The 140,183-nt window shown below is 44.0% G+C and overlaps 1 protein-coding gene and 1 long non-coding RNA gene across 3 annotated transcripts; one reads left to right on the forward strand and one right to left on the reverse strand.

Moving 5' to 3' along the window:
* Positions 1 to 14,155: 14,155 nt before the first annotated feature.
* Positions 14,156 to 39,517, reverse strand: FAM98A (family with sequence similarity 98 member A). 2 transcript variants are annotated; one of them, XM_075596627.1, is made up of 8 exons: positions 39,116 to 39,517; positions 34,597 to 34,745; positions 33,967 to 34,101; positions 24,175 to 24,359; positions 22,736 to 22,816; positions 20,619 to 20,735; positions 19,292 to 19,459; positions 14,156 to 16,353 (listed from the first exon to the last, which is right to left on the reverse strand). In XM_075596627.1, exons 1-8 carry the CDS (start codon positions 39,166 to 39,168, stop codon positions 15,571 to 15,573), a joined length of 1,671 nt encoding a protein of 556 aa, XP_075452742.1. In that variant the 5' UTR covers positions 39,169 to 39,517; the 3' UTR covers positions 14,156 to 15,570. The 2 variants fall into 2 exon arrangements, with proteins under 2 accessions (XP_075452742.1, XP_075452743.1); XM_075596628.1 differs by lacking the exon at positions 39,116 to 39,517 and adding an exon at positions 38,825 to 38,849.
* Positions 39,172 to 45,372, forward strand: LOC142493111 (uncharacterized). Its single transcript, XR_012800981.1, has 3 exons — positions 39,172 to 39,835; positions 41,923 to 42,178; positions 43,487 to 45,372. It is a non-coding gene; the product is annotated as an uncharacterized LOC142493111 (long non-coding RNA).
* Positions 45,373 to 140,183: the final 94,811 nt, after the last annotated feature.

Below are 140,183 nucleotides of genomic sequence, written 5' to 3' on the forward strand. Positions count from 1 at the left end.
TCTTCTTTTTTCATCTGTGACTATTTCTTTCTTTTCTTTATCTTCTGTCTTCATCTGTCAATCCAAAAACCACATGTAAGATCCACGATGTTGACACGTCGGCTTCTTGAACTCAAAATGAGGCGTCACGGCCTTAAATATGGCCTGTGTGTCACATTTGATTGGAACATGGTTCCCACAGCTGATTGACTGTGAGAATCATGTGCCTTTTTTTTAAGGATGTGACGTCATATAAAGGAAGTGAAGCCAGCCAATCAGAATGGCTGTGCTTCATTTCCCTTTAACATGACGTCACATGGTCTACTACATCCAATCAGATTGGGGATATAGTTGCCACAATCTGATTGGCTGAAATACCATGTAACGCCAGCCATCTTGGATTTAGTGACGTCATGTTAAAGGGAAATGAAGCACAGCCATTCTGATTGGCTGGCTTCATTCCCTTTAAATTACGTAATTGGGGGGGGGGGGGGGGGAAAGGCACATGGTGTTCACAGCCAATCAGATGGCTTTTGAACCATTTTCCGCCCAAATGTGACATCACATGCCATATATAAGGCCGTGACGCCTCATTTGAGCCCAAGAAGGCGACGAGACAACATAGTGTTGTGGATCTACCATTGGGTTTTTGGATTGACAGATGAAGACAGAAGATTAAGAAAATTAAGAAATAATTACAGATAGAAGAAGCTGATTGTAGAGAAAAGAAAGAATTGGGGCACCTAATCCGGATCTTCATGGCGGATGGCATCGGATGGAGTTTCAGGCCTTTTTGGTACGTGAGCTTCCCGATTCCCCGGGCGTCGTAGGGCCAATGCTTCTAAAGGGAAGTAAAATATTGAATGTATGTAAATGTATTTTTTTTTACAGGTTTTTCCATTGGATGTGTTTTTCATTGCCCATTGACTGATAATGTATTAATCTGTACCGATCAATACATTATTAGCCATTGACTGTTTAGACAAGGAAAAAGGGGGAAATTATGCAAAGGTATTTATATGTATTGTACGCAATAGGAAAATATGTTGCTGACCCCCCCTCCCCCTCTTCACACACTGCAAACGTCACCATTTTGTGAAGTACCATGAAGCAACATTGATGCTGGAAATCATTACAAAGAATAATGATGTGCAAGTTACTTCATATCAGCATTAAGCCCTCTTGTTTTAGTGTCAAAAAGTGTTATCATTTTGAATTCAAATGTTTTACGTTAAGTGCTTTTAAACATTCCTTTGAAGATTTTGATTTTTAAATCATTTATGGAATAATCTGGCTGTGAGAAGTGGTGTCACACCGGAGTGCAGTATCTTGTGTTTGTGTAGTTTATTCTGGTGTGACGTTTTTGGCTGATTTCACCAATGTAGCATCCTTGGTCACATTTGAAGCATTGAATCATATATAAACACCATATTCCTGGATGTGACCCTTTAACATCGAGTGTTGTGTGTATGTGACTGGCTGTGGGATCTTGGCGTATATGTTTACAAAGTTTGCAGCATGTGTTTGCAGCATGATCTTGTGCCATTGTTAGCGACCTTGAGTTAGTTATCGCGTTTTGTATTAGTCCCTTTGATACAATCTTTATAGAACGAATAGATATGCATATGTAGTAATATGGGAGATTGCTAAATCTGAGTTTTAATATTACAGTGGGAGAATAATAGGGCATACCCTCATGTATTTGTGTCCTGAATGATGTACATTTTCAGATGTACAGTTAGGTCCGGAAATAATTGGACACAGATACAAGTTTTGTTATTTCGGCTGTGTACCAAAATAAATTCATGTAATGAATATGGGCTTAAAGTGCAGTCTATCAGCTTTAATTTTAGGGTATTCACATCCAAATTGGAGGAAGGGTTTAGGAATTACATCTCTTTAATATGTAGCCCCCTCTTTTTCAAGGGACCAAAAGTAATTGGACAATTGACTCAAAAGCTGTTTCATGGACAGGTGTGGGCTATTCCTTCGTTATTTCATCATCAATTAAGCAGGTAAAAGGTCTGGAGTTGATTCCAGGTGTGGAATTCACATTTGGAAGCTGTTGCTGTGAACCCACAACATGCGGTCAAAGGAGCTCTCAATGCAAGTGAACCAGGGCATCCTTAGGCTGCAAAAAAAAGAAAATCCATCAGAGAGATAGCAGGAACATTAGGAGTGGCCAAATCAACAGTTTGATACATTCTCAGAAAAAAAAGAACACACTAGTGAGCTCTGCAACACAAAAAGGCCTGGACGTCCACGGAAGACAACAGTGGTGGATGATCGTAGGATCCTTTCCATGGTAAAGAAAAACCCCTTTATAACATCCAACCAAGTGAAGAACACTCTGGAGGATGTAGGCATATCATTAGCCAAGTCTACCATAAAGAGAAGACTTCACAAGAGCAAATACAGAGGGTTCACAACAAGGTGCAAACCATTCATAAGCCTCAAGAATAGAAAGGCCAGATTAGACTTTGCCAAACAATATCTAAAAAAGTCAGTCCACTTCTGGAACAGCATTCTTTGGCCAGATGAAACTAAGATCAACCTGTACCAGAATGATGGGAAGAAAAAAGTATGGCGAAGGCTTGGAACGGCTCATGATCCGAAGCATACCACATCATCTGTAAAACATGGTGGAGGCAGTGTGATGGCATGGGCATGCATGGCTTCCAATGGCACTGTGTCACTAGTGTTTATTGATGATGTGACAGAAGACAGAAGCAGCTGGATGAATTCTGAAGTGTATAGGGATATATTGTCTGCTCAGATTCAGCCAAATTCAGCGAATTTGATTGGACGGCGCTTCACTTTACAGATAGACAATGACCCAAAACATACTGCGAAAGCAATCCAGGAGCTTTTTAAGGCAAAGAAGTGGAATATTCTGCAATGCCCGAGTCAATCCAATAATCTCAACCCGATCGAGCATGCATTTCACTTGCTGAAGACAAAACTTAAGGCAGAAAGACCCACAAACAAATAACAACTGAAGACAGCTGCAGTAAAGGCCTGGCAAAGTATCACAAGGGTGGAAACCCAGCGTTTGGTGATGTCCATGCGTTCCAGACTTCAAGCAGTCATTGTCTGCAAAGGATTCTCAACAAAGTATTAAAAATGAAAATTTTATTTATGATTGTGTTAATTTGTCCAATTACATTTGAGCCCCTAAAATAAGGGGACTGTGTATAAAAATGGTTGCAATTCCTAAACATTTCATACGATATTTTTGTTCAACCCCTTGAATTAAAGCTGAAAGTCTGCACTTCTATTGCATCTCGGTTGTTTCATTTCAAATCCATTGTGGTGTCGTACAGAGCCAAAATGATGAAAATTGTGTCAGTGTCCAATTATTTCCGGACCTAACTGTATATCAATTGTTTTTATATCTATTCTTTTTATCTGTATTGAAATTAAAAAAAATAAGGGGGCCTGGAAGAGACGTGTGCAGAGGTACCAAATGGAGACCGTTTAAAGTGAAACTAAAATTAGGCATTATTGCGCCTGTCCCTTTAACAGAGCAAAAGCATTCAAAATAAGCAAAAGAAAATCTGCTCTACTTTGGAGAATATCTATACATGTAGTCCAGCCCTCACTAACTGGATGGTTAGCTAAGCTAATTACCAGCCCCAAATATATATACAATTATGCAGATATATAACAGTCCCAAAAGAAAGCCTTAACTGTCTCTTATAGTTGTAGGTAGGGGAAGCCTCTCTGCTCTCCTAGGTCAGCACCTTTGTGTGCTAAGGCAATGTGTGTCCAGGTTTTAGAGGTCTGGTCCCCTTGTCTTGCTATCAGCATACAGTCCAGTCCTTCTGCAGCTCAAGACATCTGTTCCTCTGGTCAGTCCAGTGTGGACTAATGAAAAATCTGTCTGTCCTTCCTTGGTTCAGCCCCCAATTGTGAGACTAAGGAATCCTCCTTTCCTGTCTCAGAACAGGCTATTTCTGAGAGCTCTAATCAGCCAGATGGAGTTGGTTAATTGCTGGTATGCAATTAAGGAGCACACTGCTGGATTAGAGGTACGTTTGTTAACAGGGATAAGTCCCTGTTACAGGGCAACAAGGCTTTGTAGTTCTCAAAGGCTTTGAGCCGTGGTCTAGCGGTTAAGAGAGGGTGGATTATCAAAGCAACATCAAAATATGCCTTTTGCTTCTGGGAATATGGAAGTCACAGCAGATTATGGCAAGAATGGGTTTACAGGAAGAGAGCACAGGGACTCATTTTATACTAAACAGCTTGTCCTATTTCTTTTCGCACAGGAAAAGGCAAAAATGTATAGGAAACTCTACGCTGTCCAGTAGTTCTGTGACTTGTTCTGCTTACAGGGCCTTTTTGAACCTGCTCTGTTGACTTGCTCCTTGGTACTGTGATCTGTCATTCGTTGTTGTTCCTTACGGTCTTGAATCCTGCCTTGTAGTACTGTGCCCTGTGGTACGCAGACCTGAAGCAAGGATAAGGCAGAGTAACCATTTATTTTGCACCATCCATGCTATATGCACAAAGCTCAAGATAGCTCAAATGGGAGTGTAAACACCATAGAACCCATCAACCAAATGATGCCATATATGTTTAAAACAAACTACACTAAATGTTTTTCTTCGTTTCCACATATGATCCAGATCCAGATCCATCACCTGCGCTCAAGAGAACATACGCCCATCAATTTCTAGTTTTTTTTTAAATAGAGAAATCCAGGCCTTTTAGGCTGCAGGACATTGCACTAATTAAGAGACTTCTTTTTTTGGACATTGCGCCACTTAGGGGCTCATGCAGAGAGGAACGTTAAAAAAGTTTAAAATGCCTGTAAAATAGCCACATATTTGCCGTTAGTGAAGGTGTTATGCAGAGAACACCGTTAACTCATTTCGGCAAAAAACTGCTAATTGCCAACTTTTCCTGGCTATTTGAAACTCGCCATACTAATGCACATATTGGCGTGTTCCAGCGATTCGGAGCTTCTGGAATACCACGCTATATTAGCATGGCGAGTTTCAGGTTCTCGCCACGAGTTTGGCGAGTTTTACAGCTCTGAAAAATTTTCTGAGCACTTTTAAAAATCGCGCCATTTTCTCCCGAGTTTAAGGATTTCTGGCTAGTTTTTTCGCCAGAAGATGGCGCTATTTCCTTATCTATGCTCTCTGCATGAGCCCCTTAGTGTCCAAAAATAAATGAAAGTCTGTTATCATAGTTTTGGTCATCACTGGTTGACCATTGAATTTTCACTTTAAAGTATACCTCTAGTGTTAGTGCATGCTATTTTCTTCCACAATACAAATTAAGGTTTCTAGAAACTCCTTGCATATCTAACCAATAAAAAGTAGTAACAGACACTTAAAAAGCAACAGCAGTGGGATACAAGACGAAGACAATAATAGGATTTGTGAGAGGTGTATGTTTCAGGGATTGGAACTGTGTTGCAATTGAGAAAAAACGGTAGAGGAGGACTTTACATGGTCTTACTGTAGCCCTGTGTCAGAGAAGCCTCTAGTACAAACTAGGTTGTGTAGTTAGTACTAAAAAGTGATGTTTTCTAAATACTACATTTTGTATGGATTAGTGCTATCTTTCCCATTTGTTGCATCAGAAAATGAACGCTCATCATTGGATGGCTATATTTAAATGATCAACATTTTGTAAATACCAGTCTGTGTGCGCACACTAGCCTTGTGCCAATCTTTTTTTTTTTTCCTTTTCCCAACACCACCTCAAAGACTTAATGCAAATTAGCGCATATAGAAATGTATTTAAAGTAAAAGCGTATGGCTATCTAACACCGTGTCAACCATTCTTTTTTGTATCAATCTTTTTTTATTGGCAGCAACAAATACAGACATGAATACAGAAGTGTCATAGGCATATGACAGCATTTCTTAACTGGGTTCAACAATACGTTGGCCAATGGAAATTGCGGTTGGGGGGGAAGGAGGGTGGCACATAACAGCATTTCTTAACTGGGTTCAACAAGTGTCATAGGCACATGATAGCATTTCTTAACTGGGTTCAATAATATGTTGCCAATGGAAATTGTGGTTGGGGGGGAGGGGGGTGGGAGAAGGGGGCGGGAGAGAAGGAGGGGCTGAAAAACAGGGGGGGGAAAGGGTTATCAGTGGTCTCCGACCTCATCCTCCGCCTGTGTCTGGTATCTCCAAATCTAGTGTAGGCCCAAGCCCTGCGGTCCGATCCAGGGATCCCAAGTGTTCCAGAACTGTGGCATTTTTTTGTGGAGCATGGCTGTGAGCTTTTCCATTGTCATTACTTCATCTATCCTTCTGATTACCGTACTTCTCGCGGGGGCCTTAGTCTGCTTCCAGGCCGCCACGACCGAGCATCTGGCTGCAGTCAGAATGGATGAAATCAGTCTGCACAGGGGGGGGGGGGTCATCAATGGGTTTGCTCAGCACAAAGGTCAGGGTGTCTAAGGGGAAAAGAAGCCCCGTGGTCTCTTGAAGAAGCGTCTGGACCTTAGTCCAGAACCTCTGGATCTCTGGACATGACCACCAAATGTGGGCCATGTCGCCCCTTTGACCACATCCTCTCCAGCACAGGTCAGGGGTGCCGGGGAAGTTCTGGCTCAGCCTAGCCGGGGTCAGGTACTACTGGAATAAAATTTTGTAAATATTCTCTTTTGTCACTGTACAGATTGAAGTCTTTGCGGCCAACTCCCAGATATCCTCCCACTCATCCATATCTATTGGTATGTTAAGGTCTTCAGACCATTTTTGCATATAGTGGTGGGTTGGGGGGTCGGATGCGACTCCATCCCCCTATAGATCTCCGAAATTAAACCTCTCTGGTAGGTGCCTTTAATGCATAGGGATTCGAATCTGGTTAGTGGGGGGGAATTTGGAATTTTGGGAGAGTGATAGTAGAAAGTGCCTAATTTGCAGGAACTTGAACAAATGGAGATCTTGGGATTGGTATTTGTCTCGAAGTTCCTGGAAGGAGAGAATCTCCTCTTTCTTCAGCAGATCGGCAACCAGCCTTATACCTAGACCTTGGAATTGGTCAAATTGCCTTTTAGAACACCCAGGTGGGAAGCGTGGGTTTCCAAAAATTGGGGTGAGTTGAGACAGGGTAGCTACCAGGCCATACTTCCCTTTGCTCTTAAGCCAGACGTCCCATGTGCATCTCATTGCCCCTAGATCAAACCTCTGCGGTACTCCTTCTCTTCCCCCCGGGGACCATAATTGGACCTGGAGAGGAATGGGAGCTGCATAATGTGATTCTATTGCTAGCCAGCAGGTTGAGGCCGGGTCGTAATTCCAAACTACAGCCTGCTTGAGCTGGGCCGCAAGATAGTATCTGACCACATCGGGTACCCCCAGACCTCCGTTCGTTTTTGGGGAGAGCATCACTGATCTTGGGACCCTTGGTCTCCTATCGTTCCAGATAAATTGGAACATTAGGGCCTGAATATTTTTTAGGGCTGCCAGTGGGCAACTACGGGAAGGGTTTGGAAAGAATAAATTAGTCTCGGGAGGACGTTCATTTTAAAAGAAACTATTCTTCCGAACCAGGAAATTTGGAGCTTTTTCCATGATTCCAGATCTTTTTTTATTTGGTCAAACAAGGGGGGATAGTTGTATTGGTATAGGGACCCGTAGGAGCTTGAGATTCTAACTCCAAGGTATTTGATGTGAGTGGTACTCCACTTATATTTATAATTAGATTGTAGGAGTGTCCACGTCGGGACTGGAAGGGATATGTTAAGGGCTTCTGACTTATCCATATTAACTTTGTAGTCAGAAACTGTGACAAATTCGTGTAATAATCTATGGAGGTTGGGAAGGGAGGTATGGGGGTCAGAATCACATCGTCAACAAACAGGGACATTTTGTATTCTTTTTTGGCTATTCGAATCCCCTTAACGCTTTTATCTTTTCTTATTTTGGCCGCTAGCGGTTCTATGGTTAGAGCAAATAACAGTGGGGAGAGCGGGCAACCCTGTCTGGTCCCGTTTCTGATGGTGATTGGGTCCGAATAGCCACCAGAAATCTTAACATATGCTGTTGGGTTTTGGTAGAGGGCTCTAACCCCCTCCAGGAAGGGGCAGCTGAAACCGAACTTCAGCATTGTTTGATCTAGGAAGGACCATTTGATTCTGTCGAACGCTTTTTCTGCGTCGAGGCTGAGAATCATTGCTTTGGTTCCTGTGAGGTGCACATGGTCGATGAAATCCACAATTTTGTGGGTGTTGTCAGAGGCCTGTCTGCCTGACACAAAGCCTACTTGGTCCGCATGGATGAGACGGGGGAGAATTGGGTTAAGCATGTTTGCCAAGATCTTGCTGTAGATTTTTTAAGATCAGTGTTACAGTAAGTAGTGATATTGGTCTATAATTACCACAGAGGAGCGGGGTCTCTGCCCTCCTTGTGGATAATAGCTAGGTTTGCTGCAGTAATAGTAGAGGGGATCGGTTCTCCCTGTAGGAAGGAGTTAAGCATATCCAACAGGTAGGGGGAAAGAGTCTGCAAAAATGATGTTTTATAGTAGGTGTTGGAGAATCCGTCAGGACCAGGTGTTTTGGCTAATTTAAGGGAGCCAATGGCTCCCGCTAATTCTTCTTGGGAGATTTCCTTGTTTAAGTTTTCTATTTCCTCATTAGAGAGGGAAGGGAGATTACATTGCTCCAAGTATCTTGAGATTGTCTCAGGGAATACCGGGTCACGGTCGGGGGGGGGGGGGGGTGGAGGTTGTAGAGGTCAGAATAAAAATCTGCAAATTCCTGTGCTATCTCTTTCTCTACGTACGAGACTTGCCCATTTTTGGTACGAATTCTAGAGATTTGGGATTTGACTCGTGTGCCTGAGTTTTGTGGCCAGGAGTCTATCTGCCTTGTTGCCCCTGTCGTAGAACTTTTGTCTGGTCCACCTCAGTGCTCTCTCCACCTCTTCAAGCTGTGTTTGTTTGAGGGCCATTCTGGTTTGATTTAATTGTTTAAGTGTTTTTTTGGATGCCGTGATCTTGTGCTGTTGTTCTAGTTGTGTGATCTTGTCTGTGAGATCTTTTTGGAGCTTAAGTTTCTGTTTCTTCTTATAGGCGGCAATTGAAATTAGGTCGCCTCTAATCGAGGCCTTATGAGCCTCCTAAAGCATTGCTGGGGCTGAGATCGAGCCTGTATTGATTTGGAAAAAGGTTGAGTTTTCCTCTGATTGACATCTCTGTTTCTGGGCAGTTAAGCAGAGAGTCATTCAGCTTCCATTTGTATGGGTTGTTCTTAACAAAGGGTAGAGAGAGAGTTCGACAAGGGCGTGGTCAGACCAGGTAATTGGGCCTATATTCGAGTGGGAGGAAGCCTGGAAGATGTTTCTGGTTCCTAGAAAGTAGTCGATCCTCGAGTAGGACTGATGAGGGGTAGAGAAAAAGGTATAGTCCCTTTGACCCTGGTGCTGAGCCCTCCATATACAAGGGAAAATTCTTCCATTATATCCCTAATTTTTTTGGCTTTTCTCTGGGATGGAACAGAGTGGGGAGTGAGTGGGTTTGCAGGAATAAGGCCTGTTGGGGCTGCGGATTTATCTTGCGCATATGAGGCAACCATATTGAAGTCCCCTTCAACAATTAAGGAGGAGGGCCTCTTGCTCTACTGAGTCGAGTAGCTTTTTAAGAAACGGGATTTGGTTTTCGTTAGGGGCATTGATGTTGATAAGTGTTATCAATGAGCCCGAAAGGGTGCCCTGGAGTATCAAGTACCGCCCGTCTGGGTCAGAGTATGATTTAGTGAGGGCAAAAGGGACATTATTCCTTAATAGCTACTCTTTTCTTGCTTGGGGAAGACGCATAAAATGCTTGGGGGGATAGACTTTTGAATGTATTTGGCGGCGTGGGGGAGTTGAAGTGGGTTGCTTGAATAAATATTGTCTCCTTTTGATTTTTTTTAGTTCTTGTAGTGCCAGTTTCCTCTTTTTTTACTGAGTTGAGGCCTTTTACGTTGAGCGTGATTAAATGTATGGCTGACATTTTATACAGCTCGTCGTTTTTGGAGCCATGGGTTCCGATCTCCTTGGATTTCCCATGAAAAGGGCCTGGATACTGGGGGTTGTGGAGGAGGTGAGGGGGCCAGGTATGGCACCCGTCCCTGGGAAGAGGGCGGAGACCAGCTGAACAGGGGGGAAGAGGGTGGGGAAGAGCCCTAGGGGGAGGGCGGAGCACATTAGGAAAGGTGGGGACAAGTGGGAATTCAACGAGCCCTAAAAGGTAAACTTTACTCATTGGAATGAGAAAGGTGGGGGGGGGGGGTTAAACACCCCTGGAGATCCTTCTGTGACACAGAACATGGATTGGGACAGGAAAGAGGGCTGAAATCCCTCTAGAAAGTGAAACAGATACCACTTACAGATACAATTCAACATGTGTAACATAACATTTGTTAATGAACCTTTTGGGCGGGGGGGTTGTTGGATATTTTCCTATGCGTTGCTTGAGTACTGTTTTTGTCCTGTCATATGAGTCTGGTGGTAGAACATAATTTCTCTATTAGCTATAGACAATCAATTAAATAACCTAGTGGTAACATTTAGGCCTACTGTTGAGGACGGGACAGGTGATTGCTTATGTGGCGTTTGGGGCTCAGAGTAACAGCTGGGGTGTGTGGCACCTTGTTTGGTTTCGTGGGCAAAGAGGGGGGAAGGAGGGAGGCATGGTGAGTGGGGCAGGGGAGTGAGGAGAAAAGGGGGGTGGGAAGGGGAGTGGGGGGGTTAGAGGGGCGGTAGGGAAGGGGGGAAGGTATAGATTCTGACTGTAGGGGGGAGAGCAAGATATTTTTAGATGCATCAATTGGTTACAGTAATGCAATTACATTTACTCTTGGTGGAAACACTTGAAACCTCTATGTACAATGGTTGAGACCGGTCCATTACTGTGAGTCTTGAATATTGCCGCATTATCTGAGTGCAGAGGTGGAGGAGGGGATAGGGTAGGATTTGGGGGGGGGATTGGGAGTTTTTAACCATGCAGCGCTTGAATACATTGCTATCTTAGTTCATAAACCTGGTGGAAACATTTAGACCTTCTGTTGAGAATGGAACAGGTCATTGCTTATGTGGCGTTAGGGGCTCATTTCAACCCTTAGAGTGTAAGACACCTTGTTTAGTTTCGGGGGGGGGGGGGAGTGGACACAGATGGGGGAGAGGGGAAGACAAGGGAAGGGGGGGGGGACAGGGGGAGGAGGGTTAATGGGGTAGAGGGGAGGGAAGGTATAGGTTCTGACCATGGGGGGGGGAGGGGGGAGCAAGACATTTGTAGATGCATCAGTTGGTCACAGTATTCTAATTAACACATGGTGATAACGGTTTCAAGTGTTATGTACAATTGATGAGAATGGTACATTACTATGAGTCCTGAACATTGCCGCATCATCTGAGCGCAGAGGGGGGGGGGGGGGGGGAATAGGGTTTGTGAGCCTTCACTTGTGTTTGGACAGGAACCATCAATTCCCTTGTTGTCGCCTGGGCGCGGTTTTCGGGAGGACCGTGAGTTTGGTGTGGAGGTGAGAGATTGATATGATTAAGTGGGGATGGAGCATATGGGGGGTGCTTTTGGGCCATGGGGGGTGTATATATAGACCATGGCTGCCTTGGGGAAATAGTTTTGGGACATGTAGAGCGTTAAGGGAGCCTGCTTAGTTTCAGAGGTTGGGTCTAAGGGGTTCTAGGTGGGGGGATCAGGGGGCGCTGGGAGCGGGGGGTAGTGATAGCAAGTGTGGGTACTTCAAGGTCACGTTGGTTCTCTGGAAACTGCGGGGGGCTATCAGGGACACATTAATTACTAAGGGGGGTGGGGTGGTGGTAAGGGAGATACATACAACCTCTCCCGGTTCACAGAGAGGTAGTTCGTAGCTGGCGATTGGAAGTCCATGTGAGGGGGAGGTGAGGAGACTCGTCCATCGTGTTAAGGGGGGGGGGTCAGACCAGGGGGAAATATTCAGGTGCGGGTTCTCTTCATCAGCTCATCAACTGCGGGAGCTTCTGGGGAGGGTAGTTGGCGAGGCAACCGTCCAGAGAGCTGCCGCGACCAGTGCTGGGCTGCAACAGGATTTGCGGAGGTGGAGAAGCTCGGTGGGCGTCCGGACCAGACAAAGGCAGGGGCGCCGAACAGGAGCCGCATCCTCCAGAGAGATAAGTGCTTGGGGGAAGACGTTAGGGAGCCAGCAGCTGCATGGGTCCGGAGGAGGTTGAGTTGTCGGTTGTCAGTTTGGGAGCACCTTGGAGGGTCTAGGGGGAAGGGGCAGTGGGGGGGGGGTGAGAGGGGAGTAAGGGGGGGAACTAGGGAGCGCTAGGGCTAGCTTGGGGGGGGGGGGGTGCTTTACATGGAGGTGATCTTTTCATAGGGTTCCAGGACCTGTGTTGTAAACAGCCCCGTGGTACCCTGTCGCCCGGACACTGTGGATGGAGGAAAGCAGGATACAGGATCCACGCTGCACAGATCTTCCATCAGGAGGAGTCGGAAGACACCGACAGGGTGTTGGTTAACATCTTGGGGAGGCTTGCAGCAAGGATGACTCCCGCAGCTTTCTATGGAGCATTATTAGGTAATTGGGAGGGGGGTGGCCTCGATTAGATAGGGGACACTGCGGGAGACGTAGGGCTTAGGCAGTGGCATTGGGGAGCTTCCGATTAGCTAATCGCTTCAAGGCTCAGGGGGGCCTCTGCTTCTTCAGAGTGTGCTGCGGTCTTTGAGGTCGTTCTTCGGTCTTGCGGTGGGCTTAGTCAAAGTGCTTTAAGGAATGACGGGGAGTCTTCTGGTCTGGATATGGTGTGATGGCGGCCATTTCGCAGAACGATCAATTTGAAGGGGAAGCCCAAGCGGTAGGTGATGTTACGCACTTTGAGGATATTGATGAGGGGCTTCATCTCCCTCCTGTTTGCGATCGTGGCTTTCGACAGGTCACTGAAGATCTGGATGGCGTTATCTTCTATTTGCAGGTCGCCTGCTCTCCTACTTGCGGCCATAATTTTTTCTTTGGCAGAGTACATGTGGAGTTTCACCACCACGTCTCTGCGGTGGTTTGGATCAGTGGACCTGGGGCCCAGTGCCCGGTGTGCTCGATCCATCTGGAGATCGTGGTCAGACAACTCAGGAGCCAGGGACAGGAAAAGTTTTCTGAGATAAGTCTGGAGAACGTCAGAGGAAACCGCTTCAGGGATATTCCTTACGCGTAAGTTTTGCCTGCGGTCTCTATTTTCTTAGTCCTGCAGGGCATCGCGTAGTTCACTGATCTCTTGGCCCAATCTGACCACCTCATCCTCTGTTGAATTTTGTGATTCTATCACGTCTATTTTGTGCTCCAAAACAACTGTGCGTTTCGTGAGGTCGTGTATGTCCGCTCTTAAGCCCTCCAGGGCTGTGTTCAGGTCTTCCTGGAACCCGTCTCATTTTGTGAAACAGGGACTCAAAATAATTTTTATTGAGGCCGAGCTCCAGCAGCTCCAAGTTGTCTGAATCGGCTGCCGCTTCCATTTGTGCCGCATGTGCTGCTTCTTCGGCGCCATCTTGTGAGTCTTCGCTCGGCTCCAGCGAGCGGTGTGCAGGGGCAAAATACTTAGTGACCCCCTGGCCCTGGTTTCCCTTCGGTCTGGTAGGCATATTCTCCATGAGTTATTTCTGGTGTGTTTGGCGAGATTTTTTTGTGGCTAAAATCGCTCGTTCTGGCGGGTTGTATGTGAGCGTTTCAGGAGCTCCTCTTCTACCCGACCATGCTCCTCAGCGTCATCGGAAGTCCCTCCCTCCCCGTGTCAACCATTTTAAGTCACTTCAAAATTTTTAATCATGAAGCCAAAGTCAAAAAGGATCATAAATATCACAAAGATAGAATTACAATTGACTGCAATGAAATGTGAGCAGTTTTAAATATCATAGGCAGAGTAAAAGCAGATTGGAAGAAAAAAAAAAGGGGGGGGGAAGGCAGAGGTAATATTGCCGCAATTAATGGTTTTAATATTTATAAAATGTATGGATGTCAGAGATTGTATTACCCATTAGGAAACCAGGCAAAACAAATAAATGTAGTAATTAATCTCTGAAAGACAGCAGAAAACTGGTACAACGGCATCTTACAACAGTAGGTCACAGTTATCAAACTTAAGTACTGTTTGCTACTTCTTGCTGTCAAATTCAAAGCATTATCCTTAAATTATTTTAAAAATAAATAAAAATACAAGAGAGAAAACATACAGGAACTTTATTGCTCACCTTTCATACAAACAGCACACCTTCAACAGTTTTCTTTCACAGCTTGATAAATGTTTATGTACACAGTAAACCCAGCAAAAAGCATCATGTGGCTCTTGGTAAAGGCTTAATATTTAATATCACAAATCCAGTCAGGCTTTGTTTCCTGCAGCATCAATAAAGGACCTCTTTGGGCATGAACTCCTTCTGCCCAAATAGTAGTGCATTTCTTCTTCTTCAAAAAAAAAAATGAAATTAATGAAAAACAAACAAACAAAAAAAAAGAACCAAACCACTTTTCTTTAGTCAGTGGTATGAATTTCTGCACAAACTAAAAAAGGAAGAAATGTCTACTTACAGCCGGTTTCAAGTATTTGTTTTAGACCATCTTGGTTAGTTGGAGATGTTAGTGTGTAATTGAATATCTCCATGTATGCTAACTGCACTTGAAGTTCATAAATTTAGTTTGGTGACTATATCTCTCGTTGAAGCAGCATTCAGGACCCTTGGGGTTGAACATACAATGTGTTGCCTAAGGCAAAAAAGAGAAGGCTACAGAATGCAGTAGAGCTCACGAAATAGAGGTTAACCCTGTCAGGAAAGTTGTTTAACATTTATCGCTAATAAAGCATTTTATGAAAAAGATCACTACTGAATTCATAAACACACAGAACAGAGAAAAAAATGTGTATGTTTTAGCCCTCTAAAAATGACTACTACATACATGCCTTAATATACCAATAGTGAAACCACTGCTGTTAGGAAGGAGCCCGTTTGGTTATTACTGTGGGCAAATGAACACTGGGGGCAAGCACACAGCAACTCTGTCGGTTACTTAATCTTTTCTTTACATTTATTTGGAGATCTTCATTATAATTACACACAGCGTATACTCTTCAATTCAAACCCCCTCACTGGAACAGTTTTCTTTAAAATAAACTAGGATATGGCATAAGAAACAAAGTGAGATATGAACTTTATTCTTATACCATTTAAAATACTTTAACTTAATTCATTGTTTTAATATATCAATTTAACAATAACTGTTAAACTGTTACAATTTAATGTTTAACCTCTACTGCCAGTAGGGCCAGCCACATAAATGCACTGTAGGGGTGTATAGTTCTAAAATAATTAAATCAGTTCAAAAAAGGTTATTGTAATGCAGTACTGGATTGTAAGAAAGGTGTGTGAGGACTGAATGTTATCACTGCAAATTGTATTTCTCAAGAGGAAAAGCAGCTGTAGGGATACCATTTTATTTTGTAAAGGCCATGCATGTATCAGGCTATGCTTTTGCACTCAGGAGCAGAAATAAAGCCTGCAAGTTTGCACCTTAACACAAACTCATCTGATCAGGTTGTGGGTATCTATTACTTGAGCTCTACTGGAATTGGACCTTAAATAACCTTAACTAGTGTAGTGTTTACCTTGTCCAAAACCAGACTGGTTATACTGATAACCTCCATGTTGAAAGTGCTGTTCAAACTGACCCCCTTGATTATAGCTCTGTGCGCCTCGAGCACCCCAGCCTGAACCTTGGCCTCCTCTTCCACCACGGCCACCCCGGCCTCCTCTACCACCTCCTCGGTTGCCACCACGGTCATTGGGATGGCCACCATCTTGGTACCGGTTGTCTTGTTGATAGCCACTACCCTGGTATCCACTTCCCGAATAAGAGCCCTGATAGCCACCATACCCTCCACCGCCTTGATACCCTCCTCCGCCTCCTTGATATCCACCTCCACCTCCTTGATATCCACCAGCTTGAAATCCAGCATCGCGATAGCCACCATCTTGATAGCTACCTCCCCCACTGCTGCCAGCACTATCTGTCCATCCTCCTTGAACTTTGCTTCCTCTACCTCCTCTGCTCCCTTGGTCGTAACTCCCCCGGCCTCCTCCTCGTCCGCCACCTTGTTCATAACCACCGCGGCCGCCACCTTGTTCATAGCCTCCTCGGCCGCCACCTTGTTCATAGCCTCCACGCCCGCCACCTTGTTCATAGCCTCCTCGCCCGCCACCTTGTTCATAGCCTCCTCGCCCGCCGTACGACTGTTCATATCCCCCCCTTCCTCCACCTCTACCTTGTGGGGGACCATCTTGTCTCTTTTGCCAGGGAGGCATCTCTGGAGGCGGAGGCTCTATTTCATTAGGTCTTCCACCTCGGTCAGGTACTCTACCCATCATTACCTGCAATAGATATATTGATTATATTAAAACATCTGATTTAAAGAATTTGCCATACAAAAAACAACTTCAGAAGCCACAGGTGAATAGCCCTTTCTTCATCTGCCATTTCTATTTTATGTCTCATGTTAATAACCAACTGGAAAGCTATTCTCCATTAAAAAGGGTAATATTTGGAGGATTTTAGAGGCAAACAGAAGAGGGGGTTCACAGTTACAAATGTTGAAGAATTAAAACAATATGGTGAATTTGGTGAAATTCAAAAATCGGGCTAGCCTGCCAGTTAAGTTATGTTTAGGAAGTACCCGTGTTTAATTTGAAATTGGTTGAAAAATGTATAGAAGTGTCACAGACAACTCAAAGTTCGGCGAAATGTCAATTTTTTAAATGAAACATTACGAATAAAGCTGAAAATAATGAAATTAAATTTTTTATCAGACACGTACAAACGTAACAGTAATATGACTGTAATTAACATAACAGTAATTCACAAATTAAACAGTAATTAACATGTGATAATTTGGTTCGTAGTCTGTTCACTTCTGTTGCCCCAATACTTTGAGCAATGTATCTTTTGTTGAATCTGGGAATCTTTTACAATGATCTTCTACAACTTGAAGAACTGTTTTTGTTCTTCATCCTGTGTCAAAATCTTATTATACTCTTGAATAAGAGCTACACCATGCTCTGCAATATCATTCACTACTCTTTTTTTTTTTTTAATTATTATTAGGAACTCTCCATTCCTGGTGTAATCTTCATCGGTTGTCCAATCGTCTGTATTCTTCTGCAGGAAGTCATGAGAGATACTGAGCAAATTAAAGAAACTAAGAGTCTTCTTACTGATTAAGTCCTCCAGGCTTCAGCATTGAATGTTCGTTTATAGAAGTGCAGGCTGCTTTTGTGCTACTCCAGGACTTTTCTTCGCCAATGTTCTGACCATTTGACGTTTTGTAGCTACAGGAACTTCCAGTTTGTTAGTGAAGAAACTCAGTCCTACATTGTACTCACTAAGGTACCACAAGTGACAAAGTTACTTGTTTGTGGCAGCATCTGCAATTGCTTTGATGATAGAGTAGGAATACCTTCAACAGTTGTAGGTCATTATTTGGTGCTAAAACTGCAAGAGGTGAAGTAAGCCATGCCCTTGTGTAGACTAATGCAGTGAAGATGTTCACATCACGCAGACCTTCAGCTTCATTAGCTGTCAAATGAAACTGGCGTCTGAACATCCATATCTTTAGGGAATAGATATTTTCAAATTGCACCTTGCATTCTTCTTCTTTACACTTTTGTCTAGCTGCACTGTCTATTCTGTCTTTGGCCCTTTCTTCTTCCTGCACAAGTTGTCTATCAACTCTTCTCATATCCTCGTAAGCGATCTCTCTGTGCAATTAGAAAAGCTTTATCTACTTCTATGGAGATAAGATTCAGCGCGTCAGCATGTGCTATACCAAATAGAGAATTCAAACTCTTAAGAAAGTCTGTTTCTTTCTTTATTTCATTTCTTGTTTTGGCCCTCTTCTGCAGAGTTTTTCAGGGGGAAGAACAACATTTCTACTTTTGGAAGAATGTTTTTCTCCTGTGTAGTAGGAATTCTGGCTTTTCCCCAGAAGGCAAGCACGTCTTTTGTCACTAGTTTTGAACTCTCCCTAACAGTTTTCTGCACTGTTCTGTGGTGATGAAAAAACACAGAGAACACTTTCTGTTTAGAGGGCAACTTGTTTCCTGTGATTGACTCAGAAAATTCTCAGATTAACCAGATTCTTTCTTTTGATCGAGTACTAACTGCACTGCTAGCTGACGCCACTGTCGCCATTATTTTTAGTATTTGATTCTGAAAAAAACTAAAAAAAAAAAAATTAAGTTTAACTGAAAGAAGTTTCATAATAAATATGAATTGTAATTGCTAATATATTGATTTATGATGAGTACTATTGTCAACTTGAAACACAATGCATTATCAAATACATATAGCATACTGAAACTTTGATTGCATGGTGGCACCTCTAAATATTCTTTAATTGGGCAGACATTTTTCAAGAAGTAGTTTTACATTGAAATCGTGCACATGCACTTGTCTACATTCAGCTGAAAAGTACTTGGCACGGACATTCATTTTATCATGAACTCTTCTCCCCCCCCCCCAAAAAAAATAATAATACAGGAAACCATTTATTCACAGCAATGCTACAGTTAATGAAAACAGGTAATTAAAGTCTTGGGTTAGCAGCTGTGAGTATCAAAATTTTATGCAAAATCCATTCACACTTCAAATGCTGTTCTCTGCGCTGACTGTGGCAGTGTGATTTTACAAGATTCTTTGTAATTAATCAAGTGCATGGACTTTTTTTTAATTATTATTAATCACATGGAGTCTGCAGTGCAGTCTCTCTGAATGGGGTACAAAGTAATTGTGAGGTGTTCTTTATTTAGTAACCCACTCTACTGTCCAAGTGGCCAGCAACACATTACACTGTAAGCTTGTCTGGCATGCTTGTTGTATGATCGTTCTTCATAAATGTACAATTGCTACTGTTTGGTGTCATGCTGTGTGCAGTTAGTCTTTCGACCCCAATTTTAAAAAGCTTTCATATTTCAGGAAAATTTAGCTTTGTGGCAGTGACCCTGATGTCTCCTGTTAGGAGAAAACACTAGCTCACTTCCATTTTTTTTTTTTAACTATAAGAAACTAGCGTACAAAGCCCAGATCATTCATATATACAGATGCTGCAGGATCTTGTACAACTATTATATTTTTTTTTTTTTTGTAAGAAGGGGGTCTCTGGAACTGAACCACATAACAGCACGTAAGTATCTCAGTAAGCAGGGGACCCCGGAGTTGAAATCAACGCAGTTTAGCTCCAGAGAACCCCTGCTTCAAACCTTTTTATATAAAAAAAAATAAAAAAATGTGCCCCCAAGGGTTTTATAACGTTACCTTATTTATAGCACAGACAGTCTTTTCCCGGATTGTTCCGCTGCTAGTCCTCAGGATTTTTGACAAATCTTGCCGGGCCGCCAGCAGGTGAGCAGTGGAAATGGAGCCTTTCGTTGATAAGGCTGCACGTCTTGGCTGGTATACTTTTCCCAGTTTGTCAGCGTGATTCTGTTTAAAATGTTTGAATGAAGTTAAAACGAGAAGAGGGGGGAGAATTTTAAACTAACTTCTATACTTTAAAATAAAACCCAGTCTCTACAATTATAGCTCCCTATGTAATGGTGTTAATTGTATCCTAATGTATTTAAGACTCACGTCAACAAATGCAGGTCATAGCCAAATGAAAGAAAAAAAGGTTGGTTTCCATGCATGGTATTGAAATAATTTTGCAGATTATAGCCTTATGTCATGCCAATAATCTGTAAATCATTGTTGTGACAGTGATCATTTTCATTTGTTCCAATAACTTTATGTGAATGTAAATTGAGCTGTAGATTAGTTGCACATGGTTATACATTTTAAAGGATTAACAAGAACGTTCTTAATTGTTATATAAAACTTCCGAAAACTTACTGCTCTTTATGTGTAATATATTGAAACACCAGAAATTCAATTGCATCGATGGCAAATTGCAAAGATTATAGACTGGAGAATTGATAAACAGTTGTGGTTTATTTTCCAAGGCTTCTATGTCAGATTTGATGCAAAATAGTATAATTTGTTTACTTGACTCAGCTTTTGCCAGTTATCATCCTCCTCCACATTCCTTTTCATTATAGCCTTTTCTAATTTTAGTCTGTACCAGCCCTGCTTTGTAGTCAACTAATTGTTATCCTAATTATCCCTAGAAATAAAACGAGGAGAAGCTCAGTGAGTAAAGACACGGACTGGCACGGAGTTTGAAGCAGGGGAACCTGGTTCAATTCCCGGTGCCGGCTCCTTGTGACCTTGGGCAAGTCACTATATCTCCCTGTGCCTCAGGCACCAAACATAGATTGTAAGCTCTACGGTGTGGTACTGTTACTGTGTCTGCAAAATGTCTCTGTAAAGCGCTACGTAAACCTAGCAGCGCTATACAAGAACACATAATAATAAAAAGTAGCATAAGCATTTCATGCAAAATAGTGTACTCACACAGAGCAGTTACTTTAACATAATTTTTGCTGGTATTTCTTATTGTCAATATTTATAGTATTGTTAAAATAGAGCAGGTGGATGCAAGTTTAAAAAATATACTATGTGCCCAAATGTCTGAGGTACAGTAATGCTTTTAAATGTATGTGCTGAAAATCTTAGCATAACGATGATTGTACTCTAGAGCTCTTACCTTAGCTTTGTCCGACCAACCAAATGATTGTATAGTCACGTCCAAACGTTTAATTAACATTTTCCTTCGCACTTCATATTCATTGGATATGGCTTGGTTGATTGCTTCGATTTTTTCCTAGGTAAAGAACAGTTTTTTTTTTAAATTAACATGTGATGTCCCCCTGATCTAGGGTAAATGACCAGACTGGAACGTCCAAGAGCTCCTGTCACCTTTTGACCACAAAGTCAGTGCATGACGGTACAGATCAGAAGTTTAGCTTCACCACCCATGCTGTTTGGGTGGGATGAATCCAATGTGTAGTTCAAGGTATTGGGTTTGTGAAGTATTTACAGCATATTAGAGAAAAGGCTTTGGCTATATTTCCAATCATTAATGGAAAGGGCAGAGTTTTTAAAGAAGATCAGAGACATTTTGTAACGGAGCTCATCTTTTAATGAGCTCGACAAATGTTTAAAATTATTTTTCATCCTGAGTATAATGAAGGAGTTCTGAATGAAGTATGAAAAAAGTGTAAAGGCTGCTACAAGAAATACAAAAACAAAAGGAAGGATTTTTGGAAAACTAAAAGCTATGCCAAATGGGTCCCCTTGCACCATGTGCTAGTCAATTAAATGGTATTCATGCCCAAAATACTTAACTGCTTCTGGACCACAAACAAATGAAGCAACTGAATAGAGTAACAAGCTACTCACCACATGATTTCATAAATGCAGTTAGAAGTGAGTGGGGTTCAATGTTTAACAGAGACAGTGACCTACAGTATGTACCACCCAATTCATTTTCTTTCCACTCCTATTATCATTAAAGAAATGTTTTGATTTACATTTAACTACAAGCAGGAACCTCCTCCTTGAGTTTGACATACTAGCTAATGAAACCCACGACTAAAAAAAAACTGTACCATGCAAATTCACTGTGACTGCTGGTGGGGGGAGGCGAGGAGAGAAGGTGAAACATATTGTTTACCTCAAACATTAACTCACAGCCACTGCTATTCTTGCTTCACATAACACTACTTTTTAACTGGATAACGTGCATGTATTCAGGGTTGCCACCTTCTGTTCAACTATAACCCGCATATTTTTTTTTTATTATAATGTTTTTATTTATATATTTAACGGTCTTACCGTCTCCAGCAGCAGCATCATCATCTCCCCCTGCATGGTCCCATCAAGATGGACAGACAAAAAATGGGGGAGCACAGGTTGAGGGACTATACAGACGTGTGATATACTGCAATGGTATAAAACTTTGATGTGAAATGAGGTGTAAAATAACATAAACACTTATGTTCTTTTACACCTCATTTCACATCAAAGTTTTATACCATTGCAGTATATCACACGTCTGTATAGTCCCTCAACCTGTGCTCCCCCATTTTTTGTCTGTTTTTCTGTATACCAAGGATCCTGGATAGGTCCTTTTTGGGGTTTTGAGCAGCAGGAAGAGTTTCGGAAGTAGAGGGGACCTTTAAGTACTCTTTAAGGTTGTATTGTTCAATTACAAGGATTATATCACCCCATCACTATTCAGTTTAAGGTAGCGCCCGGGCTTTTCTGTACATCACTGTTCCCATCAAGATGGCTCTGCAAAGTCAAATGGCATTGTGTTGCCTGACAGCGGGACGTCACGGCTCATGGTAATGCCTCGTTGTCACGGCAACACACCATTCGACACCGCAAAGCCATCTTGTCGGGGCCATGTATGGGGAGATGCCGCTGGATGATGGCGTCGCAGGAGAAGGCAAGAGTTGAGGCCCTGCACGAAACATCCCAGCCAGCCCTGCAGTAACCCGGAGACTTCAAATCTCAACCCTTAGTCTCTGGGTCAAACTCGGAGTGGTTGTTCTGTGGATTAAGTAATGTCTGAGAATTTCTGTGTCACGTCCGCAGTGTAAATCACTACAGTCATCTTCATTTACTTCTGCAAAGACAGGTAAAACTGCCCTGATTCAGCTGGAGAGCAAACCATCCAAGGACAAAAGAATATTAAGGACAATATCAGGTTTGATAGGTGAAATATAGCCAATTTAAAACTTGTACTTATCGTACAAAGATAATTATTGTTAAATATCGTAAACAAATTATTATCTCGGCTTGAAGTCACTTACTCACCCAATGGGTCGGTCCCAATGTCTTGCTTAGGAGAGGCTTTCCTACGTGATTAGGTGGCACTTTCGATAGAGTTTCCTTTAACTAGAAGAAATATATATGTATATATTAAACATTGATATTTATGTATTACTAACAGGGTAAGCAGCAATATACTTGACATACACAATAGGTCCATGTTCAGAAGAGCTGAAGAAGATCTAAACTTTAAGTGCAAAGGCACAAAGATGTAAAGTATTTAACCCGAAATCCCATGGCGTTTGGCTTTTAAAGTAGAAGGCTAAAGTTCAGTGACATTTTATGAAAATAATGTGCATATGTTATAAACAGTTGTTTTATTTAAATAAAGAACAAGGTTTCTAAGAGTGTAGCCTACAAAGAAAGTGCTTGAATATTTAAATCAATAGCTCTTCTGTTAAAGCCAGTTGCAGTAGTTATGGTCCCTTTCATTCAATCCATTTTGTTAAACGTAAAGCTGTACGTAAAGTGAACTGGGAAAAATGTGACACCAAGGTGAGAAAATGTATACGGTGGAGTTAAATAATTAGAGCATTCTGAGCAGGTGAATTTAAAATAAGAGCAGATGATTTTAAAGTGGAACTGTTCCATCCCTTTAATTAAACAGGACATAATCATCACCAACAGTTCATCAGCAAAGATTTGTGTAACATATACTGTAGCAGCCAAGACTTCTGGGGTGGTTTGTTATTACATATCACTTACAGCACATATGTAATCATATTATATTTCTGAAAAGGACATGCATATGTAACACTTTCACCTAAGTCTGTGTCATCGCTAGAGAAAATTAATTATATTACCACCTACTTAAAAAAAAATAATAAAAAAAAAAGAATTCTGCGCAATGTCTGGATCTGATTTATAGCCGGTTGCTTAAAGGAGCAATCCATGCAACATCCATGTATTTTTTTATTTTTTAACATTTAAATAAATCAGTAATGTAGTATTAAATACATACTACATTTTGATTCAACTCTTAATGCCATTTTTAACGAGTTTTAATATACTGAGCATCCTTTAATTTCTATAGCAGGCTTTAGCACACCCCCCAGCACTGCAAGATCTTTGCAACCCTTTCCTGTTTGTGATAATTTGTATCCAATATTCCCAGCAGTTTGAGCAGCAAACTGTAACAATAGATAATGTCACCTTAGTAATACAAGGATACATTGTAGCTGCAGAGTTAAACTGACTTAAGGATTGACACTGAAAGGCAGCCATTTAGTGAACCTCAGAGGATCTACGTGATCGATCACAGGAGAATGTATCGATTGGCAGCTTAGGTAATTAGTTTTCAGTAAAGGCTGTGTGAATTACAACAAGAAACAAAATGAAAAATCCTTTTTTAAAATGCCGCATGGACCCTCTTTAAGATGTACTCCTAATAGAATCTTGTTATACACAGCCAAATGAAACCTTACCTTTTTCTCAATTCCACTAAAGAATTGGAACATGGTTATGTTTGCTGGAGGTTTGGACATCCCCAGGGACATGCATATGCTCTTGAGTTCCTTAAAGACCTCGCTGCCTGCAGTGTCGTCTTCTTTCTTTGGAGGAACGTTCACGCACAGCATTCTCGCAGTTTCCAGTTCCGAAATGAGATATGCTACGAAAAGCCAAAAACATAATGAAAAGCAGATAAAGGGGTATAGGAATAATTTGCGGCTAGTGGAGACAATGCTGTAATAGATGTTTAAATTGTCATTCTAATTGCATCCTCCAAATAAAGATACGATTCAGAACTGCAACGCAAATAATTATTTAGCCAAAACAATGCTGTCACAAACGTGTTTTCTAGCTGGCAAAGGAGGAATCATTCAACATACATATGTATTTACAGTATATACACACACAACTAAATAAATAATAAATATATATATTTATATATATCCGTCTAGAGACGAATTGCACCTCAAAGGGAGCAGTATGATATCATAGGCATTACTGAAACATGGTGGGATGAAACGCATGACTGGACAGTTAATTTAGAGGGTTATTCCCTTTTTCGAAAGGATCGAAAAATAGAAGGGGAGGTGGAGTATGTTTATATGTTAAACCAGATCTAAAACCTATTATAAAGGGATGATGTTTATGAAGGGTATGATGAAAATGTAGAGACTTTGTGGATAGAAATTAGCAGTGGAGGTAAAAGTATAAAGAAAATGTTTGTGGGAATATGCTATAAACCACCAAATATCTGTGAGATTGAGGAAGCTAAAATACTTTTGCAAATGGAGAAGGCATCAAAACTGGGTCATGTTTGCATAATGGGGGATTTTAATTATCCAGGCATAGACTGGGGAAATGAGATTAGCATTACGACAAAAGGAAACAGGTTTTTGGGGGTGATTAAAGAATTATATGACCCAAATTATTGGGGAACCAACCATGAGAGGGGCAATACTGGATTTGGTCATATCAAACAATGTACAGGCATACCCCACATTAACGTACGCAATGGGACCGGAGCATGTATGTAAAGCGAAAATGTACTTAAAGTGAAGCACTACCTTTTTTCCACGTATTGATGAATGTACTGTACAGCAATTATCATATACGTGCATAACTGATGTAAATAACGCATTTGTAACAGGCTCTATAGTCTCCCCGCTTGCGCACAGCTTCGGTACAGGTAGGGAGCTGGTATTGCTGTTCAGGACGTGCTGACAGGCGCATGCGCGAGCTGCCATTTGACTATTGGGCGATATGTACTTACTCGTGAGTGTACTTAAAGTGAGTGTCCTTAAAGCGGGGTATGCCTGTAGAAGTTATACCCAAATGTTCCAGGACTTGAATATTTGTTAACAGTGATCATAACATGGTCTCATTTGAAATAAATGATCAAAAAACAGATTACTTGGGTTCAACAAAGACTTTAAATTTTAGAAAGGCAGATTTTAATCAACTGAGGTCTAATCTACAAGTAAAACACTGGGATGATGTTTTTGCAGGGGAAAATGTAGAAGATAAGTGGGCAGTCTTTAAAACATTGCTAGAAAAGCACACATATCAGTGTATACCCTTGGTACTAAGTATAAAAGAAATAAGTCAAAACCAATGAGGCTAAATAAACAGGTAGGGGAGGAAATGGACAAGAGGAAGGCGTTTAGATTATTTAAGATCAGAAAGGACGGAGACATCGTATCAGAATTATAAGGAATGTAACAAAAATTGCAAAAAAGGGCAATCAAATTAGCAAAAATGGATAATGAAAAAAGGATGGCAATAGAAAGTAAGGTCAACCCTAAAATGTTCTTTAAGTAACTTAATAACAAAAAAATTAGAAAAGAAAATATAGGACCCTTTCAGTGTGAGATGGGTAGGCAGATTATTGGAGATAAGGAAAAAGAAGCGGTACTAAACAAATTCTTTGCCTCTGTGTTTACCAGGGAAGAATCAAGTTCAATAGTTGTGCCGCAGGAGGAAGCCACAACCTCCATATTAATGAACAATTGGTTAACTGAGGAAGAAGTTCATAAGCGACTTGAAAAAATTTAAGTAAATAAGGCACCTGGCCCCGATGGCATACATTCAAGAGTTCTCAAGGAGTTAAGCTCCGTAATAGCCAAACCATTATATTTAATATTCAAGGACTCCATTTCCACAGGCTCAGTACCACAAGATTGGCGTAAAGCAAATGTGGTGCCTATATTAAAAAAAGGGAGCTAGATCACAACTGGGGAATTACAGACCTGTAAGCCTGACTTCAATAGTGGGGAAACTACTTGAAGGTTTAATATGGGATAATATTCAGGAATACCTAATGGAAAACAAAATTATTAGTAATAGTCAGCATGGATTTATGAAGGATAGATCATGCCAAACTAACCTTATTTGTTTCTTTGATGAGGTAAGTAGGAATTTAGACCAGCGTAATGCAGTGGATGTGGTCTACTTAGATTTTGCAAGGCTTTTGATATGGTTTCACACAAGAGGTTGGTTTACAAAATAAAGAAAATTGGACTCAGTAATAATATATGCACCTGGATTGAAAACTGGTTAAAAGGACAGACAGAGTGTTGTCATAAATGGAACTTTTTCAGGTTGGGCTAAAGTCGTGAGTGGAGTACCTCAGGGATTGGTACTGGGACCCCTGCTTTTTAACTTGTTTATTAAAGACCTTGAGGTTGGCATCGAGAGCAAAGTCTCCATCTTTGCTGATGATACTAAATTGTGTAAGGTAATAGAATCAGAGCAGGATGTAATTTCTCTTCAGAAGGACTTGGCAGATGAGGTTTAATACAGATAAATGTAAGGTTATGCATTTGGGATGCAAGAATAAAAAGGCGAATTACAAATTAAATGGGGATAAATTGGGGGAATCCTTGACGGAGAAGGATTTAGGAGTGCTTGTAGACAGCAGGCTTAGCAATAGTGCCCAAAGTCATGCAGTAGCTGCAAAGGCAAACAAAATCTTATTTTGCATCAAACGGGCAATAGATGGAAGGGAAGTAAACATAATTATGCCCCTTTACAAAGCATTAGTAAGACCACACCTTGAATATGGAGCATAATTTTGGGAACCAATCCTAAGAAAATACATTATGGAACTAGAGAGAATGCAGAGACAAGCCACCAAATTAATAAAGGGGATGGACAATCTAACTTATGAGGAGAGGCTAGCTAAATTAGATTTATTTACATTAGAAAAGAGGCATTTAAGAGGGGATATGATAACTATATTCAAATATATTCAGGGACAATACAAGGAGCTTTCAAATGAACTATTCATCCCACGGGCAGTACAAAGGACTCGGGGCCATCTCTTAAGGTTGGAGGAAAGAAGATTTCACCAGCAACAAAGGAAAGGGTTCTTTACAGTAAGGGCCTGTTAAAATGTGGAATTCATTACCCATGGAGACTGTGATGGCAGATACAATAGATTTGGTAAAAAAAAAAGGTTGGACATCTTTTTAGATAGGAAAGGTATACAGGGATATACCAAATAAGTATACATGGGAAGGATGTTGATCCAGGGATTAATCCGATTGCCAATTCTTGGAATCAGGAAGGAATTTATTTTTCCCCTTATGAGATATCATTGGATGATACAACACTGGGGTTTTTTGTTTGCCTTCCTCTGGAACAATAAGTATAGATATAGGATAAAGTATCTTGTCTAAATTTAGCATAGGTTGAACTTGATGAGGTTGAAAAAATACAAACGTCCATCTACTATGTAACGATACACACACACACACACACACACACACACACACACACACACCCTCCTAGTGTATTAAAGTTTCAACAATTTTAATAGGACTGGAACAATATAAAATGCGCACTCACAAACATAGCTAGAACATCAGCATTTATGAGAATAATCTAAAACCCGGCACTGCAGCACGGATCCAGCTGAGCTTCTGTTGCAATAGGTGCCTATTGCAAACCGGACTTGGAACCTCCACTCTCACTCTGTGAACCGGATGTGCGCCATTCAGTTGCAGCTCCTCCGGCTACAGGCACTCCAACTCTAGTTGTCCCGGCTCACTCTTGGCTCCTTGCGGTGTGGATCCGCTGCTTTGGCTGCCCTCAGATGTAAATGGTTTTCCGTTCTAGCGTCTCCGTGTGTTGCGCAATAAAATCAATAATTACTGCACTTGCCACTTCAAACACACCCTGGACAACTAGAGGTGGAGTGCCTGTAGCCGGAGGAGCCTATTGCAACAGAAGCTCCGCTGGATCCGTGCTGCAGTGCTGGGGTTTGAGATTATTCTCATAAATGCTGATGTTCTAGCTATGTTTGTGAGTGCACATTTTATAATGGTCCAGTCCTATAAAAATTGTTGAAACTTTAATACACTAGGAGTGTGCCCGTTTTCTTTTTTTCTCTAGATATCCTTGATGGATTGGTGATCCTTGAATTCAGGCTGCAAAGACTCTGAAAGACTGTACGGGGACTGATTTTTTCATATGATTACTTTTTATATACTTTTTTTGGTATTAATTCATATTTTTTCATTGAGTGGTTTTATATTGTGTTAAAAGTTTTTTTAATTAGTGTATTTTAGTAGTCTGCACTTACTCCACTGTCTTGTTGGTCAGTACTAGCTTATATTATTATTTCAGCAAGCGATTCATCATGGCTGTATAGGTTATAACATTTTAGGATTATAGTAGGCGACACACACACACACACACACACACACACACACACACGTCTAAGACAGGTCTGCAACCCTGCATTTCAACCATTATCACCTAGCATACAGTGCTCCCACTGCAGCAAGGGATTCTGGGAAATGACATGCAAATGAGCACACAATGGGTCACCTTTTGCCTGGAATATCCATTCACATTGAGCCCATTTAAGCACAGCATGGGACTAGCAAAGCAATTCAAACCATTTATGCTATCTGCCAACGGTGGAGGTTTTTTGTTGCCTTTTTCACCCACCATAACTTAAAATGTATATGGTAAACCTACACAGCCTAGAAATATTGCAAAGCAAGTATAAACCAACCTCACACTGATACACATCAAGGTTGAAACATGTTTGAGTGGTTTGACTTGCTTTGCTAGTCCCATGCTGTGCTTAAAAGTGTGTGAACAGCAATACATTTGCTTAAATTGGCTCCATGTGAATGGATATTCCAGGCAAAAAGGTGACACATTGTGTGCTCATTTGCATGTAATTTCCCAGAATCCCTTACTGCAGTGGGAGCACTGTATGCTAGGTAATAATGGTTGAAAGGCGGGGTTGCAGACCTGTCTAAGGCCTGGGACATAGTAACTTGAAGCTCGCTGAGGCGCGCTCCTGCTCTGCCTCCTGAAAATTGAGCTTTTTCCTGTCCTTGCAGGCGAGGCAGTGAGCGCGCTCTGGGGGCGGAGGCGTGCCAGGAGGCGGAGCGGGAGGCGGGGCTAGTCCCCCGCTTCCATTGGATGGGAGTGGTCACGTGACCGCTACTCCGCTTCCCTGAGCGCCAAATTTGAAACTTCCCTGTCTGTTCCAATTTTGTGAGCCTCAGCACGCATCAGCGCGCATGCGGAAGGGGAAACTATAGCCGCGCTGATGACAGATGCAGGGGGTTTGTGCATCTGCTCAGCGCGGCTCAGCGAGCTTCCATTCACTATGTCCCAGGCCTAAGACTTGTGAATGTGCTCACAAGTGATATTCTTTATTGGCTATATGCTAACGGTGGAGGTTTTTTGTTGCTTTTTTCACCCACCATAACTTAAAAATGTGTGTGTGTGTGTGTGTGTGTGTGTGTGTGTGTGTGTGTGTGTACCCTCTTTCAATTCTATGGTTTTACATATCAGGACATAATAACAATCATCTGTTCCTTAGCAGGTCTTAAAATTAGGTTAATACAACCTCAGATGAACAACAACATATGACATATTACACTGTGTCATGATTTATTTAACAAAAATAAAAGCCAAAGAACATTTAATAAATAATATGCTTAAAATAACCAATTATACAAGTATACTTATTCATACTAAAACTCAGCAGAAAAAAATAAATAAAACAAATTATAGAATATATCAGTAGACGTGACAACATAAAATGAACAAAAGGACACATATGAACAGATATATAGTGGATACTATGTTAAAATTGCACCCAGATCTATATCCACAAGACCACCAAGCGGAACAAGTGTTTTAACAGCATGAATCCACTGTGTCTCCAATCTGTATATTTGTAATATTTTCAGGTTTGTTTTGCTGAACATATTACAAATATACAGAAAGGTTTTCAACATAATTTGTCCAAGCATTTTTCAGAATTTCATGATTGTAATCCTGCAGGCATTCTTTGTGTAGGAATTGACATATTACCACATAACTGGAGAGGAGGGGACACTATAAATGCAATTTCCAGATTGGAGACAAAGTGGATACATGCTGATAAAACACTTGTTCCGCTTGGTCTTAATGTGGATATAGATCTGGGTGCATTTTTAACATAGTATCCACTATACAGTATATCTGTTCATGTGTGTCCTTTTGTGTTGTCACATACATTATATATATATATATATATATACATATATATATATATATATTTCTGCTGAGTTTTAGTATGAATAAGTATAATTATATAATTGGTTATTTTAAACATTATTTATAAAATGTTCTTTTGCTTTAGTTAATTTTATATGTTATGGGTTCTTAATCTTATAATGTCTGCACCCTAACCTGTATGGGGCTCTTATCTGGTTGGTACAGGTAAACCCCATTATAGCGCGGTTCTCGGGGGCCACCCGATCCGACCGCGCTACAAACGGGGTCGTGCTAATTAAATAAATAAATTAAACAAATTTAAAAATGGCCGCCGCGCCCGGGGTTCCGTGTCTACAGAGGGGGGAGAGCTGGGATCGCATCATCGCACTGTGCTGCACTGTGCTACTCCTCCCTCCTCCCCAGCAGTCAGAGAGCTGCAGGCAGTGCTTGGAGAGTGCGAGGCTCAGGGCTGCAGCCTCCTCTCCATGGCAATTTTACTCACATGTCCACTGATCACCCGCACAGCAGCTTCTCCTGCTCTCACTCGCAAACTTTTCAGGGACGCCGAGGGAGCCTGCCCTGTCTTAGAAGAGAACTGTGTGTCTGTGTGTCTGTGTTCCTGATAGCTTCTCCTGCTCTACACCACAGACATTCTATCCTGTGTGTGGGGGTGGGTTAGGGGGAGAGGGAGAGTGTGTGTGTGTGTGCAGTGTGCAGTGTCCTGTGAGTGTGTGTGCAGTGTGCAGTGTCCTGTGTGTGTGCAGTGTGCAGTGTCCTGTGAGTGTGTGTGCAGTGTGCAGTGTCCTGTGAGTATGTGCAGTGAGAGTTTGTGCAGTGAGAGTGTGTGCAGTGAGAGTGTGTGCAGTGAGAGTGTGTGCAGTGAGTGTGTGTGCAGTGAGTGTGTGTGCAGTGAGTGTGTGTGCAGTGAGTGTGTGTGCAGTGAGTGTGTGTGCAGTGAGTGTGTGTGCAGTGAGTGTGTGTGCAGTGAGTGTGTGTGCAGTGAGTGTGTGTGCAGTGAGTGTGTGTGCAGTGAGTGTGTGTGCAGTGAGTGTGTGTGCAGTGAGTGTGTGTGCAGTGAGTGTGTGTGCAGTGAGTGTGTGTGCAGTGAGTGTGTGTGCAGTGAGTGTGTGTGCAGTGAGAGTGTGTGCAGTGAGAGTGTGTGCAGTGAGAGTGTGTGCAGTGAGAGTGTGTGCAGTGAGAGTGTGTGCAGTGAGAGTGTGTGCAAAAAAAATGTAAAAAAAAAATGTAAATGTTTTTTTTTTTTTTTTTTTAAACGGGAGCCACGTGAAAACCGCGTTATAACCGATTCGCGTTATAACGGGGTTTACCTGTATAGATGTTCCGATTTGTGACCAATCACGGCGGAGTTCAATCCACTTAAGATCCCCACACAGGAGTGACTGCATACCCCTTGAAAAAGTCTGTTAAGACGAAATGCGTAGGGCTACGGTAGTCTTGTCGCCAAAATTTTACTAGCCTTCTTTGGCTGCATGCCTTATTCAAGGAAACTGAAACTTTAATCAAAATCCTCGGGCTGATTGCACCATCAGATTCTTCCGGATAACATACTGTAGGTGTGAGTTGACCATCATCGCGCAAACACAGCGAGAGTTTGTGGCTGAGGAGGCAGAGGACTGGAGCACAAGTGTCGGATAACAGACGGCGTCTCAGTGATCGTGCAACGGATCTTGCGGTTACTCGTTCCTTTATTGCAGTCAAAGACTAGGATTTTGTCCGGATATGTCCATCATTTTCTACCACTTCGTAAGTAAAATCTGTGATTGTGCTGTGTGTCACTAAATATACCTTACTTCATTATATTTGGCTATTTTTCTCATTTATAGGTCTTACCCCGTTTTGGACTCTACAGATTGGACTTTCATTACACCATATCCCTACAAATGTTTATTAGCTTAAACATTGTTTGCACCCTTTATTTTTTCATATAATATATACATACACACAAACAGTATGAATATGAAAAAAAGTTTATGCGGAGAAAGAATTCAAGGAAATGCATTATCTGAGCTAGTGATGAATAAACTGAATGCTCATTTTCTAAAATGTCCACCCTTTGCAGCGCTGTCAATGGACACTCAAATCCATTGTACATCTCAGAAACATGAAGAAAGGACACAAAAGCACACCAGGAATAAGTACACAGCATTGAATCCAGATTTAAAAAAAAGTAACTTCAGCCACTTACAATAAAAAAGCAATAGTAGACATCCACAAGACAGTTTTAAAAGGTCCATAACATTCATTGTCAGCCTCAGTAGGACCCTGCTCGCTGTAATCTCTCAGGGACCAATTTCACCAGACCACGTATGGACTCCAATGCTTGTCGGTATTCCACGGGACCGCAAGTAAAACAACGTGACCTCTACACGGTTCGCACAATTTGTGCTTCACCAGGGGGTCACGTTAATAGGTCACTAGCCCTCTATATTTACATAACTTTATTAACCACATGTACCAAACAAATGGGAGATCCAATTGGCAATCAAAAATGATATATGAAGGAAATCCCTAAATTAAAATACATTTTTATTGACTTAAAGTCCTAGTAACCCTAGAGTCCCACAGAGTGCTGGCCACAAACGTTATGGACCTTTAAAAAATTTTGTGGATGTCTACGATTACTTTTTTTTTAAATTGTAAAGTGGCAGATGTTGACCTTTTTTGTTAAAAATCTAAATACAATATAGTATACTTATTACAGGTGCATTTGTGTAATTTCTTTGTTTTTGAGCTTATATTCATAAGACATTAAAGGAAGGGATACATTATTTTTGTCATCTCCATACAAGGCTTCAAGATAGAGGCCCTAAATAATATAAATATGACATCTAAATTAAATGCACCTTTGTTGTTCTACCATGTACTTAACTGCAATCACTAGGGCTTTATTTAAAACAATCCTTTTGTTTGAAGTTTTCATTATACAGTTTAGGTAATTTTACTTTAGTAAATGTAGTAATTTTTAAAGTTTGAGTACTCCGAAAATTGATTTTTATAAGTTTCTCTAACAGAAAGAGAAGTTAAGTAAAACAAGGCAACAACAGTCCTCTGAATACAATGCCCAAAGTCTCAAAACTTCTCTGTCAAGTAATTTTAACTGGATTACAGAAAGACAGTCATAATTTGTTCAGGAAGAAAGGCTTATTTTGTACATCCTATTCCATGTCAACGACGGACAGCAGGGGGAAAAAGCATTGGTCATTCAGGTGAACAACAACAAAGCCAAACATGCAACTTACAGAGCAGAAGGAGGCAGTTCTTTTTGTCAAGAAGGCGTTTAGTGACATCTCCTGATGTTAGACTATTATATGGGCAGTTCATTTCGGACAGAAGGCCGCTTATCTCTAGTTGGAATCCTTCTGATTCGGCAGGGCCTGTGATGGGGAAAAAAAAAAATGAATAAGAGGGAAATTATGTTAATAGAGAATGTTTAAAGGTTGTTAAAGGGAAATGAAGATACAAACAGTAAATCAAGTCCACAGAATGCCAACATTAATTCACACTGCTATTTTAGGTATTCAATTACTTCCATAATGATAACTGTCCAAAATGACTACAAATTTTTAATTTTCAAGCAAAAATTCACTGCGGTCATTAATATAAGCAATGTTAACAATAAGGAGAAAATGAAAATCAGATCCTGATGTGTATTCATGAGCAGGGGATTAATAGATTTGCAGTTTGAGTACTGTCCTCTTAAGTGGTTGACTAGTCAATATAATATAATAATCTTGGGCGATTCACTATATATTAGCTTCTAAATCATTAAAATGTAACTTCTTATTAACTTTTGCTATATAAACAGACTCATCAGTATTGCTTTGGTTGAACAACCAAGAGATTAAACAAAGACAAGAGAAATAACTTACTATTAGTGGCTTCCACATTTTCTTCAAGTTTGCAGAACAATTTTAGCTCGGATACCAGCCATGCACAGAGTTTGGTGAATTCAGGGCAAATGGCTCCCTTGGAAGCTGCTTGGTTCAAGGCTCCATCATCCATTAGCGAACCTTTATAACTGAGGGAAAATGACAGAACACAGTTTTGAAGGAGGTTGAGACATTAGCATATGATCATATTGGAAGACAAACATCTCCCCAGTAAAAACACTTAAAGCTGCAGTTCAAGCTGCGGTTCAAAAAAAAATGTCCCCCATTCAATATGTGCATCAATACAATCTGCACACTGACAAGTGATTAGCTAAGCTGCAGATCGATCCGTTCTCCTGTAATCAATCGCTGTGCTGAGGGTTATTGAATTCAGCATTATGGGAAATGTAGTTCTGGAATATGATTGACTGGGCAGTTACTAGATACAATTGATGCACTGCTAGAGAGAGGGCGGGGCTCAAGAGCCAGAGCCTATCAGAAGGGGAAGGGGGCTGTCACTTTGGAAATGCGTCTAAGGCTACGTCCATAGAGCCTCAGCCCACGCTCCTCCACGCTGAGGCTCGCCTGCCCGGTCAGGAGTGATCTCATGGACTGGCAGGCGAGCGCGATCGGGGGGAGGCGGGGCAGTGACGTCGCTGGGCCGTGACGTTGATGCTGCTTTGCTGTGAATGGAGGTTTTCAGCCGACAGCGCGCTGAGAAACAGGCTCTGCTGTCGGCTGAAAATTCCAAGCCTCTTCTAAAGACATCCTCATTGAGGATGCAGGGGCTCAGCGCGGAGCGTCCGCGCGGCTTCCCCCGCTATGGACGTAGCCTTACATTAAAAATGTCTTTAAAACTTTTTTTTTCCTCCATTTTTTAAATGCTACAAGTATTTTCTCATAGTAAAGAACTGATTTACAAAAAAAAAAAAACACATGTACTATATTGCTTGAACTGCTGCTTTAAAATGGTAATCTGCTTCCTGACAGTTATGCCCATTTTAATTTTAAACAATAAGAAAATAAGTTACTAACTGCTCTTGGCCATTACTGACTATGTTTGTAATAACATTTTGAAGTATCGTTATTTCAAATGAATAGATTGTCTTGATGCGTAATCTGTTTTAATTAATGCTGGCAGTAAAGTGGCCAGGGAAGCCTTTATTGGGGCCTAAAGCCCCAGTCCTGCTGAGAGGTCATAAACAAAAATTGTACACATTGCCTTTAATTTACTGGATCTATTCACAATAAAAGGTTTGTGATTGCTCCTTATATTTTTTTTCAATTTTCCATTTTGGAAAAATATTGATGCTAGATCAATATTCTACCACATATTTTCATATGTTAAGGATGAGCCGTATAATTAAACTTTAAATATCAAATTAAAAGCAGCAGACACTGCATATTTGGTGATATTTGAATAATTTAATAACTGCTTGAAAAGCACATCTTGAATTATAAAACAATCATTACAAATGCTAGAGCAGCGCTGCGCAATCTTTCCTGCTTGCCCCCCCCCCCTCTTGCTTCCCTCCCTGCTCACGCCCCCCCCCTCCCTTACCTCATCTCCAGCGTCAAATGACGTTGCGGGGTCACGTGACGTCACATGAAGCCGCGCTGCCGAAGAGAAGGCAAGTGAAGTTGCAGAGGCCTCACGCGATCCCCCGGCATTAGTTTAAATGCCTTGGGGGAAGAGTGCAGGGCCTCTGCAACCACCGCGCCCCCCAGTTTGCACACCACTGAGCTACAGAATGTTACATAACATCGTCGTTACTTTACTGCAACTCCAATGTACATTGCTAAATGGGAATGGTGTTTTAAATAAACAAAAAAGGTAAATAGTTCACCCTTGTGGAAGAGACGGCATTTCTCCCTATAATGAAATTGCACAGGCCTATTGACCTGCAACCTCTTAAGCCTTGATTATACCAAGTGCTGCAAGGCGGCAGCGCTATTCTGTAACGTCACCTAGTGCTGCCGCCGAGCAGAATCTTGATTATACCAGGGAGGGAGTAGAGGAGGCGTGGCCGTGAGTGGTTCACCCTCATTGGCTGAACCGCTCACGTGACACGGCCATCACAAAAAAGAAATTTGTTTTTATGTCTCCTCCCCAGTCGTACACTTTGCAGTACAGCGCACCGCGACCGTCGCTTGTGGTGTAATCACTTGCATTAGAGGTAAACTACCTTGTTTTGGCGCCACGCGTTGCCGCTACACTGCGTGCGTTTTTGTGTATAATCATGACCTTACACCTGATCACTACCCACCAAATAAAACAGCTTGAAAAACAGTTTATACCATGGCGGTATGTATGTATAAAAATGTTGACGAGTTTTCACTAATGTACCCAATAGAAGCTGTTACATGGTCCCTTCACTTTTGTGACTGGCGGCAGCAGTACGGGTGGTATGGCTGAAGATAACAGAGTTGTAGACAAAAGATGTATGTATAGTGAGTGCAGCAGATTGCTGCTTGATGAATTTTTATTTAAATGCTGAAAATGTTACCTTAACTAGCCCATACAAGTGACAAAGCGTTGAAGCAGTTTTGAACGCTTCAAATCAGAACATACAAATGCAGTGTTTCAAGCAGAGATGCTAGACAAGAGTTTAAAGCAGTCATATCCTCCAGAAAACGCTTGTGGAACCAAAATACAGGAGGGCCGCAGTCATGCGGCGGGTTGCGTTCTAAGGACCAGCCGAAAAGCAGAACCGGCGATTTTCGTTATGTGCGCATGCGCAGACCGGCAATGCGCCGTTCTACGCATGCGCAACATCGGCAAACCCCCCCATTCTGCACATGCGCAACCCTGGACCGGCCCGTTCTGCGCATGCGCGATATCGGACCGGCCCGTTCGGCTCATGCGCAGACATGGCGGCCCCCTTCTCGGCACCGCCGAAAAGTGGGGTGCCGAGAAGCAGGGCCCTGCTGTACTTAAAACTACCCTGTATATCACAAGTTTATTTTTTAGATTCCATTTCACACTATGGTCCCATAGGCCTCTCAATTCTCTTGTGGGAGAAAGCTAGTCAGCAAATGTCAACAAAAGGGTAATATAAAAAAATTAAAAAAATAAAAATGTTTGGGATAGGCTAACTGGGATTGTATATTTAACCTCAGGAGCGCAAATAAGTATTTATTTATAGATCTGTAGTTGACTTTCCCTTTTTCCTTAGTCCTATACCTTCGACATTCAGTAGTTTTCTGTATTGGAGAAACAAAGATGTAAAAATATTTTGGAAAGGCCTATGGGCCACCATTGTAATTTTATGCATAAAATAAAAATTTAGTACAGTCCGGATTACAGCAACTGTAGCAATTATAAAATGTCACAATGGCTTAAAATGGTCTTATGTTGAAAAACATGCTGACATCACAAAACACATAAGGCTCTCTTTATTGGAGTCTGTTTCTCCTTTCAAAGTATATGGATAACCTCGCCTTTTCCTTTAACAACTTGATCATATACACCTTCATTATAACATCCTGCACCAGTTGTGTTTTAGCAAAACATGGTGCACGTGTTAGCTAAGGGCACTTTAAAAAGATTAGCATTATTATCTTCATAAATCATTTCTCATGGCACCTTTGGAACAGCCGCAGCACTTCCAGACCCTTAACCCAGCTTTTATTTTATTTACTACACTTCTCATGGTTAAGCTTTGAAACTTTACTCTGTCTCTGCCAGCAAGGCATTTGGAAGTGTCGCTGTCCCATCTGGAGAAGGGATTTGAACTGAAAACCTGACAGACATGTTAAACCAAGATACTACACTCTCCCAACAAGCAGGGCCCTCATTACCTTTTGTATCTGTTTGTGCTTGTTTGTCATTCTGTTTGTGTCACTTATGTCCCTGTCCCTCCACCCCCCCCCCCCACACACACACACACACACACACACACTATTATTATTATAGTTGTTTTTGTGAAGCGCCAACATATTCTGCAGCGCGGAACAATGGTGTACAGAGTTATGGCTATTACAAAAAACAAACTGTTACATACGGGCGAGGACGAAGATGCACAAACATATGCTAAGAGGACCCTGCTTGTGAGAGTTTAGAGGGAATGGATATGTTGGCACTTTAAAAATAACTGCTAATAATAATAAAAATGGTATTACATCAGTGCGATTTCGCTCAACATGCAAAACACAACAGTTGTTTTATTTTTTACGCTGCACCGTGGCTAACTTTGCAATCTGACAGTTATGCATTGCAAGACCACACCTGTCTGAAGTTTCATGTAGACTTGGCGTGGGCCCTGGTGGCACAGGAGAGGCCCAGCATGCAGCAATAGACTTCAAGTGGCTAGGGCAACCTCACAATGCCTTAAGAGGGGCTGCTAAGATCCCACTTCCAAGTTACAAAGTGTCCAGTACGTGGGAGCCTCTGCACAAACATTGTACTGTGCAAAATATTTGGGGATTCAATACAAAAGACTGTACTCAGTTTTGCAGCCATGGTGTCTACAGAGATCATACACACACCACACCTCCCTTTTAATTACACAGCCCATACCCCAGGTCCTCCAGGGACTCCAATATGTCACTCGCCAAGATGTCACACTCCATGACGTCAGATCTCCGCAAATTATTTCGCTGAATGATGACTCCGCAGTGGGTGACGTCGGCCGCAATGATGTCACAGCACGGGGACTTGCTCGCGCCGGCGGCGCCCTGTGTCCGGATGACCAGTATGCGCCGCGGTGTATCTTGAGGTGGGAGGGGAGGACAACAGAGCCGGTGTGACGTCACCGAAGTCCACGTGCTGCCGGTAAACTCCTCTCACACACAGTCTCACGCCGCCTCCCCTCCCTCAGTAGTTTCCGCAGCTGCTCCAAGTGACAGGCGCGAGGGTGCCGGGCTGGCAAGTGCAAGGACCCCGCTTCTCCTCCTTCCACCGGTAACCGGGCTGCCCTCAGCTCTGCCTGTACCAAAAAGCGCGACTTGACATGGAGCCGGATACGATGCCCCCTAGTATCAGCGGGCAGGCAAAAACAGGGGGGACGTGCACGGGGCATTAGCTTGGTGGACTGTCTTTGGAGGGCGTGAAGTGGAAGGAGGCAATACGGAGAAGGAAGTACAGGCGGAATCCAAGGGCAGCCTTTGTGCAAGGTCCTCTCTCTTGTGTGGAGCACGTGGAGGGGAAGTGAGCGTCAGTCACGTGGGCACAGGATTATTATCAGCTGCCAAGGTCCAAGCACCCGAGTGAGCGTGTTGGGATCCTCTGCTGAGTGGGGTACGCGCGGCCAGTACTGATGTCCCTGCTGGGACTGCGCGCTTTTTGCAATGTTATTTTTCTTAGTCAGTGGGCTAAGATGACAGTATAAATGGAACAATAGTGAAATATAAAAAGCTGTTTTGGGCCGGGTTAGTAAAGACATTAACTCTGATAACGCTGATATTGAGTCAGGGGAACCTGCTGTCAGCTCCTTGTCACTTTATCTCCCTGTACCTCAAAATCATAGATGTTAAACTCATCTGGACAGGGACTGGGTCTGTAAAATACTATGTGCTTTGTACTGTGCACTCTCGAGTAATTGTGAAGCACTTTGTGTCCCATTGGGAGAACACGACTGTATATTAAATAGTTATTATTACATGACATGTGAGCAATTACTGAGTTATTTACAAGTACTGAGCATGACTCGCAATATTGACTATTAAAAGTAAACGTGGAGACATCAATTGGGTACCACTAAATGTTTGACACATTTGAGTGCTACTCAATTAGCTACTACTATGTCATGGGTTCTCACACCCTGGGTGCCTCATAACATAGTGGCTACTTAAGAAGAAAAAATGCTTGACTTAGGGGGGAACGAGCACAGAAACGAAAGGGTGATGATGTCTGTTCCATTATCAATGATAATGTGACTGGTTTGGAGAATGGCTATGGCATCACGAGTGCTGAAGGCAGGGCCGCCAACAGAAATAATGGGGCCCAGGACAAATTGAAAGAGCTGGGCCCAACCCATATCATACCCAACACAAAAAAAAAATTCTGACGCAGCTTTAAATTACATGTTTTCTTGTTATTATAATACTGAAAAAAAACATTACAATGCAGTCTGTTTATTTTAATAGTTTCAAAAATAGACAAAGGTACCCAATGTTGCATCTAATATGACAAAATACATAGTTAAATACTTCAATGTTAGTATTCTCATGAATAACATTCATTTAGTTAAACCCTTTGGCCAAAGTATTATAAGCCTGCAGCCATGTCACGGCATGACCAGTACGCAGGTCCTAACACTACCTCTGAAAATTCTTATTTACTGGGGGGGGGGGGTTCTAATTATAGGCCTGGGGGGAGGGGTTAAGTATAGACTTGGGGGGGAGGGGTTAATTATAGGTCTGGGGGAGGGGTTAAGTATAGACTTGGGGGCAGGGGTTAATTATAGGTCTGGGGGGAAAGGGGTTAAGTATAGGCCTGGGGGGGGGTTAAGTATGGGTGTAAGGGGTACAGTATTGATGATATCCAGGGGAGCTCTTCAACCGGTCCGCAAGGGGGGCCTTCGATCGGTCCGCGGAGGGAGGCTTCAACCAGTCCTTCAACTAAGGGGCCTTCAATCGGCCCGCGCGGGGGGGCCTCGGGTGCCCTTCAACCGGCTCACAGGGGGGGCTTTAATCGGCCTGCGGGGGGAGGCTTCGACTGGCCAGGGGGATGGGGGACTTGGAAGCCTTCAACTGGCCCGCAGGGGGGCCTTCAATCGGCCTGTGGGGTGTGGCTTCAAATGGCCCTGGGGGACTATGACTCGGCAGAGGTTGGGGGGGAGGAGGGGGGCAGAGGATTCTGGGAGGGGTAGGGGGGCAAAGGATGCCGGTAAGGCCTGGGGGTGCCGAGGATGACGGTAGGGCCTGGGGTGGGGGGGCGCGTTAAAGACCGGCCGCCCGGGTGCTACTGGAGGAGACGTGCTGCGTAGGATTCCGGTAGGGCCTGGGAGGGGTGGGAGGGCCGAGGATGCCGGTAGGGCCTGGGGTGGGGTAGCTGAGGAGCCGGAGGCCTAGGGCCGGGGTGGCTTTGAGGGAGGGAACTTAGATGAGTGATACGACACTACAGAGACAAACACAGAGTATACTGTACACAGACACAAACACAACAGTACAGGTTGATACAGTCAGACAGACAGTACAGATAACAGTATTGTGTATTTTGAATAAGCAGCTGCACAGCCAGGAACATTTAAACACGTTTCTCCCACCTGTGCAGTTGCTTATATTAGCTACTAGACCCACTCCGCCCATGAGTAAGGCCCTGATTGTATCTCCTCTCCTCAATTTAAAAAAAAACAATTCTGACACAGGCATTTTTTTTTTCAGGCACGTGGCCGGGCCCCTTGACTAACTGGGCCCGGGACGCCAACCCCGTCAGACCTATCCTGTTGGGGCCCCTGGCTGGAGGGGCCACAGCACTCTGCCCCATCCCCTTCCTGGCACTCAAAGGTTTAACAGTACATGATATATGATTGATACGTTTTGGTGCCGATTCTACCAACTCTTTATTTGTAATCTTTGTGCAACAGATGTAGGAGACATTATTACACACGTTATCGCACAATTTGGTGTTTCTGCTGGCGTAAGTTTTAACACATTTCTTGCGGCTCCATTCAAACAAATAGAGCTGCAAGTAACAACGCTGCATTATTATCAGAACTGCCTTGCACTTCTAATAATGCACTCTTACTTCAAATGTGTCTGTAAGCCTTCCAATATAACACTTAGATTGGGTCAGGGTGTCGTTTTACCATATGTTGTCATTTACCAGTTGTCCTTATAAATACTAACTTTCATGTCAGTTTGAATGTTGCATAATAAAAAAAAAATACCAATGCCAAGGAGAAAAGGTTATTAGTTTATCCCCTTTGAAAAGTGTTTATTGCAAATCTGTTGTTTATACAGTATTATCACGTTTGTGGTTTTTTTGTTTTTGTTTTGTAAACATGTTCAGAATCCTTTTACACCATGGCACACCCAAATTAATTAGTCAGTGTGCTGGGGCCAGGCCTTACTTACATGCTCCTTTCTTCAGAGAAGTACTGTAGCTTAATTATGACCATTTACTTTCACAATGAAGCACTGTGTTTAGCTACTATCTTCAGTGCTGGAATGATCTACAGTGCTTACATCCTCAGCACTTAAGGGAGCAGAGGGTAAAGTATTGTTGAATATATTCTGAATTGTTGTCGTCCAAGTAATAGCATAATCCATATTCTGAGCATTACTCATAGTCATGTCTTGCTCATTCTTGCTAATCTTGTTAAAAAGATTTATATCATTTCATAGCTGCTGTCCATGTACCCTGCCCTTTACTTGTTTTTCTGCGGTGCTATCTTTGTCCCATCTCAGGGGCGTAGCTATAGCCCGGGCAAAGCCTATGGGCCTGCGCTCTTGGGGTGTCCGCTCTCCCCTCCCCCCCCCCCCATTGGCGGCCCGGTGTGTAAGGTCGTGATTATACCAATAAGCAGTGGTCGACAAATCACCAAAACATCTACTCGCCGAACAAAAAAATCTACTTGCCACCTAGTACCACACGTGTGCTGCTTGGGCCTATAGGAGCTCGCCACGATGTTAAATCCACTTGCCCGGGGCGTGCAAATGTATAGGTTTGTCGAACACTGCCAATAAGCACCGGCGGCGTCGCCTAGCTCCATGCTACGTGACGCAAAAACAAACTGCTGAAATCCTATATAGCTAAACATACCGTCAGCGACGTGCGCACCGCCTGGAGCTGCAGGGCGGCAGACTGGAGAGGAGACAGAGTAATTTGTTTTTGGCAGGCGAAGGCCGCGTCACGTGAGTTGTTCATCAATGGGGGCGAACCACTCACGGCCATGCCTCCTGTCTCATCTGCTTCTCTCCTCTCCTGTCTCTCCTGCATGACCAGATGCTGCTCGGCGCAAACGTGAGGTTGACGTCACTGGATCGCGCTGCCGCCCGCCGGCATCTGGTATAATCAAGGCCTTAAAGCAGGAAGCACAGAGGGAAATCCCTTCCTCTGCAGGTGTGCGGGACCTGGGTCAGTGGACGGCGCCCTGAGATGCAGTAGGAAGGACAGAGGGGAGATTCCTTCCTCTGCAGAGCCTACGTAGGAGAGCGGGGCCTAAGTCATGTGATGGCGCCTCAAGTAGTGCAGTGTGGGGCTGGAGCTGCAGGCTTGGAAAGGTGAGAGGGAGAGGAAGGGTTAAATCACATGGGTCAAAACACATGGAAAGTATACTGGAAGGAAGAGACACAAAAGAGAAAATGAAGTACAAGAGAGAAATACATAAGAGGGAAAAGAAAGACATGAGGGAGGGAGAGAGCGCAAGCAAAGAGGGAGAAAAAGAGAGAGACATGAGGGTGCCCTGAATTTTTTTTGCCCGGGGGCCTGCAAATGTCCAGCTACGCCACTGTCCCATCTCCAACTTTTATAATTTCTATGTTTTTGTGGTCTACTTGTTTATTAGTAGCACCATGATGTTAAGATGACATGCTTTTGAGTATATATATTTAGTACCCTAGATGTTCTTGGGCTCCAGCATGCAGACTCAAATGTAACCCATTTTGGTTTTCAAAAATTCTGCAACACCCGAATACCAGGGACAATCATGTGGTTGCGACTCGCCCCTGACAACAGGAACTGAGTAGGAAGTCCTCTCCCTTTCTCCTGGCTACATTCAGAGCCCCCCGACAGCTATGGGCACAATCTCTCCTAGAAACGTGCAAAAAAGTGATGACATTCACTGGCCATCACAAGACCAACAGCATGAAATATGTATGTATGTCTTTATTTATATAGCGCCATTAGTGTACATAGCGCTTCACAGTAGTAATAAATAACAATAAAAATAACAGGTCATGGGAATATGTGCTTCAGACATAAAAAATAACACTTCAGAAGAGGAGTCCCTGCTCCGAGGAGATTGCAATCTAATTGGTAGGTAGGAAGAACGTACAGAGACAGTAGGAGGGAATTCTGTTAAGTGCCTATGCTGGGGGCCAAGTTTTATGTATCCTGTGTCTAATATTTTCCACAGTGCTACTCATATGCTTCTTTAAGCAAGTGTGTCTTAGGCCTAGGACATAGTAGATTCAGCGTCGCTGAGCCGCGCTGAACAGATGCAGAAAGCCCCTGCATCTGTAATCAGCGCGGCTATAGTTTCTCCCTCCGCATGCGTGCTGATGCGTGCGGAGGCTGAGAAAATTGGAACAGACAGGTTTGAAATTTTGCCGCTTGGGGGAGCGGAGGAGCGGTCACGTGACCGCTCCCATCAAATGGGGCTGCAGCCGGCATTTTAACTACTGTGCTGGTGTTCTGAGAGAGCAGAGCAACCAGACAGAGCAGAGGCAGCACAGCAGAGCCAGTAGAGCAGAAAGAGCAGAGCCTGCAGAGAGAGCTTGAGAGCAGAAGAAAAATGAATCCCTCCCAGATAGAGCATCTGATAGATGAGGTTGAAGTGAGGGATTCCTTATGGAATCAGCGATCAAAATCCAACCACGACAGGCTAATGCACGATAAGTTATGGAAGGAGATAGGACAGATCATGAATGAAACACGTATTTAATTTGTTAATAAAATTGTGTCATATTTATGTAAAATGCTTTTTTTTTTATAGTACATGTATATTTTAAGTGCCACCAGGCGTGTCCGCAAGGGCACGACCAAGTGTGTTTTTAGTGCCCCCAGGCGTGTCCACAAGGGCACGCCCAAGTGTGTTTTTAGTGCCCCCAAAAGTGTCCGCAAGGGCACGCCCAAGTGTGTTTTCAGTGCCCCCAAAAGTGTCCGCAAGGGCACGCCCAAGTGTGTTTTTAGTGCCCCCAGGCGTGTCCTCAAGGGCACGCCCAAGTGTGATTTTAGTACCCCCTGGCGTGTCCGCAAGGGCACGCCCAAGTGTGTTTTTAGTGCCCCCAAAAGTGTCCGCAAGGGCACGCCCAAGTGTGTTTTTAGTGCCCCCAAAAGTGTCCGCAAGGGCACGCCCAAGTGTGTTTTCAGTGCCCCCAAAAGTGTCCGCAAGGGCATGCCCAAGTGTGTTTTTAGTGCCCCCAAAAGTGTCCGCAAGGGCACGCCCAGGTGTGTTTTTAGTGCCCCCAAAAGTGTCCGCAAGTGTACGCCCAAGTGTGTTTTTAGTGCCCCCAAAAGTGTCCGCAAGGGCACGGCCAAGTGTGTTTTTAGTGCCCCCAGGCGTGTCCGCAAGGGCATGCCCAATTCTGTTTTTAGTGCCCCCAAAAGTGTCCGCAAGGGCACGCCCAATTCTGTTTTTAGTGCCCCCAAAAGTGTATGCAAGGGCACGCCCAATTCTGTTTTTAGTGCCCCCAAAAGTGTCCGCAAGCGCACGCCCAATTGTGTTTATAGTGCCCCCAAAAGTGTCCGCAAGCGCACGCCGAAGTGTGTTTTTAGTGCCCCCAAAAGTGTCCGCAAGGGCATGCCCAATTCTGTTTTTAGTGCCCCCAAAAGTGTCCGCAAGGGCACGCCCAATTGTGTTTATAGTGTCCCCAAAAGTGTCCGCAAGCGCACGCCCAATTGTGTTTATAGTGCCCCCAAAAGTGTCCGCAAGGGCACACCCAAGTGTGTTTTTAGTGCTCCCAGGCGTGTCCGCAAGGGCACACCCAATTCTGTTTATAGTGCCCCCAAAAGTGTCCGCAAAGGCACGCCCAATTCTGTTTTTAGTGCCCCCGAAAGTGCACGCCCAATTGTGGTTTTATTTTATTTATATTAAATTATTGTGATTGTGTATTAACCTCCGTGATGCGTTTCGGAGGGAGCTAAAAAAAAGTTAAGGTGCCGCGTTCGGGGGACCCCGGGCCAAGCAGCATTGACAGTGGGTCATCGTGGCCTTACTTCACCAACATGCTGTTCTTGAGGGACCAGATGTTAGCAGCAACAACTATGTCCAACCTCGAGGAACCAGGAAGCCAGGAGGAAACCATTGAATTATCCTTTGTGGATTATGAGGATGAGCCTGTTCCAGATTCTGAGGATCCAGCACCGGCCTTCACACCGTCAACGTTACAGGCACAGGCACCGGTACCACCTCCCGCAAAAAAAACCTAGGAACCAACAAGATTTGCGGCGCAACATGGTCACCATAGAAGAGAAAAAGTTTGGACTACTAGACCAATTAATAAATTCTAATAATGATGACTTGGATTTTTTTAAATGTTTCCTACAATACCTTTCTCCTCTGGATAGAATGGAGAAATTAGGATTTCGCATGAAATTCCAGCAACTAATTCAGGAGACTGTTGAGGAACATAAAGCCTCACAATAGTGAAATTATTTAAAAATTTCGTGTTTCTTTAGTAAGTTACATTTTTATATAGTGTGTTAATTTAATAAGTTTTATGTGTCGTTACGTTAAGGACAAAGTTTACATTATTTTGCATTTGCACTTTTAAATAAATATTTTAATGGTTATGAAAATTCTACTTTTGGGGGCACTATAAACACAATTGGGCGTGCGCTTGCAGACACTTGGGGGCACTATAAACACAATTGGGCGTGCCCTTGCGGACACTTTTGGGGGCACTAAAAACAAATGGGCGTGCCCTTGCGGACACTTTTGGGGGCACTAAAAACACTTGGGCGTGCCCTTGCGGACACTTTTGGGGGCACTAAAAACACTTGTGCGTGCCCTTGCGGACACGCCTGGGGGCACTAAAAACACTTGGGTGTGCCCTTGCGGACACGCCTTGGGGCACTTAAAATATACATGTACTATAAAAAAAAAAAGCATTTTACATAAATATGACACAATTTTATTAACAAATTAAATACGTGTTTCATTCATGATCTGTCCTATCTCCTTCCATAACTTATCGTGCATTAGCCTGTCGTGGTAGGATTTTGATCGCTGATTCCATAAGGAATCCCTCACTTCAACCTCATCTATCAGACGCTCTATCTGGGAGGGATTCATTTTTCTTCTGCTCTCAAGCTCTCTCTGCAGGCTCTGCTCTACTGGCTCTGCTGTGCTGCCTCTCTGCTGGCTCTGTTGTGCTGGCTCTGCTGTGCTGGCTCTGCTCGGTCTGGTCTGGTGGCTCTGCTCTCTCAGAACACCGGCACAGTAGTTAAAATGCCGGCTGCAGCCCCATTGGATGGGAGCGGTCACGTGACCGCTCCCCCAAGCGGCAAAATTTCAAACCGGCCTGTCCCGATTTTCTCAGCCTCAGTACGCATCAGCACGCATGCGGAGGGAGAAACTACAGCCGCGCTGATTACAGATGCAGGGGCTTTGTGCATCTGTTCAGCGCGGCTCAGCGACGCTGAATCTACTATGTCCTAGGCCTTAAGGTGGGTCTTAAAGGTGGATAGGTGTTCCTTCAATATTTATTTCTACAATTTACTTGTACATAATTTAGATACCATGCAATATGCAAACGACAATAATTTGGAAATTATATTGACAAACTGGAACCAATTTTATTAAGTATTTTATGCATTCTTCTAATTTGTTCCTAAAGCGTTTCATATGACAATTGAAAATAAAGTTGTCCAACCTAAATCATAAATGAAGACAAAATAAATAACATTTTGTTCCTCTCCTATCATGAAATAGTCTTAAAGCCTGGATTACTAAGATGTGTGTACATGTTATAAAAAAAAAGTCAACTCTAATCGATACAAACCGTATCAGGTGGGTTGCACAATATATTGAAACCCATATATCTTCAGATTCCCAAAGCTCTCCTGTTTAGAAAAATTATTGTGTCAGTCCAGGCTCTCTGAGCAGCATGTTTCTGCAGCCCACTCCAAACAGGAAACCCCCATTTGCTGTACTGTATCTCTGGCCTTTATCTCACCATAATGTGGGGTAAGTAAAAATAAATAAATAGCCTACATTAAGCATTTATAGTGTTAATGAGAATAACCCAATCTGTTAAGAACCTGTAATTCGTAAAGTAATTCGCAAAGAGCTTAAACTAGATCTCTCTTACAACTCCACTCTAGATGTAGAAACATATATATATATATATATATATATATATATATATATACAGTGTTCGACAAATCACCCAAAAATCTACTCGCCCAACCAAAAAATCTACTCGCCACCTAGTCCCGCCCCCAACCCCGCTTTAAAATAAAATATATAAATAAAATACATTTAATAAATTCCTAGTCAGAACAACATTCGTTTTTGACAAATGTATTTATTACATTATACTACAATTAGTCCTTGTTACGTGTGTGTGTGTGTAAGTGTGTAAGTGTGTAAATGTGTAAATGTCGGATCTAGAATTAAAAGCCACATTTGAATGACTAGTTTCCTGAACACCTTAACCAGTGTCTGGACGTCCCCGCTTCACAATATCTAAAGTAGCAATCCCTCCTGGGATCTTACCTGATCCGCAGTCCCTCAATGTCCAGGTACCTCATTCCCGCAATGTTATAAGTTGGAGGGGATGTGTTCCCTACCTGTCTTCTGGGTTAGGGGGGGGGGGTTCCGATGTCTTCTGTGTGAAGCTTGAGTCAGATCTGGAAGAAAGCAGTATAGGTTATTTTGGTGTAGTATAGGACAGTTAAGATATATAGGGTAAATAAGATATCCAGATACAGAGAGGGGGAGAGAGAGAGAGAGGGGGGGAGGGGGAGAGAGAGGGAGAGAAAGAAAGAGAGGGGAGAAAGGGGAGAGAAAGAGAGAGTGGAGAGAGAGAGAGAGGGGGAGAGAAAGAGAGAGAGGGGAGAGAGAGAGGGGAGAGAAAGAGAGTGCGGGGAGAGAAAAAGAGACAGAGGAGAGAGAGAGAAAAAGATAGGAGAGAGAGAGAGAAAAAGAGACACGAGGAGAGAGAGAGAAAAAGACAGAGGAGAGAGAAAAAGAGACAGAGGAGAGAGAAAAAGAGACAGAGGAGAGAGAAGGAGACAGGGGGGAGAGAGAAAGAGAGAGGGGAGAGAAAGAGAGACCAGAGAGAGGGGAGACCAGAGAGAGGGGAGACGGGGGGAGACAAGAGAGAGGGGAGACAAGAGAGAGGGGAGACGGGGGAGACCAGAGAGAGGGGAGACGGGGGAGACCAGAGACGGGGAGACCAGAGAGGGGAGACGGGGGAGACCAGAGAGAGAGGGGTAGGGGTGTCTGACTGACCGGGGCAGGGGTGACTGACTGACCGGGGCAGGGGTGACTGACTGACCTGAGCAGGGGTGACTGACTGACTGACCGGGGCAGCGGTGACTGACTGACCGGGGCAGGGGTGACTGACTGACTGACCGGGGCAGGGGTGACTGACTGACTGACCGGGGCAGCGGTGACTGACTGACTGACCGGGGCAGGGGTGACTGACTGACTGACCGGGGCAGGGGTGACTGACTGACTGACTGACCGGGGCAGGGGTGACTGACTGACTGACCGGGGCAGGGGTGACTGACTGACTGACCGGGGCAGGGGTGACTGACTGACTGACCGGGGCAGGGGTGTCTGACTGGGGCAGGGGTGACTGACTGACTGACCGGGGCAGGGGTGACTGACTGACTGACCGGGGCAGGGGTGGGTGACTGACCGGGGCAGGGGTGGGTGACTGATTGGGGGGGGGGTACCTCTGGTGTCACACATGCTCCCATACACACATACACATTCTTCCATATATAAACACCCACACACACCCATATACACACACACACACCCACATATACACACACACACTCCCACATATATACACACACTCCCACATATATATACACACACTCCCACATATATACACACACACTCCCACATATATACACACACACTCCCACATATATATATACACACACACTCCCACATATATATATACACACACTACCACATATATATATACACACACTCCCACATATATACACACACACACTCCCACATATATACACACACACTCCCACATATATACACACACTCCCACATATATACACACACTCCCACATATATACACACACTCCCACATATATACACACACTCCCACATATATACACACACTCCCACATATATACACACACTCCCACACATATACACACACTCCCACACATATACACACACTCCCACACATATACACACACTCCCACAAATACATATATACACCCCCACCCATACACATACACACTCACACACACACACACACACACACACACACACACACACACACACACACACACACACACACACACACACACACACACACACATTCTCCCATGCCCACACACACTCACTCTCTACACACCTTTTGGAAAGGCCGCGACCAGCACCAGCACCACCACGCTCCCCCCACCCCCTCGCCCATCTCCTGCTCCGCGGGGACATGAGGGGGCATTCCTGCTTCCATCACCCGGCGCGCTCCCTGATGCTAGACCGGGGGGCAGTGGGGGGGGGGAAGCAGGGGGGGAAGCGGGGACATGAGGGGGCATCCCCCGCTCCCATCACCTGGCGCGCTCCCTGATGCTGGACCGGGGGGAAGCGGGGGGGAAGCGGGGACATGAGGGGGCATCCCCGCTCCCATAACCCGGCACGCTCCCTGACGCGGGACCGGGGGGAAGCGGGGACATGAGGGGGCATCCCCCGCTCCCATCACCTGGCGCGCTCCCTGATGCTGGACCGGGGGGAAGCGGGGACATGAGGGGGCATTCCCCGCTCCCATCACCCACCGCGCTCTCTGACACGGGACTGGGGGGAAGCGGGGACATGAGGGGGCATCCCCCGCTCCCATCATCCGCCGCGCTCTCTGATACGGGACCGGGGGGAAGCGGGGACATGAGGGGGCATCCCCCGCTCCCATCATCCGCCGCGCTCTCTGGTACGGGACCGGGGGGAAGCGGGGGGGGGAAGCGCCACGGATGTGGGGGAAGGCACAGATAATACTTACTGTGTCCTCCATCCTCCATGGGGAAAAGAATGGCTGCTCGTTGGGGGCGGGCTCATATAGAGCCTGGCCGCGCGCCCACAAAGCCTGGAGCGCGCCAATCAGCAGTCAGGTAGGGGGAGTTTTTTTTTTTTTCAGCCAGCGCGAGCAGGGAAATTTAGCGCGAGCAGGGAAAATTTAAAAAACACGTTGGCTGCTTGGGCCAATAGTTACTCGCCCGGGGGTTAAATCCACCCGCCCCGGGCGTGTAAATGTATAGGATTGTCGAACACTGTATATATATATATATATATATATATATACATACACATACAGACTTGATAAGTCATGGAATCTTAATATTCTCTTGATTGCAATGTTGGAGGAGTGAGTAATAGGCTAAAGTATCAATATTGAAGGAAATACCAACTTAATTACTGGAGTACTAAGGACCTCTATTACATAATAGGAAAAACAATACCATTGTATTGGTACTACTAAAAAACGACACGTGATAATAATATACAGTGATTAATTTAGAAAACCCTAGAAAGGTGACAGAAATTAACACTACTAGTTAACCCATTTAGGGTAATTATAATACCAGTAAGTGTCTCTGGATATTTTCTCTGATAAGGTAGTCTGAGATATATCCAAACGGAAGCAGAAATATTAGATAATTCACAGATTCTTATTGATGCAATAGGTGCAAAATAGGTATCTAATATAATTGGCAATCCCTCCTGTCAGCAAACCGTAGAGTGGTAACCAGATGATATCAAGCCTAGGATGCCTATTATAACTCTATGGTCACTTGGGTATATCCACACTCTTAAAGTCAGTATGTGGTCGTTGGTATGAGGTATATCCTATACGTGCTGCCTTCAGTTGGAATAGGGAAGCATACAGCAAAACGGAATGGTAGTTGACTATTACAGCTGACTATTGCAACCAGGAAGCAGTGAAAAAACAATGTAGTAGCTTGGCTAACCTGGGTCTAAACCCACACAGTAAAAAATATAAAAATGAGTTTGATCTATAGCCAATGTAAGACATAATGTACAGTATACAGGAAAAGCTAATTGTAACTTGTGGCATACACCATCGCTATACACCACCGTTGTGGCATCACTTGGACTCGACGTACGTTTCATGTGCTGACGCACACTTCTTAAGGAGAGGAGGGGCTAATGTGACAGCATTGCTGATTAAAATACTCTTTTTAATATGTGTCGTTTTCCCTGCACCAATCCTCATCATGTTTGAGGAGATGCGTGTCTGCGCTGTATTGCAAACAGCTAATTCACAGACTGCATGTAGTAGGTAGTTATAAGTGATCAAAAGCATCTAATGACAAGGTAAACTGGCAGTATCAATCAGAATAAAGATATATTAAATAGTGCTGACATCTCATATTATATCAAGGTTTTCTTGTTCGATCAGGATTGAATAGATGAACAATGTCTAATTTCAGATACTGACTTATAAGATCAGAAGGATTCACCCATATATCCATTTTGGATATATAGAAGGACTAGCTGAGAGACCCGGCGTTGCCCGGGATGTAAATGCGTAATAGGTAGTATTATTTATAAATCGTGGAACAATAGGTGACCTTAGGTTACTAAGGGGGGAAGAAGGGGGAGGTGGTGGGAAGGGGGGAGGTGGTGGGAAGGGGGGAGGTGGTGGGAAGGGGGGAAGAAGGGGGGGGGTGGGAAGGGGGGAGGAGGGGGGAGGTGGTGGGAAGGGGGGAGGAGGTGGGAAGGTGGGAAGGGAGGGGGAGGTGGTGGGAAGGGGGGAGGAGGGGGGAGGTGGTGGGAAGGTGGGAAGGGAGGGGGAGGTGGTGGGAAGGGGGGGAGGTGGTGGGAAGGTGGGGGAGGTGGGAAGTGGGAAGGGGGGGAGGTGGTGGGAAGGGGGGGAGGTGGTGGGAAAGGGGGGGGTGGTGGGAAGGGGGGGGGGGTGGTGGGAAGGGAGTGGGGAGGTGGTGGGAAGGGGTGGAGGTGGTGGGAAGGGGTGGAGGTGGTGGGAAGGGGGGGGAGGTGGTGGGAAGGGGGGGGGAGGTGGTGGGAAGGGGGGGGAGGGAGGTTGTAAGGGGGGAGTGAAGGGGGTGAAGGTGGGGGTGAAGGGGGGGTGGGGGTGGAGGGGAAGGTGGGGGTGGAGGTGAAGGTGGGGGTGGAGGGGAGGTGAAGCGGGGGTGGAGGGGAGGTGAAGCGGGGGGTGGAGGGGAGGTGAAGGGGGGGGTGGAGGGGAGGTGAAGGGGGGGGGTGGAGGGGAGGTGAAGGGGGGGGGGGTGGAGGGGAGGTGAAGGGGGGGGGGGTGGAGGGGAGGTGAAGGGGGGGTGGAGGGGAGGTGAAGGGGGGGGGTGGAGGGGAGGTGAAGGGGGGGGTGGAGGGGAGGTGAAGGGGGGGGTGGAGGGGATGTGGAGGGGGGTGGAGGGGAGGTGAAGGGGAGGTGAGGGGTGGGTGAGGGGAGGTGAAGGCCGCTCACTCACCCGTCCGGCCGCTCCCACGTGGATCTGAGGCGGGAGGCAGCGTGTTGTGGCCGCTCCCCCGCTGTGTCCCGGGCGCTCGCTCGCTCCGCTTCCCCGCTGACTGTAGCTGCGCCGGGGGGGGGGGGGGGTGTATCGGGGAGACACTGACACTGGATCCGCTGACACTGGAGGTGAGGGGGGTGGAGGGGGGGTGAAGGGGGGTATGGAGGGGAGGTGAAGGGGGGGTGGAGGGGGGGGAGGGGTGGGTGAAGGGGGGGTGGAGGGGAGGGGTGGGTGAGGTGAGGGCCGCTCACTCACCCATCCGGCAGGTCCCACGTGGATCCGAGGCGGGAGGCAGCGTGTTGTGGCCGCTCCCCCGCTGTGTCCCGGGCGCGCGCTCACTCTGCTCCCCCGCTGACTGTAGCGGCGCCGGGGGGGGTGGAGGGGAAGTGAGTGAGGGAAGGTGAGGGGAGGTGAAGGCCGCTCACTCACCCGTCCGGCAGCTCCATCACCCGTCCGGCAGCTCCATCACCCGTCCGGCAGCTCCCACGTGGAGGGGAGGGGAGGGGAGGGGGGGGGGGTGAAAGCGCGGGAAACAGGGAGGTGTGTGTGTGTGTGTGTGTGTGACAGTGTGTGTGTGTGTGTGTGTGACAGTGTGTGACAGTGTGTGTGTGTGTGTGACAGTGTGTGTGTGTGTGTGTGTGTGTGTGTGTGTGTGTGTGTGTGTGTGTGACAGTGTGTGTGTGTGTGTGTGTGTGTCCTTCACTCCGCCTCAGGCCAATGAGAGGTGTGCGGGGGCGGGCGGCCGGCCCAAGGGAGCAATCTCATTGGCCTGGCCCAAGGTCCAATGAGATTGCCGCTTGGGACACGGGGAGGGGCACAGGGAGACACATACAGACCCGGACACATAGGACACTTTCAGAAATATATAGTAGATGCTGGTGATATTGGGAATATAGCATCTTAGAAGAAAATTCAAATTGAGTAAATAGGTGGGTTTATATTAAGGATACATATTACATGACCAGTTAATAGAGGAATTTAGTGATATTTATTATATTTATGATGGATATAATTATCAAACCATCTAGTATATATAGAGATATATTGTCACTAAATTCTTTATATATTTAATCCATTAACCTCAGAGGGTTATCCTAGGTAGACTAGTATATGAAAGGTATATCATATTATGTGATAATATGTATATTAAATGTACAGTTATATATTGAATATTACTATTTAGCTAATACAGGTGATGTGAATAGTAAAGTGAAATATAATGGTGTAGGATTGTGCTACGCTATTTAGCCCGCCAAAAAGTGTCAAAACAGTTCACTACCCCTTATAATGTGATGAAATAATATACCAGGAACCCCTACTAAACATGATATGAAGTGTAAAAATGAAATTAAGTGCAATAAACTTAAAACGGGTCTATCTTATGTATATGTCAATGTGTAAATAATAAAGTGTTAAATGATGTGAATATAATAAAGTGATGGATACAAGATGAATACACTCTAATAATATAATGGTTAAGACAGTGTATCAAAGTCATCCCTGAGATAATCAACTAGCTAAGTCCAATAAAGATTTATAGTATACGTATCTATGACATACTCACCACTGTGAGGATTCGCCATCCTGATGGCCGGAACGCACCTATTCAGCCTTCTACATCTGGCACTCAAGTATTGCGTTCCCACGGCAGTTTCACTGCACACACGCGGGCGACACGCTATCAGTCTGCCCTCCGAGATCCATTCCTAGTCTCTGCCCCCGCTCCGAAGATGGAAATACGCGGTGCGCGAGTGGCGCGTGATCGAGACGCCATCCCTTGACGTCAGTGGCGCGTGGAAGACAGGCTTCCCCTGTACCAGCCTCCTGGCTTCGTTTCCGTTCGGATGAAGGCACGCGCGGTGCGTGAGTGGCGCGTGATCGGATCGCCAGCCCCTGACGGTGACGTGCGCGGGACGTAGCTCCGCCCCTAGATATAATCAGGCTGCACAATAGGGCACACCTGGGCGACCCAGCAGCCTATCAGCATGTCCTCTCTTGTTCCGCCCCACTTCCCATTGGAGGGAGGTTCCTAAATTCCTGCTCATTCCAGACTATCATTGCTGAGCATAACCTTGTGTGACGCCGTGCCTTGCTGCATTCTGTTCCTGTTCCTGCCTTGTGCCTTGCCTGCCTTGTACCTGATCTCCCTGCTACCTGACCCTGCTTCGTTCACTGGACTCCTCATCTCTCCAATTCTGACTTGGCTACGTACGACCATCCTGTTTTCTACAACCCTGACCTTGGCAAAGTACCCAAACGATCCGATACTCTCCAATCCTGACCTTGGCAAAGTACTCCGACGATCTGCTACTCTCCAACTCTGACCTTGGCAAAGTACTCCAACGATCCGCTACTCTCCAATCCAGACCTGGCAAGTATAACGTTTACCTTCCGTATGCCTGACCCAGCTTGCAAGACTAATCTACATCCTAGGCGCGCCCGCATGGCTGTGGGTTGGCGTTTCTCAATTTCCTACCTCAGCATTGCGGTCGTGCTTCGTTTGTGGTGAGCTACATGTTACAGCCACATGATGAAATTCCTCCATGTAAAATTTCAATGAATTGGACCTTGATCTATATTTATAAGAATGAAGTATAGATGAAACCTTCATTCATTCCTTCTGGTGCCATAGTTCCCAATGTATTAATCCAGCAACACTATTTTTGGAGTAGTCGCCTATCCCAATCACCTTTGCGTATACCCAATGGGATATGTTCTTTTCCTATGAATTTAAGAACATTGCTGTTGCCTTGATGCATTTGTATGACATGTCTTGCGACGCGAGTATCCAACTGATTGCGAACACATCCAATGTGCTCTAATATCTTTTTTTTAAATGGTCTGTGAGTTTTTCCAGAGATATATGGGTGTGTAGCACTCCAAAAAATTGCAAATAAATGCGATACTTGCGCAATGCCGGATCTCCTGGTTCAAGGATGGCTATCTGCAGCAATCCAGGTATACAGCAACAAGAATGATGATGCAGGGCTCCACGGGTTTCTTTAGGAAAGAATGTATTCAAGATACACAACGTTTCGGCCTCACTTAGGCCTTTGTCAAGTGACTGGTAATGAACAAACACAATGTCCCATCTACATATCCCTCCAAATTAGTGAAACAGGTGAGCAAACACACCCCCCACAGCAAACGCTGATCACCCCATGTGTGTCCTATAAACATCATGTCCATCCTCCATTGATAGTCCTGCGATGATGTCATCATTGCGCATCCATTTTGGTTGAATCCTGTGGTCTCACGATATCTGCATCATCGGTGACATCACAGTGGGCGGTCCTTCCAGTGACTCTGTGGCCGTAGCAGCCTCCTCCTATGGTTACAAATACAAAAAAATAATAGTACGCAACTAATACTGTGATGATGTGATATAATAAAGTACACAATTGTAAATGGAAGGTGTATTTAACACTAGTGATAACCTTGTAGATGTAATTACACATGCAGTGCGTCTGCAGCCCTTTTTGGGGGTGGCTCAACACCCCTAAGACTAGATGAACAGAAAAAAGACAAGGCGCACAACGCACAAAGTGAATTACAGTTTATAAAGTTAATTAAACTAAAGAATAATAAGTTCTGAGTGCATTAATAAATATTAAAACAAGCAATAGGTATAGGTAATATTAATATTAAAATCGGGTATGAAAAACATAGTCTTTCCCGTCATTATGCACTTTTTCACAATAAAGATCCCACGAACCTTATGTTTAAAGGTATTAAAGCGGTCCCTAAGGATAGAAGGGGAGGTGATAGAATTAAAAGCCTCTCCTACCAAGAAACCCTTTGGATCTATAAAATGGGTTCGCTGGCCCCTAAAGGGTTAAATGAGGATATAGACATTTGGTCCTTGTACTAATCTTTAAGCATCCGAGTACATCTCTGTTCAACCCACTTCTGTATGTTTCTAGTTGTGGCTTTTCTATACTAGAAACTTAGTCACTTAACATATTTACTCAGTACTGTTTATTTTATTGTATTTTATGTTTCTAATTGTGGCTTCTCTATTTCAGAAACCCAGTCACACAATGTACTTACTTAAAACTGTTTGTTTTCATTGTATTTTTTATTATATAAAGATTGTATTTTTTATTATATAAAGGTTCTATTTCTTTTAACACTATATATGCATGTATCCTTTAATGAGCATTGAACTGCACCACTACGGATTGGTGCAGCAATTATGACACCTTATTTCTGATTGGATGTTTGTTGTATAAATATGTACACTTTCCCAGCTGCATTTATTCCTTGAAGAAGTAACTGTTGGTTACGAAACGCGTTGGAGTGTGTTTCAGCTCATTTTTAACTATATTTTATAGTTTTATTTTTATCTTTCCCTCCTTGTCCCTTTTGTCAGTCATCTCTGCCTCATCCACTCTGTGCCTCCCCGGTTGCCATCCGGCACTTTGCGATAACACTGCGGTCACCATAGACTTTGCATTGAGCTCTTCACTGTGAGAGAAACTAGTGACGTCACTAGCGAGCGTCCAGTGAGACAAACCAGCGTGTTACCGGCGTGGAGCTGTGGAAAGTGAGTAGCAGAGGAGACTCCATCTCTGCCCCATCCACTGTGTGTCTCCCCGGTTGCCATCCGGAACTGTGCGCTAATACTACGGACTCTCTAGACATTGCGGTGAGCTCTGCACTGTGAAAGAAAGAAGTGACGTCATCATCGGGCGTCCCGTGACGCGCAGCAGCGTGTTACCGGCGTGGAGCAGTGGAAAGGCAGCAGACTGTACTGGGACGTGTATGTACATCTACACTGTGGACTTAATTTCTTAGTATCCAGGAACAGCGCGTGTGCCCTTCACGTACCAAGAGGGCCCCTACCCCCCACTTACCTGGTCAGATGATCGTGGGTCTCTGGCTCCTCTTCTGCAAGTGGATAAAGTCTGACGAGTTCAGCTGTTCCCCTGTGTGGTAACCCCACTTACCTATTGCTTGTTTTAATATTTATTAATGCACTCAGAACTTATTATCCTTTAGTTTAATTAACTTTATAAACTGTAATTCACTTTGTGCGTTGTGCGCCTTGTCTTTTTTCTGTTCATCTCCTCCTATGGTTGTCTAGGGCATCCCCCTTTCGTGATGTCATCGTGGGCGGTCATAGATGCTCCCTGGAATTTAAAGCTGTATCCTCCTCTGTCCCAGCGCCGTGAAGCATTGACTAGATGCTAATTCAGGCATGAATAGCCCCTTGTAGTGTTGAAGCACATTGGGGATCTCTTGGGGCGGGGGGAGACACAGCTGGTCAGCTCACGAGGTTAATGCGGCATATGTAAATAATGGAGGAATAAAGGATTAATAGATGCATAGGATGAAATGAGTGCACAGTGAAATAAAACATCTATAATATATACATAACAATGGAATAGATCTGCAAACATACTAAAGACAGCAACAGCAGTATAAAGGTAATAAGCCACCAAGTGTCATCTCCTATCTAGAAAGCAGTTTAATGATAAAAAGTAATTTAAACCCCTTGGGAATACAGTATCAAGGTTAAACATCCAGTACGCCTCCCTTTGTAGGAGTACCTTGTCTTTCTCTGACCCTGGATGAAACTTAGTAACCTGTTTGATCCCCATTAATTTAAGAGACGATATGTTATGCTTAAACTCAGTACAGTGTTTGATGAGTGAAGATGTATAGGACACCAGTGCATTAGAAGAACAAGTCCTTATATTAATAACGTCTGCAGTAGAAAAACTCCCAATGTACTGTATATATACAATAAAGTTGCCCTAATAGGGTTAGGGGACTAGTACTTAATGCCACTGGCACCACTGCTAATTAGTACCGACAAAGTCCCATATAGTGAGAATAACAGGGTATGGCAACCCACAGAAAAAACGCACTTTTTGTTTACAGGAGTTTCACACAGCAGTAGCATGAATGGCCGGAGCACCTCCTTCCGTATATAATTATTTAGGAAGATTATTTGGTATGTCATTAGGGGGTGGCCCTGGATCTCTGCACCACACCCCTCTGTACAACTACTATTTTATTATTGATTAAAAGGATTTTAACATATTCCATCATTACTTATTGATCTATCTGAGTGCATTCAAGGGGGAATCTTTTGTTTGTTTGTTTGCAGTATCTTTGGGTGGCTTAGGAGTAGCGTCCCTCTCAAAAGAACGTGTTATATCAGTCAGTTTGTGTCCCCGTGATATGAAACGTTGGCCAGTAAATGATACTAAAACATCCAGAAATGCTATTTGAGATTTGCTCCAGTTTTTAGTAAAACGAATGGGAGTGGGCAACTCATCTAAGTAGGTGAAGAATGCTATGAGTTCCTCTTCAGTCCCTGACCAGATAAAAAAGTGATCATCTATATAGCGACAAAAAGAAAGACATCTTAAAGTACACAGTACTGAAGATGTAACGTTCCTCAAATTGTGCCATATAGAGGTTTGCATATGCTGGTGCTACATTGCTACCCATCGCAGTCCCGGTGGTCTTTAGGTAGTACACATTTTCGAATTTGAAATAGTTTTCGTGTAGTACAAAGTGTAATCATAGCATGATGTAGTCAATGGGGTTTTTTGTGATCTTTTCTTTTTGTGGAAACTCACTATCTCCATACCCTCTGTGTGTGGAGTGAAAATGTACAGGCTGCTAACATCCATGGTGACAAGTAGGATATCTTTACCCACTACAGCAACAGATCTAACCTTGTTAAGAAAATCAAAGGTATCTTTGATGTAAGTGCGAACCTTCATAACTATTGGCTGTAGAAAACCATCAATATAAACGGCCAAGGGTTGATTTTTCGAAGAGGTAGCAGAGATTATAGGTCTACCCGGTGGATTATGCAGGCTTTTATGAATCTTTGGTAGTGGATAAAATACTGGGCGCCTAGGGTTAACCTTGGTGAGGAAATCAAGTTCCCCCTCTGTAATCCATGGGTTCCCTATTCCCAAAGATAAAATCTGTTTAATCTCTTGTTGGTAAGACAATGTTGGATCCCGTGTGAGAATGGTATAGCAATGAGTGTCACTAAGCTGTCTCAGTGCCTCAAGCACTGAATATAGTTCTGGATGACCATAGCTCCCCCTTTGTCTGCCTTTTTAATGATAATCTCAGGGTTAGATGCTAAATTCTCTAAACTCTTAATATCATTTAAGGAAAGGTTATGGTTTGTCTTATGTTGTTTTCTAAATAATTTGTCTACGTCTGCTTTTACAAAATTCATGAACACTTCTACAGAAGGGTTTTTAATGGGTGGAACAAAGAGTGATTTGAGTTTACATCCCTGACTATCGGTGGCAGATACCTGTAAGTGTGATAACGGCTGCTGCTGCTGCTCCTGCGGAGTTTGAGCTGCCTCTGTCCTGTGAAGGAAAAAGATTTTAAATTCAGTTTGCGTTCTAACATATAAAGATCCACTTCCACATCAAATCTCCTGGGCTTTGTAGTCGGTACATATGAAGGACCCATGGATAAAGCTTTAAGTTCAATATCGGATATGGTGTAATCAGATAGATTAATTACAATGTTTTGTACTTCAATTAGTGCTTTGACCTAGTGACAGTTCTTAGTGCGCTTTTGTCCCCTCCTGGTCTTCTTTCTTTTTCTCTTGGGTCCGTCCGTGGGTCCTTTGATAAAAAAGACTTAGACGTTCCGGAGGTCTGTGATCTTGCAGGGGCGCCTTCGGCGGATGAACTTGCTTCAGAGTCACTTGTGTTTGGGTTGCCTTTTTTAGGTGGGCCTTTACCCCTCTTTTGGAAAGGTGCACGTTTTTCCTGTTTGGACCAATTATAAACAGTGTTTTCTTTATAATCGTTTGAAACTTTTTTAAATTTCAATTTCTTACAGTGAGTAAGATCTTCGTTCAATTTAGTCAGGCGTGCTTTAAGCCCACTGATAAGTGACAAGAGGTTGTCACTAAAAGTCCCTGAAGCTTGCACTCATTGTAAACAGTAGAATGTACATAAAGTACCAGTTAAATAACTAGTACACTGGCGACACACTTTATTCGAGCTCGGCTAGTCCCACGAATTCGGGTATACCCGGGTGTATTGAGGTTTGTGACTGTTTTCTGCCCGAGTGCATTGGGTTATTTTCCAGGCAGGGATTGAAGCATTTTATTCCCGCTGGCTGCAATACTGCACAGTATATATATATATACTGCATTACAATTCATGAATTTATGCCATCTGGTAGACACGCGAAGCATTGCAGCCTATTAAATCCTAATCATTATCATTTAACAGATCAGCCGCCCGTCAGCCAGGCATGAACCCAGGCTGGGAAGGCAAACGCAACGGGGCTTGTCAGAGGTGAGGAGCGGCGCATTCCAGGTATCTGCCAGGTACATACTGGGTATTGGCTCGAATAAAGTGTGCCGGTGCAGTACCACTAATATCAAATTATTACAGACCAAATGGGAAATATCCACGTAAACCTAACTATGGGCTCTATGCAGTAAGCGGCGAAAAAGTGCCTTCAGCAAGTGTTGCCGATAGGCATGATTTTGGCGATTTGCCCTCGCAGTACTCAGTAAGGGCCGAATCCATGCCGATCCCTGATGAATCACTGCGAAAGCAAAACGCAGATGAGCCGGCGATAAATAAACCTGGCTCCCGATAACCTGCCGATAGGCCGTTTCTGCCGATAGGTGTTTGCAGCAGAGAGAGTCCCGCCGGTCTCTCTGTGCAAACATCGGCAAAATAAAAACATATCAAAACTACTTTTATTCATAGTGTACATGTGCAGGGGGTCTCCGGAGCTGAACTGAATTGGTTTCAGGTCCGGGGACCCCCTGCTTCCCGAGATACAGGCCCCTTTATGAGGTGCCGGTATCCCTCTGCATTTAAAGGTCCCGATCACGTGACCGCGGAATGTAAACAAAGCAGAGGGATACCGGCACCCCTTAAAGGGGCCTGTATCTCGGGAAGCAGGGGGTCCCCGTACCTGAAACCAAAGCGGTTCAGCTCCGGAGACCCTCTGCAAATCTACACTATCAGTAAAACACACATATAAATAAACACTCATTCCTTACCTTTGCGGCTATGTGCTACGGTAACGAAGCAGCATGAATGTATTTTTAATAATAGTGTACTGTGAGCAGGAGGTCCCCTGAGCTGAACCGCATTGATTTGTGGCTCAGAGACCCCCTGCTTCCCGAGTTACAGGCCCCGGTATGTGTCATCGGGTGGCAGTGTCGCCGCCTCTTTATAGCGTCCCATTCGCGCCGTGTCCGCTATAAATATGGCGGCGACACTGTAACCGATGCCCCAAACCGGGGCCTGTAACTCGGGAAGCAGGGAGTCTCTGAGCCACAAATCAATGCGGTTCAGCTCAGGGGACCCCCTGCTTCCGCACAATATTATTAAAATACATATATGCTGCTTCATTACCATAGCGTATAGCCGCTAAGGCAATGAAGGGGTTAAGGCAGAATAGCATTTTTATTGGGGACATTTGCCCCCAATAAACATTGCAATAAACAACATACACCCCCTGTGTATTTAAAATACATAAACAACAATAAATACATTAAATACATATAGCACTCACCCATTTCCGGCTGCCACGATGAAGGCCATCCTCATCTTCATCCTGCCCATGCCCCCTCCGCTGCTGCAAAACAGACACAAGAATGAAAACATCCAATGTAATGTCCCCTAACCCCTTAATCACCATAGCGGTTATAACCGCTGCAGTCATTAAGGGGCTAACCCACACTCACCCACCACTCGGGATGCCTACATAGCCTCCCACACTAACCCCCCACCCCGTGAGGCCTAACCACCCTCACCCACTACCCACAAGGGAGGCCTACCCAAATACCCTTGGGGCCAATACCCCCTCCCCCCACCCCCAGTACCCACAATAAAAACAATACACTGCCCCACAATAAACATTATTCTATTTATTAAATACATTACCCACCCCCTGTGCCCCCCCCATAAATACATGGTTTATCCTTTTACATACAGGGTTCATACCCCAGCCCACGCGAGTCCCCGGCGGGCTGGCGGGTCACCTACAGGGTACCAGCAACTTGTTTTACACAGGTTCTGGAGGCCTGTTGGTGGGTCCCGCCAAGTGCCATGGCCCCCAGGTGGTCTTCTTCGGTCACCGTGGGCCACAATTGGGTCCCCAAGGTAGGCCCGCGGATGTCTGGGAGCCCCGGGTCAGACCCACAGGTGTCTGCGGGGCCTTGGGTGGTTCCCACGGGGGTCTGGGGAACTCACGAGTGCTCACTATGGGTCTGCGGTGCCCCCACGGATGTGGGACCACCGCTTCATCCCCGCAGACTAAGGGTCCGCGGTGCCCCCCACAGATGTGAGGCCACCGCTTCATCCCCGCAGGTGTCACCTGTGGAACCACCAGCCTGATACCCGTGAGATACCCGAGGAGACCGCAGGTGGTCTCCGGAGGTCTCACGCAGAACCAAGAAACCAACCCTGAATGTAAAAAAAATAAACCTGGCCTATACATTCAATACATACACCCCCCCCCCCCCCCCCCAACACCTACAGTACAATAATGTGCAAAATAACTATTATCCAGATAGGGATAATAGATTATTTGCCCATTATTAAACACATTAACTAGCATATTACAATAAATAAAGTACTACTGACCTCATCAATAAGAAGTCTCCGTCGCCAGCAACATTCTTGTCTTGCCCACAAAATACATTGCCAAAACAAAGCCAATACATTGCAATTACATTCAGATATCAATTAACCCCTTAAACACCTTATCGGATAATAACCGCAAAGGTAATTAAGGGGTTAAGCCACACTGGCCCGATACCCAGCCTTCACCCATTCATTTGTACAGTGGCTTCATAATGCAACTATATATATATATATATATATATATATATATATATATATATATATATATATATATATATATATATATATACATCATATATACACACACACACACACACACACACACGATGAACCAATATACAAATAAATGTAGAAGGGTTATCAAAAACATGCTCTACTACAAATACCACTTCTCCATACAGACACACTACAATAAAATCAATTTCCTGTAATAATCCAATCTGATTTTCCTATCAAAATCCTCAAATGCCAATCAAAAGCCACAAATGACAATCAAAACATTGCATTTACATTGTATATATGATGCATACAATCTATGCACCATATACATTCTGCCAATGAATGTTAACAATAACATATTCCAAACAAAATACCAATACATCCAAACAAGTATACTATTTAAACCAATCCAGTAAACATAAATCAATTAGCATTCATTAATTACATCCCTAAACAATTTACATTCCATCCCTAACAATTAAACAATTAACTAATTCAAGCGTTGAACAGAACAAGTTATCCTATGACAAAATATAAGTACCATGTGAGGACGGCCATGTTTCTTTTAATGACGTCATCTTAAAGGCAATTGAAGCAAAGCCATTCTGATTGGCTGTGCTTTCATTGCCTTTAAGTGACATCATCATTTTTTTTTCTCGGCCAAAACACATGGTTTTCACGGTCCAATCAGGGCCGTGGGAACCATGATGAAAATGTGACGTCATAAGCCTTTAAAAGCCTATGTCGTCTCATTTTGAAGCAAGACGCCGAGGAGGAAGGACCTCCTACAGAAGAAGAAGGCCAGGGCGTGGCCGTAGAAGACAAGAAGACCCCAGAAGAGAGCCGCAGATAGAAGAAAGAAGAATACAGATGAAGATGGATTACAAATAGAAGACCCGTGGATTGTATTGGATTTTTATTTTAATGTTTATTATTTTATGGTTTGTTATTTTATGGGTTCCTGTGCCTGGTGGATTGGTTCGAGAGTACGCTGTTCAACGGGAGTCGGTGAGTGGGTCATGTAATGGTAAGTGAACTAAAGAAATGTATTTTATTTAACTTGTTAATTTTTTAAAAAGCTTTTTTAACATGTGTATTTATTTATTTTTGGTATATCATTTCTTGCCACTGTATGTATGTATGGATGTCTAGATCGATATATACATACAGGGTAAGAAATGATGTTGTTTTAAAAGCTTGATTTGCTGTGTTTTAAATTAATTTGGCTATGCTGCTATGCATAAATGTGTGTATAATGTATTTTAAAATTAGATAGATGTAATTGTTGCTATTGTATGGTGTCAGGGTGAGGCTTGCTTTTGTATATTGTATTCTTGTTGGTACTTATATTTTGTCATAGGATAACTTGTTCTGTTCAACGCTTGAATTAGTTAATTGTTTAATTGTTAGGGATGGAATGTAAATTGTTTAGGGATTTAATTAATGAATGCTAATTGATTTATGTTTACTGGATTGGTTTAAATAGTATACTTGTTTGGATGTATTGGTATTTTGTTTGGAATATGTTATTGTTCACATTCATTTGCAGAATGTATATGGTGCATAGATTGTATGCATCATATATACAATGTAAATGCAATGTTTTGATTGTCATTTGTGGCGTTTGATTGGCATTTGAGGATTTTGATTGGAAAATCAGATTGGATTATTAAAGGAAATGGATTTTATTGTAGTGTGTCTGTATGGAGAAGTGGTATTTGTAGTACAGCATGTTTTTGATAACCGTTCTACATTTATTTGTATATTGTTTCATCATGTGTGTGTGTGTGTGTATATATATATATATATATATATATATATATATATATATATATATATATATCTCTGTATATATATATATATAGTTGCATGATGAAGCCATTGTACAAATGAATGGGTGAAGGGTGGGTATCGGGCCAGTGTGGCTTAACCCCTTAATTACCTTTGCGTTTATTATCCGATAAGGTGTTTAAGGGGTTACTTGATATCTGAATGTAATTGCAATGTATTGGCTTTGTATTGGCTATGTATTTTGTGGGCAACGAAAGACAAGGATGTTGCTGGCGACGGTAGCTTCTTATTGATGAGGTCAGTAGTACTTTATTTATTTTAATATGCTAGTTAATGTGTTTAATAATGGGCAAATAATCTATTATCCCTATCTGGATAATAGTTATTTTTCACATTATTGTACTGTAGGTGTTGGGGGGGGGGGGGTGTATGTATTGAATGTATAGGCCAGGTTATTTTTTTTACATTCAGGGTTGGTTTCTTGGTTCTGCGTGAGACCTCTGGAGACCACCTGCGGTCTCCTCGGGTATCTCACGGGTATCAGGCTGGTGGTTCCACGGGTGACACCTGCAGGGATGAAGTGGAGGCCTCACATCTGTGGGGGCACCGCGGACCCATAGTCTGCGGGGATAAAGCGGTGGTCCCACATCCGTGGGGGCACCGTGGACCCATAGGTGCGGGGATGAAGCGGTGGTCCCGCATCCGTGGGGGCACTGCGGACCCGTAGTGGGCACTCGTGAGTTCCCCAGACCCCCGTGAGAACCAACCGAGGCCCTGCAGACACCTGTGGGTCTGACCCGGGGCTCCCAGACATCTGCGGGCCTACCGTGGGGACCCAATTGTGGCCCATGGTGACCCAAGGAGACCACCTGGGGCCATGGCGCTTGGCAGGACCCACCAACAGGCCTCCAGAACCTGTGTGAAACAAGTTGCTGGTACCCTGTAGGTCTGTCAGGTGACCCGCCAGCCCGCCAGGGACTCGCGTGGGGCTAGGGTATGGACCCTGTATGTAAAAGAATAAATCATGTATTTATGGGGGGGCACAGGGGGTGGGTAATGTATTTAATAAATATAATGATGTTTATTGTGGGGCAGTGTATTGTTTTTATTTTAGGTATTGGGGGTGGAGGGAGGGGGTATTGGCCCCAAGGGTATGTGGGTAGTCCTCCCTTGTGGGTAGTGGGTGAGGGTGGTTAGGCCTCATGGGGTGGGGGGTTAGTGTGGGAGGGTATGTAGGCGTCCCGAGTGGATGGTGAGGGTGGGTTAACCCCTATATGACTGTAGCGGTTAATAACCGCTATGGTGATTAAGGGGTTAGGGGACATTACATTGGATGTTTTCATTCTTGTGTCTGTTTTGCAGCAGCGGAGGGGGCATGGGCAGGATGAAGATGAGGATGGCCTTCATCGTGGCAGCCGGACATGGGTGAGTGCTATATGTATTTAATGTATTGATTGGTGTTTTTGTATTTATAATGGGCACATTCACTATTATCCATTTGTGGATAATAGTAATTGTGGCCATTACTATACTGTATGTGTTAAGGGGGGGGGGTTATTTCTTTATAAGTATGTATGTGTTTTGACATTAATTTGGGGGGGCACATAATTGGTACTGGAGGCCTGCGGGTAACACCCGAGGGCCCCCGCCGGCCTATAGTATCATTTATGTGCATATATGTGTATGTTTGGGGTTATAGGGGTTGTTGGGGTTATATATATATATATATATATATTTATATTCATTTATTTATTTAGATTTATTTATTTATTTAGTTTGGGGCTTCTGTGTGTGATTATTTTTTATTGTGGGTAGCGGGTGTGGGTGAAGGGGGTATTAGCCCCAACGGTGGTTGTTTAGGGCTTGCGGGTGGGTAGCGGCAGGGCTTAACCCCTTCATGACTGTAGCGGTATTAACTGCTATGGTCGTGAAGGGGTTAAGTGCACCCGCAACCCCCCCGCAAGCCCTAAACAAACAACAAGGGCCAAATACCTCCTTCACCCACCCCCGCTACCCACAATAAAGCTGGCACAGTGTGTTAACCCCTTCATTGCCTTAGCAGTTAGCCGCTAAGGTAATGAAGTGAGCTTTACATGCATTTTTCCTGCCTCAGATGCATGCCGGGGGGCTCCGGTGCTGGTATTAATGGGTATCAGCTCCGGAGACCCCCGGCATCAATCCCAGCCAGGAAAAAGGCCTGATTTTTTCTAAGTGTCGACCTTGCCGATGCTTCCCCCCCACCAACTTGCCAAATTTAGTTGGCGGGACGAATTGCCGTTAAACTCTCAATTCTGAAGTGCCGATCAGCAGCGAAAAGCTGATCGGGGCTACTTGAATTCAGCCGATTTAAAAAAGTGCCGATAAGGCTCTGCATGAGGCCCTAAAACACAACTAAAACATATACAATTTTATTACATGCTAAAAACTGATGAAATGCATAAAATGACAATAAACTATAAATAAAAGAGTCCCCATGTGAACGAAACGGACAGTATACGTAAACAAAAATGCTAGTATGAGCACAAGTGTAAAGCCCTGTCAGAACATGAGGGGCCAGTGTCCATAATATACTAACAATGCTAATTAGCTTCACCACAAAACACTGCAGAGTAGCAGCATATCACATTAATACTTAGTTCCCAAACAGGCTCAAAGTAAAGCTATCCAATAGTAACAATTAATGTGTCACTTATACATAAGTAACCACCATAATAATGGTGTAGAGTGGATGTAAGGGGTTAATTGTATGGCGGAATAAACAAAAACCAACACAGACAGCAGTAAATAAGACTGCTGTTAGGAACTATATCGCCTCTAATAAGGCTGAAAGCATACAACCTGATGTGAATTGCTGCAGGGACACCATTGAAATGAACGTCCCAAGTAGCTCACAGATCTGCAACATGGATAAAAATCAAAACCTGCAAGTGTTATCCGTCACCGTCACTGCAGTGACGTCACTAATGCCTGACGACCGTTTTGAGCGATCAACGCGCTTCTTCTATGGGGAAAGTGGTGTAATGCCAAGTAGGATAGTGGATACTTAAATACCCTAAGGGTGTAACCTATTGGTCACCTCAGCTACCAATAGTTATGCTGGAAAATGTAAAGAGGAGGGGTATATCCCTCTCTACATGAATATTCATGAAGTAACATGTTGCTATGTGTAGCAATGAGTAGACAGCACCAAAACACAACACAGTATGAATGGAATCAAATCGGCAAGGAATTCTCAAGGATAAATAAAAAAAGCAACACACACAAGGTAATGTTGCAATGAATAAAATAGGCAGAGTGAGTGGCAGGAGGATTCACACATACATCAAATCAAATGCACATAAATGAGAGTATGAAAAAATATTAATAAATCAATAATAATAAAGGAAATAGACAAATATGAAATAAAAACTTTGATGTAACACAAATGAAAATAAATGAACAGGAGAATATATTGTAGTGGAAAATAATAATGATTATAATAAATTAATATGATGAAAAATAAATAATAAAAAGAAAAAAATATGTATAATTGGTATATAAGAAAAAACATAGAGAGGTAGAACCCCAAGGAGAGCACTCTACCAATGTGTAGCCAAAATGTATCAGAACCTAGTAAGGTGGGTGAGTAATGAATTAATTAAAACCAGAAACTTTAATTGAGTCTTAACTCTAAATATAAAATAATATGGGGAACACTATAGGTCAAGTAATATACTAATGATAGCCAGTGTACAGTGAATTAATATTAAAAATGAGCAAAGCAGACCACAATATGGCAGGTTATGACGTCATCGCGTCAAAGGGGCGGGATATGCGCTTGCGGTCGGAGCGCCTCCTGCACCCAGTAGCTTCAGCTGCATGGCTGTGCTACCGATGGTATCAACTTAACTTTTAGCTATCACCAGACGCACCGAGGCTGATACTAGAGAGCTCCTGGCATGCTGCCAAAGGCGCCCAGCCCCCCACATAGGAGGTATGTCTGGTGTGTTATGAGCAAAGCATTGCGTGATTCCACTCCATGTTAACAGGCACTACTTGTGCACTGTTTTAGATTAATACTGATTCAGTCAATATATTCTCTGACATGTGTGTGAGTGTATGAATTTCGCGAATCTACCACAATCCATGTTAACAGGCACTACTTGTGCACTGTTTTAGATTAATACTGACACTGATATGGTGTGTATGTGTGTGTACAACACTCACGCACCGCACTAACACCAAGTGGCTTATACATATAGAGAACCACCATGAACAGGCATGGCTTTTGGCATTGTTTACACAGATAACTGACTCTGTGGGCTGTGTTACCGATATAGGCACAATACCACTAACTTGTGTGTACAATACTCACGCACCATACTAACATCAGTGGTTTTTGTACATAGAGATCCACCACCAACAGGCATGGCTTTTGGCATTAATTACACAGATAAACTGACTCTGTGTGCTGTGTTTCTGATATAGGTACAATACCACCAACCTGTACAAGTAACCAGCTATACCTTTATACTGCTACGTGTATGTGTGTGTACAACACTCACGCACCCCACTAACACCAGGTGGCTTATACTTACAGAGAACCACCATAAACAGGCACGGCTTTTTGGCATTGTTTACACAGATAACTGACTCTGTGGGCTGTGCTAGCGATATAGGTACAATACCACTAACTTGTGTGTACAATACTCACGCACCATACTAACATCAAGTGGCTTTTGTACATAGAGATCCACCACCAACAGGCACGGCTTTTGGCATTATTTACACAGATAACTGACTCTGTGTGCTGTGTTACTGATATAGGTACAATACCACTAACCTGTACAAGTAACCAGCTATACCTGTATACTGCTACAGTCAGCGTTGATATCGACATGCTGATTTATGCCATACGACATAGTACAAACTAGACACTTACCGTTACCTGTTTTGACCTATAACCATCCTTTGGATGTACTCTACACCACTAGTGTTATCGTGCGGCCATATCCCAGACTCTGGGTTTACAGTACAGAGTTTATTGTGGTCTGCTTTGCTCATTTTTAATATTAATTCACTGTACACTGGCTATCATTAGTATATTACTTGACCTATAGTGTTCCCCATATTATTTTATATTTAGAGTTAAGACTCAATTAAAGTTTCTGGTTTTAATTAATTCATTACTCACCCACCTTACTAGGTTCTGATACATTTTGGCTACACATTGGTAGAGTGCTCTCCTTGGGGTTCTACCTCTCTCTGTTTTTTCTATTTGACATTACCCCTGATAGTAGCACCTCCACATAGCCACATCCAGCAAGCAGTAGCGAGGGTATTCCTTCCCCCTCCACTTCCCCTTTTCCCCTCCTTGTGTTTTAATTGGTATATAACAAATGTTAATGTATTAGTTGTGGACAGTGGGAAAACTGTACAGGTGTAGGAATGTACTACACTCACGGGTCCACCTATAATTAGTCAAAACAGACCCTTCTAGATATTAAAATCGAACTGTATATCAGAACCCCACTAGTCCCAATAACCAAAGCAAAGAAGTATTATATAATATAAATAAATCAAAGAAAAGATGAAAACATAAAGCCCTCATTAAGTCCATGAGGAGACAATGTATTTAATGTGTGAATCCACTTGCACTCACACTGCAACAATTTGCGGTCCCAATTGCCCTTGCGTGGGCCCCAAGGAACATGTGATATACCTAAGAACCGCAAAAAGGTTACATCCCCCCTGTGTATGTTGTTGACGTGTCTCGCCACAGGAGTGTCATGTAAATTACGAATAGAACCCAGGTGCTCGAGTATACGGATTTTAAATGGTCTATGCGTTTCTCCTACGTTCTAAAGCCCACATCTACAGTTTATCAAGTACACCACCCCAGTTGTCAGGCAATTTATAAAGGAATTAGTTGTATAAGTGACCCTGTTTCCTGAGTCCTTGAATTCCTTGCCTACTGTGATGAATGCGCATGCTTTACAGCGACCACAGGTGTAGGTGCCACAGGGTTTTGGTCCCAGCCATGTCCTTGTTGTTTGGGTCTGGTAGTAGCTATGGACCACCCTATCTTTGATGCTTTTAGCCCGACGACATACCACCATGGGTGTAGATGTTAGTACTTGTGATAAATCATGGTCTTCTAGCAGTAAATGCCAATGTTTATTAAAAATATGGCGCAATGAAGCCCACTGACTACTATATGTGCCTATGAAGCGTATAGTGTCTAGATTTGTATTGCCAGGTGTAACTTTCTCAGTGAGTAATGATGATCTTGGGGTATTCAGGGCTCGATGGAAGGCCCGTTTTAAGATTTTTTTTACGATATCCCCTTTCAGTGAATCTATTCATCATGTCTTTTGCTTGTGTTTTAAATTCACTGAGTTCTGAGCAATTACGTCTTAGACACAAAAATTGGCCCGTGGCAATACTATTAATCATGTGGGATGGGTGGTGACTATCTGCCATCAGAAGACTGTTAGTTGATGTAGGTTTGCGGTAAATAGTCGTTGTGAGTTTACCATCCGTTTGCCTATGTATGGTGATATCAAGAACATTAATTTCAGACTTATGGATCTCAAAGGTAAGTGTAAGGTTAAATCGGTTGGTATTCAAAATAACCATAAGTTCTCGTAGTAGCTCCTCGGTACCGGTCCAGTGGACTTAACGAGGGCTTTATGTTTTCATCTTTTCTTTGATTTATTTTTATTATATAATACTTCTTTGCTTTGGTTATTGGGACTAGTGGGGTTCTGGTATACAGTTCGATTTTAATATCTAGAAGGGTCTGTTTTGACTAGTTATAGGCGGACCCGTGAGTGTAGTACATTCCTACACCTGTACAGTTTTCCCACTGTCCACAACTAATACATTAACATTTGTTATATACCAATTATACATATTTTTTTATTTTTATTATTTATTATTTTTCATCCTATTAATTTATTATAATCATTATTATTTTCCACTACAATATATTCTCCTGTTCATTTATTTTCATTTGTGTTACTTCAAAGTTTTTATTTCATATTTGTCTATTTATTTTATTATTATTGATTTATTAATATTTTTTCATATTCTCATTTATGTGCATTTGATTTGATGTATGTGTGAATCCTCCTGCCACTCACTCTGCCTATTTTATTCATTGCAACATTACCTTGTGTGTGTTGCTTTGTTATTTATCCTTGAGCATTCCTTGCCGATATGACTCCATTCATACTGTGATTTGTTTTGGTGCGGTCTATTCATTGCTACACATAGCAACATGTTACTTCATGAATATTCATGTAGAGAGGGATATACCCCTCCTCTTTACATTTTCCAGCATAACTATTGGTGGCTGAGGTGACCAATGGGTTACACCCTTAGGGTATTTAAGTATCCACTATCCTACTTGGCATTACACCCCCTTCCCCAGAGAAGAAGCGCGTTGATCGCGTGAAACGGTCGTCGGGCAATAGTGACGTCACTGCGGTGACGGTCACGTGGGAACGTGACGGATAGCACTTGCAGCTTTTGATTTTTATCCATGTTGCAGATCTGTGAGCTACTTGGGACGTTCATTTCAATGGTGTCCCTGCAGCAATTCACATCAGGTTGTATGCTTTCAGCCTTATTAGAGGCGATATAGTTCCTAACAGCAGTCTTATTTACTGCTGTCTGTGTGGGTTTTTTGTTTATTCCGCCGTACAATTAACCCCTTACATCCACTCTACACCATTATTATGGTGGTTACTTATGTATAAGTGACACATTAATTGTTACTATTGGATAGCTTTACTTTGAGCCTGTTTGGGAACTAAGTATTAATGTGATATGCTGCTACTCTGCAGTGTTTTGTGGTGAAGCTAATTAGCATTGTTAGTATATTATGGACACTGGCCCCTCATGTTCTGACAGGGCTTTACACTTGTGTTCATACTAGCATTTTTGTTTACGTATACTGTCCGTTTCGTTCACATGGGGACTCTTTTATTTATAGTTTATTAGTTGTCATTTTATGCATTTCGTCAGTTTTTAGCATGTAATAAAATTGTATATGTTTTAGTTGTGTTATAGTTAGGTTTACGTGGATATTTCCCATGTGGTCTGTAATAATTTGATATTAGTGGTACTAGTTATTTAACTGGTACTTTGTGTACATTCTACTGTTTACAATGAGTGCAAGCTTTAGGGACTTTTAGTGACAACCTCTTGTCACTTATCAGTGTTCTCTTACGGCTTTTCCCTATGCACCGTTGATTTCTTTCTTCTGTAGTTGGTGAGCAAGGTATTTTTGTGTTTATTTTGCTTCATTTAGGGGTTATTACCCCATTTCCACACCTTAGCTCCCACAGCACCATCACCTTCCTATATGTGTGGTTTCTTGCCTGGCAATTGATGCTCAGTGTGTAATTGGTATACTCCTAGATTGGGCTAATTTCAAATTACCTATAGATTTCTGTTTCTGTGATGTCAGGTTTCCTTGCGTCTAAACCAGACTTTGACGCTTGGAAAAATGAGGCGGTGAGCCTTTTCTCTGATCCTTCAACCACTAATACTATTACTGGTACTCCTCCTGATGATATAAAGAAATACTTTGCTCAATTAGATAAGGTTTTATCATCCCAAACAAAAATCTGGTGGGAGATAACCAGCTTGGAAAAGTATATTACTACCAAGCTTGTTCCTAGGGGGTTACGTGTCTATCTCCCCCCCTCCCATCAGATCCAAGATGAATCCTTCCTGAAAGAATGGGAGAATATTTTGTTGAGTTGTTCCAGTAATCTTATGAAATTACTCATTAAACATGAGAATGAAAAACTGGACAGGATTAAGGTTGAGATTAACCTTCTCCTATCTGAATTAGATAATTGGCAGGACAATCCAGACTTCACAAGTCTGGAGACACAACTTAAAGGCCGCATAGGCAAATTGAAAGCAGAAGTGAAGGAAAGGAAAGTTAAGAAATTAGCTCGGGATACATTTGATTTTAAGGAAAACAAAATCTTTAGATACAAAATCAACTTACTGTCTCGCCAAAGGACTAAGTTTCAAACGAGGGGGTTGACTCTTCAACTGACTGGGACACCTCACAAAGTGATACTGAACCTGGGTCCCTAACAAGTGATAATAGGGGCTATACCAATGCAGATAATAGCTTGTTACCCCTTCCCACAAGAAACCCCAATATTCCTTTTTTAGAACATCCTGGCCCAAACCCAGGGCCAGAAAGACAAGGAGAGGGACGGGGGGGATTATCTAAGGGACCGGGCGATTTGGGGTTACAAGGAACCCAGTGGGAGACCGTACAGGAGGGGTCGACGTCGGGGACGATCTCGACGCAGATAATTAACCTCTCAATGAAAATACTTAGCGCATCCCATATATCGGTGCTTTCGAAAGGCCTGACTTTTGTCCAACTAACAGAATGAGCCTATTTGAGACCATTAAGGATTTAAACCTTTTCTCATGTAAATTATCTTTGCATACATTTTTCAGGAGGAGGCAGCTGGCATCTAGCCTTAATACTCCCAGTGAGGATTTTGATATGAGGGATCATGCCCTTTTGGGCATATTACAGGATCTTGAGGAAGAGAGTGTAAGACCACCCGGTGAGGGTCCTTTCACCGCCCTAACGAATCGATCCAAATTTACTCCCTCTATCAGTACCAGCAGTCACTTAAAGAGATTGAATTATTTTCTCACGGCAGTACGCTTACTGAGTATTACAAATTACGTTTGATACCCAGGGGATTCAGAATAAAAAATCCCCCCACTATAGGGATTGAGAATCCAGAATTCTGCCTAGACTGGTGCAAAATACTTAACAAATCCTCTCTGGACCTAATTGTTCTGGTCATGGAGGAAGTGGGTTCACAACTCACTAAAATTCGGCACGAGATACTTAAATTACAGGTTGCTATAGAATTAACTCACCAAAGTGACATAACAGTGGAATTACTTGATGGGCTTAAGGCACGCCTGACTAAATTTAAGGAAGATCTTACTCACTTTAAGAAATTGAAATTTAAAAAAGTTTCAAACGATTATAAAGAAAACACTGTTAATAATTGGTCCAAACAGGAAAAACGTGCACCTTTCCAAAAGAGGGGTAAAGGCCCACCTAAAAAAGGCAACCCAAACACAAGTGACTCTGACGCAAGTTCATCCGCCAAAAGCGCCCCTGCAAGATCACAGACCCCCGGAACGTCTAAGTCTTTTTTATCAAAGGACCCACGGACGGACCCAAGAGAAAAAGAAAGAAGACCAGGAGGGGACAAAAGCGCACTAAGAACTCCGCCTGTCACGAGGTCAAAGCACTAACTGAAGTGCAAAACATTGTAATTAATCTATCTGATTACACCATATCCGATATTGAACTTAAAGCTTTATCCATGGGTCCTTCATATGTACCGACTACAAAGCCCAGGAGATTTGATGTGGAAGTGGATCTTTATATGTTAGAACGCAAACTGAATTTAAAATCTTTTTCCTTCACAGGACGGAGGCAGCTCAAACTCTGCAGGAGCAGCAGCCGCAGCCGTTATCACACTTACAGGTATCTGCCACCGATAGCCAGGGATGTAAGCTCAAATCACTCTTTTTTCCTCCCATTAAAAACCCTTCTGTAGAAGTAGCAATTGAGTATAACCCCGTTTAATGACCGAGTCTCCTAACCACTGTCTAGTGAACCCGCAACCGTTCCTTTAATCTTGGAGCAGACACCAATAATACATAAGTAATATAAAGGCAGTATGAGCAGATGCAGTGATGGCACAGGTCAGTAGGCTGGTTAATCCGGTGGAAGTACAGCGGAGCCTCTTCAAGAAGAAACCCCAAGGTAAGTCACAATCCGGTGCCACTAAGCCTCACCTCCGCCTGTACAATATATGGAATAGCAAAGATAGCCTTGTATTTACTCACGATACCCGTACTGCGGTCTCGCTTAGATCACTCCAGTCGCCATCACTGTTCTTCGTGGTGTTGAATATCAACAATTAGAACAACTTAAGTCCAGAACAGATATTATGTTTAGAAATGCGGACAAGGGTGGGGCACTGGTAGTCCTGTCAACGATACAGTATAAACAAGAGGCTTTGAGGCAGTTGAATAACACTAGTCATTACAAACCCCTCACGGGAGATCCGACCATGAGTTTTTCTTTAGAACTTAATGATTTGATTGATTTTGGAAAAATTCTATGTGTAATAGACAAAAAAGAAATAGATTATCTGAGCTGTCCACATCCCATGATTCCGGTATTCCACCATCTCCCAAAGATCCACAAGTCACTTGTTGACCCTCTGAGCCGACCTATAGTGGCTAGTATTGGATCTTTGGGAGATTGGTTATCGCGGTATGTGGACAGGTACCTTAAACCATTGGTGTTCCAACTACCATTATTTATAAAGGATTCAGCGGATGTCATGGTCGATCTAGGGGACGTGGTCTGGAAGTCACACTATAGATGGGTCACCTTAGACGTGGTTTCTTTATATTCGATTATACATCATACACATGGGTTATCAGCAGTTGAGCACTTTCTTAATTTATCACCATTATCTACTTCACTTTGCACTTTTCTTTTAGAGTCTATCACCTTTCTATTGACGCATAATTATTTCTTATTTGATTCACGATTTTATTTACAATTACTAGGCACTGCAATGGGCACAAGTTTTGCACCTTCTTATGCAAATTTATTTATGGGTTTTTGGGAAGCACAATTTATATATCACAGTAACAATTTATATCGTTCTAATATTATATTTTTCAAACGATTCATCGACGATCTCATCATGATATGGGACGGAGATGAATCATCACTTAATTCCTTTGTAAATGTATTAAATAAAAACGATTTAAATATTAGTTTTACTTATGAACAAAATATTAATTGTATTAGTTTCCTAGATCTCCTCCTATACATCGATCATGACATGAACATCCAATCAGAAATATTCCGCAAACCAAATTCTAGGAACACACTTCTCTCCGCCAAGAGCTGCCATCCTTGTTCGCTCGTTAAGAGTATTCCCAAAGCTCAATTTGTAAGATTACGAATATTATGCTCAGATCATGAGAGTTTAATTACGCAATCTAGGGAACTATCTAAAAGATTTCTGGAAAGAGGGTATACCCATAGAGATATCGAAGAAGCATTTGAATCAGCTGGGGCTATGGACAGATCAATATTACTTAAAAAACAAAGGAGGTTGAAAAATAATTCTTCTATTATGTATGGCGACAATTGTCCATTTTTTATCACTACTTATAGCCGTCAAGCTCAAAATATACAGGATATTGTTATGAAACACTGGACCATGTTAGCTTTAGACAAAGATTTGACAGAGTTTGTAAAAAATGGTCCAAAATTTACGTATCGCAAAGCAAAGACACTAGCGTCACATTTGTCACCTAGTTTATTCCAGACAAGATCAGAATACACAAATATAAGAGGGATACCTAAAGGTTTTTTCTCATGTGGAAATTGTTCTATTTGTATTTGTAGACTAAAAGTGTAAGCTATGATGATAACAAAAAGACACATGTTATAAAAACATTTTTAAACTGTAATACCAGCTTTACTATCTACATGCTGCAATGTGGCTGCACTATGCGGTACGTTGGACGAACAAAAAGATCTTTAAAAACACGTATTGCAGAACATGTACGCTTGATTAAAAGAAATGATGTCTCACATCCAGTACCAAGACACTTTTCGAAATGTAATAAAGGTGCTATTGATAACTTTATATTTGTGGCCCTTGAGCATGTCCCCCAACACAAAAGAGGAAGTGACAGGGAGGGCATGCTGAACCAGCGTGAAATGTACTGAATATACACCTTGCGCACTCTCCACCCATTTGGCATCAACCAGGAGTGGGAACTTAAACATTTCCTGGTTGGGTGATGGGTGGTGAACTGTGCGGGGTGTATTATGCTATCATAGTTACCTTATAAGGTTTCTTTAAATATGTACTATTTGTCATGTTGTTGCCCAATGGGGTGTATTTAATGTCCATTTAGTTGTACTAATTATAATAACAAAGGTTCACCCCACCATCCCCTATGTATTCATGATGTATTATGCTTTATATGAACGTATGTGCTATAGGTATAAGTCAATCAGGGATATGAATTGTTTACATCAATGTATTTTAGTATATGAAATATACAGTGTTGTTCAATGGATTATGATTATTAAGTGAGTATTTCAGAATTTGTGTTTTTAATCCCAGTGTTTTTAATGGTAATAGGTGTTTACGGTATATGTTGTGTTTCATGTATTTGGGTATGTAAGTACACGGTCTCTTTAATAGGCATGACGCTCATAGATGCTTTAATTTGCATGAAGGGGAGGCCCTAGCTTAATTAGTTGACACGTCATGTCCTATATAAGTTCCGGTACGGTGCAGGGATCTTCACTCTTTGATAAAGTCTATCTATAGACGAAACGCGTCAGAGTGGTGCTACTGATGCTCACTGCTTAGTTTAATAAAGTTTTTTACATTTTTTTCAATGCGTTGGTTGTGTGGAGTGCTGTGACCACGGTTCCTATTTCCTCTGCATCCTTCTGTAGAAGTGTTCATGAATTTTGTAAAAGCAGATGTAGACAAATTATTTAAAAAACAACATAAGACAAACCATAACCTTTCCTTAAATGAGATTAAGAGTTTAGAGAATTTAGCATCTAACCCTGAGATTATCATTAAAAAGGCAGACAAAGGGGGAGCTATGGTCATCCAGAACTATACTCAGTACAGGCTTGAGGCACTGAGACAGCTTAGTGACACTCATTGCTATACCATTCTCACACGGGATCCAACATTGTCTTACCAACAAGAGATTAAACAGATTTTATCTTTGGGAATAGGGAACTCATGGATTACAGAGGGGGAACTTGATTTCCTCACCATGGTTAACCCTAGGCGCCCAGTATTTTACCTACTACCAAAGATTCATAAAAGCCTATTATCTCTGCTACCTCTTCGAAAAATCAACCCTTGGCCGTTTATATTGATGGTTTTCTACAGCCAATAGTTATGAAGGTTCGCTCTTACATCAAAGATACCTTTGATTTTCTTAACAAGGTTAGATCTGTTGCTGTAGCGGGTAAAGATATCCTTTGTACACTGTCATTCCACACACAGAGGGTATGGAGATAGTGAAAGAGTTTCTACAAAAAGAAAAGATCACAAAACCCCCCATTGACTACATCATGCTATTATTACACTTTGTACTACACAAAAACTATTTCAAATTCGAAAATATGTACTACCTAAAGACCACAGGGACTGCGATGGGTAGCAATGTAGCACCAGCTTATGCGAACCTCTATATGGCACAATTTGAGGAACGTTACATCTTCAGTACTGTGTACTTTAAGAAGATGTCTTTCTTTTGTCGCTATATAGATGATCACTTTTTTATCTGGTCAGGGACTGAAGAGGAACTCATAGCATTCTTCACCTACTTAGATGATTTGCTCACTCCCATTCGTTTTACTAAAAACTGGAGCAAATCTCAAATAGCATTTCTGGATGTTTTAGTTTCATTTACTGGCCAACAATTACACACTGATCTTTATCGCAAACCAACGTATAGGAACTCGACGTTACATGCGTCAAGCTTCCATCCATCATCGCTTAAAAACATGCTGCCCTTTTCGCAAAAGGTTAGAGCAACTCGCATAGTAGACAGACCGGATAAGCTGGGTGAAACTCTTGATGACATCAAGCAACGTTTCATATCACGGGGACACAAACTGACTGATATAACACGTTCTTTTGAGAGGGACGCTACTCCTAAACCACCCAAAGATACCTCTGAGATTTGCGTACAAGAGAGGTCCTAATCTCCGTGATATGCTGATTCGTGCTGATGATAGCAAATATTACACCAACGCACATTTTCTCAGTTCCAGCAAACCAAGTTGTTACAAATGCCATAGCTGTTCAGTGTGTAATAGCTTAAACACAGGAGACACGTTTAGTCATCCTCACACAGGTTTCAAATATAACATCAAGAGAAGAATTACATGTACTTCAACGATGGTAATTTACATCATTAAATGTCCCTGTGCCCTCATATATGTAGGCAAAACGAGCAGAATGCTCAAAACCAGATATATTGAGCGTCGCAGCAAAATAAAAAATCAGAAAGAGGAAACTGCACTCATCAAACACTGTACTGAGTTTAAGCATAACATATCATCTCTTAAATTAATGGGGATCGAACAGGTTACTAAGTTTCATCCAGGGTCAGAGAAAGACAAGGTACTCCTACAAAGGGAGGCATACTGGATGTTTACCCTTGATACTGTATTCCCAAGGGGTTTAAATGACTTTTTATCATTAAACTGCTTTCTAGATAGGAGATGACACTTGGTGGCTTATTACCTTTATACTGCTGTTGCTGCCTTTAGTGTGTTTGCAGATCTATTCAATTGTTATGTATGTAGCCGGGCTCCCCTCGCCCGCCATTATTATTGTTGTGGGGTGTCACGGTTGTGCTCGCCACAAACCTGGGTCGGACCGCGTGGCTGAGGTGGGGTTGTATAAGCACCGACCTTAGACCGCGCAGGCTGATCCGGATTGCCCAGTTCGTAGTCGTACGTAGCAGGGTCGGGGCTGGAGAAGGTAGCATCATCAGTGGACAAGCCATGGTCAGGACTGGAGAGATCAGTGTAAACGTTATTCAAGCAGGAGTTCGGCAACAGGTAATCAGAAGTTCCCCCCGCCTCAGCTTAGGAGCGTGGGCATGGGTTCTGCGCGTGCGACGACCATGGCCCATAATACTGGTCTCAGGAAAGGATAGGCAGACCAGAGTGGGCACGCCGCCAGGCAGCACTGGTAAACCAGTGCTTCAGCGCATGAGTCCAGAGCGGCCTGTGCAAGGAGAGAGAGAGCTACAGACCTCAGGACTCGTAGATTGGCCTCTGCTAAGGGTAGGACAGCAGACCACAGGAACAGGAAGCAGAAGGATACACCGGAGGTACTCCGCTTCAGCACAGGAACCAGAACACGGCCTCTGGTATGTAGAATGAGCAGCAGGCCCCAGGATACAAATAGATAGGCCCAGCAGAGAAAGGACAGCAAGCCTCAGGAAACCGGGAGCTGAAGTCAACACTGGAGAGACCTACGTTTCAGCACAGGAACCAGGAAACGGCCACTGCTATGGAGAATGAGTAGCGAGCCCCAGGTACCGGTAGATAGGCTCTTGCTATGGTTGGATAGCAGGCCTCAGGAAACAGGGAGCTGAAGTCAACACTGGAGAGACCTCCGCTTCAGCACAGGAGACAGGAACAGGCCGCTGTGTGCGACTAGCAGCCGACCTCAGGAAACAGGGATCTGAAGTTAACATGAAGAGTACTCTGCTTCAGCACAGGAACAGGCAGCGGAAACTTGAGCTAAAGCAGGGGATTTATAGCAAAGAATTTCTAAGGACTCCGCTAGGTTAGGGGAATCCTTCAATGCAACCTCTGCTGTCAGACTTGGGGACTCATTCTCTGAGGCTAGGACGAAGGCATTAGCTTGGAGGCAGCAAGAATTTACAAGGGTTAATGCAGATAGTACCTGAGAGTAGAACATAGAGAGTTTTTCCTCTGTAATAGGTGAGACAAGGGATTTCTCCTCTGGAGCTAGGGACGTGACCATGGCTGGAAGAGAACAGGGAATTACCAAAGGGGACTCAGAGAGCTGTCCCACAGGGGTTAATACAGGAATGACCCTGGGAACAGAACTTAGAAATTCAAGCTTAGAATGTGGAAGTAGAAAGGATTCTTTCTCTGACGGGGAGAGCGCACAAGACTGCCTAGCAGGGGTTAAAGCAGGAAAAACCCGAAGGGCTGGAATGAGAGATTCAGAGTTAGAAAGAGAGAGTAAAGAAAGCTTACACTGTGAGAGAGACACACAGACCTGGGAAATACAGGGATTTACAGTGGAAAACTCATAGGTCTGGCTAGCAGGGGTTAAAACTGGGCTAAGCTCAAGTACAGAAGTTAGGGATTCTGAGCTAGAAATAGAGGGGAAAAGGGATTTGTTCTCGGATACTAGAGCCTTAGTGTTGGCTAGAGAAACATACGTAGACTCCAGGGGAACCTCACAGGGCTGATCGGCAGGGGTTAACGTAGACATATCAATGGGGTCAGAGTAACCGGACGTACATTCTGGGCTAGGAACCATGGCAGTTTCTGCGTTAGGGGGCAGTGATAGTTGGACAGTTTGGTCATTTCCTGGAGAGGGAGATACGTCCCCAAGTCTAGCGACAGGACTGGCAGTACACGGGGACTGCCACACGGCAGCGTAGCTGGCGAGGAGAGGGTCCTGTTCCTTTATGCAAATGTCCAAAGTCTTGGAAAGTACACAGAGTGTGTTTTGTGCATGAGCCAACATGAAGAGAGGGTCCTCTCGTATTACGAGAATGTCCAGTGATAAGGCCAGGGCATAGAGTGTATCTTGGGCGTCGGCCAGTTCCATAGGGTTCACATTCTCCCAGGTTAAAGGGGAACCAGGGGAGCGAACACAACTGGCCAGTAACTCTTTTAATTCCTGGAGGCAGAAAGCCTTCATAATAAGATCATTACGGCATCGGTGTTGCAAAGGGGTTAAACCTTCTAACATAAACGGATCTTCCATCCGAGGTAGTATTTCGCATAGATACTGGGACTGGTCTGCAGGCCGGGACAGGATTTCAGACAGAAACTTGCCAACCCTCACCACAGGGCGGTCCGAGTTTGTGAGGCCGAGCATACTGTCACGGTTGTGCTCGCCACAAACCTGGGTCGGAACCGCGTGGCTGAGGTGGGGTTGTATAAGCACCGACCTTAGACCGCGCAGGCTGATCCAGATTGCGCAGTTCGTAGTCGTACGTAGCAGGGTCGGGGCTGGAGAAGGTAGCATCATCAGTGGACAAGCCATGGTCAGGACTAGAGAGATCAGGGTAAACGTTATTCAAGCAGGAGTTTGGAACAGGTAATCAGAAGTTCCCCGCCTCAGCTTAGGAGCGTGAGCGTGGGCATGGGTTCTGCGCGTGCGACGACCATGGCCCATAGTACTGGTCTCAGGAAAGGATAGGCAGACCGGAGTGGGCACGCCGCCAGGTAGCACTGGTAAACACAAAAAACAAAACTGTGCGCTACTACCTAACTACCTATAAAGTTTAAATGTATAAAAATATACAGTGCAGTGACTATACCATCAATTTAGTGATAAAAAATTTATAATAAATTTATAAATTCAGGTGCTTGCTTCCCTCTGCTGCTGCAGCTCAGTTGATTCTGGGGCAGGACGTCAGGCGAGGTACAGGAGCAGCTTCATATCGGCCAGGAAGCAGGAGCGATTTCACCGAGCCCCAGTACCAGCTGCTGAACCTGGCTGCATGAAGGGAAATCCCCTTGGGAGTGAAAAGACTGACGTCCTGCCCCAGAATCAACTGAGCTGCAGCAGCAGAGGGAAGCAAGCACCTGAATCTACAGCTAACAGCTGCCGAGTGGTAAACAGTGTGATACACACTACATGCCTTTTACCAACTTTTTTCATGTACGCAGATATATTACCCCCTTTTTAATTCTATAATATATTGTTGAATTTGCTTCACTATTTGGCGTTGTGCGCTGTTTTCTTTTGTTTCCAGCACTGGTAAACCAGTGCTTCAGCACATGAGTCCAGAGCGGCCTGTGCAAGGAGAGAGAGAGCTACAGACCTCAGGACTCGTAGATTGGCCTCTGCTAAGGGTAGGACAGCAGACCACAGGAACAGGAAGCAGAAGGATACACCGGAGGTACTCCGCTTCAGCACAGGAACCAGGACACGGCCTCTGCTATGTAGAATGAGCAGCAGGCCCCAGGAACCAAATAGATAGGCTCTGCAGAGAAAGTACAGCAAGCCTCAGGAAACCGGGAGCTGAAGTCAACACTGGAGAGACCTCCGCTTCAGCACAGGAACCAGGACACGGCCACTGCTATGGAGAATGAGCAGTGAGCCCCAGGTACCGGTAGATAGGCTCTTGCTGTGGTAGGATAGCAGGCCTCAGGAAACAGGGAGCTGAAGTCAACACTGGAGAGACCTCCGCTTCAGCACAGGAGACAGGAACAGGCCGCTGCGTGCGACTAGCAACCGACCTCAGGAAACAGGGATCTGAAGTTAACATGAAGAGTACTCCGCTTCAGCACAGGAACAGGCCACTGCATGAGACTATCAGCCGGCCTCAGGAAACAGGGATCTGAAGTTAACATGAAGAGTACTCCGCTTCAGCACAGGAAACAGGAACAGACCTCTGCGTGAACTAGGAAATAGAGCTAGAGAGATTAGAACACAACAGAGCCAAGCCTTAGGGCTTGTGGCAGAATACTTGTGACAACCAGGAAGGGTTATGCTCGGCAGGGAAGCATTGTGGGGAAAGGTGTCTTTAAAGGTCAGTGAACAAATAGCAGAAGGGGCGTGTGACAGCATTGCCTCAATGAGTGAACCCAGGGTGGAGCTGCAGCAAAGATCAGGAGCAGTATTCCAGGGCTGCATAGGTCTGTAAGGCAAGGCAAACAGCAAACTAAGATGCGGATCCGTTACATGGGGTGGGAGGTTGCCGCAGGGCAGGGAATGCTCCGGTATATTGGAGGTTCCACGTAGAGGGCCATGTTGGAGGTTGGCGCAGGTGCAGGACCGATGGAGCAGGGGGTTGCGCATGCGCGGGCATAGCTGCCAAAACCGCGAAGGAGGAGAACTCTGATAGGGTGGAGCACAGGGAACTATGAGTCCCAGCAGCCCCGCGGAACCCTGTGACGCACAAGGACCAATCAGGCGTTAGGAAGGGAGCAAAAGAGGTCGAGGGGCGCGCACGTTGGTCAGAGCTAGCGGGAGGAGGAAGGAGACGGAGCTCTGGTGTAGGGAGGCATTCAGCCCCTACCTAGGCCTTATAACCCAGTCCCAGTTTGGCCCTGAGTCCCAGTAGTGTGGAGCCGATATAGGGACTGGCCCCAGACAGGTTCTGGTTCCCTTACTGTACTGTGTTGATCGCTTAAAGAGACAGTGCCTATCTAGCAGGAGGTCTGGGCTCAGACCCTGCTACTGTGCTGCCGTGTGTCTGGGTGGGATCGCCCCGGACGCCTATTGCTGAAGTCACCTCGCATCTGATCCTTTGTGAAGATCCTTGCAGGCCCGGGTACTGGAGTGCCTGGCAGGTAAACCACAAGTGCACCAACTATACCACCATTTGTTCAGGACACAGTGGCTGCGCAGTCACACATATAGGTTCACTATCTCACGTGAGGGTGGGGGGACATATTGGGTTGGGGAATTGGACACGGGGTGGGATCACCCGGTGAAGGAGGGAAGTCATCGTCCTGCGAGACGCATTAGATAGTGTCTCCTCTAGGGAGGGACACCTGTTAGTACAGAGAGAATCACATAAGCCTTTAATGCAAGTAAAGTAATTTGGTTGGTTATATGCTGTATGTGTATTGATGTGCATAAGTGTCCTGCGAGGAACCACTCCCCCTCTGGTGGGAGCTATCGCAGGTGGAGGCGCTGCACCAAGTATCAGGTATTATCTATTATTACGCGTGCCCCAGGCTCTCCGTGGCGGAGGCTTAGGCCCTGTGAGCCTAAAGGTTATACAGCATATGGTAGCGGCCTGTATTCACTAGGAAACAGGGCTACATTTGGAGGCGCTGCTGAGATCTTAGACCTGGGGTGCTCCCCGACTATATACATACCACCGCCACCTGGCCACCATGGCCCTCCCCTCGCGTCAGAGAGTGCGCGATTGGGCTCGGCAAATTCAAACGCCCGCCGCGTGGTGGCCGTGACGCATGTACCTATGGCCTTACCATTAGAGACATTGCAAATGGCCCTACGACAACTACCTGGCTTTGCCAAAGCCCGCCTGGTAGACATCCTCATAGACCAAGACGCTAAGTGGAACACCTTGCTAGTGGATTGTCGGCGAGATCTAGTAGTCCTCGAACCCGCTGTCGCTCAATACCTGCAGCTTCCCAACTCCCCGCCCGGCGGAAGCCCCTTTGTCTATCCACTCCGAGACCCCCCTTTGGAGGGACTGGGTGACGACTGCCCTACCCTCACCTCTGCTCCCTACCCGGCTAGTAAAGCGGGCAGCTGTCAGTCAGGATTTAGCTATCAAGGGTCTAGCGTATCAGAAGACGCGGGCTTGTGTAGTGAAATGTTGCAGAAACTCAATGACAAGGTAGGCCAGCTATCCGCCCCACCCAGTTTACCTCCGTTAGTAGAAGCTCTCACTCTGGCCACGCATTCTCAGAATTACCGAAAATTGAAGGCCTTCTCCGGGACCCTACCCGTACCGACGGGGGAAGATGGGATAGACCCCTGGAAGGAGCACACCCGGGGTGTGATGGAAGAATGGTCCTGTACGGACGTCGTGAAATGTCAACGCCTCATGGAGTGCTTGAGACCCCCGGCGTCCACGCTGATCAGTATTCACCGAGAGCAGCATCCCGATCTGACCTCTCGGATGATGATCGAATTCCTAAACGAAGCCTACAGCGTGACCGAGGATGATGGGGCCCTGTGGGCCAAATACTATGCCATCAACCAGAAAGATGGAGAAGACTTATCTGCCTACATCCACCGCGTTCAAATTGCGTTAGGTCCCTTGCTCCACCAAAAGTATGTAACAGCCTCACAGATGGACGAATACCTCCGCAAACAATTCCTACGGGGTTCCAGTCCTAACCACCCTATTGCGAACATGATCCGCGATAATCTCACTCGAGGGCCCCCCCCCTCGTTTACCAAACTGTTACAGCAAGTCAAAGAGCATGAAACGCATTTAATGCTCCATTTTCCCCAGAAAGCTAAAGTAACCAGCAGCTCCAAAAACAAATGGGGTACTGAGAAAAAGGAAGATCCCCCGGAAAACCCGGCCCCGAGCGGCCGAAATACACCCGACGAACCTCGCCTCCGTATAATCGCCGTACCCCGCCAAGGGATATGTCCTGCTACAAGTGCGGAATTGAGTGTGTTAGGGAAGCCCCTGCGTCAGCCACAAGTGTAAATGGTTGTGAACGGTGCTAGGGTTGTGAACACAGTAATAAATAGGGAGAGAAAGAACCCGAAATAGCACTCAAGTTCACACTCTGGAGGATTGTGATTGAATTAAAACATAATCTTTATTAATATCAATGTATATAAAATATGGATGATAGAACAACGTACTGGAGGTAGGTTGATCCTAAAAGTTAATAGCCATGTTGGCTCCGGATCAGACTTAGTATGTGTATACCAGACAGTTTTAATAAAGCGCTGGTACCAGAACAGCACAGAAATCCTGGTGTGGATCTTTGTAATGAGTGAGTACTCTGGGTGTGCCCTGGTAGGTACTGGGGCTACAGGTCACAGGAGTAATTACTGAATAGACCCTGGTGAGACTTAGTCAATATGACCAGTGGTAGCTGATAACATATAAAACAAATATAATATGTGTATCAGTGATGGTAGTGTGCAGACAGCTGGGCTCTTCAGTCAAATTCATATGTCCATACACAGTGTCAGAGTGACCTAGGGTAACCCTCTGGATGCCAGTCTGCAGGAGTGTGTTGACCTGCAGTAACCTGTGTGGCTGTGCCAGAGGTAGGTACCCTGACTTATGGTCGTGGGGCAAGCCTATATGATGACTGTATAGGAGACACTGATGTGGAAGACATAGGTAAAGCGTATAGCAGGAGGCTAGGCTGTTGCACTATCAGGAAGGTGGAGCCTCACTGCTGCTGTGAAGGGATCCGAACACAGCAGCGCAGCTACAGTTTTGCTGCAGGCACAATAATCAGTACTTTATTTGCTCAGAGCATATACCCTGTATTCACTCTAGAGGGAGGCTAAAAGCGACCGTCGGGACACTGATACCCTGTATACATGGCACGGGCAGACTACCACATCACCTCGCGGTTCAGTGAATCATGCGGAGACAGTGACTGATCTGCGCGTGCACGTGGAAGGTTAGAGCCGACGCGCGCGTTTCGCGAGAGGCTTTCTCAAGGCGAATGGTTAGTATCACTCAGTGTCCCGACGGTCGCTTTTAGCCTCCCTCTAGAGTGAATACAGGGTATATGCTCTGAGCTAATAAAGTACTGATTATTGTGCCTGCAGCAAAACTGTAGCTGCGCTGCTGTGTTCGGATCCCTTCACAGCAGCAGTGAGGCTCCACCTTCCTGATAGTGCAACAGCCTAGCCTCCTGCTATACGCTTTACCTATGATGTCTTCCACATCAGTGTCTCCTATACAGTCATCATATAGGCTTGCCCCACGACCATAAGTCAGGGTACCTACCTCTGGCACAGCCACACAGGTTACTGCAGGTCAACACACTCCTGCAGACTGGCATACAGAGGGTTACCCTAGGTCACTCTGACACTGTGTATGGACATATGAATTTGACTGAAGAGCCCAGCTGTCTGCACACTACCATCACTGATACACATATTATATTTGTTTTATATGTTATCAGCTACCACTGGTCATATTGACTAAGTCTCACCAGGGTCTATTCAGTAATTACTCCTGTGACCTGTAGCCCCAGTACCTACCAGGGCACACCCAGAGTACTCACTCATTACACAGATCCACACCAGGATTTCTGTGCTGTTCTGGTACCAGCGCTTTATTAAAACTGTCTGGTATACACATACTAAGTCTGATCCGGAGCCAACATGGCTATTAACTATTAGGATCAACCTACCTCCAGTACGTTGTTCTATCATCCATATTTTATATACATTGATATTAATAAAGATTATGTTTTAATTCAATCACAATCCTCCAGAGTGTGAACTTGAGTGCTATTTCGGGTTCTTTCTCTCCCTATTTATTACTGCTACAAGTGCGGGAAGAATGGGCATATCTCCTATGATTGCCGAATGGGGGAGTCCCGCAACCGGAGCCCTTCACCCAAGAAGTTCACGCCTAATGCCATGGTATGTGGTGTTTACGCGGCCAGCGGAGAAAACCCTGTCCCCAACCAAAGTGGCGAAGGGCCCAGGAACGAGAATAACCACGTGGGACCGGTAGCCCTTATACGGGTGCTCGTAGACGGTATCTACTCCTCCGCCCTATTGGACACCGGATCTCAAGTGACCATCATATATTGAGGGTTCTATGATCAACACCTCCAGAAGCGGCCACTGAAGTCAGCCGAGCATATCAAAGTAAGAGGGCTAAGCAATGAAGACTACCCCATCGACGGCATAGTGACCGTGTCTCTGGAAATTCAGCAGCTCAATACCGGAAAGTCTCACCCCATGAATGTAGACGCTCTGGTTTGTCCGGAACCCAAAGACCTACCTAAGTACCCGATCATTCTAGGCACTAATGCGGACATTGTACAAGCCGTTATCCGGGCAAATCTACAAGAAATCAATGAGTTGCCCATGTCCAGTTTCCAGCTGCAGCTTGTCCAGACGAATCCGGACCCCCCTCCGGCATCCTCGGAGGACTATGGGCTGTTGTTCTGCGGCCGAGCGGGTCTGACCAGAATCTTATCCGGGGAGATACAGAGAATGCCCGCCTGCGGCGCGTACGCTGAACGGGTAGACGCGGAGCAGCTCTTTTCCCTAGAAAGCACGCCAGAAGAAGACGTCAGCCGAGGATACCGGCTGGTACCTGAATTCCGGGATTGGCCAGCCGCCATCCCCTGCCGCATTTTTGTGATGGTCCAGAATCTATCCCCATTTCCCATGGCCATCGACGCGGGACAGAGAATAGGGAGAATTTATCCCATCAGCTCGGTAGATGAGGCAGTGCAAGTCAATGCTACCCGAGCGGAACGCCCCGGCGCGAAGCTGGACTTCGACTTCGGCTCGTCCGGGTTACCAGAGACATGGAAGGAGAGACTGCGAGTTCAGTTGGAAGAGAGGCGAGATGTATTCTCTACCGGGGAGATGGATGTGGGGTGCAGCCGCAGTGCCCAACACACTATTCGGATGAGTGATATGAAGCCGTTCAGGGAACGTTCCCGCCGGCTCGCTCCTAGAGACGTAGATGATGTATGGACCATCCTTCAAGAGATGGAAGAAGCCGGGATCGTCACGGAGTCACGAAGCCCTTATGCCTCACCCATAGTGGTGGTGAGAAAGAAGAATGGGACCGTGAGGCTATGTGTAGATTACCGGACACTGAACAATCAGACGGTGCCTGACCAGTATAATCTTCCCCGCATAGAGGAAATCCTTAATGCCCTCCATGGAAGTAAATGGTTCAGTGTGCTGGACCTCCGGTCTGGCTACCACCAGGTACCCATGAGCCCCGAGGACCAAGAGAAAACGGCGTTCATTTGTCCACTGGGGTTCTACCAATTCACCTGCATGCCCCAAGGTATATGTGGTGCTCCCGCCACCTTCCAGCGGCTAATGGAGAAGACCTTAGGTGACTTGAACCCTCGAGAGTGCCTAGTGTATTTGGACGACATCATAGTCTTCAGGCAAACCCTAGAGGAACACGAAACCCGGCTCCTGAAGGTGCTTGACCGATTAGCTCAAGAAGGACTCAAGCTCTCTCTGGATAAATGCCGATTCTGTACGAAATCTGTGACCTACGTGGGGCACATAGTGTCCGCGGAAGGGATTGCCACTGATCCCGCTAAAATAGAAGCCGTCGTAAATTGGCCCCGACCAGACAATGTGGTGGAGTTGCGCTTGTTCCTGGGATTCTGTGGGTACTACTGCCGGTTTGTGGAGGGATATTCCCGACGGGCCAAAGCCCTCAACTGCCTTTTCAAAATATATCCCGAAGACACAGGCCACTCCTGCCCGACAACCCTTCGCGGACAAATGGATGGCAGAGTGCGAGCAAGCCTTTGTGGACTTGAAGCAGAGTTTGACCGCGGCCCCCGTGTTGGCCTATGCCGACCCCGAACAACCGTATATACTACATGTGGATGCTAGCCTAGGCGGATTAGGGGCGGTGTTACATCAAAAGTATCCAGAGGGGTTACGACCCATGGCCTACATCTGTCGCAGCCTGACAGTCAGTGAGCCGAATTACCCAGTGCACAAGCTCGAGTTCCTGGCCCTCAAATGGTCCATCGTGGACAAACTTCATGATTATCTATATGGGGTTTCGTTCGAGGTGCGTACAGACAACAATCCGCTCACCTATATATGACCTCAGCCAAACTCGACGCGGCAGGACACCGCTAGCTAGCAGCCCTCTTCAATTACAACTTCACCTTAAAATATAAACCGGGTCCATTGAACATTGGGGCCGACGCAGTCTAGGCGACCGGGGCTGGCCGCAACACCCGATGACGACCAATGGGAAGAAATCCTGGGGCCCGGGATGAGGGCCCTGTGTTGCACCGCCGCCATAGTCAATGATCAAGTGGCCTTCTCTGAGTTAAGAGTGGCCGACTCCCTAGGATGCGCGTCCAAAGCCATTCCGGAAGCATATAGGGACCCCAGCACGTTACCCCTGACAAGATCATAGCCTGGAAGGATATGGTGCGCTATCAGGAACGCGACCCGGTAGCGGGAGCCATCCGCTATGCTATCCGAAAAAACCGCCCTGACCTCCTCAGACATGCCCCATGCGACGTGGGAGGTATACTGATGCGGGAAGCCGATAAATTCAAAATACGGGACATTTTATTATACCGAGTTGTAGAGTACCATAACCACCCGAATAGGAGACAGCTAGTACTACCTAAAATGTTACAGAATCTGGTGCTGCGGTCGCTACACGATGAACATGGCCATCTGGGTGACAAGACTTTTGGATTGGTGAGGGATCGGTTCTTCTGGCCAAAGATGAGAGAAGCAGTAGAGTATCACTGTCGGCGGGGTGTTCGGTGCATCCAACGGAAGACATTTCCCACCAGGGCCGCCCCAATGGGCCACTTGAAAAGCACCGGGCCCATGGACTTAGTATGCATGGACTTCCTATGTATTGAACCAGATAGCCGAGGCATCGGCAATGTGCTGGTCATCACTGACCACTACACAAGATACGCCCAGGCCTTCCCGACGAAAGACCAAAAAGCCATCACGGTTGCCAAGGTGCTCTGGGAAAAATACTTCATGCATTATGGGCTGCCTCAACGACTACATTCTGATCAGGGCCGAGACTTTGAAAGCAAATTAATAAGAGAACTACTAAAAATCTTACACATTACTAAATCCCGAACCACTCCCTACCATCCGGAAGGGGATGCATTGCCCGAACGATTCAATCGCACGTTACTGGACATGCTGGACACGTTAACGGGAGTAAAAAAAGCTGAGTGATGCCGCCATGTGGAAACATTAGTGCACGCTTACAATTGCACTCGACACGATTCCACCGGATTTTCTCCATACTTTCTGATGTTTGGTAGAGAGGCCCGACTGCCCGTGGACATACGTCTGAGAGTCTCCACTGATGGAGTTCATAATGCCACTCACTTCAGATATGTGCAGAGACTACAAGAGAACCTGCAACGGGCCTACCTGCAGGCAGAAAAATCTACAGAGAAGCTGAATGCAGGAAACAAACGGCGTTATGATCACAAGGTCAAACATAGAGACATTCATCCGGGAGACGCAGTGCTTCTTCGCAATCTGGGAGTACCTGGGAAACATAAAATTGGCTGACCGGTGGAGAGAGGGAGTGTATGAGGTAGCCTCACAAATGCCTGGTCTTCCGGTTTATCGGATTAAGGACTCGGAGGGTCGGGTAAAGACATGGCACCGAAATCATTTACTCCCTATCCCACAAGTAGAGGAGGGAGAAGTGGAATGGCCTGCATCCTCATTGGATGGTGAAATGACACTGGGTGAAAACGGTCCTGAGACCGGTAGCACAGTTCTTCATGAAGACCCCCAAGAGGGAACCTCTCAAAGGGGCCCTCAACAGCGAGCATCTCCCGGTGGAGCTACGGGTAAAGGGCTCGGGAAGCACACGCCCAATGGGGTGGCTCCAGAAAATTCGACATTGGACCCGCAGAGTCCATGCTTTGTACCGTGTAATGATCACATAGAGACTGTAATCCCCACAAGGGAAGAGGTTGAGCCTCAAGACCAAGATAGTCATTCTCCCGAGGGAGTGACTGAAGAGCAGTTATGGCGAAGTCAAAGGAATGGGCAACCTCCAATGAGGATGACCTATGATCAGTTGGGGGCACCCCACTATGAGGCTCAGCATTGGGCTCGCAATCGAGTAAAGCCAGTGATCGTGATGTTCAGTGAGATGTACAATCTTATTTAGAGTGGGGAGGATGTCGTATGTTATGCATTTTTCATTATATAAACGCTGTACCAGTTTAAGGGTATCATCCAAGCGGGGACATTGGAATCCACGGGGGAGGATGTAGCCGGGCTCCCCTCGCCCACCATTATTATTGTTGTGGGGGGGGAGGTTGCCACAGGGCAGGGAACGCTCCGGTATATCGGAGGTTCCGCGTAGAGGGCGCCGCCATGTTGGAGGTTGGCACAGGCGCAGGACCGGTGGAGCAGGGGGTTGCGCATGCGCGGGCATAGCTGCCAAAGCCCGCGAAGGAGGAGAACTCTGATAGGGTGGAGCACAGGGAACTACGAGTCCCAGCAGCCCCGCGGAACCCCGTGATGCACAAGGACCAATCAGGCGTTAGGAAGGGAGCAAAAGGGGTCGAGGGGTGCGCACGTTGGTCAGAGCTAGCGGGAGGAGGAAGGAGACGGAGCTCCGGTGTAGGGAGGCATTCAGCCCCTACCTAGGCCTTATACCCCAGGCCCAGTTTGGCCCTGAGTCCCAGTAGTGTGGAGCAGAGATAGGGACTGGCCCCAGACAGGTTCCGGTTCCCTTACTGTACTGTGTTGATCGCTTAAAGAGACAGTGCCTATCTAGCAGGAGGTCTGGGCTCAGACCCTGCTACTGTGCTGCCGTGTGTCTGGGTGGGATCGCCCCGAATGTCTATTGCTGAAGTCACCTCACATCTGATCCTTTGTGAAGATCCTTGCAGGCCCGGGTACTGGAGTGCCCGGCAGGTAAACCACAAGTGCACCAACTATACCACCATTTGTTCAGGATACAGTGGCTGCGCAGTCACACATATAGGTTCACTATCTCACTTGAGGGTGGGGGGACATATTGGGTTGGGGAATTGGACACGGGGTGGGATCACCCGGTGAAGGAAGGAAGTCATCGTTCTGCGAGACGCATTAGATAGTGTCTCCTCTAGGGAGGGACACCTGTTGGTACAGAGAGAATCACATAAGCCTTTAATGCAAGTAAAGTAATTTGGTTGGTTATATGCTGTGTGTGTGTATTGATGTGCATAAGTGTCCTGCGTGGAACCACTCCCCCTCTGGTGGGAGCTATCGCAGGTGGAGGCGCTGCATCAAGTATCAGGTATTATCTATTATTACGCATGCCCCAGGCTCTCCGTGGCGGAGGCTTAGGCCCTGTGAGCCTACAGGTTATACAGCATATGGTAGCGGCCTGTATTCACTAAGAAACAGGGCTACATGTATATATTATAGATGTTTTATTTCACTGTGCACTCATTTCATCCTATGCATCTATTAATCCTTTATTCCTCCATTATTTACATATGCCGCATTAACCTCGTGAGCTGACCAGCTGGGTCTTCCCCCCCGCCCCCCAAGAGATCCCCAATGTGCTTCAACACTACAAGGGGCTATTCATTTAGCATCTATTCAGTGCTTCACGGCGCTGGGACAGAGGAGGATACAGCTTTAAACTCCAGGGAGCATCTATGACCGCCCACGATGACATCACAAAAGGGGTATGCCCTAGACAACCATAGGAGGAGGCTGCTACGGCCACAGAGGCACTGGAAGGACTGCCCACTGTGATGTCACCGATGATGCAGATATCGTGAGACCACAGGATTCAACCAAGATGGATGCGCAATGATGACATCATCGCCGGAATATTAATGGAGGATGGACATGATGCTTATAGGACACACATGGGGTGATCAGCATTTGCTGTGGGGGTGTGTTTGCTCACCTGTTTCACTAATTTGGAGGGATATATAGATGGGACATTGTGTTGTTTGTTCATTACCAGTCACTTGACAAAGGCCTAAGTGAGGCCGAAACGTTGTGTATCTTGAATAAATTCTTTTCTAAAGAAACCCGTGGAGCCCTGGATCATCTTTTTTGTTGCTGTGAGTTTTTCCTACATACTGTTTTCCACATATACAATTAATCAAATAAACAACCCCCGCTGTGAGACAGTTAATGAATTCTCTGATTTGAAATATTTTTGATTGAGTAGAGTCAGAAAATTCTTTAGTACATATAATGGCACTGCATGCTTTGCATCTCCCACAAGGGTACATTCCTACTGGCTTAGGTCCAAGCCATGTTTTAATTGGTGTTTTCTGGAAATGACTATGGACGAGCATATCTTTTAGATTAGATGCTCAGTGGTTTGTCATACTTGGAGAGGGTTTTAATATCTTCTTTAAGTTATTATCTTCCATCAGAATATGTCAATGTTTAGTCATTATGTCTCTGATACTATCCCCATTGGCTACTTACTATAAGTACCAATGAATCTAATTGTTTCAGAGTTGTTGTTTTTATTTGTCCTGTTAGTCAGGAGTTTGGGTCTGGGAGTAACTAGAGCTCGATGGTATGCTCTTTTAATGATCGTTTGGCTATGGCCTCGTTCTTGGAAACGTTTTGGCATGTCTACTGCCTGTATTTTATATTCTTTCACTATAGAGCAATTACGTCTCAAACGAAGAAATTGGCCTGTTGCGATATTATCAATCGTGTTTCTTGGGTGATGGCTGCCGGCCAACAAAAGACTATTTGTCGAAGTGGCTTTTCTAAAAATTGTGGTTTGTAGCCTACCCTTATTGTTTTTGCTGATAGTTAAATCAAGGAAGTCAATCTTTTCTGGACTGGCTTGGTAGGTCAGTCATACTCTTTGGCAAAGGGCAAGATGAGCCGCAACATGTCAGAGTTCTTTTCCTTAACCCATCTATTTTTGATGTCTCCTATGTTACCTAGCCAAGAAATCGGTTTTAATTCTTTTTGGCTGTGGTGTACTCCGTTTTTCTCCCCCTGCATGCTGTGCACTGTGTCTTTCCATTGTGGATTACTTTGCTATCAACTAAATACTCTGGATGCATGCCCTGGAGCTGAGGACAATCAAGTTCAGTGAGTACTATCCAACTCTGGAGTATTGTCTCTAAATTACTTGCTGTAATCCTATACCTTGCTACTGTATACTCCAAGTAGTCTCTCTGATAAGTGTGGTGGTGAACAGGTTAAATTGGCTTTGCATGGTTATTTTTCTCCCTATTAATCATAAATCCCATTTGGAGTTAAGCCAACTGTGTGGCATCTACTAATTTCTGAGTTAATATTAAGGATGACTGATTTAAGAAGTTAAGCATATTTACAAATTGATTTGAACTCCAATCAACATGCTACATGTTTTTGGCTCTATCTCTGGGTAGTTTTAATAATAATAGCATGTTACTGTACGTAGCGCTTTACAGAGATATTTTGCAGGCACAAGTCCCGTAGAGCTTACAATCAATTTTTTGGTGCCTGAGGCACATGGAGATAAAGTGACTTGCCCAAGGTCACAAGAAGCTGACACCGGGAATTGAACCAGGCTCCCTAGTGCCAATCAGTGTCTTTACTCCCTGCTCCTAAATGTCTCCTGGCATTTATTTATTTTTACCCTGTCAAAATACCCTGTTGCACTGATCATAGGACTGTTCACAATCCACTTTCTGTATAACTACATACAGAGTATTTAATTAAAAATTCTATATGTTTTTTTTAAATCTAAATCAGTTGTGTAGTATTAGATAATACTTGCTGTATTTTTCCACACTCTATGTCCCTTTTTTATGAGTTGTAATGTACAAATTATCCTTGGGGTCTGAAGCAACCATTTTAGGAAGCCACACCACATACTTAATACAATTGACGAACAAATATCATATTTAAACATCACATATAAAAATACATCTTAATATAATAAATAACCTAATCATATTGATCTAAAATATACAGTCATGTGAAAAAGAAAGTACACCCTCTTTGAATTCCATGGTTTTACATATCAGGACATAATAACAATCATCTGTTCCTTAGAAGGTCTTAAAATTAGGTAAATACAACCTCAGATGAACAACAACACATGACATATTACACCGTGTCATGATTTATTTAACAAAAATAAAGCCAAAATGGAGAAGCCATGTGTGAAAAACTAAGTACACCTTATGATTCAATAGCTTGTAGAACCACCTTTAGCAGCAATAACTTGAAGTAATCGTTTTCTGTATGACTTTATCAGTCTCTCACATCGTTGTGGAGGAATTTTGGCCCACTCTTCTTTACAGCGTTGCTTTAGTTCATTGAGATTTGTGGGCATTTGTTTATGCACAGCTCTCTTAAGGTCCAGCCACAGCATTTCAATTAGATTGAGGTCTGGACTTTGACTGGGCCATTGCAACACCTTGACTCTTTTCTTTTTCAGCCATTCTGTTGTAGATTTGCTGGTGTGCTTGGGATCATTGTCCTGTTGCATGACCCAATTTCGACCAAGCTTTTGCTGTTTGACAGATGGCCTCACATGTGACTTTCGAATGCTTTGGTATACAGAGGAGTTCATTGTCGACTCAATGACTGCAAGGTTCCCAGGTCCTGTGGCTGCAAAAATAAGCCCAAATCATCACCCCTCCACCACCGTGCTTGATAGTTGGTATGAGGTGTTTGTGCTGATATGTTGTGTTTGGTTTTCGCCAAACGTGGTGCTGTGCATTATGGCCAACCATCTCCACTTTTGTCTTGTCTGTCCAAAGGACATTGTTCCAGAAGTCTTGTGGTTTGTTCAGATGTAACTTTGCAAACCTAAGCCGTGCTGCCATGTTCTTTTTAGAGAGAAGAGACTTTCTCCTGGCAACCCTTCCAAACAAACCATACTTGTTCAGTCTTTTTCTAATTGTACTATCATGCACTTTAACATTTAACATGCTAACTGAGGCCTGTAGAGTCTGAGATGTAACTCTTGGGTATTTTGCAATTTCTCTGAGCATTGCACGGTCTGACCTTGGAGTGAATTTGCTGGGATGTCCACTCCTGGGAAGATTGGCAACTGTCTAGAATGTTTTCCACTTTTGAATAATCTTTCTCACTGTAGAATGATGGACTTTAATGTATTGGAAATGGCCTTATAATCCTTCCCAGATTGATGGTCAGCAACTATTGCTTATCTAAGATCATTGCTGATGTCTTTCCTCCTTGGCTTTGTGTTAACACACACCTGAATGCTCCAGACCAGCAAATTGCTAAAACTTCGGCTTTTATAGACGTGGTCACACTTGCTGATGATCAATTAATCAAGGGCATTTGATTAGCAGCACCTGTCTGCTACTTAGCATCTTAATTCCTATGGAAGCAGTAAGGGTGTACTTAGTTTTTCACACATAGTGTCTCCATTTTGGCTTTATTTTTGTTAAATAAATAATGACACGGTGTAATATGTCATGTGTTGTTGTTCATCTGAGGTTGTATTTACCTAATTTTAAGACCTGCTAAGGAACAGATGATTGTTATTATGTCCTGAATTCAAATAGGGTGTACTTTCTTTTTCACATGACTGTATACTGGGATTATTGCTGGAAATGTCATTGGTAAACTTAACATCACTACCAACTAATTTCTCATATATACCATTGTGACAGGACAGCCTGTAGCCGAGGTCAGGCAATAGTCCACACGTGTAGTTTCGGATTAAACAAAATGGTGAGTGGCTTTATTTCTCCACAGCATAACATAACATGTGGGCACACTGTCCCTTTAAGGCATCAAAATATATAACAAAATATAACAGCAAAAGAAATCCTGCTCCACATTGGAAGAGCTTACTAACACGGCAAGCCTATCTATCAGGCTGGCTGGCTAATCCATAACCAAACCGTAAGTATACATCAAACAGTCAGAAAAATAATGTGAACAGTTCTTACTGGGACTTTAGAGCTGTAGTTGTGAATCCGTCTGCATAGCAGCTTGTCTAGGATAGTTTCTGAGAGAGAGCCATCTGACTACCAGCTATGACTTCCTTATATGTCATTCTGGTTGTCAGGTGTGTTGGCTCCCTTCTGATTACTCAACCTGGGTTAACCCTCTGAGTGCTGGATGAAGCACTCAGACATATGTCTCCCAGGCATAACTGTTACTGGCTGACTTCACCCTTTCACATACCTCCCCTGTTTGTGTGTGGCTAGGGCCCCACACGGCTGAAGCCCGACCCTCCACTCCTTCTCTTGACAAAAAATTGGCATTTCCATGGTCCTTCCTAGGTCTATGCTTTATATCAAAAGAGAAGGACTGGAGGGCCATATACCACCTGGTCAACCTCGAGTTTGTGTCCTTCATGGTGTTTAACCATTTCAAGGGTGCATGGTCAGTGACAAGGGTGAAGTGTACCCCGGCGACATAATATCGCAAGGCCTCAATTGCCCATTTTACAGCGAGGCACTCCTTCTCAATGATGGAATACCTCACTTCCCTTGGGAACAGCTTCCGGCTAATGAACAATATGGGGTGTTCAACACCATCAGCACTGCTCCCAGACCTGCCTCGGAGGCATCCATCTGGATTATGAAGGGCTCTTTAAAATTTGGGCTCCGAAGAGCGGGGGCCTTGACAGGCACTTTTTTTTAACACATCAAAGACGTTTTGGCACTCCCAAGACCATCTAACTTGGGTCGGGGCACTCTTTTTTGTTAGATCTGTTAGGGGTGCAGTAATATTTGAAAAATTTGGTATAAACTGCCTGTAATACCCTGCTAACCCCAAAAGGGAGCACAACTGTGTCTTTGTCTGTGGGGTGGGACTTCCTTTATGGCGGCCACCTTGCTGGCTAGTGGCCTTACTATCCCTCCCCCAACGGCATAGCCCAATTTTTTTTGTAGTGGCTTTTCCCAGGGCACATTTTTTTGGATTGGCAGTGAGCCCTTCTTCGCTTAAGGATGTTAGTACTGCCCTTAACCTTTTTATATGGGACTGCCAGTGCCTACTATAGATGACGATTGTGACGTGGGAGGGGAGAACCAGGCTTATAATAAAGGTCAAGCCCACTTGATTACCCCTGACCTGTGTTTTGGGGTCCTAGAGTGTCAGCTCTTGGGCCTGGGCATTGTGTATGCATTACTGTGACTGTGCAAAATAGGAGACAATTGCCGTTTGTGTTTTACCGTTTCCAGAGGTGCTGGGATGCCCTGCTTCAGCACAGGGCAGGAAAAGGTAAAAATGGGTATGAAGGGGTTAAAAGATATCTGCAGGTATACACGGAGTCCTTAGTATAGCAAGTGGCTCCCCAGTAGAGCAGAGGTACCCACATATTGTACATTCCCAGGTATCCTGAGCCTTGAGTAGGGGTTCAGGAAGGTGCTCACGCTAAGGTTATGAAGCTGAGCAGATTTGCAGTGTTTACAAAGTTTTAAAGTATTTTTCTAATGTGTGACAGGAATGAGGCTAGTTTATAACCCACAATACCAGGGGGCAATGAAGCATAACTGAAGGCCTAGCTTTTAAGGGACCCTGGGGAGAGGCCCTCCAGGATGTATACAAAAAGTTAGAGCTTCAAAGGGGCCACAGCTGGCCAGTAACTGGGGGGATTCTTGACCAGAAGCAGATATGCTGTCACTGAGCAAATGGGGTTTGGCCAGGTGGTATTATAAGCTTGTGCAGGCCAACGGGGAAGTTGTTCTCTGCTGTAACATCAAGAAGGAGGGGGTGGGGGTGAAGAGGTTTTTTATCACCATCCCAGATTTGAACCCCGCTCAAGATGCATCAATCTAAGAGATCCATCTAAGAGTTTGATCAGTTCCATCTTGTGTGATTCACCTGAGATTCAGTCCCTTTTGAGAAGTTCTAGCTCTGAGTAAATCGCCTACATTTCTCAGAGGATTAATGACCCGAATTCCACAGCAAGAGGCCACAGGAATGAAAAGTGGCCTGGAATATTTTGCTGTGTGTTCGCAATTAGGAAAGATTAGTTTTGTTTTACCAGTTTCTAAAGTAACTGTGCCTTTTTACTGTATTTTTGTGTAACATAGTTGTGTATGTTCATTAGGGGAATTTTTATCTCTCTGCTTGCTCAATCAATGATCCTGGTAATTAAAAGGCGTAATAAGCTGGGTCCATCGTGACAACGATGTCATCCAAGTAGGCCACGGCATATGCCCTATGGGGTGGTAGCACCTTGTCCATTAACCTTTGGAACATGGCTGGAGCCCCATGTAACCCAAATGGCATAGTGACGAATTGGTATAAACCGAGGAAAGGGAGAAGTTCATCCCAAGCTCGTTTCTCAGTGTCCACAAACTTCCTAAGCATGTTTTTTAATGTGCGATTAAACCTCTCTACCAATCCATCAGTCTGAGGATGGTAGACCGAGGTCCGGACGGATTTTACCTCCAATAACTTCAAGACATCCTAAATTAACTTCGCCATGAAATTTGTTCCCTGGTCAGTTAACATTACCTGGGGAAGTCCTACCCGAGAGAACAGCCGGTTGACAACCTGTTTAGCAGTGGATGATCTCAGAGGGAAGGCCTCAGGATATCTGGTGGCATAATCTACGATAACGAGTATGAACTTACGTCCCTTTGCAGAGGGTTCTAAAGGTCCTACCAGATCTACCCCAATCCTCTCGAATGGGACTGCTACCAAGGGCAGAGGAACCAAGGGAGCCGGCTTCTGCCCTTTTTGGCTAGTTAACTGGCATTCAGGACATGTCTCACATAGTTTCGTGATGTCAACATGTATGCCTGGCCAGTAAAACCGGGACGAGTCCGTGGTCTTATCTCTGCCCAAATGACCACCCCATGGGAGAGTATGGATTAGGGTAAACACTGCTTTAATCAAACCTTTAGGGACTAGCATTTGTCGAATGACCTCCCCTGTTTGTGTAACCTTATTCATACGATATAGGATGTCATTCAATAGTTCAAAATGTGGAAACACTTTTACACCTTGTTCATCCATTATTTTGTCGTTGGCCCGTACCACCTTCTCATATTGTCTAGTCAGAGCTGGGTCTTCCCTCTGTCTCTGACGGAAGTCAGGAAGATCCAGGTCTGGCAAAATTCCTGTATCTACCTGTTCCCCACCCTGGTCATCTCCTGCCATGACATGCAGTCTTTTGGGCTGACTAACGTTACCAGCCTTTCTTAACCAGTCCTCTTTTTCCGCACGTCTCTGTTTACGTGTCTTTGGGGCGCAGTGTCTATGGGGAAAGATCTCTGGGGAAAAAGGGAACAAGTCCCCGCGCTTTTCTTGAACCGGGGAAGTAGGCTCTGTAGGAGTAGGAGCCAACTATGTTCCAAAGTAAGGCCAGGAGGGAGTAAGAGTGAGACAGGGGAGAGAAATACATGCGAGGTGGGGTGATTGAGGAAGAGGGAGTGAGATGGAGGGGAGAGAAATACATGGGAAGAGGGTGGGTAATAGAGGAGACTCGTGAGGTGTGAAATGGGGGGCTTGCAATACAGCGGGGGGGGGGGGTGCCCGGACTTAACTCTAGTCCTGGGCCCCGGGAAATCTGTCTGTGTCCCTGTGTACAGTACATAAACATTAAAGAAATATTTAACCTAGAACTTAAGTATGATGGTACCAGATATAATACTGTTCTCCATAGAAGAGTTTGGGGGGATTTATTTTTGTAAATAGGGGTTTATGTATCAAGGAAAAGGTTGCGCAATTTTGAGGCAAAAAAACCACAGCAGATGTATCAAAGAAAAAAATCTTATTAGTTTCAGTGACTTTTTTGTACATACAGGGAAATGGTTCCCACTGGATTATTCTAGTTTTACCTTTTACCTATTTTTTTTGCTTTTAACTACAGTATCTTACATTAGATTTGAATTGGAAATTTCATAAGTGTTAAAAGTAGTGCATGAAAAGGAGCTTCTGCATTTATTATTTCTTTAAAAAAAAAAACACACATGAAACATTGGTATACAGTATATGCTGCATATACTATATGGTCACTGATAGTGTACGAAGGCCTGGGCTAATATAAGAACACATGTAATAATAATTAGTAAGTGAATAAACTAAAATCTGTGGCAACTGTGCAAGGTTGAATGGGAGGAGGGAGGGATATGTGAATATAAATAGTGATAGGTGAATAAATGACCCTGATGAATAATACTGGCTAATAATATCCCATGGCTAACTGCTACTGAGCACCGCACTGAAGCTGTCTTAAGTCTAAGGCTACGTCCATGGTAAGTTCAGCCGTGCGGAGGCGCGCGGATGCTGATTTCCCTGGCCGTTATACGCACGCCGTCCGTGGGCGTGTCTAGGGGCGTGTCAGTGACGTCACAGAGCTGGTTCGCCCTTATTGGGCGTACCGCTCACGTGACCGGCCTGTCGTGCCAAGAAATCAGTTTGAACTGATTTCTTGCGCAACATGTGCCCCCTCCCGCTTCCGCACGCCGCATGGAAGCGATCACTGCCTTGGGCAGTTTTTTCGGTCAGCGATCCCTGCTCATAGTGCTAGCGGTGATGCGTGGGCGTGGTGGACGCCTCACGAAGCTGGTTCGCACTCATTGGCTGAACCAGCTCACGTGATGCTGATGTCATGTGGCAGCCGTCTGAGATGACATTTATTATCTCTTCAAAACGCAGCGGTGATGCGCCTCATCGCCTGCATGTGCGCAGGCACTTGGCTAACTGCTATAGCCAATTACTGAAGAGTGCTTGACGCGCACACTCGCTGCAACTCCTCCACTATAAGCTTGGCCTAAGAGGCTTGCTTAGGACTGTAATGGGTGCCTGTAGTAACGCTGGGCTAAGCTATAATAACTAACAGAGGTCCTATCATATACTTTGTTTAACTGCAGCAATAAAATCATGCTCCGTCTCTGACGGATCTACGTCAGCTACTGACGTCACTTTGACTGACATCCTATAAAATGCTCTCCTTTCACATACAGACTGCCTAACATATTCTTCCATTGCTGCAAAATATAACCATAGCAAAGAATAGGAAACAAATCCTCTGAATGGTGCTTCTAATACCAAAATGGAATAACAGTATAGGTAAGGAGTCCAGAACCATAAGCAATGTAAGTATAATATTACTATAATCCATCCAAGATGCACAATTATGTGTGTATAGGTAATATCCAGCTCATCAATTAAGCTACACTGGTACAAGCCGACATAGGGGAAATACAAAACTGGTCAACCTAAGGACAACATACAAACCCAGCAAGCTCAAACCATAATAAGTGCAAGTCCTACACTACACTGCATTTGTTCCCTATACCTCTGTATGAGGGGGAAGAACCATAATAGATTCATTACCTGCAGCAAGATGAGAAGATCCACCATTAAAAAGGGGGAGGTGACGTGAGCTCTGGGGGAGGTGCCACAACCTCCATACAACTGATTCCAGTCAGAAATTAATTAACACACAAACCCAGCAAGCTCAAACGCCCACACCCACCTAATCTTGACTATATGTAATGCCACATAGAGTGCCACTGGGCTGTGGCACATGAATATAGCAAACGACAGGGGGTGCCCAGTGCTACGTCCAAATGACAAAACATACATGGTAATAATTACAAGAAATGATGCTTCAGTATTAATAATAATGCTAATGCTAATAATAATAAAATATGGTTTTTTAGTTAGAAATTTTGGCCAGAACATCATAAGCTTGCACACCAAATCGTCAAGGTAAACCATAATAAGTGCAAGTCCTACACTACACTGCATTTGTTCCCTATACCTCTGTATGAGGGGGAAGAACAATAATAGATTCATTACCTGCAGCAAGATGAGAAGATCCACCATTAAAAAGGGGGAGGTGACGTGAGCTCTGGGGTAGGTGCCACAACCTCCATACAACTGATTCCAGTCAGAAATTAATTAACACACAAACCCAGCAAGCTCTTATAATAATTATTATTAATACTGAAACATCATTTCTTGTAATTATTACCATGTATGTTTTGTCATTTGGACGTAGCACTGGGCACCCCCTGTCATTTGCTATATTCATGTGCCACAGCCCAGTGGCACTCTATGTGGCATTACATATAGTCAAGATTAGGTGGGTGTGGGCGTTTGAGCTTGCTGGGTTTGTGTGTTAATTAATTTCTGACTGGAATCAGTTGTATGGAGGTTGTGGCACCTCCCCCAGAGCTCACGTCACCTCCCCCTTTTTAATGGTGGATCTTCTCATCTTGCTGCAGGTAATGAATCTATTATGGTTCTTCCCCCTCATACAGAGGTATAGGGAACAAATGCAGTGTAGTGTAGGACTTGCACTTATTATGGTTTACCTTGACGATTTGGTGTGCAAGCTTATGATGTTTTGGCCAAAATTTCTAACTAAAAAACCATATTTTATTATTATTAGCATTAGCATTATTATTAATACTGAAGCATCATTTCTTGTAATTATTACCATGTATGTTTTGTCATTTGGACGTAGCACTGGGCACCCCCTGTCGTTTTCAACCTAGGGACAAGCCCCGTAACCACAGAACTTAACCCTGTAAGGTGCCCAGATCTCATCCCGTCGGTGTGTGCGTCTGGAGCATCGGTATATATTGAAACACACTGGCTATAAAAATATTTATTGAATGTGCATAATAGCAAAAATATGCAGCAAGATGCTCTGATGTGTTTCTCCCTAGTAGGCGCTTTATCAAAAAGATAAAGCGCCTACCAGACGAGAAACTAGATGAAAAGTGATGCAAGAATGGCAAAGACGGTGGTGCACAGCCTAAGCGGAAACACAATGCTGGATGCAAGACCGTAACTATAAAATGTATTTATTAGGGCATAGATTTACATGTAACCCTTCCTTATTTTACCTCAGATTATATGGTTTATCCCTGAGGTTGGAGCCTGTGTCCTATGGGTTACTGTTTAAGTCTTATAGTGTGGTACATGTTGTGTGAGACTGTAGTGACAAGACACAACACTGGTAATGAATTATAACAAGATTTATATACTCATATAGCTATAATTTGTGGTGTTACATATCTCATATGAATCAGTACGATGAATCTTAATCTCAGAATCACTCTATACACATATATACTTAAACAAACCATACCAACAGTGTGAACGCTGAGCAAACAAATAATAACTTTTATCCTTGTCCGGCCTCCCAATCATGGGGTACTGGCCTGTAGATCCTGGTGTGCTAGCACAATCGTTGGAGCTCATAAACTGTGTGTGTGTTTCAGGTCTGGTACTTCACAAAGATCAAACTGTGATGGCAATATAACTGAAGTTTATATCCTTTGTGGGTTAGCTCACCCATTCCAACCTGGAGTAATTCCTGCACAGCTGGGCTCCCTAATCTCTCTCTGTAGTAGCCTCTGTCTGCCTGCCTGCTTCCCTCTGCACTGTCAGGTCCTGGTCTCTGCTGGGCCCTGCTGCATGCACTGGTCCAGTGACGCAACTTTCTCTCTCTGTGCAGGATAAGCCTGCACACCCTCACTCCCTCAGTTCCCTTTCCAACTGTCATTCCACTGGCTAAGCACAGTCACATGGTCCAGTGGAATGCACTTCTTAAAGGGCACATGTCCTGTGCTGATAGCAGACACAGAGGGTTACCTCCTCCCCCTTCTGAAAGGTTGATGTCCTTATCAACCAGGATAAACCAACAAAACATTTATCTAATCTAACAATTAACTCCTCTCTAGTTACATAACAGCATAGGTACAGTAGATCCGACACTCAAACAGTTTTGACAGATAGCATTCTTGTTACCCCAGAATGTTCTACATTCCCCAACATCTCCTATTTCCAGAGTCATGGGTACTACCCATCGAACAGTACTAACCATAGGGACCTCAGTTGTAACTCCCGGTAAGTCTAGGTTAGTCTCATGGGGGGTCTAGTCTCCCTCTTAGGACGTGAGGCTAATGCTGGAGGTATGACAACTACTTCCCTTTCCACCTTAGGGGACACATGGTACCAGTGACTCAGATATTGTGGACCCTGCACTAGGGGAAGACTCACAGTCATCTATCGAGATTATCAGGACCTATGAGGGTAAATTCCTCTGCTCTGGGATCCAGATCAAGAATAACGTGTTTTTCTAATTCCTGAGACCCTACTGATTGCATTTGGGGACCCGGTTGAGGGGCAGGCAGTTCTTCCCTATTCAAAATATTTGCCAAGTGCTCTAACATTCCTTCCCCGGGGTAGGGGAACTCATCATTCCTCATCACTGTCTTGCCTACCCTGGCTAATTGGATTTGTACCAGAACCCTATCCTCTGTTTAATCGATCAGTTCTCCTGGGCCTATGGGGTTCTCTTTTAATGTTTTCTCTCTCAGGGCAGCGCACTCACTAAACTATTGGCAGGAGGTGGTTTCTATGTAGATTCTTTGTGGGCCCATTTTCCTTTTCAGGCCTCACTCGATAGACGGGGAGTCCTTCTAGCTTCTCTACTACCACATAAGGCTCGGTTTTCCATCGATTTGCTATTTTGAGTCCGAATAAGGACTCTGTCCTGCAGTTGTAGATCTTGCCCGTGTACTCTTTTATCGTAACGGCTTTTGTTTCTATGATTATTTGTGTCAGCTATAGCTTGTACGCTTCTTGTCTCTGAGTTTCTGTACATATAGCATGTACGTGGTTGGCGATGTGCCATCTGCCGACACTCCAAAACACAAGTCAATGGGCAATCGGGCTTCCCTTCCAAACATTAGGTAATAGGGTGAATACCCAGTGGATTCATTTTTGGTGCAGTTATAAGCATGGACTAAGTGGTGTACTGTACATGCTGACTCCTTCTTTCCTTTCCTTGATTTTTTTAGGGTACCCATCATATTTAAAAGGGTCCTATTGAATCTCTGGTTGCAGATCTTCTTGTGGGTGGTAAGGCGTGGTTCTGGATTTTTTTATCCCACAGATGCGCAGTAATTCCCTGATAGGTCAGCTTTCGAAGTCCCATCCTTGGTCGGCATGTATCCTGGCTGGCAATCCATAATGGACAAAATACTTGTCCCATAACACTGTGACCACTAAGATATTACTGGTGTTCTTGCTATCTGACTCTAATGACAGGAAGTCCATGCAGACTAAGTCCAGTGGCCCACTGCTGGTGATATTGGTCAAGGGTGCGGCCCGGGTAGGCAAAGTCTTTCTTGTCACACACCTTCCGCAATTCTTACAATATTCCTCGACATTCTGGGCCAATAGAATCGATCTTTCACTAATCCCATGTTTTGTCTGTGCCCAAATGTCCATGATCGTCATGTAGTGAACGTAGAACCACTTGCCTATAACGGTACGGAAGTACCAGTTGCTTAGTCACCAGGTGTTATGTTTTCTTAGCAACTCCGAACATTACCCCATTCTTAAGCACCAGGTTATCCCATTGCCTCAAAAGGAGTCGAGTCTCAGGATGCTCCCCGATGACTGGCCGAGGTAACTTCCTGTCCCTCAGAGCTGACCACACTTCTCTCAGTCCTGGGTCTGTCTGCTGTGATCAGGATAGATCTTGTCAGTTTAGTTGGGGTAATCCCTTCATGGTCATCTCTGCAGGGAGAGAGTACACTAAAAGAACTCCGGTGGGAGTGAACCCCAGACTATCAGCCACTCTATTAGGATTCTCTGTGGTAATTTGTCGCTGCATTTCTACTGGCTTGCACATTGCATGCACTCCTGCAGCGGACTCCAAAGTCCATCCTGGGATTGAGCGTCCCAGTGAATTCGTGACAATGCGTCAGCATCAATATTTTATTTTCCAGGTCTGTACTTTAGACTGAAATTGTAAGTGTACAACAAAAAACAAAGAAGCCCAAAGCTACATCCAATATGACAAAAATATACAGTGAAATACCTATATATCTCTTGAAAAAATGGTAATTTAGTTAAACCCTTTGGCCAAAGCATTTTAAGCCTGCAAGCCACTTCAAGGCATGACCAAATATTGCAGGTCTTAAATGTCTTAACCCTAACTGATTAAAATTCTTATTTACCTCTATAGTTATAGGAAGAATGATCGCATTGGATCTGTCCCAACCAGCTGCATGAAAAAGAACTGCTTACTTGGAAAGTGGGGAGGGGTGAGCTAAAACCCTGGGAGGGAGGAGCCACTATCCTCCCAAACAGCTGAGACATTGGAGTGCTACTGGGCATATTTCACTGTATATTTGTGACATATTGGATGTAGCTTTGGGTTTCTTTGTTTTTTGTTGTATACATTTAGCCATGCCCAGTAGCACTCCAATTGACATTATATATATATATATATATATATATATATATATATATATATATATATATATATATATATATATACCATAATACTGAGTTAAGTTATGGTGAGTAAAAAAAGTGACAAAAACCCTCCACAGGAAAGCAAATATGCAAATACAACTGTATGCTCATCTGCATGTCTTAGGCAGGTCTGCAACCCCGCCTTTCCCCATTATCACCCAGCATACAGCACTTCCACTGCAGCAAGGGATTCTGGGAAATGACATGCAAATGAGCACACAGTGTCACTTTTTGCCTCAAAAACCATTTTTAACATGGTTCCCTATAGGCTTAAGCTTGCTGCATGGTCACAGCTTTGAGCACAGCCAGGGTTAAGGTGCATACCCAGAAAATGGGTTTATTATGGTATAGCCTATCCCATAGCCTCTTTGCATACCCAGTTAAAATCAACCCCACACTGATGAGACCCATAAAGGTCGAAACGGCTGTCTGTGGGTGGTTTTCTTAACCCTGGCTGTGCTCAAAGCTGTGACCATGCAGCAAGCTTAAGCCTATAGGGAACCATGTTAAAAATGGTTTTTGAGGCAAAAAGTGACACTGTGTGCTCATTTGCATGTCATTTCCCAGAATCCCTTGCTGCAGTGGAAGTGCTGTATGCTGGGTGATAATGGGGAAAGGCGGGGTTGCAGACCTGCCTAAGACATGCAGATGAGCATACAGTTGTATTTTTATATATATATATATATATATACAGTGTTCGACAAACCTATACATTTGCACGCCCTGGGCGAGTGGATTTAACATCGTGGCGAGCTCCTATTGGCCCAAGCAGCACACATGAGGTACTAGGTGGCGAGTGGATTTTTTGGTGATTTGTCGACCACTGTGTGTGTATATATATATATATATATATATATATATATATATATATATATATATAATGTGGTCATTTTGGGGGTTTCTTAGAGCTTGCTGGGTATCTGTGTGTTTATTAACTTTGTTCAGCTGGTCTCAGCTGTTTTTGGAGGTTAGTGGCTCCTCCCTCCCAGGGGAGGGAATGTATTTGTTTGGATTGCTTACTATATTGTGTAAAAAACAACTTGCACTGAATGTGTTTGTTAGGTCTCTGGTTAATTGCTGGGATCAAATCTGTTCTAACTCTCCCCTTCGCATAATCAAATAAATGATAGACATTTGTATTCCTCGTCACTCAATGTGTGTAACACTACCCATATATAATAAGGCTTTGGGTTCTTGCAAAAAACTTGTGGTGGGGTCTTATAGAGGAGAATGTCAGGCCATCCATACGTGAGCAGAAGCTGAACCGAAATTGAGTCATGCAGCAAGACAATGATCTTAAGCAGATCTACAAAAGAATGACTGCAGAAGAAGAAACTCCATGTTTTAGAATGGCCCGGTCAAAGTTCAAACCTAAACCCCATCGAAATGTTGTGGTAGGAACTGCAGTGAGCTGTCCATGCAAGGAAGCCCTTAAATATATATATATATATATATATATATATATATATATATATATATATATATATATATATATATATATATATATATATATATATATAGCATTTAACATATTTTCTTTTAAAGTCATCTGTAATATTACATTTTGTTATATATATTTTTTATGTTATATGGCTATACTTTTATTTTGTTGAACATCTATTCTTGAGGTTGTATTTGTTATTATATTTCTCGGTATTAGTGGGAGGATTTCTCCCTGGATTCTCGGAGGCGGGTACTTCCGGTGTTGGATCAGGATATAACAGAAGACAGGGATGCAATTTATTCCCTCTTTGATAAAGTGCCAGGTGGCGCGAAACACGTAAGAGTATTGTTCCCTTTTTATGTACGTCTATGCTCCAATAAATACTTTTTTTAGTTACGGTATTGCATCTAGCATTGTGTTTCTGCTTAGGCTGTGCACCGCTATCTTGCCATTCTCACATCACTTAACCTAAGCACTGTCTTTATCCTTCAAACAGGATTAGGGAATTTAACTACAGATGGGTTATTTTTTTTTTGTGAATCGACCAGTTCTTTTGTTCCACGGATTTCCATAGATCACTCTCCAAAAGAGCAATCCGCAATCTCAGATTCAAAGAACAATTCGTCAAAGAACAAAGTTTCGTCAAAGAACAATTCGTCACAGAAGAATTTTTCACAATCCGCAAACAGATTCTTAATCCGTTTGGGGAGATTGAGAGAAACAGCTTTCTAATTTTCTTAGCAGTAACTAGTTGTACATAAATCCTCTCAAATGTCCCTCGAAATAAATTAGTTAGACATGCCTATGCTGAAAAAGGAGCACACCTGAGGTACCTGGCCGGGAAATATTCTAATGGCTATGTAAAGTATATTTAAATGAGTCCCGCCCAACACTTTCTAAAAGGATTTCAATTTCATCTATATAGAGTTGATAATAAGTCTAGGGCACCAACCTAATGACTGGAATTGTGAAAAAGCTGGACTTCCTCCAGGAAGTTGCCATAGCATTGTTTCTGTTTGTTCCAGTGAGACTCCTGCATTCCTGTTTGTACACAGCTTGCAACCCCGACCATGCACCTCTGTCACCTGCCTCGACCACTGCCTGAGACCCTGACCTTGCTCCATTGCTGCCTGCCTGAACCCCAGCCTGTTACCCCGACTACTCTATTCAGGACTCTATCTCTTAGTTCAGGTTGGTGATTTGATATCCTACCTCAACCATGCGGGTTACTTCCTATTTAGAGACGAGCATCATTACTTTATGCTCTGGCCAGGCATGGACACTGCTGAGGTAGGGAAGGCTGATTTTGTCCAATCTCCTAGGGAACCACAAGAAACAACTTTCGGACCAAGCGCAGAAACTCGCACTAATCTCCTCTTCTCTGAACACGATTGCTTCTAGACTGGATACTCTCCAGATTCCACTAATCCCTGCAACTCCAGCACTCATGACACCTCCAGCCCTCCTGGAACCACATATACCTGCCCCTCTACGTTATGGAGGAGATCCTGCTGCCTGCAGGGTATTCTTAAACCAGTGCTCCATTCAGTTCGAGCTCCAGCCATCCATGGTTGCTTCTCAGTGGGAAAAGTTGGCATACATCATCTCCCTGCTCTCTGATGAGGCCCTGGGTATCTCCATTATGGGAGAGAGAGGTCCATCGGGTAAATGACTCGACCGCCTTCATCCAGGCCTTTTGGAGGTTTTTTGATACCCCAGGACGGGTATCCTCCGGCTCCATGCTTCGGATCCGTCAGGGTACACACACTGTGGGGCAATACGCTATTGAATTCCGACCCAGTCTCCCGAGACAGGTTGAAATAACCTGGTTTTAGGGGCAGTCTTCTGGCAGGGCCTATCTGAGTGTCTGAAAGATGAGCTGACTTGTTGAGACCAACCGATTTTGGAGGATCTCATCCACCTCCATATACGCATATGGACCTGTGTATTAGAGAACATCAAACGGAATGAGAACGATCTTGCAGAATTCCCACATTTCTTCCTGCACCTCATTTCTCCTCTGGGGCACCGTCAGCTGAAGAAGAGCCCATGCAGTTAGCTGGTACAAGGTTGTCTGAAGAGGAAAAGCATAGGAGACGTATCAGCAGTCTCTGTCTGTTCTGTGGGGGGAGGGGACACTGCACCCGAAATTGCCCTGCTATGTCGGGAAACTCTAGTGCCTAGAGAGTTTGGAGCATTCCACTCTAGACGTTTCTGCTATTCCTCCTCCAAAATCTCGTCAACAGCTCCTGTTTCCTGTCAAAATATCATGGGGAACTTCATACATGCAACTTTATTGACAAAGCATTTGCAGCATCTGGTACCATTCCGTTATGTTTCAAAATAATTCCTTTGTAGGTAACCGCCGTTGATGGGAGATCCCTTGTTCCAGGCACTATTACTCAGGAGGCAGTCCAAATGCTCATCTCTGTGTGTATCCTTCACAAATAATCTATCATGCTATCCACTCCCCAAACTGCATCATCTTACTGGACTTTCCGTGATTGCAGCAACATTACCCCAGTATCGACTGGGTCACTGGTCAGGTAACAGCACGGGGAAAATTCTGTTCTGGGATCTGCCTCCAAGTCCCTCTCTCCATATTGGAGATTCACGACGCTTGTGAAATTTCTGGCCCTGGGATTCCTAGTCCCTATCTGGACTACACCGATGTCTTTGATTAAAACAGGTAGAAGTATTACCCCCATACAGGCGTATGACTATCATATCGATCTCCAGCCAGGATCTGTGCCTCCCCGTGGCCATACTTATCCACTTTCTGAGCCCAATAACAAGGCTATGTGCGATTACATTAAGGAGAATCTTCAAACAGGTTTTATCTGCATGTCTAGTTCTCTTGCTGGAGCCGGATTCTTTTTTTGTTGAGAAGAAAGATGGCTCCCTAAGGCCATATATTAATTATCGGTGTCTGAACAAACTCACCATAAAAAAATGGTACCCTCTGTGTTTGATTTCTGAACTCTTTGAGCATCTCCAGGTGCAACCATTTTTTACAAAATTGGACCTATGCAGGGCTTACAATCTCGTCTGCATTCAGAAAGGTGACGAGAGGAAGACTGTCTTCAATACACGAGTTTGCCATTATGACCTTCGGCTTATGCAATGCTCCTGCGGTATTTCAAGACTTTATTAATGACATTTTTTGTGACCTCCTGGATCTCTTTGTCATAGTGTACCTGTACCGGAGTGCTAATCACAAACGAGGTGTGAGCGCAAAGCCGAGGTGGTGATTTGAGATAACACCAACCCACAGCCGCGTGGGTGCGTCTGCAGTGTAGATTGGTTTAGATAGCCGGGTCAGGGTAGGAGAGATCTGGATGGTCAGTAATACTTGCCAAGGTCGGTGTTGGAGAATAGCGGATCGTAGGAGGTACTTAGCCATGGTCTGGATTGAAGAAGAGCAGATCGTTGTGGTGCTTTGCTAAAGTCAGTATTGGAGAGGAGAAGATCGTCGAGGTACTTTGCCGAGGTCCGGATGTAGAGGTGCAGATCATCGTTGGTAGCCGAGATCAGGAAAGCAGAAGAGCGGAGTCCGGAAGAGTAACCAAGGTCAGGAGCAAGGAACAAGGAGCAAGACAAGACTGTGGAGGCAAGATAGCAGTGAACACTTCACACATTAGACTGAGTCCCTGCTGGCGCTGAGCGCACTGGCGCTCAAAGCATGCAAGCCGTGTGTCCTGCGTCTGCTCGCGCACCCGCGGGGGGGGGAGAGGGGGGCTTAATTGCCGAATAGTTGAGAGAGCGGGAAAGTGAAAAAAAAATTATTTACCTCAGCGCCGGTGAGCGTGTGTGCATACCCGCGGGCGCATCGCGTGAGCAGGGACTTGCATATATATATATATATATATATATATATATATATATATATATATATATATATATATAATCAAAAAATAAATAGATGATACCGTTCTGTGGCTAACGAAATGCTTTTATTTGTGCGAGCTTTCGAGATACACTGATTTCTTCTTCCGGCGATGTTACAATGAATGAAGCAAGGATTACTTAAAAACAGTGTCTCTTGGAATGTTATCTTTGCTGTTCCTTCCACCGGTGTGGATGTGTTTTATGGCTAGAGGTGTCAAAGGGTAACTGAAGGCAAGTGAAGAAAGAGTGTGAAGATCGAAATTTTATGAGTCATTACTGACACTAGCGAACTCTCTTCCCATGAGCGCTAAAGGCCATGTATGTACATACTGTGCTATATGTATGCACACACAGCTGTCTCTCACACATACTAATACTCCTTATTTTTCCATCCCTATACACTGGCGACACACTTTATTCGAGCTCGGCTAGTCCCACGAATTCGGGTATACTCGGGTGTATTGAGGTTTGTGACTGTTTTCTGCCCGAGTGCATTGCGTTATTTTCCAGGCAGGGATTGAAGCATTTTATTCCCGCTGGCTTCAATACTGCACAGTATATATATATATATACTGCATTACAATTCATGAATTTATGCCATCTGGTAGACACGCGAAGCATTGCAGCCTATTAAATCCTAATCATTATCATTTAACAGATCAGCCGCCCATCAGCCAGGCATGAACCCAGGCTGGGAAGGCAAATGCAACGGGGCTTGTCAGAGGTGAGGAGCGGCGCATTCCAGGTATCTGCCAGGTACATACTGGGTATTTGCTCGAATAAAGTGTGTCGCAGCAGTACACCAATAGGGACCACATAGTATCCACACACACTTTTAGTTGTGCTACAAACTCTCACATTTCCACACCCACCCACACCATTTATATCCCCTCTCACTCCACACACACCTTGTGTAGAGCACTGTTTATACTGTGGGCTCTCCATTCATTTTTATTCACACTGATACACATACACACTCTTTCTTCACTTGCCTTCAGTTACCCTTTCACACCTCCAGCCATAAAACACATCCACACCGGGGGAAGGAACAGCAAAGATAACATTCCAAGAGACACTGTTTTTAAGTAATCCTTGCTTCATTCATTGTAACATCGCCGGAAGAAGAGATCAGTGTATCTCGAAAGCTCGCACAAATAAAAGCATTTCTTTAGCCACAGAACGGTATCATCTATTTATTTTTTGATTATTGAAGCTCGGCTAACACGGTACTGATACCTCTACATGGATATATATATATATATATATATATATATATATATATATATATATACAGTATATATAAAATAGAAGAAAAAAAGCACCCAATCCTAGTGCATTACTGTGCAAAAATGAATTTAATTCCCAAAAGAGGCTCATAAAATGAACTCACAAACATAAAAAATAAAAAAGCATGTTATGAGATAATACTCATGCTCCAAAGGATCAGCAACCGCCGCTTCTCTGCTACACTGTTCCGTGACTCCACCGCATCTGATATGGCCCTCGTGAATCACCGCCAGCAGGAACTCATGCTCTCCACGAACTCCTTTCCCTGGGAACACACCACCAGATGATTTTGGTTCCCACCGGGGAGGATGGATGTGGCGGAATGGCGGGTGACGTCACAGAGTAAGTATGGATGCCGAGCAGGTCTTGGAACGACGCTAGGAGATCCACAGCACACCTAGCCCTACGCGTTTCATCAGCTAAACTGATTTCATCAGGGGATGGGCTCTGGGTATACCAACACACGTATATATATACCCACGAGTCCAATCAGCTGTATTAAAGGTCATTAGAAGGTCATGTGCAAACAATTAGCGTAATAGAGCAGTCTAAAACCACATTCATCTACAAACATCAAAAGTTATATATAAAGTGAATATACAAAAATCACAGTTATACCTAAATAAAACACATAGTATATATGCTATGCATGACATTTTAGACTACCATATGCTATTTGGTCTCCAGTATGAAGACCACAATGTATGTATGAATACCTGAAATCAACTGAGTAAACAGTGAAAACCGTTAAATGATAATAATTATTAAATATTGGCTTGAGGAGAATGGACTTGATAATAATTGTACATGAAGTAATAAATTGAAGAATACACGTATACATGTTTTACTGTCCAAATTCTCAGATTCCCACAAATGAAAATTCTATACTCGTAGAACCACTTCCAATCAATATCAAACACTCACCTTTTGTCCCTAAATCAACTTTTTTTCCATATCAAGCAAAGGGAGGATTCATAGATACTTTTTACACACTAGTATTGAAAGACTGAGTCACTTTGCCAGAGTATGCCTTCACTACAAAAGAGGAATTTACACAAAATGAAATACAGGCTTTAAAAGAATTGAGTGAATTAAATGGAATTGTAATAAGACAAGCGGACAAGGGAGGAGGCATAGTACTCCAGGATAGGGATGTTTATGTGGCTGAGGCCAACTGTCTATTGGGGGATGGTATGTCATATGTACTCTTGGATCAAGGTCCTATGGATCTATATCAAAAGGAATTAAAAAAATTATTTTAGAGGCACAACATATGGAGATTATTACAAAATCAGAATTTGAGTTTTTATTTAAACGGTACCCCAGAACACCTGTGTTCTACCATATACCAAAGGTACATAAAGATGTAGAACACCCACCGGGGAGACCTATAGTTTCTGGGGTGGAGTCGATGACATCCAGCGTGTCCCAATATGTAGACTATTTTCTACAGCCTTTGGTGGTTAAATTAAGATCTTTTTGGAGAAAGAAATTCAATTCAATAATATACAAAGGGATTTTATTTTGAAGTCTATTTTGTTTATTTTGGAGCACAATTATTTTTTATTTGAAAGTGAATATTATTTACAGGTCTGTGGAACGGCCATGGGCACCCGTTGTGCCCCCAGCTATGCTAACCTATACATGGGTCTATGGGAGGATACCCATGTGTGGGGTAATGCTAGGCTGGGGGAGGGCTTGGTGTTCTATGGTCGTTTCATAGACGATCTTATATTTATTTGGGATGGAGACCAGGAGACATTTACTAAAATTTTGACATCTTTTAATGACAACCAAATGGATTTACGGTTTACATTTGAAACGGATAAGTGTAAAATTAATTTTTTGGATTTAGAATTGATGGTTAATACTGAAAATCAGATCATTACTAAAACATTTTTCAAAAAAGTTTCCACAAATGCATATCTGCATCATACCAGTAACCACTATCACAAGTGGTTGGAGAACGTTCCCAGGGGCCAATTTCTTAGAGTCAGGAGAAATTGTTCTCTTGACTCTGACTTCTTGGCCCAGGGGGATGCTCTGGTTAATAAATTTGTGGCTAAAGGGTACAACCGACATACTGTCTTGGAGACTTTTAGACAAGTGGGTCAATTGGACAGACTTACACTTTTGGAGAAATCCAAAAATAATACACTCTCTAAGAAAAAGAAAGCACAAGTACAAGATCACAATCGGATGAGTTCACCTCTCTTTATCACACAATTTAATTGCGCTTCTCAGAAAATAAAAAGTATACTCAATAATCATTGGGATATATTGCTCAATGATCCTATTATAGGAAAGAAATTGCCCCCAAGAATACCAGTGGTCTTTCAGAAGGCAAGAAACATAAAATCTATTGTGGCACCTAGTAGACTAAAAAATGTTGACGAAAGTACCAATATTAGAATAAAAGATGGTAATTTTTTGTGTGACCGTTCGAGATGCCTTACGTGTAAACATTTGAATAAATCCAATACTATCACATCTTATTCAAATGGATCTATACACCAAGTGAAGGGCCATATGAACTGTTTGTCCACCTTTATAGTTTATGCTATCATGTGTCCCTGTGGGATTCAATATATTGGTAGGACTAAACGGGCCCTGTGCACACGATTCTTAGAACATCGGCGAAATATAATCCACGGACTACAGACACATAGTCTGTCCAGACATTACAAACTTAAGCATAACAAAGATCCATCTTCCCTGGTAGTCATGGGCATTGAGGCTATCAGTCCGACACTTCTAAGTGGAGATAGGCACAAATTTTTAAATCTAAGAGAGACATACTGGATCTACGAACTAAATACACTTAGTCCAGAAGGCCTAAATGACTGTATTGACATCAGCACTGTTATATAGACTTCAGTTTATATCTCTGTTTCCCCCCCCCCTCCCCTCCCTTTTCCCCCTTTTCCCTTCCCCCCCTCTTCCTTCTCCCTCTTTCCATCTCCAATTGTTCTCCTTCCCCATGTGGGATGGACACGGAGGTCTGGTTTGAACATGCTAGACATGTTCCCTTCGGGTTCATCCATATGGGCTGTGCATTTTATTCATATTATTACAATTGGTTTCCTTTCAGTTTGTTTACATACATATTCATATATTTTATATATGCACATATAAGTATTATTATTATTATCATAATATCATATTTATTTGGTAGATTACACATACATTCTTTTTTCATTAGTCATTTTCTAAATATATTCATTTAGTTAGTTCACATCATCACTGTGACAGGGTAAATAAAAGCCACCAGTTATATGTTTGGAAAACCTATGTCTAGTCTGCAGTGCAGCACTGACTAGGTTAACTTCAGCTGGGAACCTCAGGACAATTAGTTGGATCCCAGCTGCCTAATCAAGGTGTGTTAAAACCCCGGCTGTAGACACATGGAGCCTAGCTGTTGATGAGAGAGGAGTAAGAAGTAAAGAGATTCCTGAAAACAAAGTCTGAGTAGCAAAGTAGTTGTATTGTGAACTGTCTGTCCCCTGCATAGAAAAAGGGTAGCTGCTTTATATATAAACTGTCTGCTGAAGAGAAACTGTTTTGTTTGGTTGCTGAAGAAAAAGCCATTTTCGTTTTTGCTGATGGAAAGCTATTTTTGTTTTGTGTGCTGTATATCTTTTAAGGCTGAATAAATAAGCCTTGGCAAGAAACACACGTGTGTAGTTGCATGTACCCTGCAACAATCACTTATATATTTTTTTCTTTGTGAAGGGTGAGGTGTGATCGGCTGTACTGTACAGTCTTGTCGGGCTGGAGGCACTAGTGACCTGGGATACATGTCTGGTCTGCATTCCTATCTTTCTTTATAGTATTTCGGTAGATACTAAGACTCTGCATGATATCCCTGTTTTTTCCTCGTTGTTTCTTTTCGGTCCATCATAAAACATGTGGTTTTCATATTATTAGTACTAGGGGCCAAGGGTGACTCCCATTCATTTCATTTATTTTATTCAATTCATCATTGATAGTTTTATACACATTTTTTCATTAATTTTCAATTTATTAATTTTGTTTCCTTTTTAGGTTTATTTTCCTTTTATTTTCCTTTTATTCATATCATGTCCATTATTTATTTATTAATATCATGGACAGTAAGACATGTATACATGTATTCTTCAATTTATTACTTCATGTACAATTATTATCAAGTCCATTCTCCTCAAGCCAATATTTAATAATTATTATCATTTAACGGTTTTCTCTGTTTACTCAGTTGATTTCAGGTATTCATACATACATTGTGGTCTTCATACTGGAGACCAAATAGCATATGGTAGTCTAAAATGTCATGCATAGCATATATACTATGTGTTTTATTTAGGTATAACTGCGATTTTTGTATATTCACTTTATATATAACTTTTGATGTTTGTAGATGAATGTGGTTTTAGACTGCTCTATTACGCTAATTGTTTGCACATGACCTTCTAAAGGCCTTTAATACAGCTGATTGGACTCGTGGGTATATATACGTGTGTTGGTATATCTAGAGCCCATCCCTGATGAAATCAGTTTAGCTGATGAAACGCGTAGGGAAAGGTGTGCTGTGGATCTCCTAGCGTCGTTCCAAGACCTGCTCGGCATCCATACTTACTGTGTGATGTCATCCGCCGTTCCGCCACATCCATCGTCCCCGGTGGGAACCAAAATCATCTGGTGGTGTGTTCCCAGGGAAAGGAGTTCGTGGAGAGCCTGATGTTGTGAGTTCCTGCTGGCGGTGATTCACGAGGGCCATATCGGATGCGGTGGAGTCACGGAACAGTGTAGCAGAGAAGCGACGGTTCCTGATCCTTTGGAGCATGAGTATTATCTCATATCATGCTTTTTTTTTATCATTTATGTTTGTGAGTTCCTTTTATGAGCCTCTTTTGGGAATTAAATTCATTTTTGCACAGTAATGCACTAGGATTGGGCACTTTTTTCTTCTATTTTCTATACAGGTGGAGAAGCTGCCCTTATCCTGATAGTGCCTTTTTTCCCCACATTGGACTTATTTTGGACTCCAAAGGACTAATTATATAGTTTGTATATTAGAGAGTCCACAGCACACCTCTGTGTAATAATTTATGCACTTTTTATTAGTTTTTCATTGATTATTCAGTAAGAGACTTTATATTGATTTATAGGTTTTTATTTGATTTTATTTTGTTATTTCTCTATTGTTTGCTGCCATACCACACCCGAGCGCAGTCCTTAATTGTATATATTTATATATATACATATATATACATATATATATATATGCAAGTCACCTCGCCAAGCACCGCCCGCTCAGCGCCAGCGGAGACTCAGCCTTAGAAGGTTTTGCTCAGCCGATGGGCCAGTGGGGTGGCTGAGCAAATAAGGGATCCTGGGACAAATGAGGACAAGGCGGGACAAGGCTTGTCAGGAGGCAATACCATGATTGGCTGATAGAGTGCAGGAAACAGGTGTACGGAGGATCCCAATAGCAGAGAGATGACGCGGCTCGAGGTTAAGGTGTGGCGCGGATCACGGATCCTGACTCAACCTCAGCGATATACTTATCTTCTCCAACTCTGTGGTCAAACACCGGGCACAGGCCAGGCAAGTGCTACAAAGGCTGCAACACAATTGCCTTCCTTGGTTATATCATCTCCTCCAAGGGCCTGGAAAAGTTCTTGAATGGCCTTTACTTATAAGTCTCAAGCCCATACAACTACTACAGGGTGCTTTATCCTAAATGTTTATTGTGTGGTAGCTCCTATCACGATGATTACCAAAAAAAAAGGAGTAGCTACCTCCAAATGGACTCCCAAAGCCCTTGCAGTTTTCTTGAAAATGAAAACAGCTTTTTCGTCTGCACCTATCCTGATTCATAACAATCCAGCCAGGCCATTTGTCCTTGAGATCGACGCCTCTGATGTAGGGGCAGGAGCTGTTCTCTCTCAACATACCCACACTGAAGCTCCTACAACCATTTTGTTTTCTGGCAGCCTTCATCACTTCCACCCATACTGAAGCTACTGTTTCTATCTTGGGTACTAGCTTCCTGTCAATAAAAAGGCAGGACGTCCTCCAGGATATTGCCAGTGCATGTTTTCTGTTTGTTCCAGTGAGACTCCTATGTTCCTATTCGTTTGTACCCAACCTAGACCCCAGCCTGTGACCCCCGACCTTGCACCTCTGCCACCTTCCTCAACTACTGCCTTTGACCCCGACCTTGCTCCATTGCTGCCTGCCTCAAACTCAGCCGATAACCCAGACTACTCTATTCAGGACACTATCTCTCGGTTCAGGTCGTTGATTGAATATCCTGCCTCAATCCTGCGGGTCACTTCCTGTTTAGAGATGAGCATCGTTATTAAAGCATTTGCAAAATCTAGGAATATTGCACCAGTAAGTTGTCCCAGTTCCATTACACACTGTAACTCATGACAAATTTTTAAGATGCTAGTTACCGTGGCACGTTTTTGCTGAAATCAAGATTACTGTTGGCTAAGGAAATTTGTCTTGGTATAGTAATCGCTTAATTGGGAGTGGATACATTTTCCCATGACTTTGTATAGTATTGAGAGAAGAGAGATTGTCTATGTAGTTGGAAATGTTGTTACAGGCAGTGTTTTTGTCCCCACTTTTGAAGATTGGGACAACTCTGGCAATTTTCCAGGCCTTAGGGATACACTGGCGACACACTTTATTCGAGCTCGGCTAGTCCCACGAATTCGGGTATACCCGGGTGTATTGAGGTTTGTGACTGTTTTCTGCCCGAGTGCATTGAGGTATTTTCCAGGCAGGGATTGAAGCATTTTATTCCCGCTGGCTGCAATACTGCACAGTATATATATATATATATACTGCATTACAATTCATGAATTTATGCCATCTGGTAGACACGCGAAGCATTGCAGCCTATTAAATCCTAATCATTATCATTTAACAGATCAGCCGCCCGTCAGCCAGGCATGAACCCAGGCTGGGAAGGCAAATGCAACGGGGCTTGTCAGAGGTGAGGAGCGGCGCATTCCAGGTATCTGCCAGGTACATACTGGGTATTTGCTCGAATAAAGTGTGTCGGTGCAGTATGGCTTGTAGACAAAATAGAGTTGATTTGGGAGGCAAGCAAAATTACAATGGTTGGGGCACTGAATTGTAGGAGCTTTGATTGTGGTCTTTTAGCTCCATATTGCCTGTTCAGTTTTAATGTTAGGAGGGCTCATGTATTCTTCTCTTCAGGTACTGGGACACATTGAAAATTGCAAGCATTGTGTGGTTTGATAGTTAGGATGTAGCACATCCCACAAAGTGATTTGTCAGAGTAGTATCATCTTTTTTATATTAGATGGTTGCTGATGGATAGAAGGCTGGAATATATTGTTGATGACCTTCCAAACCTTTGCTGGATTTTATGTATTTTGGTAAAGATTGTCAGATTGATATTGGGTTTTTGCTAGTCTTTTTTGCCTTGTGCATGTATTCCACAGGCACCTGTGGTTATTAAGATACTTGGTAGTGCCAGTTACTGTGTATCTTTTCCACAAGGCATCCCATAAATGGTAAAGTGCAATGTCGGTTGTAACTCACAGAAGGTGGGACCCCGTACTCTTATTTTGCGTAGTGGGGCATGTGTATTACAGAATTTTAAGAATTCTGTTTGGAAATAATCAAATGCAGAATCGGGGTCATGTTTCAAGTTGATTCTGTACCAAGGGCAGTTGGTAAGATTAGCCAGAAACTTTTGTGAGTTAAATATTCTAAATGTTCTAGTCAGAAGAACTTTAGGGCTTGATTTGGGTGGTTTGATGTTCCTTACAAAGTATATTACTGCATGGTCACTGAAAATGTCAGGTAGGATACCAGAGGATTGGATTATGTTGGGACAACAGGATAGGATCAAACGTAGAAACATGATTGCTAGATTTTAGGTTTGTTTATGTCAATTGGGAAATTAGTTGGGTTAAATTTAGTGACTTGAGTTGTGTCCAGAATTAGTTATTTTTAGGGTCAAGCCAACAGAGGTTGAAATCCCCGAGAACTAACAGCTCACTCTTAACATTCAGAGAGGTAATTATGCCAAGAAAGTGAGGGATATCAGCTAGAGATTGTAGTGGGGCTTTCGGGGGGATGGTAGATGCCAGCAATAAGAATCGGCTAAGAGAAGGGGTGTAAGAGATGTGTGCAGAGGTATGCAATGGAGACCGTTTTTAAGGTGAAATTAAAATAAGGCTTTATTGCGCCTGTCCCTTTTAATACAGTAAAACATATGAAAACAACAAACGCCTATCCCTGTTTATGGGCTAACTTACTTCCCCAGTCCCTTTCTCCGGGGCTGGAGGGATAATCCCATTACCATCCTATTCCCCAAAGTCTCAAGAGATACCTTAAAGCAGGTGGCCCTTCATGTCAGTCTCTGGTAGGTTCCTGGGTCCCCTGTGTCCAGGAATATAGGTCTTTGGGTGTCTTGATCTCAGCAGAGCCTTTCTGCTCAAGGCCTCTTTCCTCTTGTCAGCACCCTTGTGTACTGAGGAAAATCTTTCTTCCTATCTCAGAGGCAGGCTTTTTGACACCTGTAATCAGCCAGGTGATGTTGGTTAATTGTCTACCAGCAGTTAACCACCACACTGCTGGATTAGAGGCACATTTCCGAACAGGTATAAGTCCCTTGTTACATACCTCCCCTGTTTGTGGGAAGCTCGGGCTTGCCACGGCCAAAGCCCATTCTTCCGCTCTCATTCGAGATATCTCAGTGACTTGAATGAGAGTGGATGGAGGAGGAGAACCCTCAGTCCCTCTGGGATTGGAGCCCTTCCTCCAGTTTAGTAGTATCTCCTCCAGAAGGTGCTTGAGATCAGCAGTCCTCAGTCGCTCAAGGAGAACTTTTTCCAAGTCCAGTCTTTCTACTGACCACGTGGTCATGAGCTTATCCCTGTGTCAGGCATTCCTCTTTTTGTAGGCAGACTGTATGGCGACAGTCGCAGAGCGTTTATGCAAATCGCTTTCTCTCACCATCTTTCCCATGTACTCCACTTTAGCACCAAATGTCCATTTCATGATATCACAAGAGAACCCAAGAACAGCCCCCTGACGCCTCAGTTCTTGAAGCGGTCTTCATGCACTTTTCCCATTCAATGTAGTCACCATGTGCACTGAGGCGGCGGCTACTGCGCATGTGCGCCGACGCTATTGCACATGCGCGCTGACAGCTACTGTGCATGTGCACAGAGCCGGTGGCTACTGCGCATGCGCAGCAGCTTCTACACATGCGCTGGCTGTGGTTAGAGCCTCTGCGCATGCATTGAGGGGGACGGCTCTCGCTGTGAATATGTGCTCACAGAGCCTCCGATTTATGCGCATGTGCTGCCAGACAGAGCCGCTGGTCTATGCGCATGCTTTGGCAAAGATGGATTGCCGCAGACGACTGTGGGCATGCAGTAACTGAGAGGTAAGTGTTTTCTGAGGGCTGCTTCTGTGCATGCGCAGGCCGACGACCTCATCTGCCAGCACTGACGTCACTTCCATAACCTACTTCCGTCTCCTTGAAAGGTGATTTGGTGCCTGCAAAGAAGTTTCACTTCAAAAAGTAATGTTGCACAAGTGTTTTATTTTGTAGTGTATCATTTATTGCTTTCAAATTATGGCCCAGCTGAGCACTTGTGCTTCTAATGGGTTAATATATTTGTTGATGTGTAATATGTTCTGTGTTATCACCAATTCCATATTGGTTTAGGCAATCTAACCTATGTATATAATGGCCATTTTAAACATAGGCAAGATAGGCCCAAAGCCAGTCTGGGGTAGGTAATACAAAATTGCGGTATTTTTTGGAGTTAGCTAGGTACCGATAAATATTGGAATTTAATGACTTGTACCAAAATGAGTACATTTGAGGTAGTTACTCGTTTTGGTGCCAGTCCCGATATTCTAAACAGTGGCAGTAAAAAATGTGTTATTTTTAGTGGTACAAAGTTGATGACGGGCACCGTAAAAATATCGCTTTTTTGCCTATAATTCCGCTTTTTGGGGCTAAAGAACCTTGGTGATTCTAGGCCCCAGTATTTCATTATTTTCAGTTGTTGAATTCTGAACTGCTATGTATGAAAATTTCCACCAGATGGCAGTTTATCACTGCTCTATCCAATTCATTTATCATTTTTTTTTCCAGGGCACATCTTATTTGTTGATAAAATAATATTTGTTCTCAGAACTTGACATTTCTAAAATGTGAATATGCTGTCCTGTCTTGTTGAAATTGCATAAACATGCCTGGAATAAGGAAGACAGATATTGATTTGACTACTTGGAATTTCAGTCGGAGATTAATGTGGTAAAAGGTACAGCAGAAAACAGTTTTCTTCTCAGCTGTAAAAAAAAAAATCTGGACTGTTGCCTTGAACACAATGATTCACAGATCACTAATACAATAGTGTGTGAGTGTGACGGAGAGAGAGAAGAGACACTGGGACTTAAAGCAGCATCCACAAATAGTTCTGAGCTAGAACTCAAGATTGAAAGCGAGATGTAGGTAGTAATTCTACTAAATTTTTTTTAATTTAAATAGATTTGTTTACAGAACTTGAATTGAGGGGTCCTGCGAAGCCGAACCATGCTAATTTTAACTCCAGGAAACCCCTCTGGCTCCCCAGATATTTTCAGTTTAAAGTGGCAATCCAAGTGGCCTTTTTTCCCCCTCCATTTTCTTTTAAATAGGATTGAAGCAAGGGATCGCTGGAGCTGAACCCCATTAATTTCAGCTTGGGGAACCCCTTGGTTCTGGAAATATTTGCCTCTGTAGGGGGTGTCAGTAGCCGCTCCATCTCGGATATGTGGTTCATGTAATGGCGGATTTTCAAAGCGCCTGCGTAAATGTTTTTCTTGCGTTTTCCTTATTTACTGTACTACCTTAACCCCTTCAGTGTCCTACTCACATATGGCGTACATCAAAAAAAGTGGCACCCCAGGGCCCGTATGACATACACAGCCCCTTGCTCGTTTTTGAAGGGCTGTCCGCCTACTAAACTGAAGGAGTTGCTCTCCCTCTCCCTGTCAATTTACCCGTCGGCTGAAACCGAAGCAGCATCACGTGATCTCGCGTGATTGCTCAAATGTGTCGAAGGTGGCACAATCCTATGGCACGGAAAGGGTTAAAGCAGTAATCTTCCCTTATTTTTTTATCCTCCATTTTTTTTTTCAACTTTCTGTTTATTAGTTTTCATATAGGTATCTTACAATCCATATTTCATTACACTATCAGGGTGGACAAACTCCAAATAAGACATACCACATTTAACGGACATAGTGAAGGGAAGACAACAGGACATAGACAGGTAGGGAGAGAGGGGTAAAGGAAGGGGAGAGGGGGGGAATAAAAAATAAAGGGGGGTGGTTTGAGAAGGTGTTTTCATTCTCCTCCTGAATTCATCTGCCTATCAATCGCCAGCGACTCTCTGTTTTGTATCTCTCACTAGTGCTGGAGCTTTGATGCATCCGCTTGTTCCCAGCTCCCTTTAGGGGGGGCCTACTGTCGGTTCTCCACGTCTTATCCGTCTCCTGCGCTGCGCATCCAAGGAGAACTCATTTTATCCTATTAAAGCCAGATGGTGGCATTGCTCAGCCCTGGAATATCCATCTGAGCTAGCCAAGGCAGCCAGACCTTTTGAAATTTGGAGCCAGTGTCGTTAACCAAACTCGTTAACTTTTCCATCTGGCATACAAACCAAATTCGATTTCTAATTTTGTCTATTGATGGAATTGCGTTCTGGTTCCACAGTGCTGCCGTCTCGCACCGCATAGCCGTTACAAAATGTGCTATCAATTTGTTCCCCGTTCTCGAGACTTCGTCCGTGGGTTTGCTTAACAAGAACAGCCACGGGTCTAGCTGAATTTGGAGGCCCAAAATCCTCTGTAGCCAATCTCGAATCTGATGCCAAACTGGCACAAGCTTCGGGCAGGAGAACAGCATGTGCACCAGATCACCCTGTTCCCCGCACTGCCGTGGGCAGAGCGGGGAAGCGCCTGTGATAAATTTAGCTAATCTAACTGGGGTGACATACCACCTCAACAATACCTTATATGAGTTCTCCTTCAATGTCGTGCAGATAGAGCTACTGGCCGCAGCTTTGAATATTTCTGTCCAGTTTTCGTCCTCTAACGTTTCCTGTAGATCCGACTCCCATTGACTCATAAATCTTGGTCTGTTTGTGTCGTCCTTGTCAGCACCGTCCACATTTCTGTACAGAGTGGAGATCAGTCCCCGCGTGTCAGTGCCCCGCACGTAGAGCCTCTCAAAATTTGTTAACGGTGGTCTCACCGCGTGTTTGTTGTAAAATGCCCGGACCTGGAGGTATCTAATAAATTCTGTGTTAGGGATGTCTGTTTCCGACTTTAATTGGTCAAATGATTTGATAGTGTTTCTGCCCTCCAGGTCTTTCAGTCTATTAAACCCTAATTGTCGCCAGAGCGTAAAATTCTTACCTTCTAGCCCAGGAGCAAAATCCGGGTTACTATACAAAGGGGAAAAAAGAGAGAGATCCAGCGCTACACGGATTTCAGGATAATGAATTTATTGTGCCACACGACGTTTCGACCAACAGGTCTTTTTCAAGTGACAAGGCATACTCAAATGAGGGTCTACCTAGTATATATACCCTCCAACATTAATCAAACAAGTGAAAAAACAAGTGAAAACAGTTACATAATCACCCCAGCTGCTCCCAGTCCGCTTCCCCTGATCAGTGCTATCTCCATGCATAGCCAAAACAGTCCATGAGAGTTCATTTCCGGTTCCTGTGTCCATTTCCGGTCTGTGCGTTCCAGTGACGTCACGGGACTCTTCTGCGCATGCCCATGCGTTCCAGCATCGTCATCGTCGCCCCGTCGATCTACAGTGACGTCAGTCTTCTTGCCTGAGTAGTTTATCCTTCCCTCGTGCTGCTGTGGGGGCTGTGTGTTCGCTCTATGAGCTGTAAGCCTTCCTTCCTTCTGCGTCTCGATGTGGGAGGTGCTCCTGCGTCCTGTTTCTTCACTGTGAGATCTCTGGAATCTTGCAGTCCTTAATGTGTCCTGAAAATTTCTTTCTCTCTTTTCCTGCAATAAATGTCCTTTAGTATGTGATCAGGGGTAGCTGTATATAGTGTGCTCCAGTGTCAATTTAAAAGTGCAAAATAAACATTTATTAAAAGTTTATGGAATGCTTTTCAATCTATTTAGTCCTTACTCACTTAAAAGGCTTCTCACCAACAGCAGCCATGCCTTATAAGAAACATATAAGAAACACTTTTATCTCCTATCAAGAAAACAGTTGTAAGATATGTAGTCATTTAGCCCTTTAGGATAAACTGTGTCCAACGTGTATGTCCAGAATGTCTCTCGTTGTAATAAAAGTGTATCTACATCGAATCCTGTGGACTTTCTTTGTATTAGTTCTATCCCCATTACACAAAGGGATGAGACTGGGTGGTTGTGGTCTGTACAGTGGTCAATAAAAACCGTATTCTCCGATTTATTATTTATCCTGCTCTTATGCTCAATAAATCTGGTTTTTAGACTCCTTTTTGTTTTACCCACATATAAAAGCCCACAAGGACATTTAATGATATAGATGACTTGTGTGGTAGTGCAGGTGATACGCTTATTGATTTTAAATTTTGCACCACTTCTTGGATGACAAAATACATCGCCTGTCATTAAACTGTTGCATACCGAACAATTAAAACACTTGTAGCAGCCTGCTTTTGGGTTACTTAAAAAATGTGTACTCACATAGTGCTCTTTTTTATCTGCTTTAATGAGAATATCCTTGATATTCTCTCCTCTTTTGTAGGCAAATCTCGGTGTTTCTTTACAAATGTTTCCTAATATCTGATCTGTTTGAAGAATTTTCCAATGTTTTTGCATGGTTTGTTTAATAAATTTACTTGCAGTGGTGTATTTGCTGACAAAGGTTATTTTATCCTCTTTAGCTATTGGCCTAGTCACCATTAGTGGTTCCTTTTCCAAAGATTTTTCCACTTTGGATGCTTTATGCCCCCTTTCAGTAAATCTGGTTTTTATATCTGCTATGGTTCTAGCTAGATGTGTAGGCCTGTCGACAATTTTTCCCGCTCTGATTTTTTGCGAATAAGGTAACATCCTTTTTAACGGGTCTGGATGAAAACTAGACCCATGCAATGTAGCATTTCTATCCGTAAGTTTACGGAAAAGGTCTGTGTGTACCTCATGTCCATCATATGTAATCATTACATCTAAATATGATATTTGAGATTTGCTCCAATTCTTAGTAAATCTAATTGGCGTAGGTATTTCTGCCAAGTATGTGAAGAACTCAATAAGTTCATTTTCTGTTCCCTCCCAGATAAAAAAGAGGTCGTCTATATAGCGACAATAGAAGAGTATTTTACCAAAGAATTGTGTGTCATAGATGTATTTTTCTTCAAAATGTGCCATGTATAAGTTAGCATAGGATGGTGCTACATTGCTCCCCATGGCGGTACCTGTGGTCTGCAAATAAAAATTGTTCTCAAACTTAAAATAATTTTTGTGCAAGATAAAGTGTAACAGTAGCATGATGTAATCAGTTGGTGGTCCTTTTTGGTGACTTAATTCTAATTAATAATATAATATACTAGGTAGACCCTCATTTGAGTATGCCTTGTCACTTGAAAAAGACCTGTTGGTCGAAACGTCGTGTGGCACAATAAATTCATTATCCTGAAATCCGTGTAGCGCTGGATCTCTCTCTTTTTTCCTCTGTGTACTTTGGAAATTCCTGGCAGGTACTTCCTTGAACCAGCAGCACCGGTAAACTGTATGTATTTGTTTATATATTGTGGTGTGCAGCCTTAACCCCCCTTTACATTGATACTATACAAAGGGGCCATTAATGTGTGTTTAGAGGTCAATGAGCAACTACTTTTAGACACCTCCCAGACCGAAAGTGAGTTGAGCACAGATGTCAAAGGCTCTTTTATATCCTTTATTCTTTTTTTCGGGTACCAGATTAGATCTCTGAGCTCCAGCGGGGTACACAACTCTCTCTCTAGTGCCACCCACCTTCGCAGCTCTGGGTCTCCATGCCATTGCGTAATTTGGCACAAATGCGCCGCTTTATAATAGGACAACAAGCATGGCACTGCCAGTCCTCCAGCTTCCTTAGGTTTTTGCATAATTGCTGCCTTTATCCGTGGTTGTTTGCCCTTCCAGATACATTTTGTTATTGAATTTTGTAAATCTTTAATCTCAGATCTCACCACGGGTATCGGAAGAGTTTGGAACAGATAAAGTATCCGGGGGAGGATATTCATCTTGACACTGTAAATTCTGCCTAGCCATGAAATACCATATGCCGACCAGTCTCTCAATTCCTTTTTTAGAGTCCTCGCTAGACTGGGATAATTTGCTTGATATAGGGAGGCTATCCTTTTTGTGATATGCACCCCTAGGTATTTTATGGACTTGGACTGCCATTTAAACTCAAAATTGAGTTCCAATAGTTTTTGCATCTCTCTAGGGATGTTCAAGCCAAGCGCCTCAGTTTTTGTCTGATTTATCTTGAAACCTGAGATCTGATTGAACCGCCCCAAGAGCGCGAACAGATTGGGGAGGGAGGTGAGCGGCTTTGTAATTGTCAGAATAATGTCATCTGCATATAACACTAACTTGTGTTCCTGTGAATGAATTTGGATGCCCGTTATGTCTATGTTACTGCGTATTTGTGCTGCTAGTGGTTCGATGCATAAGGCAAAAAGCAAGGGCGATAGTTGGCACCCTTGCCTCGTCCCACTTTTGATTGGAAACAACTCTGAGGGGAAACCCTGGTGGATCACCCTCGCTGCTGGAGCTGTGTATTGTGCTTTTATTGCCCTTAGGATCTTTTCCCTGAACCCAAATGCCCCAAGCGTGGTCTCCAAGTATGGCCAGTCTATCCTGTCAAAGGCTTTCTCCGCGTCCAGGCTTAGCACCAGGCTCCGGACCTTGTTGGCGTTCACAAAGTCAATTATATCTATTATCCTTCTGGTATTATCGGCCGCTTGTCTATCTCTAATAAAGCCAACCTGGTCCGGATGGATCAGCCTAGGCAGGACAGCGCTTAATCTATTGGCCAGTAATTTAGAATAAATTTTAACATCTGAATTTATCAACGATATCGGCCTATAACTTTGGCAATTTGTGGGATCTTTGTCCTTTTTGAGGATCAAGGAGATTGACGCCTGGAGCATCTGTTCTGAGAAGGGCTCTCCCGCTAGGACCCCGTTAAATAACCGGAGCATATGTGGGGCTAGTATACCTATACATTTTTTATAGTAAAGATTGGAGAACCCGTCTGGGCCCGGGGCTTTGGAAGACTTTAAATTTTTGATAACCGCTGTCAATTCTTCCCGTGTGAAATCACTCTGTATCGCCTCCCGTTCAAATCTGTCTAACTGTGGCAGTGCAGCATCTGCTAGAAACTCTTGCAGTATGCCCCTTGTATTTACATTATGAACCACCTTCTCCCCGTTATACAACTGAGCGTGATATTGTTTAAACTCGTCCACTATAACTTTGGGGTTAGAGGATATCTCCCCTGACTTGGTTCTAATTGCTTGTATATTATAATTTGGTTGCCTATTACGGAGTCGGTTGGCTAACATCGTGTCCGGCTTGTTGGCTTTCTCAAAACATTTTCTATGTGTCCAACTCAAGTCCTTCTCGGCCCTGGAAGTGAGGAGGAGGTTAAGCTCAGTTATTACATCCTTCAACTCCTTTAGTGTGTCCCCTCTACCTGATCGGCTATGTAGTGCAGAGAGCTCATGTAACCTCCGATATAGTTGTACCAATTTGGCGTCCCTTTGTTTTTTCCTTTTCGCAGCTATGCTTATCAGCACCCCCCTCATCGTGGCTTTGTGAGCCTCCCACAGCATTGTGTGGGATTCCACACTGCTTAGGTTGGTCTGGAAAAACTGCCTAATCTCCTCTCTGACCGCTTTCTCTAGTTCTGGTATCTTAATCAATGATTCATTAAGTTTCCAGTTTGCTCCCGGGCTAACAGGCCTAATTTGTGTGCAACTCAGCTCTATTGATGCATGATCCGACCACGTAATGTCGTGTATTTTGGTGTCGGAAATCTGTGGGACCATTCTAATTGACACAAAAAAGTGGTCGATCCTACTGTAACTGTCATGGGGATGCGAGTAAAAAGTATAGCTACGCTCGCCAGGGTGCTGTTCCCTCCAGATGTCGATCAGGCTCCCTCGCCTGAGGCCTTCCAACAATGGCCCATTTCCTGCCTGTCTGTTTTTTTGCTGCTGTGGTGATCTATCTATTCGGGGGTCTATCACTTTGTTAAAGTCCCCTGCGAGGATTACATTTCCCTCAGCCCATCGTTGTAGTGTCTGAAAAAACTCGTCAAAAAACTGCGGCTCGTTCTCACAGGGCGCATATACGCAGGCTAACGTCACTCTACACTGCTGTAGGAGTCCTACCAGGATTAGATATCTTCCCTTACTGTCTCGTTTTACTCTCTCCATCTGGAAAGGGGATTTGTTATTGAATACGATAGCTACCCCTTTCTTCTTTTCTTTAGCAGAGGCCAGGAAGAACTGCCTGTAGCCTTTGTATTAGAATCCAGGGCTGCTATGCGTGCTAAAGTGTGTCTCCTGGAGGAAAACCACATCTGCACCCCTCCGTCTGAATTCGGAGAAAGCAATATTACACTTCTTTGGGCTGTTAAACCCTTTAACATTTTGGGAAATAAGTGTTACAGCCATACTTGTGTGTTATGTGGGTTGCTGTGCGTGAAGTGGAGCCGGTTGTTCCCCGAGGTATGTGGCTCTTGCGGATGACGTCTGCGTTGGTGACTCTTGCTATTTTTCACTCCTTCTCTTAGGGAATCTGGTACAGGGCGGGAAGGAAACACGAGGGAAAAACAAGGGAGACAACAAACATAAGTACATACATAAAGTACCTTGGTGGTCTCTAGGGACCTCAGGTTCAATGCCCAGGGGTATCTCCTCCTCTCTGGACCCTCCTCCCTCCCAGTCCAGCCCCATGGTCTCTCCTGCTGACCATGAATTTCCAGGACTTTTACAGGGGTGCGGATTGAACCCACGTCCCTGTCACGGAAACGCATGCCTGCGGGCAGGATCGGTGGTAGTCTCCTGACCACCCGCCGGCAGCTAATGTCATTTTTCGGCTTAACTTCCCTAAAACTCTAGGGTATCCAACTTAATATGAACCTTGGCGTGCCCAAACTATTCTCCCCAGGGAGTAAATCTAAATCCTGAAGCTTACTACAGTAAACTCCCTCATGCTCTGGCAACTACTTTGGAGCCTGTGGTGCTCCCCCCTAGCGCAATCTATCCCCCTCCTCCCCCCCCCTCTACCTTCTGTGTCCCCCCTGTGACTCAACTATTCCGGAACCCCACCCTTTACCTTTTCCTTCTGGCAGCGGGCTCCTCTCCCCCTCTGATGAACTCAGGGCCCCCTCCCTTGACTCCCTCTCTGCTTTCTCGCTCTCTGTCCTGCTCTTTCTTGAACCGTTCCCCTCTCCTCTTCCGGGGGCTGCACTTGGTTGCATAAACCTCCCCTCTCCTCCCCTTCGACTCCTCTGCCCTCCGGTGCTCGTTAATCTTTATCTTCCCTCCCCGGCAGCGGAGTTCGCGTACCCCTGCCGGGGAGTGCCGGGTCACTTCCCGCGCCGCACTTCCGGTGGACCGTCATCTCGCCTGGGTCATCCGGGTCTCTACTGCTCCTCAAGATCTCGTCTGCTGACATCAGCGGTGTCTCTTCAGTCGGAGGCTGGACGTGGGCGGAGACGGATGCAGCTGAGGGCGAGCTCGCTCTGCTCACCATTCGGTCCCGCCGAAACTGCTACCACCATGGATTCTGCCGTGCTTTCCCTTCTTCTTCCTCAGGTAAGTCACGCGTCGCCATTTTGGGGGATTTTTGTTACAGCTTTAGGTGCTTGATGTAGGGGGTCCATTCTACTCCAGCTGACCCCGCTGATCCACGTAGGGAGCTGGAGCGGGACAGCTACCAACACACCACAGGGCAGGCAATGTCACCAACTTTTAGAGCAACTTTTAAAACCAAAACTTTAGGCAGCATTTCAACGCAGCTGTCTCTTAAGGGTCACTGTGTGCCTACACCAGCTCTTTCCTTTCGCCGCTCCGCCGACGTGGGCACAGTCTCCCAGTCTGCTGGACGTGGAGGACGTGCCTCTGGGCTCCCTGGGCTGGTAACTATAGCGGCTATTCCCAATTTTTTCAGAAAAGCTGTCCCCTCTGATAGGTGTTTTAGGGCATAGGAGCGGCCATTCTTCACCACTACAAGGGCAAACGGGAAGGCCCATCTATATCTGACGTCCTTGTCCCGCAACACTCTCATAATAGGCTGCAAAGCCCTCCGTCTCGCCAGGGTTATAGGAGATATGTCCTAGAATACTGCCATGGTTATTCCTTCATAGGTCACTGTAGGAGTTGCACGTGTGATTTTGCAGATCAACTGGAGGATCACATCCCTGGGTGGGTTATTAGGCATTGGGCGCGACCTCAGGGCACGATGGCAGTGATCCATTAGCAGTTCAGCCTCTGACTTGCCTGGCATAAAGGTGTTCATCCACCGACTTATCAGGACCTCAGGATCCAGAATCTCTTCAGGGATCCCCCTTATGCGTAAGTTATTTCGCCGGTCTCTGTTTTCGCCGTCCTCCTGCTGGTCTTCTAACTCTGCCACTCTGGCTTCTAGTTCCCCCATCCTCTTATTAGTTTCCAGATGGCACCTTGAGCTTTCCTCCATTTTTTCCTCCAACTCATTTGTGCGCGTGCCGATCTGTAGAATGTCTTTCCGGAGGCTCTCCACTTCTCCTCTGAAGAAAGTCTTGAGGTCCGTTAGCAGCCGGGCTATCTCTTTTTTTATTATCCCTGAGTGCTCCGCCGAGGTCCCTTCCATCTCCGGAGCGGAGTCAGAGTCAGAGACCGCCGAGTTCTCTCCCGGCCGGGCCTTTCCTGCACCCGTGAAGTAGGAGCGCACGTCTGTTTTGCGCTTGTTTTGTTGCCTTGTCGTCGCCATTACCCCTTGTATGTGATATGATAATGATCCGTGGGGGTTCGTAACTCAGCACTGTGTTTGGAACTCGGGAAGTTTTATTGAAAATGCCTTTAATTAGCTTTTGGTGCCGGCGGGTAGCGGAGCCTTTGAATTACACCTCCATCACCATACCCGCCACGCATGCGCCTTTTTATTTTCCATTTTAAAGGATATGAATATTGGGTTCCCTAAAGCTAACCCATGCTATTTTCAGCTCTCGGGACCCCCTGGTTCCTGAGATACTTACCGGTGAGGTTACTTGGTTTAAATCTCCCTCCAGGGGAATCAAATGGCTGCCAAATCTCAGGCCAATTGGAAGCCACAACATCATCAGTTGTTGCTTCCTTTCCAATGGCTATTTAAACCCCTTTAAAAACCAGGATGTAATACTAGTAATACTTGGGAACAGGGCTCCCCAGAGCTGACAATAGTGGTATTCACCTTAGCATTAGCCCCAGTTCCAATGCTGTAATTATTTTGCACTTGCGCCCATGCTCTTTAATGTATTTATTTGTTACATTCTGTAGCAGATGGCCTTGGAGAGAAAGTTTACTTCTTTGCAGATGACTGTTATCTGCAATAATACTGACATTCCTAGTGGAGTAAACAGTGAATATTGATTTAGGTCGACAGAGGAATGGTCAAGAGTTTGGCAACTCCAGTTAGTGCAAAATTATGCAAAATTATGCACTTAGGCGAAAAAAATCTGAAAGGCAGACTACAGTATTAAAATGTCTTCCATTACAGAAGAGAGGGGTCTGGGAATCATTATTTTAGCTAATATCATGTTATCCCTTCTGGACAAGATTCATCATCCTCTTCTGAATGTGTTTGTTTATATCTTGTATGTTAGGGGTTGGTGTACTTGTACATTAAATGTATTGTCTGCCAATTGTCCAGTCTGTAATGGACAATTAGGCAGTTTTACTGGGTTGGGGGGTCATGTAATTGTTTAGAAATATACATTTGGGGAAAACATAGTAGGGGAAGGCTCAGTACTTAAAGTGTTCACATTTTGAACATATGGAGTTATACAGGGGTTAGTCGAAAGGGGGACTTCTGTCTGTCTGGATCCTTCAGCAACTTCATCTACATGAGGATATTACTGAACTGTTTCATATTACTGAACTGTTTCATATTAAGTCATGCGAAAACAAATGTAACAAGTGACGCTCCTATCTCAAACCAAAGAGTGACAGTGAAAAAATATATATATACAAATTGGTAATACTCAAAAAGTGCATAGAAACATATTCAAAACAGTGCAATATTATATACCATGCAATGTGTACTTCAAATGGGATTTTAGAGTTTTGTATTAAGTGCAGACATATAAATTCCAAGTGAGTAAATGTTTATGCACTGCTTGCGCTCAAACCCTCCCATAATGTAATGTTTTTTCAACAAGCTGAAATGTGTGGGCTGGGGGTTACTAGTATTACTCATATCTTTCCCATGATATTAAGTTATCTACAAAACAGTGGCAAAACTTTCAGTATATGTTGACCAGTGTAGAACCGTCTCTCATCACTCAGATTCCTCGTTTCTCCGTCGAGCCCTAGCACGTAGGGGTACAGCTCCAGGATGATCCTCCACTCTATCGTAGCGCAGCACAAAAGAAGGAGCGCCTCTCTCTCAGGTCCAAACCTCCCTTCAAGCTACTTGGGTGACTTGTATTTGTAGCCAGGTCCCCTACCTTCAGGTCTGTGGGGTGGGTGACAGCTGCAGATCTACCCGGGTGCCGCAAGCGCTGCGAGTGAACCCGACATGGGTGCAGGGAGCGCTCCGGCCATCTTAGAGCAGGCTCCGCAGAGGAGACCTAGGGACTACAAGTCTCAGCAGCCTCAGGGGCTGCAATATCACATGGGCAGTAGAGCCAATAGGGCTCAAGGAGCCACGCATGCAGGATAGAATGTTGCTGGCAGTTGCTGACAATTGGAGCAGGGACACCAAGGGAGAAGGTAGTTATATACAGTGTTCGACAAACCTATACATTTGCTCGCCCCGGGCGAGTGGATTTAACATCGTGGCGAGCTCCTATTGGCCCAAGCAGCACACGTTTGGTACTAGGTGGCGAGTAGATTTTTTTGTGTGGCGAGTAGATTTTTTGGTGATTTGTCGACCACTGGTTATATATATATATATATATATATATATATATATATATATATATATATATATACATAGGCGTGATTAATTGAATTGCATCTTTACAGCAGCAGTTTATGTATGAGAGGGGCGCACTAATTGTATTTTAACAATTAGGACACCCCACCGATGTAAGTTCGAGAAAAGAGAACTTAACGAAGGACCAATATTTAGACCATCAAAATAACAATGCCTACTATTGTTTATTTTATAAAGTGCCCATCTATGCTGTACCTAAATACAGTAGAAACCTACAGTACAGTTTCCTCTATGTGTGCGTGTGAGGATGATCAACGAGCATCAGGTGCAGGGACAGTAGTGTTAAATATTGTAAGCTTTGATGCATGACAATATCAACTTTAATTGCAGTGATTCTATATTTGCCGAAGCGGATGATTGGGCCCTTGTCAGCACATATAGAAGCAGCCCATAAGTGTAAAAAATTATATTAAAATGTTGGTGCACAGAAGTGAGATATGTATGATACACAGATGTAAATGGTATTTGCTAAAATAAAATTGTGTCTGTGCCACAAAACAAAGTTGAACCTGCGTCAAAATTGTACACCAGTTCAACCTGGCATAAACCATTAAATGTTTGTTTATATTTTTAGT

The sequence above is a fragment of the Ascaphus truei genome, chromosome 4, assembly GCF_040206685.1.
Source record: "Ascaphus truei isolate aAscTru1 chromosome 4, aAscTru1.hap1, whole genome shotgun sequence".
In the NCBI taxonomy this organism is placed as follows: Eukaryota; Metazoa; Chordata; class Amphibia; order Anura; family Ascaphidae; genus Ascaphus; species Ascaphus truei.

Coding starts and splice junctions, on each gene's coding strand:
- FAM98A (XM_075596627.1), bottom strand. CDS start 39,168: ATGGAGTGTGACATCTTGGCGAGTGACATATTGGAGTCCCTGGAGGAC. Junction 22,817..24,174: donor TTAGTGGAATTGAGAAAAAG/GTAAGGTTTCAT, acceptor TATTTCTTCTAG/TTAAAGGAAACTCTATCGAA. Junction 20,736..22,735: donor CATTGGGACCGACCCATTGG/GTGAGTAAGTGA, acceptor TTCTTTACCTAG/GAAAAAATCGAAGCAATCAA.